We start from the raw sequence: 127,924 nt of genomic DNA on the forward strand, positions 1-127,924 counted from the left end.
AGTGGGATCCAAGGTTGTGGGCAACTTGTAACTTTAGTAGGCGATTCTGGAATCTTCCACCCACAATTCCCTGCTTCCTTAGTCTGGTACCTTTCTGCTAGATCTCAGTGGGCCAGTTGCCCTTTGGGCTGGAGACATGCGTGTTTGTATCTTATGAGTGCTTCTGCTTTGATCACTCAAACCAAGATATCAAGAGTGCACGTCATCTTTAGGGGGTTGCCCCTGCATGGCAATCATGTTTGCAGGCTCTTTCCAAGCTCTGAACCCCCTTTTAGAGCTCAGACTTGAATTTAGTTATCTTTTGGGAGGGATGGTCCCCTTCCAACCCTCTTTGAACTTGGTCAGAAGTAGCTGAGAGATAGGAGAGGACAATGACCTAGAAATGTTTTCTTTAAGTTTGCAAGGCCGTTGCTGAAACCAAGCGTACATCTGCGTTCCTGGCTGTCTCTTCATCAAAGCTCATACTTTCCTCTGTGACATGAGAATGGAATAACTCTCTCACTGTGGCTCTCATGGCTAAACAAAATGATAGACTCTCCTTGGTCTCAGAGTTTGGTTAGCCTGGAAACCAGAGGATGGACCCAATGACCTTGTCAAGTTTCTGTGTTTCTTGGGCATCTGTAACACTAGGGAAACCTGAGTCCAGCAGCAACAACATGTTTGGAGAAGGTCTGTGAGCTTTAATAACTTATTACTTGTGTACTGACAAGTGACAAGGCCCCCAAGCAATTCTAAGGCCATCAAGATATGATGTCAGTCATGGGTATCTCTTTAGCACCCGAAGCCCTGTATCAGACATTACATAGCAGCTTTCAGTTGTTCCCTGGTGACTCGGTTGTCACAGTGGTATGGTGTGGACAGGCTGAGGCTGGGAGCTGGGAGGAGGAGAGCAAAGGCAAAGAAAGCATTGTTGCATTTGAGTAATGTCGACACTCAGCCAGGAACAAAGGCGCTTGTTATGCAATAGACACAATAGGAAGGCCAACCCGAGGCAGCAGCCCCGGATTCTGGCACTGTGCAGTGAGGCTTTTGCCAAATGGAGATAAAACCAAACAAAGTTTAGTTTCTGGACTCGGGTGATGGGAGGGAAGTAGAAGAGGCCAAGGTAGAAGAGGCTGGCCAGTCTTCTCAGAGAGGAACTTTATTCTAGTTCATTTCCGTTGCTGTGACAAAACGCCACAACCAAAAGCAGCTTTGGGGAAAAAATATTTGGCTTACAGTTCCAAATTTATTTGCCTATGTTGCAGGGAAGACAAGGCAGGAACTTGAAACATCACATCCTTGGTTAAGAGCAAGAGAGAATGCATGGATATCTCCTTGCTCACTTTTTGCTCTTCTATAGTTCTTCTGTCCTATACAATTCAGGAATCCTGACCCACCCAAGGAATGGTGCTACCTACAATGTGCTGGGTCCTCCCACTAATCAACAACCAAGACAATCCCCTAAAGACCAACCTGATCTAGATAATTCTTGATGGAGGCTCTCTTCTCAGGTGATTGTTAATTTACAGTTAAAGCCAACCAGCATAGTTGCTTTGAGTGCCCACCCCTTAGGATTGTTGTGGTAAGTGATGCAGAGTTGGGGGGCAATAGATAGGTGGTATGGTCATAGGGCCATAAAAAAGGCAAATGGCAGGGTGCTGATAAGGTCAAAGAATCAGGCAAATCTCCAGGATGGGGGCTGCTGTGGATAACTCCAGTTCACAGTTGATACTTTGGGCCTTTCTTGGAAGTTTCTCTTTCCTTTCTCCCCATCACCTCTAAAGTGTGGATGGGACCGAAGGATGATGGAGGGTAGGGTGACCACAACTACTTATTCATAATTAAGGCAGAATGTGGTTTCCATGGGGTTGGGATGTTCTTCATGGAGGACAGACTCTATCCTGTAGTTCTATGTACAATGGTTCACTTGAGAAGAAACTGCTTTCCTTCCAGCAGGGAATTCCCAAGGAAACCCAGGGAAGGTTTCTTGCCTGTGGGGGCTGTTGAATATGTGAGACAGAAAGTTAAGTGATTTGATTTCGTTAGAAAGAAATGGGAGGGTTTTTTGGAGGCTTTCTCTCCATCTGAGATATGATTGATGCTGGCTCACCTTGTATGTGAGGGGATGGGGAAGGACTGCTTTGATTTCTGGGCTTCTCAGTCTGGAGGCACACGGGCATATCTCCTGCCATCTAACTCATCAACCAGACAGAATGTAGAGCACAGATGAAGCATGGAACTCCCCAGTGTGGATCATTCACTTCAAAACAGACCCAGAACTAAGTTATACAAACAGATGGGCTACCACTTTCTGGTTTTCATGAATAACACCGGAGTTTCATATTGCCTCTCTATCCACTTTGTCCCTGTATCAAAGGCCAGCCTTTTCTTGCTCCAGTCTTGACGTCTCTTCTGTATCTTCCTTCATCTTTCCTACTCCTTCTTTCCTCCTCCTCCTCTCCCTCCAGCTGCTGTCTCCTCTTCAGCTCTTCCCCCGCCCCCACAGAGTAATTAAAATCTGACTCTGAGCCAGATACCTAAGCTTGGTCCCCCAGTCCTGATGTCTTCATCTGCACAGTGCACACACAGACCATTTGCATGAATGAACCAGGGCCAATTATTACCATGCCACCGTGGGTGATAGGTTCTTCCCTTGGCTTCCGGCCATTTGAGTTGTTTAAAGGCTGCATTCCTCAGCTGCATACTGAGATAATAAAACAGGAGTCTCCAGGCCTGTGGGACAGAAGGCAGAGGAGAGTGTTTCCCTCTTTCATCTCCGAGGACTAAGAAGACATCATGATACTGATGCCAACAGTTGCCTAGTTGAGTGTCTGTAATGAGAATGGTCTGCACAGGAAGATGCGGTAATGGCTGCTGTCATCATTACTGAGCATCTGCTGTTTGGACTCAGATACTAATCACATGGGTTTTGCCTCTGAACGCTGGCAGTAGGTATCTAGATATATCACCATTTGCTCTCCCAATTCTTTTATAAACAATGAAAAAGAGTGAAGATGTGCCTTGCCCCACAGATAGTGGAAAAGCCAGATTCTCAAGTCCACAATTTCTGACCTAAGACTTTCTAGTAATTTAGCTACCTGCTGTTCTCCTGTTGACCCCTCTAAGACTTGGATTCTCAATGAACAAACCTCATTGCCATCACCAGAGCCAAACTCTGTCTCCAGTGTCAACTCTGTTCAATGGTTGACTTTTCCCCTCAGCTTGCTTCCCTGATTTGACTCCGGGGTCATTTCTTGTTTTTGTCGCTGACTTCAGGACCAGTGGTTCTGGTTACCCTTGGATGCCCCCTCCTCCTCAAGCTGGGTTGTAGGAATGAACTTAGAAGATAAAGTTGCTAACCTACTAGTAGGGTCTTCACAGGAGAATGTCCTGCTTCAACACTGCATTAGTCCTTTATGATCTTGTCATATACTTTATCATTATTGAAACTGTGCAATGGTTTTTATGATACAGGTTGAGATTCAGCATGGGGCATTGGCTAAGAGCATGCATGCAATAATGCAGATGTCACTCACGGCACTGGAACACAGTGTCCCACAGATGAACCACCATTCAGCCAGCTCCCCTCAGGGGATGAGCAGCCAAGTGACTTCCAGATTGTTTGTGCTGCCACACAAATGACAATGAGACAAGTGAGAATGTGCTTACGCAGTGGTGTTTTCATTTCATGGTTTGGAATAGTCTCTAAAGAAGTCAACATGTACGGTGTGCCTCTCTCTCTCCCTCTCTCTCTCTCTCTCTCTGTCTCTGTCTGTGTGAGTGTGTGTGCCTGCCTGTGTGTGTTAAATGTCACTGCTGATGAGCTGGCTGCTTGTTCATCTAAAGCTCTTTGCTCTTTTCTGGGTGGGGAATTATCTAGTCACAGAGTTTCTAGGAATGAAGCCACACCGTGGAAGAGCATTGTTTTTTTCTTTGCTGGAAAAGAGCACTTGGCATTGGTCTTTGTTCCCAAACACTTGCAGTTTTTACTGTATGGAAACAAGGGCATCAATCACTCAGATTTTCTGCTCTTGTTCCATTACATATCTGTCTATCGACCCAGGCTCCAGCCATCCATTATCCAACCATATTAGTTTCCTAAGGCTGCCGTGACAAAGGGCCCAGGACTCTGAACTGACTTGGCTCTGGAGGTTAGAAACCACGAATCATCATGGAGAGGGGCAGATCAATTTGGGGACTTTCTGTGGTACATGGCTATCTTCTCTCTTTTCCTCAGCTTTCCCACTAAGCACATTCTCATCTCCAAATTTCTTCTCCATACAAAGACATCAGTCATATTGAATCTTGCTTTAACTTCATGACCTCCATAAAGACTATCTTCAATCACTTCTGAGATTCTGTATGCGAACACATGAACTTGGAAAGGGGAGAATATTTAACCCTTTGTGTTGAAGAAACCGTTTTCCCTCTCCTCTCGCACCCCAGTAATCATCACAGAAGATCTTTGTAACCCTTCCCCGGGCATTTCTTCTCACCAGCAGTTACCCTAATCCTTTTTAAATTTGTTGAATAATTTGTATATATGCATAATATACCATGTGATGTTCCAGTATGCATATCAAGGTAAGTATGTCTATCTCATCAATCTTTTAATGACTTTCATAGTAAAAGCACTCAAATTGTATGCTTTACTTTATAGAAAGAGCATATAATATTATTGTTATCAGCAGTCACTGACCATGAACTTAAACCTCCCAAACGTTGTATTAAAATAAAATCTTCCTTCCTTTAACTCAGGTATTTTATTACAATTGCAGAAATCTGGCCGACTCATCCTACAATCAATGAGATTTTGACATCAGAAGGAAAATCTATAAACATATAGGTCCAGAATGCATCACAAGACATGTTCTGATCTGCATCACAAAGTGAATTGTTAGGTATGAGATATAGGGTTTGTTGTCATCCACAGTCCCCTGTTCACTGAGAATCCATCTCATTCAAATCCAAGTGGCTGTCATCATGGGAATAGACAGCAGACAAGAGGAGTGGGTTATAGTGGGCTTACAGATCCCTTTTGGCAATGCAGCATTTTCACACTTTTAACTCTGTTAATCCATGAGCATGGATTCGTTCAGTTGTCTACTATCTTCTTCAGTTTCTCTGTTCAGTGTTTTATAGCTTTGGTTGTAGGAATAGTTCACCTCTTTTTTTTTTTTTTTTGGTTTTTCGAGACAGGGTTTCTCTGTGGTTTTGGAGCCTGTCCTGGAACTAGTTCTGTAGACCAGGCTGGTCTTGAACTCACAGAGATCCGCCTGCCTCTGCCTCCCGAGTGCTGGGATTAAAGGCGTGCGCCACCACTGCCCGGCAATAGTTCACCTCTTTGACTGGGTTTTATTTCTATCTTTTTAAAAGCTAGTGTGAATGAGAGCCTTCTCCCCCAACCCACACCATGATTACATCCTTAGTATGTAAGTTGGTAGAAAGTAGAAAGACACTGGGCAGTGATGTCCCACACATTTAATCCCAGCATTCAGGAGGCAGAATCAGGTGGATTTCTGTGAGTTCAAGGTCGGCCTGGTCTACAGAGAGAGTTCTAGGACAGGCTCCAAAGCTACATAGAGGAACCCTGTCTCGAAAAATCAAAAAGTTGAAAGACTACATTTTTGTTTGTTTGTGTTTTGGAAAAGGACTTACTCTGAAGCACGATTAATAAAAATTCAGAGAGAGAAACTGGGGTTCACCCTGACGGTCAGAAAAGCAAAATAGCCAGCTGCTGGCTCTGTCCTTGACCTCAGTCCAAAAATGGTGATCCTGCCTCCAGGAATCTCAGAATGAGACTGTGTTTGAGAGCTGTCTCCTCCCACTTTACAATCCTCACTAGTTCTGGGATTAAAGGCGTGTGCCACTAAGATTAGAGGCATGCACCACCTGGTTTCTATGGCAACTAGTGCGGCCAATGGGATTAAAGATGTGTGTTACCGCTGCCTGGTCTGTAAGGCTGACCAGTGGGGCTGTCTTACTCTCTGATCTTCAGGCAAGCTTTATTTATTAAAATACAAATAAAACGCCACTACATTAATCTATAGCCCAGTCTAGCCTGGAAGTCGCTCTGTGCACTAGTCTGGTCTCAAACCTCACTACAACCATTTTGTTTCAGACTCTTGAATGCTTCAATTACACATGTGAGCCACTGTACCTGACTTGAAAAACACTTGGTTAATAATGTATGCTGATTTTACATCCTCTTGAATATCTGTTAAACACTTAGTTTAACAGCTAGTAAGGGTTCCTGGTGGAGTTTTTAGGATCTTTTAGGTATACGATCATATTGCTTGTCAATAAGGATAGGTTGATTTTTTCCTTTCCCATTTGCACCCCCTTCTTTTTTCTTCTGCGTTATAGCTCTTATATTTCAAGCATTACACTGAAAAAGTACATAGAGAGTTGGTCCCTTTGTCTCACTCCTGATTTGAAATGGAATGCTTTCAGGTTTTCTCCATTTCATAAGATGCTGGCTATGGATTTATTATACAGCCTTTTTTATGTTGAGGCACGCTCCTTCTGTTTCCACTTTCTTTGGGGCTTTTCTAGCAAAATGTATTGAATTATGTCAAACGTATTTCCTGCATGATCCCTTTTATTTGAGAAGTCATGTGATTTCTATCCTCAAGTCTGTGTGCTATATTACATTTATTGATCTGTGTTATTGAACTGTTCTTACACCCATGGAATAAAAACACCTTGATCAGAGTAAGTGGCCTTCTTAATGTGCTGCTGAGCTCAGTTTGCTAGTATTATATTGAGAATCACTGTATTTATGTTCATCGGAGAAGTTGTCTTTAAAGAATGAGTTTGACAGTTTATTTTTTTACGAAATCATGTGGAACTTGTATTTGTTCTTTAGTCTGGTAGAATTCTGCTGTGGCTGTCTCTAATCTTGGGCTATTGGGAGATTCTTTGCTCATTATAGATCTCTTTAAGATGCTTAAATTCTCTTGATCTAATTTTGGTAGGTAAAAATCTGTCCACCTACCTATCATTTCTATCCTTTCAGAAATACATTTCCAAAGTGTTCTCCATTTGAGTCTCTGGATTTGTTGGCATCTGTTTTTTTTTTTTTTTTTTTTTTTCATTTTTTTTTTTTTGTTTGTTTGTTTTTCGAGACAGGGTTTCTCTGTGGTTTTGGAGCCTGTCCTGGAACTAGCTCTTGTAGACCAGGCTGGTCTCGAACTCACAGAGATCCGCCTGCCTCTGCCTCCCAAGTGCTGGGATTAAAGGCGTGTGTTGGCATCTGTTTTAATGCTCACTTTTATTCTAATTTTATTGATATTATTCTTTCCTTACTTTCTTTAAGTTTATTTGGTCAAGGGTTTACCAAACTTTTCAAAGAACCGACTTTTATCTTTTGATTTAGTTGTTTTGTTGTTATCATTACTATGACAAATATCTTACAAGAAGCAATTTAGTGGCGTAAAGATTTATTTTGGTTCACACTTTGAAAGCACCTGGACCATCATGTTGGGGAAGGCTTGGTGGTGAAATGTCTGGGTCTTTGGCAGAATGAGCATGAGTTTGCTTGTTCACATCTCGGCAGATCAAGAAGCAGGTATCTTGGGATATACCTGGAGTTAGCTATGACTCTCTGGCTCTGTTCCAGTGCTTGGGACCTCGGGTCCAACCCCATGAGCTTATGGGAGACATTTTACCTTTAAGCTGTAACACATTGGTGTCTTGATTCTTTGACTTATTCTTCCAAGCATCACTCCATTAATTTCTGTCCTGATTTTCAGTATTTCTCTCCATCCATTGATTTGGGTTTTACTTGTTCTTTTCCCTTCCTGTGTTTCCTCCCCTTTCTCTCTCTCGTTCTTCAGTATTAGAACACAATAAGAGATTTCATATGTGCTAGCAAGTGCTCTGCCATTGAGCCATGTGTTTATATCCTTGGCCCTCCTAAAATTCTTTTCTGAATTTTGACTCAAGGTCTCACTAGGTTACTGTGGATGGCCTTGGTCTTACTCTGTAGTGCAAGCATGCCTTGAGTTTGCAATCTTCCAGCTTCAACCTTCCAAGTTTCCAGTGAGAAGTGTGTCTTGCAAACAATAAATAGTTGGATCTTATTTTTTTTAACTTTTTGATGTCATTATGAAATACATAATTCATAAATTTCATTTTCTATTAGTGGCTTGTATGCAAAAATAGCATTTTCTTGAAAAATACCATTTTTTGTATGCAGAAAGCTTACTAATCTTTCATTAATGATACTACTTCAAATGTAAACTCTTTCATAATTTCTAGGTGCATAATAATTTTGCCAGTGAACAGTGACTGTTTTATTTCTTCATTTGTAATCTTTGTACTTTTAGTTTATTTTTCTTGCCTTAATGAACCAGGCAAGATCTGCAATCCAATGCTGGGCTTCAGCCATTAGTATTAAACATCTGTTTCTGTTTCCTAACATTCCCTACAGTGTTAGGAAAGCATTCTGTGTTTTTTTTTCCTCAGGTAAATGACTCTTTAAAATCATCAATAAATATTACATTTTGTTAAGAGATAATTTCTCACTTTGTGATAATGTGTTTTTCTCCCCATCACTTTCCCCCAATGACTTTTTTTAAAATTTTTTTTTAGTTCAGATATAATTACATCATTTCCCCTTCCTTTGTTTCCTTCCTACTTCTTCCACGTTCCCCCTAATTCTCTCCCAAATTTGTGGCCTCTCTCTCTCTCTCTCTTTTTTTAAAATGGATTTCTTTTTTTTTTTTTTTTTTTTTTTTTTTTGGTTTTTCGAGACAGGGTTTCTCTGTGGTTTTGGAGCCTGTCCTGGAACTAGCTCTTGTAGACCAGGCTGGTCTCGAACTCACAGAGATCCGCCTGCCTCTGCCTCCCAAGTGCTGGGATTAAAGGCGTGCGCCACCACGCCCGGCTTTAAAATGGATTTCTTTCTTTCATAATATGTCCCAATTTTGGTTCCCCCCATCTATGCCTTCCCATCCCTCCCCCTGCCCTCCCACCCAGGTACATTCCCTTCCTGTCTCTCCTTAGAAAACAAACAAGGATAAAAATAAATAAAAATAATAAAGCAAAATAAAACAAAAACTAACAGATTGGAATTTGACAAAACAAACAGAAGGAAAATAGCCCAAGATACACAAGAATCAGAGACCCGCTGTTCACACACTCAGGAGTCCCATGTCAACACTGACCTGGGAACCACAAAGTACATGAAGAGGACGTGTGCAGACTCTGCGGGTCCTGAGCATGCTGCCTCAGTCTCTGTGAGTTGATACGAGCTTGGATCATGTTGACTTAGAGGGCCTTGCTTTCTCGGTGTCCTTCATCACTTCTGGCTCTTCTGCTCTTTCTACCTCCTCTTCCATGGGGTTGTCTGAGCCCTGTGGTGGGAGGGATTTGATGGAGACCTTATGCAGAGTGTGAGAGACCTTGGAACACTCAGTTCTGAGTAAGTTACTTCGATTTTTAAAAACAATTCTGAATCCATCTTTCGTTTCTGTGTTATATTTTTAGGGAGCTCGTTTGCACAAATGAATAAAAGAAGGCAGTAAGTTCTGATAGTTTGTACTCTCCCACCACCATGTGGGTTCTGGAAATCAAACCCAGGTCATCAGGCTTGGCCGCAGGTTCCTTCTTCTTCTTAGCCATCTCACCAGTCCCCACTGCTATTTCTAAAATACTGTTTGAAATTTTTGAATCTCTGCTAATGATCATGAATACATATGAATATGATATGAATCGTGATTACACATAATTTTCCCTTTAAAAACCATTTTTGTCAACTTTCTGAGTTAATGTTCTGCTTAACTTGGGAATTCTTCTCCCTCTCTTTTTCTGTATTGGGATTGTTTGTATAAAGATTTATACCCCCTCCCCTCCATAAATTGCTGGTGAATTAACAGTGTGGTCTACTTTCATGTCAACTTGACAGGAGCTTGAGTCCTTTTAGAAGAGAGAACCTTGATTGAAAAAAAAAATGTCCCCATCAGATTGGCCTGTGGTACTTTGTCTTGATTGACGATTGATGTGGGAGGGCCCAACTCACTGTGGCCAATTTTGTCCCTAGGTTGGTGGTCTTAGATAGTATAAGAAATCAGACCCAGCAAGCTGTGAGGAACAGGTCAGTAAGCAGATAGATCTTCCAGGGCCTCTGCATCAGTTTCTGCCTCCAAGTTCTGCCTTGGGTTCCTGCCCTGACCTCCCTGGATAATCAACTACAAGTGATAAGAGGAAATAAACCTTTTTGGTCATTTTTTTTTTTTTAAAAAACACCACACTAGAAATCCTAATTAAGACAGCTACTAATTAAACCATCTGGATTTGGAATTTTGAGGTTTTTTTTTTAATGCAAAGTTAGTTTACTTAATGCTTAGAAGGGAATTACACAGTTTTTCTCTGTCACTTATTTAACTCTGGCGATAAGAATGCTCATCCATTTCTCCTTTTACTGTTAGAGAAGAGAAGATGCCTTTTATAATATGAACCTTTTATAAATACATGGGAGTACTTACATTTCAGACATATTTTTATAAGGCAAATTCTTATCAGAGGAATTTGTGGTCTAGAATATGAACACTTTCAGTTGTTTTGATATTACAATCATATTCTTTCTTTCTTCAAGAACCAGCATTGGGGGCTGAAGAGATGTTCAGTGATTACGATCATTAGGTACTTTTGCAGAGGGCTTGAGATTGAGTCCCAACACCCTCACAGCTGCTCACAAATTTCTATAACTCTACTCCCAGGGGGTTAGACACCCTCTTCTTATTTCCTTGGGCTACCAGGCACATGTGTGGTGCACAGAGGTACATGCATGCAGGCAAATCATGCATACACATAAGCTAATAAACTTTAAAAAGATTTATTTAAAAACAGCATTGAAAAAAATAATATCCTATGTATTAGTTATTGTATGTGATAGGTTTCTCAAAACTTTGTGTCTTATCCTGGTTGCAGAAATCAGGCTGGAACTGGGCTGGAAGCTTCCTTCCTGCTGTCTAGACCTCACAGTACCAGAAGGTTCTATACAGGCTCCTTATGAACAATTGTGTACACTGTGTGTAGCAATATTGACCAGACAGGCAGGGTGTGTCCAATGATGCAATAATGACAGTATGCTATGGGGTAGCCAATCACTTTTGATTGGATTTGAGGCCTGATTCACAGGAAAGAATTTACTTCTGGTTCTGTAAACCCAGTCAAAAGACCATGGCTTGAGAGAGCATAGGCTCTAGTGTGGACACTACCATTGTTTCCTAAATAGAGACATGACGTACCTGCCACGTTTCCTTCTAATTAACTATGCTTAGGATCATAGACTAACTCCTGTCTGCAAAAATGCCTGCAGAGACTCGTAACTACTTAAAACAGGTAGGAGAATCACTGTCAAATGCTCAGCCATAAGTGGTTCATCTACATCACTCCCCCCAAGACTCAGGGAACTCCAGAAGGCAGGGCAGAAGGAATGTAAGAGCCAGAGGAGGGGTAGGAAATGTAGAATTCTATGCTCTGAGCATGATATGTCTGTTACACTCTTGAATTCCTAGAAGCTGTGATTAATCTGCACAAAGCCACACATGATGGGGCCCAAAAGTAGCCTGTCACAGTATGGGTCGGGATTCACGGGGCCCAGCCTTTCCTGAGAATTCAACTGCATTTAGTGGTTGGTGGAGGAGAAACATTTTCTTCTGTTGCATAGTCACTAATAAGGTATCTAGGCTCCTGCAAACAAATCCTTACCCTTGCTCGTGAGAGCAGCCTTCATAAAATCCATCCGATCATAAGAAAGACATGAAAGTGGATGAGGGTGAGTGAGAGGGATCAGTAGGAGTGTGAGGAGGACAAGAGAGAATAACAGAGGGTGGGTGTGACTGAAATATTCCATGCGCATGAATAAAAAATATACCATGTGCATGTCATAACAAAGCCCTCTATTGCGCATGATTTATATGTGCAATAAATCATCTCTAAAAACATATTTCCTAATAAACATTTACTATCACAGTCAGGAAATTGAGGAAAACTTGACTGGCAGGTTCTTTCTTGGTGTCTCATAGGGTTGGCTTCTGGGCTATAGAATTTGAAACCTTGGTGGGGGCAGGAGTACCCACTTCCACTGTAGCTCACTAGTGTGGCTGGCCAGGGTATGCTGTCAGTTGGGAGACAGCCTCAGTGTCTCCCAGGGAAGGGTTCAATGAACTGCTTGAAAGGCATCATAGCCCAGTAATCATGTCCCCCCAAGATAAGTTGAGAGGAAGAGGAGAAAGGGAGGGGTAAGGAAGGATGATGTGAGGGAGAGAGAGAAGGGGAGGGAGGGACCATTATTGTTGATTTATTGCCTGGTTTATACTGAAGGGAAGGATAACTGGACTTCACTCTTTGAAGGAACAAGAACACAACTGTGAAGAGATTTAAGAACCGTCAGAGCCTCTCTCTGAGTCCAGGTTTAGTAGGCCAATCTCCTTGGTGTCAACCCTTAAAAATATGTGGTAAAGAGAAGTTCTTAGGCCACTGAAGTCACAGGGTAAATGGGCTCAGCTGGTAGGATCATGACGCTGGGACTCAAGCCGACAGGCACCTGCTGCCCTTAGTGTCCAGTGCCCTGGCTAATATCCAAGCCAAAGACTTATGTCTTAATTATGTAAATGGACAGATTATGCCATCAAGGGCTCTGGTAAGCTAATTGCTAACCAAGAAATCAATGTCACTGAAGTCAAGATAAATGAATCCCAAGGTCACCAACACAGCCTGTAATTACTTCAATGAACATCTAACTTCCACAGACCACCCAGCAAGGAAGAGAGGGCCCTGTCATTGTGAATGATTCATTGAGACCCTGTCCCAGATTTCTTTTCCAGTGGATACTGGGGCTGGAAGAGTCATTGCCATTCATCCTCTCATCCACAAATTCTGCAGATACTCAATCAGCTTTAAAGGCTCAGGTGCTGGAAGTTATAGAATGAACCGCTATAGGCCTTGACAGTGGGAAGGCAGGGATTTCAGCCAGAGTCTTTGGATGTGGCATTTGATTTGGAGGACAAACTTGGTCCAGGCTTTTACTAGGACCTCTTCTCCCTCTGTGTTTTGCATGCGACATTGATTGCCTCCACTGAAAAAGAGGTTCCTGACCTTCCAGACTCCTGGAGGCACAAGAGTTACTACTTCTTCACAGCCTCGCTCTTTGTCCTCCCACAGCCCTACCTTGCAGGGTCCTGGGCTCAACCTCACTTTCTATATATGGAAATTTCCCCTCTAATCACAAATTGCTTGATCTCACCTGCAACTTTTGTCCCTCAGTGTCACTTCAAGAAATAGCCATATGCAATCAATTTCTGCAATAATTACATAAATATTTTTGTGAATTAAGATGAACACATCTGCAGTAAAATGATGAGATTGCTCTGCTGCCTAGAACTATAGCCGAGACACAAACCAAGGCATAAGAGAAGCACCAATGAAGCCCGTATTCTAACTAGATATGCCAAGGAGCAGAGCCAACACACCCTGCCACTGCAGTTTGCAAGTCACAGGTTGCAGGATTGACCAGCTGCCTTCAACCTCCCTTCTAGTTTGACCTCTGTTCCTCTACTCTTATTTATGTAAGGTGAGGATGGGAAATGGTATGATGAGATGGCTACAGAATGGTTACCATTGCAGTATCTTGTTCTTTATCTCCCCTGGGAGACATACAGGACCGAAGACCAGTGGCCACATGTGGTCTAGAGATTTCTGCAAAAGAAGTGTGGATGTCAGCAGAGGAGAAGGAAGATGTGTAGGGTTGCTGAGACATGAACAAATGTCTATTCACCTTAGATAGAGTACCAAAGGCCAAAGAAACCACCGGTAGTGTACTTGGATCACCTATAGGAGTACGGGTAAGGAGTTACTTTTAAGAATCTGGATGACTCAAAAGTGCTTGCATCATCCAAAAGCCCACCTCAGCAGGGCAATGAATCACAAAAGCTGCATTTTTTGAACTTCCTACACAATTTGCAAGTAGCTCAGCCTAAATCTTCTCTTCCTAGCCATTGCTGGTGCTTATATAATCTTAGGGAGGGACCTTGTGAATCCTGTAACTTTCAGGAGCTCTCTGAGACTAGTGAGTTTTACTTCCTGAGTCTTCTAAGCCTCCCCAAGCACTCCAGGAAGGACTGCTTCATTTTGAGGCAATAGCTTTGTAACCAGAACCTATGGAGGAAGAACCGGAGTGCTTCCATCCTTTCCCCCCTTGATCTTTGAAGGGCAGAGAGGAAGACAAATGTTTTCTGTGGATTGATTTAAAGCGGTGTGGGATTAGGAGGGGCAAGAGCTGAGAGCTGTCAGACTGGCTGCTGGAGAAAGTTATGAGATCTCCTCTCAGAGATGCTGATGGAGACTTTACCTTTATCTGAGTGAGTCCTTACATGAAAGGAAAGTGGGTGAGTTGAATGTTGCTCCAACAAAGAGCCCTACAGTCCACATGGGGACTGCCAGACCAGCACTCATCCTTGTCCCACAGAACCATACCTAACTGACCAAGATTAGAGAAGTCCCCCTCATGACTTCTGCTCCCCCCTGGGCTGAAGGGCCTGTCATATCCCTATTTCTTTTCCTGATCCCAAGTCTAGAACAGCTAAACACAAGAAAAGGAGAAGAAGGAAAGTGAGAGAAGGTACCACACAGCTCTCCCACCCTTGGGATCCCAGAGCTTCCTGGGCCTTGACATAGCGGGGGAAAGAAGAGCTTTGAAACAAACACAGATTTTGAGTTTGGAACTAACTAGACTGAATTTTTGATAAAAAAACAAAACAAAACAAAACAAGGGAAAGTGCTCTGTCTGCAGTGAGCCATAGCAAAGAGGGAGAGGAAGAAAGTATTGTGGGTTAGTGATAATTTGGAGTGCCAAGAGAATAAAGTGTTGGCAGGAAAGTAACTCAAATAATAAACCACAAGTTAAGTGGTGAAGGAGGAAAGAGAGGTCTATGGAGAGGACACGGGGAGCAAGAGGTGATGATAAGATGAGAGAGGGCACAAGTGGCTGAGCAGGAATAGTAAAGCAAGAGATTGAAGGAACTGTTGGGATGCTGTCCAGATTTAGGCAATGGTTAGAGAGCAGATAGGAGGCGAAAGAAATGGAAGCCAAGGAGAACACTACTGGGAGAGTCCTAGAAGCTAGATAGGTGGTCCAAGCAATGGATGGACATACAGTGAAATAATAGTTGGACGAGGGGGTGCATCAAGGGAACCTAGAGGTAGGATTGGAGTACCCAGTGAAGCACGCATGTTACCAGGGGCTCTGGGGAAGCCAGGACTGGGGGAAGGATGCTATCCTAACTTAGGGGTGGAGGGGAAATGTCTGCATATAACATTGGAGAGGTAGAGAACTCCACCCTCAGCTCCTAGTGGAGATCTCTGGGTTGAAGAAGGGAGAAGAGATACTACTATGAAGCCTGCATGGGAAGCAACAACCCCGGGGGAGAGCAGAGTTGCAGTTAAGGTGAAGAGTCCGCCTGGTTCAAGAGTCTTCTAGAAAGGCAACATTTGTTTACCAGGGAGTTGGTTCTCAAACAAACTTTGGGATCTTGTATTGTGATGGAACAAGTCCAAGGCAGTGGGAAAAAAGAGGTCAGGCATGAGGCAAGACAGCAAGGGTGGGAGCAAAGAGATCAGGCATGGGGCAAGACAGCAAGGGTGGGAGGCATGGCCCCATCAATGTGAAGAAGATCCCAGTCCTTCAGGAAAGAAGGAATCCAAGACCAAAAGAGGACATGGACAATGAATTTAGTAATTCCCAAGATTATCACCACATAGGGGAAACAACAGATACCCTTGAAGGTATCTTCAAGAAAACAACCCTAATTTACACACACACACACACACGGGGGGGGGGCAGTTCATATAAGTAAACAAACTAAGTAGACAATAGGTCATTCTCTGTATTGATAAGACCGCAGCTCTCATCTTTTGATTCAGGCAAAGGGAAGGTCAGTACCCCAAGGTCTCAAGTCATAGAGATCAGTTCTGTTATTTCCAAAGCTTAGCAATTACCTGCCCAGAAACCCCAGAACCTTTGCTTATGAGTTTTCATTTCTCATTAACCTTCAGAGGGCTCGCCCTGATAATTAAATCACACATATTATGTACCAGTTCATCTTCACCAATTAAGATGATAATTAGCTTTCACGTTCTGTCAGGTATTTACCAAGCACACTATGAAAAGGCGCTTAATGAAACAATCACCACGTGTAATCGCATTAACAAGGGAGGGAACCCGTGGGGAGGATTTGAAACGTCTAACAGTAGAGAGGAGAATAATAGGGTTTCCAGCTAAAACACAGACCCTGGAAGAGCTGCCACAAGTCCAATGGTATTTGAAGGAGAGCATGGGCCATCTGGAAAGATTGGGTCTCTTTACCTTTGTGGATCATAGGAAAAGGAAGCTCGTATCTACAATAGTATAGCTTGTAGGCTTTGATATTGATAGAACAATAGCCAACAACACTTGCAGGCCTGCTTTGTGTAAGGTAGTGTGCCTGGTGCTTTTTGTCTTGTCAGCTCTTTATATGGAAGTCTTATGATGTTGGTGTTTCAGCTGGAATCCTAAATGTTCCCCACAGGTACTATTTTCAGGGCTCTGGAACATTTAGGAGGGAGATAGAAGTAGGTTACGGGGAGCTGCCCTTTAAAGGATAAAGTCCAGCCCCTAGTTCCAGCTGTTCTCTGCCTCCTGGACCAGCACATGTGAGAGGCCCCCATCAGATGTCTTCCTCGACACTACAGACTGATATTTCTCTAACATCGTGCCAATCTCTAAAGTCTCTCCTGCTTCCTCAAGACGTTTGTTTCACATATTTTGCTCATGATGAAGGGAAACTATATAGGAAATACTGTAGCACTATGTCTAATTGGTGTTAGTAGTAAAACCCGAGTCAGATGTAGGGGTAAAGGTTGAAAGAGCAGAGAAGCAGAGCAATCAGTCACTACTTCTTACCTCCACCAAATCTTCAGACTGAATGCCCTGCACTCCTGTTTCCTCCTGCCTTATATTCTTCTCTCTACCCAGCCATATCCCTTCCTGTCTTTACCTTCCTAGTGCTGGCATTAAAGGTGTGTGACTCCCAAAGACTGGGATTAGAAGTGTGATCCACTACCACCTGGCTCTGTTTCTCTTTGAGACTGGCTCAATCTAGTGTAGCCCAGGTTGGCCATGAACTCACAGAGATCTGTCTACCTCTGCCTCCCTCCTGAGTGCTGAGATTGAAGGTGTGTGCCACCACTGCCTGACCTCTGTGGCTAGCTAGTGATCTAGCTCCATACTCCGATCACCAGGTGAGCTTTATTTGTTAGATTACAAACAAAATATCACCACAAGAGACTATGCAGAGCTGCGAGTTCCAAATCACTGTGTCCCAAAGAGGCTAAGTAACTTGCCTAACATCCTGTGGTTGGAAACAGCAAAGCTGAGGAATGAATGCTGGCTGAGAAGGGGCTAGTTCTTCATCACGACAGGAAGCTTCCTCAGGAAAGCAGAGTTTCTGAGAACAGTGGTACCCATGTGACTTCCACAACAGCTTAGCCCATGGGTGGTAAATGCAGGGCACATATGTAGCCTGTCACTCTCTGGAGCTTGCTTACAACCAGATACATCTAACATATCACCCACTTTCTCCCACTGAGTCCAGATGTGGCTTCACTGCTACTTGCCCTATCACTTCAGGCAGCTGATCGGGACTGATGGTCACGATGAAGCTTCTTGGCTATCACTGACTTAGAGGCCCCATGAAAAGGGGCTGAAAGCACAGAGTCCTGAGTTTGCACAAGTTTAGGATCATGCTCCTTCCTCTTCAAGTAATTCCCAAAGATGCTCCACTATCAGTGAACTCTGAAGGAAGGTGGGACTCAATGGGATTAAAAATCTGCCTATGGTTTTATTTTTCTCTTTACTGTGTCTCTTCTGGGGGCACCTGCCACCTAATTCCCAAATAAATCACATGGAGGCATATTCTTACTTATGAAGGCCAGGTCTTATCTTGGCTTATTTCCAGCCAGCTTTATTTTTATATTTACAATTTTTATTTTTTTATCTCAAAAATACATATAAATGAAGACCCGCTCTCCAAATGCAGATGGGCCATTGCCTATTCCGTGGTATGACTTATAGCACAAAACGTCATATGAAAATCAGCACATAGCTCTGAAATAGCGTTTACAGGCACACGTACTGTATGTCATGAATTCCTTCTACTTACACAGACCCTAGGTGGGAAGTTCAGAAGCTGGGCTACCCTTGCTTCCCACCCTTGGGAAGTAAATACAAACCCATGGCCAAAGATGGAACAGAGGAACAGAAATCTGGAAGCTACCCAAGTTCCTTTATACACACACACACACACACACACGACCACAAGGCCACAGCAAGGCCCTGCTGTACAATCTTTTTTACACACACACACACACACACACACACACACACACACACTACCTCAGGCCACAGAAAGGCCCCTGCTACAAAGTCCACAACCCTGTGCAGGATGTGACACCAGCACCCAATGGTAGAAGCCATGGCCTCCCTACACAGTCGTGTCTACACAGACATCACAGGGTATCTGTTTAGCTTAGACAGTCAATAATGAGTTCAGGTGGTAAATTGTCACACACACACACACACACACACACACACACACACACACTGTGCAACAAAATGCAAAATCAACTTCTATGACTCAAGAGCTGAACCAGGTCAAAGCTTTGGTATATGCTGGAGGTTGTTTTGGTGAGAACCAAAACTTACTCAGATTCCCTGCTCTAGCGTTTGTCCGCAAAACAAAACTCCTGGTCCACAAAGCTCAACCACTATATACATAAGAAACTGTACAAAGAGAACAAGCCACAGTCCCCTTCCCAAGGGCTTAGCTTCCTGTGCAGCGGTTCTGAAGGCACCCACTACAGCCACACACTGACCAAAACTCGCCATGCTGTAATAGGTGAGACTGTTCTGAACACAAGCGCCCACGGGCAGGTGGCTGCTGTGCCAAGCTCAGAAAAACACACAGAGAGTTCTCATACTGCGACCCAAGCTGGGCAGCAGCAGAGCAAAGACAAGGTGAGAGGAGGTGCTGGAGAATCAACCCCATGGCTTCCAGCAGGAACAGTTTCTAGTGGCGTGTATGGTGGGTGCTTCTCAGTTCCTAGCTGTCAGATACCATTCCCTCCTCCTCTTCATCCTCATCTCCCTTCCAGTCTAGTTCAGAGGTGTCTGAAGACTCATGGAACACGACATATTCCCTACTACTGAGCTCAAATTTAAGGACATCTTTTTCTCTCAGTTCATAGTATCTCTGTGGCTCAATATGCTTGTTGTTCACGAAGGTTCCATTGCCTGAACAAGCCAGACCTGGAAGACTGCATGCTGCTTTGAACAAGAGGGATGGTCGGTGGGAATGGTGGCCATGCTGCGATTTCGACTGCCTACGGAAGTACATGACTGAAAGTACCTCATCATCCCTGTGTTTGGGGGGATCCGGGCTTCTGGGGTCTCGCTGTACTTAATAACCACACCCCAAAAGGTATTGGTGTCCTCAAGAAGTGCCCTAGAAAATTCAAAGCTTGGTTTCTCTTTAACAGGTACCTCTTTGCTTTTGTTACCAGCAGGGCGAGCCTCCTGAACCTCACCCCCCACACCTTCATTCTGAAGGCTATGCTCCCGGCACCTGGCATTATGAAAGTACCTCTCTTCTTCCTGAGCCTACAGATTCTGGCTCTCGATCCTGACCCTGACCACTGACAGGCCTCTCGTCAGAGGTCCTCCTTTGGCAGGAATGGCCCTGGTGCTGGTCTTGCTCACTGTTTCTACAAGTTCTCCTTTGTTCCTGTTCTGATGGCTCCTTGTGATGGCGATCCTTTCCCCCTCTCCAAGTATGGTCCTCAAGTTCCTTCTTTTCACTTTGACCGGTAAGTAGTGGAGACTCCGGCTTCTTCTAGTCCCTGGAGACTTGCTACTTCTCCCTGATGACTTGCTTTTCTTATTGGCTGGGGACCGGCTTGCTCCCAGGGCTCGACTTCTGCAGTGACTGGTGCAGCCAGGCTCAGCTGTAGGAGAGGACCAACTAGAAGTTGGGGTGTTGGGCTGGTGATGATAGTTCCGGGACTCATCCCCTCCTGCTTCACCACCAGGATGGCCAGAGGGTCCTTTGACCGGTGTCACTGCAGGCCGCTTAGCTCCCTCTCACTCTTCGCTTTCATTCTGCAGCCTGGCTGGACCGGTGTCACTGCAGGCCGCTTAGCTCCCTCTCACTCTTTGCTTTCATTCTGCAGCCTGGCTGAGAGCCACTTGCAGGGTCCACTGAGTCACTGCCAGCTTTTCTTAAATTAACCCATCTATCTTTCACCTCTGGACTTTTTTTGTATTTCTGTATACCTTTCTTTACTTCTTATCCATGGCTCACTGTGTAGCTGGGTGACTGCCCCCTGGAGTTCTCTTCCTTCTTTTCTTGCTCCGTCTCCTTTCTAATGTTCTTCTATTTATTCTCTGTGCCTGCCAGCCCAGCCCTGTTTCTCTTCCCTGCTTTGCTATTGGAATTTCAGTTCTTCATTAAACCAATCAGGTGTTTTAGACAGGCAAAGTAACACAGCTTCACAGAGTTAAACAGTTGCAACATGAAAGAATGCAACACACCTTTGCATCATTAAGCAAATGTCCACGGTGCAAAGAAATGTAACACATCTGATGTGGCGAACTATCGCCGCCATTACAAGATGGCGCCGAGAGCCTGATGAACAAGTGTGTTTTGGCGTGTTAGACCAACGTCTCTACCGCCTGATCTTGCTCTTGATCTGCCCAGCAACAGCTGCTTCCAATCCCATGCGGCCACATCTCTTTGGTTCTGAACACGCCCATTCTCCCTGTATATATTCAGCCGCTTTCCGCCATTCGGGGCCCCCTACTTCCACCAGTCAACTGTAACCGAGTGCACTTCAATAAAGCGTGATAGAGAAGGATCCTGTGTCGGTGGTCTTCATTTCATCGCTGGTCGAGTCTTGGTGGGCCACAGCTGGTGCTGAAACCCGGGAACTTCGGCGGACACCGTAGGGGGCCGAAGAGGATTCAGAACTCTACACGCGAAGTGGTCGACGTCGGTAAAGTATCCTCAGGTATGTCGAGCTTGCTGGTGGGGGGGGGGTTGAGCCTGTGTGGTTTGGCATCGCTGCGGTAGTCTTTGGGTTGATAATTTTTTTCTGCTGCCTGTGCTTGCGGTGTGATCGTCCCGGAGAGGAGTGCCTCTGCTGCGTGTCAAACTGAAAGTAAAATCCGGGGTAGACAACTCGGTATTTCAGTCCCATCGTAAGACTCTCGTAAAGAAGGAAGGTGATGGGCTCGGACAGCAGCAAGGGTCGAGCGCCCGACTTTGTTAGCCCAATACAAGCTTTATTGAAAGAACGGGGATTGAAGGTCTCTGATGGCACTATTAGAACCATATTAAAAGACATTGACCAACAGGCGCCGTGGTTCGTAGTGTCAGGGGACTTAAATATCCCTTGTTGGGAGAAACTGGGGAAGGACCTCGACAAGGCAGAGGAAAGACATCAACTTAGAGCAGGTACGATCCCGCTCTGGAAATTAATTCGTGCTTGTTTAAAAGAAGGCAAGCATATGGAGCATGTGAAAAGAGGGCGACGCGTGTTGACAGAGCATCAGGATAGCCTCTCAGAGTTAAGCTCAATGAAGGGAGATGAGGATAGCAAAAGAAATGGATCCAAACTGGGAGAGAAGGAGAAACCCAGTAAGAAAAAAAGGGACCCCGATCATGGGATAGAGAAAAAAGGAAATCCCGATCAGGGAGCAAAAGGGGAGGAGGGTGAGAGACCTGTGCCAAGTGCACCCCTCTACCCACCCCTCGATGAATTTTTAGATGAATTTGCCACCATGAACTTGTATAAGGATGAAGGACTAGAGGGAGATGAGGAACTAACTGAGTGGGAAGAGGAAGAGCTGGAGGAAGAGGCAGCTAGATATGAGGAGGGCCGATATGAACCACAGCCTAGCTATGCTCCACCGCCATACCCAGGTCGGAACAAGCGTGGTACGGCAGGGGGAGCTCATAGACTCTCTCGAAATACTCTTCGATATCTAGCTGAACTTACCCCAATCCCGTCTATGGCGTTTCCTGTTTTTGAGGATCAGGACCAGCGGAGGTATCATGAACCAATTCCATATAAACAGCTGAAAGACTTAGTCGAGGCCTCCCGGACTTGGGGACCCAACGCACAGTATACCATAACCTTATTGGACAGGATATTGAATTCAGCATTAACACCCAATGATTGGTGGGAGATAGCGCGGGCTTGCTTGACCACCGGGCAATACCTAGATTATAGATCTGTGGTGACAGAGGCAGCCCATGCGCAGGCTAGAGTCAACGCTCAAGCACAAAATACAGCGCCATGGAATGCTGACATGCTTCTGGGTCAAGGCCAATGGGCCGTGAACCAGACAGCTTATCCAGTTCAGGTTTATCAACAAATCCATGATATTTATAAAAGGGCATGGAAAATGATCCCAAAAAGAGGAGAAGTGTCAGGAAATCTGACTAAGATAATACAAGGCCCAAATGAGCCATTCTCAGATTTTGTAGTTAGAATGGTGGAAGCAGCGGGAAAAATTTTTGGTGACGCCCAGGAAGCCATGCCGCTGGTGCAGCAGTTAGTGTATGAACAATGTACAAAAGATTGCCAAAGGGCCATTACTCCCTGGAAGGGAAAAGGGCTAGATGCCTGGCTAAAGGCCTGTCGTGAGATTGGAGGCCCACTGACAAACGAAGGGCTAGCCCGTGCCATGATAGCAGCCACAAAACAAAAGAGCCGCCAGAATGGCTGTTTTGCCTGTGGTAGGCAGGGACATTTGAAACGTGATTGTCCAAACAAAGGGAGCTCAAGCAATGGCCCACCGGCGGGCAGACAACCAGGCACCTGTCCTAGGTGTAAAAAAGGGAAACACTGGGCCAATGAATGCAGGTCAACAAAAGATATTAATGGTCAACCCATAAACAACCCATATGTTCCCAGGTCAAAAAACATGCAGAGGGGCCCTCGACCCCAGGGCCCCAAAATCTATGGGGCAATACAGGAGGGGAACATGGATCCTCCCAAATCACCCGACGAGCCACATCAGGCTCCGCAGGGATGGACCTCCGTGCCACCTCCGGGTTGGTTTTAACTCAAAGTATGGGAGTACAAGCGATCCCTACTGACATGAAGGGACCGCTTCCAAAAGATTCAGTGGGAATTGTTATCGGTAGATCCTCTAGTACAATGAGAGGGCTGCTGGTACTCCCAGGAGTTATTGACCCAGATTATCAAGGGACCATTAAGATCATGTGTCACTCTCCTTTTGGAATTGTTTCTATAGCTCCGGGAGATCGAATAGCTCAGATGATAGTCGTGCCATCCATACATGAGCGCTTTCCGGCCCATACCGCGGAGAGAGGAGACAAAGGGTTTGGGTCTTCCGGAGTAGATATGGCCTGCCTTTCCTTGGAGTTGAACGATCGGCCGATGTGTACATTAAAAATAGAAGGGAAGTCCTTTACAGGGCTGATAGATACAGGGGCAGATAGGAGTGTTATGAGCCGTCAGTTTTGGCCTAAGAGCTGGCCGTTGCAAAAGGCTTCACAAACACTCCAAGGGCTAGGATATCAGAACACACCTGACATGAGTGCGAAGAGCTTAAAATGGAATGTGGATGGCCAAGAAGGATTTTTTCAACCTTTCGTACTAGATCTGCCATTAAACTTGTGGGGAAGAGATGTACAAAAGCAACTAAAACTTATGTTAACCAATGAGGGAAGTTACTCAAGTACTAGCCAAGAACTTATGAGTAAGCAGGGATATATGCCCGGAGCAGGTTTAGGCTGTAATTTACAAGGTAGGCCTGAGCCTATTATCCCAGAGGGAAAACATGATAGAAAGGGTTTGGGTTTTTCTTAGGGGCCACTGAAGATTATATAAAAATTCCATGGAAGACTAATAAGCCCGTATGGATACCCCAGTGGCCCCTCTCTCAGGAAAAACTCCATGCGGCATGGCAGTTGGTGAGAGAACAATTACAACTAGGACATATAGAGCCGTCCACGTCGCCATGGAATGCTCCCATATTTGTTATAAAGAAGAAATCAGGAAAATGGCGCTTATTGCATGATTTGAGAGCCATTAATGCACAAATGTCCTTAATGGGCCCGATTCAAAGAGGCCTTCCTGTGCTTTCAGCTTTACCTAAAGGATGGCACGTATATGCCATCGATATTGTTGATTGTTTTTTCTCCATCCCCTTGCATCCAGCTGATAAAGAGCGCTTTGCCTTTACTATTCCTTCATTAAATCATGAGGAACCCGACAAACGATACCAATGGCGGGTTCTGCCTCAGAGCATGGCAAATAGTCCTACTATGTGCCAGCTCTTTGTGGATGCGGCCCTTACCCCTGTTAGGAGGAGTTTTCCTGATGTAAGAATAATTCATTACATGGATGATATCTTACTAGCGAGCCCAGAGAAGGTTAAGTTAGATCAGGCCTTAATTGCCTTGGAGGCAGCCCTGGGAGAGAAAGGACTTTATATAGCTCCAGAAAAGGTACAAAAGACTGAAACGGTGGAATTTTTAGGATCTAAGATTGAATTACAGACAATCAGACCACAAAAAATTAAGATAGGCACACAACACCTAAAGACCCTTAATGATTTTCAAAAGCTTTTAGGAGATATTAATTGGTTGCGCGGATATCTCCCTATGACGAGGGAAGAATTAAAACCATTATTTAGGATTTTGGAAGGTAATCCTGATCTTAATTCACCAAGGAGTTTAATGGCAGAAGGACGCGAAGCCCTCAAATTGGTTGAGGCCGCAATTCAGAAAGTACAAGTGATGCGCATTGATCCTTTGCGCCCATTAACGTTTTGTATACTTCACACTTCTGGTAGCCCCACGGGGGTGTTTTGGCAAGATGCTCCGGTATGGTGGATACATAGCCATTCTCAAGGCCAAAAAACTTTAACTTATTACCCTGAAGCTGTTGCCTCTCTGGCCTTATTGGGGCTGAAGTTTTCAATTTCTACCTTTGGGTATGCGCCAGATAAATTGATCATACCCTATACAAAAGAGCAGGTAGAGGTCCTTGCTGGTACAATAGATAGTTGGGCCATTCTTGTTACAGCTTATTCAAATTTGATAGATAATCATTATCCCCAAGATAAATTGTTACAATTTTTGTGCCATAATATTATATATTTTCCTATTATTACCTCTCAAACACCGATTTCAGGTGCACTGCATATTTTTACAGATGGATCAAAAACAGGATTAGGAGTTTATCAAGTTATGGGGAGCGAGCCAGTGCAGTTACAATTTCGCCCTGGAGCCCCCCAGGTGACTGAATGGTCGTTTTGGAAGTTTTCAAGGCTTTTCATTCATGCTCATTTAATTTGTTATCAGATTCCTCCTATGTTGTTAATGCGGTTCGACACTTGGAGGCTACATCACATATTAAAGAACAAAGTATGATTGCGGCAGTCCTTTATCAAGTACAACAGTGTATTTATAAAAGAGACACGCCGTTCTATATTGGTCACATAAGGGCACATTCAGGCTTGCCTGGACCACTCGCTGGTGCTAATGCCACGGTGGATGCTCTTACAAGAGAACAGCTTGGACTGCTATTATACGACCCAGTACTCCATGCCCAATCCTTCCATCACAACTTTCATGTACCTGCCGAGACGTTACGCCTCCGCTTTAATATCACTAGGAACCAAGCCAGAGACATAGTCAAATCCTGCCAGACATGTGTGATGTTTCATCACCCGCCTCACACCGGGGTTAACCCTCGGGGATTGAAACCCCTAACCTTGTGGCAAATGGACGTAACCCACGTTCCTGAGTTTGGCAAACAGAAATGGGTGCATGTTTCTGTGGACACCTATTCAGGTGTCATTCATGCTTCCGCCTTAACGGGTGAGAAAGTGAGAAATGTAAAAACCCACTGTCTAGAGGCCTGGGCAGCTTGGGGAAAGCCTGTAACCTTAAAAACAGATAACGGTCCTGCCTATGTGGCCCAGGGCTTCAGATCCTTTTGCACTCAAATGCAAGTAGCTCATCTCACTGGGCTGCCCTACAACCCTCAAGGGCAAGGGATTGTTGAACGTGCAAATCGAACCCTCAAAGAGATGCTACAAAAACAAAAGGGGGGTATTGAGGGCTCTGCCTCTCCCAAGGATCGTTTATCACTAGCCCTCTTTACCTTGAATTTTTTAATCTTGGATAATCATGGCCGTTCACCGGCAGATAGACATGCTGGCCACATTATAACATCCACAGAATATGTAAAATGGAAAGACGTGTTAGATAACAAATGGCATGGACCGGATCCTGTAATACAGAGATCCAGGGGAGCTGTTTGTGTTTTTCCTCAGGAGCGGCCCAATCCGGTGTGGGTGCCTTCGAGGTTAACCAGAACAGTGGCAGACAAAGAAGACACCGGACAGCCCCAGGATGACGAGCCAATTCTCGAGGAAGCACCGTCTGACCCTGAACATCATACTCGCCCTTGCTCCCCTTCTGATGACTGTTAATAGCCAAGACAATTATTTTTGGGCAGTTACCCGCACCTGGCCCATTCCCATGCTGGTTACTAATGTTTCTAGAATCTTGCCCCATTTGTATATAAAAGATTGCCTTTTTGATTTGTCCTGCCAACAAGTAGATTATAGAGAAGAAGCTTATAATGCAACCAGCTACGATTTACAGGGAACCCTTTGCCTGACTAGTAATAGTAGCGCCTCCCTTCCCTCTTGTTTGATGTTAGACTTTAAGATGTTTGCTAGTTATTTAGATCCTTTAAATGGCATTCACGAATCGTGGATGCTTGATGCCATATTTCAGACTCTTAAGCAGGCAAATGGGGGCAAGTCAAGTGGCTCAGGTGATATAAGCAACCAGACTGTTTTTAATGTTACCACCTATACGTTAAATGTTACCGCTGCCCTTCCATTTGTTGTTCAGACAGGTAATTCCAACGGGACAAAAGACAATACCCATAATTACAGCCTATCCTTACCTCGCTGTGAGCGTAGGGTAAATTTTCAATGGCCACCTGCATTTTTAAATTGTGTCCCTCGCTTTGACAAGCCCAAACCAGCTTCTCCGGGCTGGTGGCTTTGGAAAGAGCTACCAAAGTCAACGAAACAAGGGTTAAAAAGGGGTCTGCTTACCTCACCTTGGATTTATTCCAATAATTATGGAGGTTTTGTGGATCTGTCACCTTTTATTTTATTTAACACTTCCAAGTGGATATTAACAAATAGTTCAGGAGTGTTAAATGGGTCCAAGTTGTTGATCCAAGAGAGTGAAGGGGTGGCTAATATTTCCAAATCAAAAAATCCAGTTTGTGTGGATGCCCCGTTTTTATGGATTTTAAGCAATCACTCTACCGACAAGCAGCTTAACTGCTCAAAGACTTCTTGTGTATTATCTCAATGCTGGTCCTTTCGGCACACAACCGGCCTGCTAGCGAAGGTGCCTACCTTTGTGTGGGTACCAGTGAAGGCAGACCCAAATGAATTTTCTGTGTTGTCCCTGATTCGGCAAAAGCGAGATTTCGGTATCACAGCAGCTATCGTAGCAGCTATTGCTGTTTCCGCAGCTGCGGCTGTTACAGCTGGGGTAGCTATGGCCAACCAGGTACATGTAGCAAATACCATTAATGAAGTAGTGCAGAAAACCTCAGAAGCCCTGATACAACAAGAAGCTATAAATAAGCATTTGGCTTCAGGAATTTTATTACTTAATAAGAGGATAGATTTAGTGGAAGAAAATTTATATAAGATGTTTGATGTTATGGCTATGAGTTGTGTTTTACGCAAAGAATATTTATGTGTTACTCCTTATTTTGCATCATTTAATGAATCAAAACGATTATCCAATTACTTGAAAGGTAATTGGAGCTTGGAGTTTGAGCAATTACAATCCAATTTAAGCTTGAAAATTTTAAGTTTAAATGCTACCAAAGCAGAAGTGATTACACTTGGAGAGTTTACGGACTGGCTGGTTACTACCTTCTCTTATATTAAAGAGTGGGCTGGGGTTGGTGTGATTGGTGTGCTGATGTGTGCAGGGTTGATGGTGGCACTGTTCTTGATTATAAAGATGATGAGAGCACGCAAAAGGGAGAAGATGGCAATTGTCCGAGCACTCGCTGCACTTGAGGCTGGCACATCCCCCCAAGCTTGGCTCACTATGTTTAAAGAGACTTAAGCCGTGTCTTTGCACCCGACGGGTCCTGTTGCCCATTGCACTCGGAAGAACGGCTTGCCTTACCCGGGTGGCTTGCACCACAGAGTGCACAGGGTGAGCCACCCTGGAAATCATGGTTCCGTGCAGACGGGTTTCCTCTGACTAATTTTCCCGTCCCTGGAAAAACAGAGATTATCATTTTTGCCCAGGGGGGAACCCTCTAATTTCAGCCATGACTGGAGGTCTCTTTCTCTAATCAAACAAAAAAGGGGGAGATGTGGCGAACTATCGCCGCCATTACAAGATGGCGCCGAGAGCCTGATGAACAAGTGTGTTTTGGCGTGTTAGACCAACGTCTCTACCGCCTGATCTTGCTCTTGATCTGCCCAGCAACAGCTGCTTCCAATCCCATGCGGCCACGTCTCTTTGGTTCTGAACACGCCCATTCTCCCTGTATATATTCAGCCGCTTTCCGCCATTCGGGGCCCCCTACTTCCACCAGTCAACTGTAACCGAGTGCACTTCAATAAAGCGTGATAGAGAAGGATCCTGTGTCGGTGGTCTTCATTTCATCGCTGGTCGAGTCTTGGCGAGCCACAATCTGAAAATGATATTCTACGACAATGTGAGAGGCAGAGGGCCTGAAAAGTCATTTCCAGGCTGAGTGCTAGTTTCTTTCTCTCGCGGAGACGTCATTAAGTTCAGACTTGGCTCAAGGCCAAGTGTGGATTTCTCAAGGCAGAAGTGCAGAACCACTTCTGTAGGAGGGAGACCTTCAGGAATGATCCAGTCACCTGGATCCCAGGGGAGATATGGGAATTGAAGGCCCGGGGCCAGAGACTGGTGGCAGCTAGATGTGTACCAAAGAACAGTCTGGCAAAGGTGAGGAGAGAGGGTGTGGGAATAAAACAGTAACTCTATTCTAGAGGATGATGCTGAGAATTCTGAGGCCTGGATACCAAACTAAACCTTAAGTGACCTAGGCAGGAGCCCGGAAGCCCTGGGATAGAGACTGTGTACTAGACAAACAGAGTGGGCCTTGGTTGGCCTTTTCATTATTTTTCCATTTGGGCTGTGTTTGATTTTCCCTCAGTTTTCTACAGTTGTAAAATATCAACTTCTTTATTGATCTAGGGGGAGAGAAGAGCTGCCCACAACAAGAAAGGAAGGCGAGGAGTGGTGAGTGGCATGGGGGGCACTGGTCATCTGGAGAAGAAGCAGGAATCCGGAAGATCCAGAGGGACACTTGGGGATGGGGAAGGATGCTCAGGACAGCAGCCACCCTCTCGTTCTGACTTAGGTTTCTTTGTATATAGGGAATTACATAATTAAATATGTAATTAAACAAACCATTGAATATCTCCTTTAAGCTTTAGTGGTCTCCTGTCTCATTTATTTTTCTGAGGTCTTGGCTTCAACTTGGTAGAATCAGGATTGCCTCAGAAGGAGCCCCCAGTTGGCAGTGCTAACAAGTCAAGGATCTCAGCACTGCACCAGGGGAGGACTTGGGTGCTGGGGAAAAGGAAGGAAACCACTGTTCATAAGTAGGGGCCAGCCTAGAGTTGAAGGATTGTTAGGCCCTTTTGAGGAAAGGACTGAAGCCTTCTTTGGTCCTATCAAGTGAGTGTGCATGTGTATGGGATAAGGGAAGGAAGGCTGAGAGGAAGAACACAGCACTTAGTGATTAGAGATCTCAGCTACAAGGCCAGGCCTCAAGGATGCCAGGGAGCTTTTCTAGCCGGGCCTCACAAGGAGCCTCGACCAAACCTACTTGGCTCTAGATCTTTACTGAAGTGCTCTCTCCACTACAATCTGCCTTTTGGTGTTTTTCTCACTCCACTCTTGTCTCTCCCTCGTTCATAATTTTAGATTTCTCTGCAATGTCACTTACTCATCCTTGCTCATGGTCCTTGACTCATTCTGCCTTCTGCACTTATTTCTGCTCCCGACCCTCTCTTTATGGAATCTCATACTTCCAGCTTCTGATAGAGAACACCTAACAGTCCTTTGATCCTGATTGTCTCCAATAAGAAAACCATTTACACCAGACCACCTCATACATTAACTGCCTGACAATGAGAAAAGGAGTTTCTCGCTGAACTCAGCATGCCTGCCCAACTGTCCATTCAGAATGGAGGCTCCAGGGGAGTGATTCATCAGAGCAGTTACCCCATCCTAAATCAATCAGAGATGGTTCTGAAACTGATGGGGTAAAAGCTGAACACAATTCAAGGGTCCAGTACCCCTCCTGTGCTGGTTGAATAAGAATGGTACCCACAGGTTCATATATTTGAATGCTTAGTCATCAGAGAGTGGTATTTAGAAGGATTAGGAGGTGTGGTTTTATTGGAGTAGGTGTGGTCTTGTTGGAGGAAGTGTGTCACTGGGGATGGGCTTTGAGGTTTTAAAAGCCTGAGCCAGGCACAGTGTCTCTTTCTCCTGCCTGGGATCCAGATGTAGACAGCTCAGCTCCCTTTTCAGCCCTATGTCTGCCTGTGTGCCACCATGCTTCCTTCCATGCTGATAATGGACTAAACCTCTGAACCTGTTAAGTGCTTTCCTTTATAAGAGTTGCCATGGTCACGGTCTGTTCACAGCAACAGAACATTGACTAAGGCACCTTCCCCCATGAGCAAGAGAGAAGCAGGCAGTGTCAGGCTGTCTCGGTCATCTTGATCATCTGAAGCCAACTCCAGTCTTCAACGGTAGCTGGCTGTTCAGTGCAGATGCTGGATGATGTTGGATATCATCTTCCCAAACTTTTCCTTTCACAGTATATGGAGAGATTTTCCAGAGCCCATGAAGCTGAATAATACCCTAGGGCTATTTCTTAGACTTTCTCACAGCTGTGCACCTGAATTATGTCTTACATCTGTCCACATCGACAAGGTTTGATCTGAGCAGCACTCAGGGCAAACCTCCATGCCTTCATGCCTTGAGGGCTCTCTGATTTGTACAAAGGCCCTGTGGGCTGAGAAGGCAGGTGAACGGTTACTGCAGTGTGACACAGTTGGGCTCAGGACACTGATGTGGCTGAGTAAAATAACCTTGGAGGAGTCTCCTGGCATAAATCAAAAGGTTCAAGTGCCCTTGACTGCACATTAACTTGGGATGCTGCTGGCCCTAAAGAGTCACTTCAAGGATAAATGCGGCCTGACCCGTAGGGTTTCTTCCCAGGATTCCTTTGCAGAGAACCTGGTGCTGGTGTACAAGTCGGAGTCCTTGCTTATGGTCCCTGGGGTTTGGTGCCAGCCAGCATCAACAGGTGAAAGGGTTGACTGGAAAGGTACAGTGACTCTCAGAACAAAGACTTTGGCATGAAGGTGATCAGGCACCAAGGCTGCTGTGAGAGAGGAGGACACACGTCTTTTATTAGGGGCAGCCTCAGATGTCACTATATCTTGCAGGGTACCCCAATCATGCTGCACCATACTCCTAATGTTCTTCACTGTAGTGTCACTGCCTCCAGGGGAAAAGTAGAAATGTTAAGCATCCATTTGTTCATCTGTAGTGCGAATTCTAATTGGTCTTAATAATAAAAACCCAGAGTCAGATATTGGGGTAAATGCTGAAAGATCAGAGAAGTAAAGGAGCCAGCCACTAGAGAGAACTTTTACCTCTACTGAATCCTCAGACTGAAGTAGACAAGATCCTGTTTCCATGAATCCTCAGACTGAATGCACTGAACTACCATCTCCTCCTGCTTTATATTCCTCTCTCCACCCAGCCACATCACTCCCGTCTCCACCCCCCTAGTGCTGGGATTAAAGGCCTGTGATCCCAAGTGCTGGGATCAAAGGCGTAAACTCTGATTCTCTTTTAGACTGGTTCAATCTCACGTAGCCCAGGGTGGCCTTGAACTCTCAGAGATCCATCAGCTTCAGTCTCCTGAATGCTGGGGTTAAGGTGTGTGCCACCACTGCCTGGCTTCTGTGGCTGACTAGTGTGGCTGCTCTGCACTCTGATTTTCAGGCAAGCTTTATTTGTTAAAGCATAAACAAAATATCACCACATTTATCCCAGGCCACATGGTACTGCCAAGGTGGAGGAAGAGAGAGACAGACTCTACCTTAGCATGTACTGGAGAGTTAGGCAGCGAGATCCACCAAAGGTAATCATAATGGAGCAGGGTGGTGGTGCATGCTTTTAACCCAAGCACTTGGGAGGCAGAGGTGGATCTCTGAGTTCTAGGCCAGTCAGGTCTACAAAGAAGTTCCAGGCCAGCCAGGGACACACAGGAAAGACCCTGTCTCGAAAACCAAATTGAAACAAAACAAAACAAAAAAAGTGATCATAATGAAGATTCTTCTTTTTTTTTTTGTTTTTGTTTTTCAAGACAGGGTTTCTCTGTAGCTTTGGGACTGTCCTGGAACTAACTCTTGTAGATGGGACTGGCCTTGAATTCATAGAGATCTGCCTACCTCTGCCTCCTGGATGCTGGGATTAAAGGAGTACACCATCACTACCTGGTGATTCTTACCAAACATGAAGCAAAATTAGCCAAAATAAATAAACAAATAAAAAAAACAAATAAATCTAATTCCATCTTCAAATTGTCTGAGTGAAGAGGGCCTCTGTTGTACACTTTTCAGCACACCAGTATGTCTAGCCTTGTTTGGTTGTGTGAGGTCTTGACCTTGGTTCTCATACTTATGACTAGGCTCCCTGACTTCTTGATTGAAGTCTCTGTCTTTGTACCTTGATTTTCACTCTGAGTTTTCTGTTCTATCTTTCAGAGCCCCCCAACAGGAATCAGATGGCAAACTCAAATGGGATCATACTCAAATGAGATCATTTGAAAGGACTTTAGTAAGAAAGATTACTACAAATGTGTAAGCAGCATGCAGAAGGATCAGAAGGGATAATGTAGCTTTGTGGGGCTAGTGACAATGGGACTCCATTGTAATTTGAAGGGGCCACCGAGATTGACAGGAAGCAGTTACTGCCAGGGAGGAAGAGAGGGTGGGAGGAGAGATGGGAACATGAGAGCCATGAATATTTCACCATAGAGGAGTAAGCCTAGCTAGCTCCCAGGAATGATCGACCCCCTTCCCTTGGTTTCCATCCAGTATCCCAGGCAGAGTCCTAGAAGGTGGAGGGCAGCATCCATGATGCAACCATGAGGTGAAGAAGAGAGATGAGACCTGGAAGGGCAGATGAGAGATCTCCAGTTTATGGGATTTTCTTCCTTGCAGCCCCTTCCAATCCAGAATTAGATGACACGTCACCTGGTACCCACATTTCCTAGTTTGAGTTTTATTGATCTATGCCATGGTTGGTAGAGATCTGGGAAGAGGAGAAAAGTTTCTATGGTAATATAAGTCACCTGATGTCAAGCAAGCAGAATGTAGGGGTAAGGGTTGTGATGGATGGGTAGCTGGCTAGTCTGACAGGGAGATTGTGCTTGGAGAACTGACCAAAAGACATCAAGACGGGTGTGAGCACAGGCACAGGCCAATCCAGCTTGGAGGAGGGACTCAGATGGTCTGTCCAGTGAGTGAGCCACAGCCGTGTGGACGCTTGGGCAGGATTCACAGACTTCAGCAGTTAAATTCAGCTCAATATAACAAGTATTTTCTTCTGAAGCTCCATACTAGACATCGAGAAACTAAAGATGGAGAAGAAAGTCCTTTCCAGAGCCAGGTATGGAGGTGCACGCCTGTAATGAATGCTTACACTTGGGAGACAGAGGCAGCCAGGTGTAAAGGTGCACACCTGTAATGCTTACACTTGGGAGACAGAGGCAGCCAGGTGTAGAAATGCACACCTGTAATACACTTAGGAGACGGGCAGGGGGATTATGAGTTCTGAGTGAGCCTGGGATACACAGTGAGGCATTCTTTCTAATTAGAAAAAAAACCCCACCTTTTAAAATAAGTTTAGAGTAATGTGAAGTATGATTACATAGAGGAATTTTTGGGACCCCCACACTCTTATCTGGAACTTGCTAGAGAGAAAGATTTCCAGAATTCTTTCATAGGGTGAGAGTCAGGTCAAGGATGGAGGGTCAGGCAAAGCCTGTGAATGGAAGGGCTGCAGGATCGTCAGGCATTGCTGTGGAGGAAAAAGGAAGGGTAAAAAGTGGTGAGAGACGTGGCTGATGATGGGTGAGAGGCACTCATTGGCAGCTTGGATACCTTGCCAGGAGCAAACAAGGAGCACACATCACAGTGTGGCTAACAGGTGAGTCTTGTGCGTCTGCATAGTCCTCTCTAAGGGTTGGGAAAATTGGATCTAAGAGGCTATTGAGGGTACAGTTTTAACAGTACAGGCTGGTGAAGGTGAGGGTCTGAGCTGGGCAAGAACATCTATTAGAACTGGTCCTAAAGGGCCCCACAGAATCCCTACAGAGTCTTCCACAGAAGCACATGGAGCTCATCAGAGCCCCACAGAGCCCCACAGAGCCCCGTAGTAGCAGGGGCTCAGAATTCATGGCTGTAGTTCCCACCACACTTAACATGCGATTGAGAGCGCCACTAGCAGGACCCATGCACTGTGCCTGTTGTTCTGCATTGCTATCTGTCTGGGCAGCAACTGGTTCTAAACTACTTAAGAGCCATAGATTACAGCAAATAATTCTGTATTGGGGTAATTAAAGGATTTTTTTGGAGTGCTCAGAAAACCCAGAGACTTCTTAGGCTTCCAGCCTATGTAGCAAAGGAAAGCAGGAAGCTTAGTGGAAAGATCAGGCTCTTTAGCAAAGGCTTGTAGAATTCTGTAAGGAGCTGTGGACAATGGGGAAGGATGGTGATCTTTATAGTTGGGGAGCCTTACCTGTCCCCCATGAGAACTCCATACCCATGAAAGTAGGTTTACTCTCTACAGTTCCTGCTAAGTCACATGCCTGAGAGGGTGGATGAAAATGGCAAACCAGCTTATAGACACTTCTGCAGACGAGATGTTCTTTCCGCTGCACGGACACACACAATCCCCACCAGGACTTTCCAAACTAAAATAACTGCACTCATCTCAGAGTAAAGGATGCTGACATTCCACCAGGTAATGTGTTCCACCTCACAAAGTCGGGCAATGCCCATGAGACTGACAAGAAAAGCATAGGTTCCTGTTGCAGAAAATGCCAGGTCTCCAGCTCCAAGAGACTGAAATATGAACAAGGAGCTTTGACTACTAGACGTCTGTGCTCTTCCCTTTTAGCCCAAATAGTCCAGGAGCTGAACTAGTGCTAGGATGGTGGGTAGGGTAGCTTCTTCCCATCCTAACTCTTCCTGTGACATCAAGTGGTAGGAATATGAGACCAGTGACTGGGATGGGTGAGATGAGGAAAAACCTGGAATGCAATGCAACTGTGTGTTGTGTCTTGAGAAACAGACAGGTATTGGATCCGTAGATATGGGGTCATTGTGCTTGGCATATGATTTGAAACCTAGCAATCACACCTTCATGGAGGAGACCTTTTCTGGTTCACAGTTTAAGAGGATACAATTCACCATGCCAGGGAAGGTGTGGTGGTGGGAGGCTGTGAGGATTGATCACATCTGGGCAGGTCAGGAAGCAGAGAAGAGAGGAATGTTCAGGTGACTTTTCTTCTTTTCCATTTCAGTCTGAGACTCCAGCCCACTGGATAGTGCTGCCAATGGTGCTGCAGGTATTCCTCCCTCAATAAATCCTCTCTGGAGATGACCACACAAACACACTCAGAGATGCACCTCACGGATGTCCTAGGCGATTCTTATCCCAATCACGTTGACAATGAAGACGGACCATCATGCAGGGTGACTACACTTCAAGTGATGGGAGGGATGGCCCTGGAGCCTGTGTCCAGAAAACAATGGTCTATTCCGTCACACCAAGGAGATGCTTCTGCTGGACATAGGCAGAGAATGGGGTTCCTGCAAATCCCACCTCCGGTTCATTCTGCATGGAAGGACCTGACGCCCACAGTGATTACCTTCTCTTCTCCCATAGTTCCTGCCTACTCTTTAGAGGAAGGGGCCAGAAGGTGTTGGCCATTCCCCATGCTTCTCTGAGGGCTTTCTTTGAAGCACCTCCTGCCAAGAATTCCCACTGTGGACTCTTTAACTCCATAGCAAATGCACTTGACTTGGAACCTGTGAGGATGCAGGTGGCAAGCCTGGGAGCCTCTGTGGTATCTGGGGGGAACATCTAATCTCTCCCAATGGCTCCCTTTCCCCTGGCCCGACCCTTCTCCTCCAATAATTTGATTTCTGTAATTATAACAACAGTCTTCCATCTGACTAGCTTACCCACCATTTATGGCACAATAAGGAGTGTATATATAGCACTAAATGTGTCAAATTTGCTTGAATTTCTGCTTCATTGTTAATAGTAGATGAGATGCATGTACCTTGGGAATTTAACCTCTTTGGCCCCCGGCTCCCACACATGTAAAATAGGGCAATAGATTAATGTATCTTCCCCTATCCCTGGCTGGAGCTTAGAACCACTGGGTGGCTTTGTGGAAACAGGGAGCCCTAACTTCTGCCTTCTAAACTTTGATCTAGTAGATTTGGAGTTGAGACCCCAATTAGGTATATTTTTCTTAGTTTTCCAGGTTCTGTTGTTGCCTTCAACTCAGTTACTGGCTGTAGCGAAATCCTAGCATGGGTCCTCCTGGCTTGCTTTTCCGAATATCATTCTCTCGTTCACGGATTCATTCCCTCAGAGAGAAAATGGCTTGTGAGTAGCTGGAGTTAGGCAATGAGAGATGAGGTGTGCTTTTAATTCACTTAAGTAAGATTAGGATTTATCTCAGTGACAGCAGGAATAACTCTGAAGGGTTTTAAGTAGGTGATTCGATCAGATTTATGTGTTAGAACCGGTGTTCTTATCCAGTGTGGAAGATGGCGGGAGGCAGAAGGCTTTGTGATGATCTCAGTACAGGAGGGTGTAGGACTGGAAGAGAGAGGGGGCATCAGGAGTAGGCAGACTGGGTGATTTGTGTTCTATTAGTAAAGTAGAATGGGCAGGACTCTGGAACCCCTATACTTTGGATTTGATGGGAGGGGGTGTTGTTTGGTTCTGCAGTACTTTTTATCCCATTCCTCTGTTGAGAATTCATGGCATAGAGCTCTTGATAGAAGGCAGAGCCCTTCCCACTGAAACATGCTCATGACCCAGCTCGGCCAGTGACCGGCACCTCCTCTACACTGCCACCGGGGAGTTCATGAACCGAAGAAGTGCAGACAGTGGAGCATCAATTGCAGATGTAGCACAGGCAGAGACAACTTTTAGTGTACAAGGAGAACAGTATCACAGAGTGCCTGGCGGATGCCAGCCTCCAGTGTCAGCAGCCACGGACGTGCCATCTGGTGCCTTCATTTAGCTACAGTAGCTGCCTTCTTGCTGAGCACTGTTCAGACTTGATTTTGCTGGAAAACCTAAATGTCCGAGCGTTTTGTTACTGTCTGTTTTTACAAACCAGGTTCTCTAATCTCCCCTGTAACTTGGCAAGCTACTACACTATTTTCAATGAAATTCATTTTTGTTCAAATTGCCAGAGCTGTTTCCCACACCTGTGGTCCCTTATTCCATCCCAGCTGTGCTGGAGGAACAGGGACCCCTGAGAAGTTGGAAGCTGTGTTCCTCAGAAAAGGCCATGCACATCTGGGGGCAGAATTCCCTTGATTGCTAGCTAGTTTATAGACTAAAACCAACTCTGTTCCTTATTTGCCCATCCTCAATAAATCAAGCTGGGATGGAGCTTTTCTCATAGCAGAGAGCTATCTCAGAGCTGAACGATGCCATCCAGAACCCGAGTAGTTAATGGAGCCTTGAACTCACAGATCATTGCAGAAACTGTCCTGTTCTTGCCTAGTCTTACCTTCTGGAAGAGAAAACCTTTTATAACCTACATGACATCATCCCAGTTTCACTGTTGACATCATGAGGCCCCTGGAAGTAATGAGAGCACAGATTCTAAAGGCTGTGGACTCCAGGGGTGGGGAGGGTGGAGAACTCCAGGGCTTTGCCCTGCAGTACAGCCCCTTTGCATCTGTTTATCAAGGTGTTTGATTACACACGTGTATGTGTGTATTATCACCTGGAGTGACCACTGGAACAGACTGTGTGTATTTTAATCACAGCAGTTGGGAGGCAGCAGCAGGTAGATTTCTGTGAATTTTAGGCTAACTTGGCCTACATAGTGAATCCCCAACTATCCAGAGCTATACAGTGAAACCTTGTCTTAAAAAAAAAAGATAGTAAATGGCTTTTTGGCACAGAGGTTCTTGTGCTCCTAGATAAGCCCTAGGGGAGCCACTCCGGATCCTCTCCCACATCCTCATGATGAGCTTATTTTGCTCAGTTAATCTCTAGAACCCACCTTATAGAAGACGTCATACGTTTTTTACCAAAAGTTTCGATGTAGTCATGTTTTAAACTTTGTTGTACACTGGATTGAATTTTTTCTCACCAAGAATTTTTTCACCAAATTGTGCTGTGCTTAAATATACCTAAAATAAACTACGCGGGACCAGACTCAGAAGTTTGAGCCACCACTGGCTACTGAGTCATGTTGGCTTCCATGGATTCTTGTCTTACACGGATTGTTACTCTGCTGGCCGTGGTAGTCACAGGGACCCCCACAATTAGCACCCACTAATCTGTGGCGCTTAGCCCTCAGAGAAAGTAAGAAAATCTTTCTTTAAATAGAAACAGAGGGTAGGAATCCGGTCCTCTCACCTGAGGACCATGTTGTATGTGAGTGAAATAGCAGGGGCTCTTCTCGTTCCTCTGAGGTGGAGCATTCCATACAACTATTAAGATGTTTGCTAAGACACAGAGGAGCAAAATGTTCAGAGAGTAACAGCTCTGTAACTTTGTACAAGTGACGGTAAAATTTAACATTGGTTTCCTGAGCAAGGAACCATAGATGCTGATTGTTGGAAGCACATAGGAGCTAAAGTAAAAGGATAAAAATCCCTGTCAATTATTTTGTAAGCAGGACTACACTAATGAATTACTTGGACTTTCGCAGGAGAATTATAAAAAAATGGTCTGTGCTGGACCCAGTTTGGCAGGTCTTGGCAGGACAGGCCGAGTGGGCTTCAAGGTTTCTCCAGCCTACCTGTAGTCACTGAGCCAGGCACAGCTTGGGGTCACGAGCTGACCAGAATTCAGAGCCCTCTGACCCCGCAGCCCTTTCAGCTGCCTGGGATCCTGCCAAGCATCGCCTGAGCCCCATCTGACGTACAACACCCGAGTTCCAAGCAGTGGTGGGAAGGACTCCACTGGCACATGGATGCCATGGCTGCCCGGCACCTAACTCTTAGGTTTCCCTCGTAGCAGAAATGGCCCAATATAGTTTTATCAATAGACCCTTCATGGGGGAAAATTGAAATTGGTCCAACTTCTAGTAAAGAAATAACTGCAAGTAGGACATGTAGAATCTTCAGTTAGTCCTTGTATTTTCCCTATTTTTGTATTTCATAAATTGGGTAAAAATGTACTTTAGCTCTTACGTTGATCACAGGGACATCAATGCTACTCTGAAAAAAAAAAACGCTGTAGTAAGGAGGCCATTTGTTGGTTCCCGGCTGTTTAGCCCAAAATAATCACACATAAACTGTATTAATTAAATCACTGCTTGGCCCATTATCTCTAGTTTCTTATCGGCCAGCTCTTACATATTAAGTTAACCCATTTCTATTAATCTGTATATTGCAACTTATTGTGGCTGTGGCTTACTGACTAAAGTTCCATCTGGATCCGGCAGGGCTACATGGCTTCTCTCTGACTCCACCCTTCTTTCTTCCAACATTCACTTTAGTTTTCCCTGCCTAGATATTTCTGCCCTGCTCTGCTGTAGGCTCAAAGCAGTCCTTTATTAACCAATGATATTCACAAAATACAGAGGGGAATCCCACATCATCCAGCCAGGGCTACCTGATCTTTTTATTATTTCTCATTATTATACTTGGCTTATAAGGCTGCCTTTTCTCTACCCCTTTACTTCCTGATGGTGGCCAGCTCAAGATAAACTTAATAGACAGGTTGAGCAGACTGGAAATAGCCCAAGTGGTCAAGACCTCTGATGTGCAGGAGAACAGAAAAAGCTGAGAGTCAGAAATGGGTCTTGTCAAGCCAGACTCTGCTGTTCATTTATGTTTGGATGGCAGTTCATTGGGTGGATTGGGAGGAATCCAGTCATGGTGGATAGCTTTGGAGTCCCAGTTTATGCATCTTCACACAAAATGGCCATCCTAAAGGAAGACATACTGACCTCTCATATAAACTAGCACAGGAAAGATGGACATGCACCGAGAACATGAACCAGTTAACTTGAGAGAAAAGGAATGGTGCAGAAGGGTTGTGAATGCAGGGAGGATGTAGGGGAGGATGGAAACCTTTGGGATGAGGTCCTCAAGGATGGAGTCTAGTAAATGGAAAGTTGGAACTGATAGGACACGGAGAAAGAAACATTAGAAAGGGTTAGTGGACTCCTTCAGCTGAGTTTCCTTGCCTGGAAAATAAAAAAGTGAATAGGAAAACAAGCCCAATCCTACTGAAACACAGCAGTGTTTCTGAACTGCTGGCATGTCTGTCTCTAGAGAACACCAGCAGCAAGAGCCTGCCTAGGGGGGAAACCAGGAACAGCTATGGCTGTAGCAGGGAGGAGGCTGCTCCAGGGGGTTGGTGTGGAGTTGCCTGATACCTACACTGTAGGAGATGTTTGCCCTGCTGAATCTTGGTCAAGTTACCAGTCCATTCAGGGATGCGCTTGTGTTAGCTGACTGCATTAGCGAACTAAGGAATTTTATCTTGTCCTTTATAAGCAGAAGTGGAAACTTTGGCAGTTCAGGGCATTGATGTATTGAGAGTCCAAATGCCACCCAGATTCTTTTGTATTTATGATTACTAAAACTTCATTTTTTTTAAAAAAAAATCATATTTTGTACAATATTTAGAAAGTAAAAATAACAATTCAAGCCATCTTGGGATGGATTTTTTTTTATTCTTTTTTTTATTCTTTTTTAATTAAAATTTCCACCTTCTCCCCGTTTCCCATTTCCCTCCCCTCCTCCCAAATATTGCCCCCTCCCCCCAGTCCCCTCCCCCTATCCCCACTCCTCTTCTCCTCCCCCCACACCATTCCCCCTCCCTCTCGATACTGAAGAGCAGTCCAAATTCTCTGCCCTGCAGGAAGACGAAGGTCTTCTATCTATGTCCAGGAAGGTGAGCGTCTAAACAGGCTAAGCACCCACAAAGCCAGTTCATGTATTAGGATTGAAACCTAGTGCCATTGTCCTTGGCTTCTCATCAGCCTTCATTGTCCGCCATGCTCAGAGAGTCCAGTTTCAACCCATGCTTATTCAGACCCAGACCAGTTGGCCTTGGTGGGCTCACAATAAATCAGTTCCACTGTCATAGTGGGTGGGTGCATCTTGGGATGGATTTTAAAAAGGAAAAGTAGGGCTGGAGAGATGGCTCAGCAGTTAAGAGCACTGGCTGTTCTTCCAGAGGTCCTGAGTTCAATTCCCAGCAACCACATGATGGCTCACAACCATCTGTAATGAGATATGGTGCTCTCTTCTGGCCTGCAGATGTACATGCAGACAGAACACTGTAAACATAATAAATAAATAAATAAATCTTTAAAAGGAAAAATAGGTGAAAATTGAAATCAAGAAAGTTTTTTACATGATTTTTTTCTGGATAATGCCAAGGGATGCGAACAATTACATGTTCCTCAAATTCCCTTGGAGGCTAGGAGGGGTGAAACCCAAGGTACAGTCAGTAGGAATTAGATTATTTCATGTTTTCACCTAAAATTATTTTTGGTACAGCCTGAGAATTTGTTACATTATACTGCCTGTAAAATGCAGTAGGAACCAGAGTGCTCCACTGAGTTCTTCTTCCATGCACCTGTTATGCTTTGATGATCCTCACACTTTGTTTCATTTCCACAATCAGCTGAGTGTGTTCTTTTCATGCTTGCATGGGAAAACCCAATTTTCTCCCTCAGGTTTTCTGTGACTATTTCTCAGGTACTTTTGAGTATCCTGTTACAGAGTAGGAGAGTCTCCTTGAGCTCAGAATTAAAATTGCCCTGAATTTTGAAGATTCCCATATCTTTCATGTATAACCCGAGGTTTAAATCTTTATAAGTTGACGACCATTGTTAATTAAGTAGGTTTTATTTTATTTTTATTTTTTTTATTTTTTTTAGTTTTGTGCTTGTAGTTGGTCTGACATAAACAATCGGACTCGGGCAAGGTGAGAAGTTAGAAGAGGCTCCCAAGAGCCTAGCCTTTACTGACGACACATTTTACGCAGTATTCCAAGCTTCTATATGTAATTAGTAGTGGATGGTTCTCACATCGGTTTGACATTTGGGACGAGGGATGTCTGTGTCTGAGGCCTTCTCTGCTGTCAGAGTGTGCACTTTGTGAGTGCACAGTGTCTCTCCCTAACTAGTCAGCTGTAGAGCATGGCCCCAAGCATGGCATGGGGCCCTGGGGGCTCGAGAAAAATAACGTGTGTCACACGTGGAACTTGACTTACCAAATAGCGCTTTATGCATTTTCTTTCTAAGATCCCCATTCCCATTAGAAACCGATAATAGTCCTGCTGATAGTAGCAAATGCCGTAGGGGCTTTTGCAGCTCATAAAATATCAGTCATGTTACAGAAATCCTTTACAAGTCACAGGGTCAAACTATTGTTAACAACACCATCAAATACTTAAATAGCAAATGTTAAAAATAAAAAGGTGGTCTATACACCACCCAAGTCCCCACATACTATGCTACGTTTATATTGTGTAATTCTAACTTAAATTTTTCTCACTTTAAAGGATAACGCTTCTTCTGCTGCCCCAAAGCATTTTGCCCTAAAGGAGACACAGTCTAAAGTATATACTAAATGAAAATATATCTAAAAACCAACCAGTGGAAAGGGCCTACTGTTCTAACATGGGGACAAGGTTACGCTTGTGTCTTTCTAGAAAACAAACAAGTCCCAGACGGCTCCCTGTAGGGAAAAAGGGTCAGCTAAGGATACCTACTCTGGTCCTGAAACCAGAGATAGTGAAAGAAACACACCCTGACCCTGAACACAGATCTAGTGGAAGAAACACACCCTGGATCTAAAACCTGAGCCAGGGAAAGAAATACTTTAGCCTTGAACCCAGAACCTAAGAAATACAACCTGACTCTGAAACCAGAGCCAAAGAAACACACTTTGGGCCTGGAACCAGAGTCAGTGAAATAAATACACCCTGGCCCCAAACTAGAACCAAAACAGCTAAAAAGGATCAGTGAAAGAAATACAGTTTGGTCCTGAAACCAGAACCATCTCTGTCCCTAACCAACTAAGCCAACCAATCCCTGAGCAGGAAAACTAACCAATCCTTGAGCAGAAAATCTTTTTCCTGGGACAGCTCTGCCCTAGGAAGCCTGTTCAGTTCCTGGTTGTCTGTTCTCACTCTGGCGGGGACAGCCACTCTCCTGGACTTCTTCCTAAATAAATCTCTTTCTTAAAAGACTTTTGGGTGAAGATCTTCTGCTGGCACAGAACAGAACCTTTCCTGAGATGTTCTCTTAGGACCGGGCTGAGAAAAAAAACAAAACAAAAAAACAAACAAAAACAAAAACAAAAAACAGAAGAAAGTTATTATATCTGCCGGGGAAACTCCATTAGGGGTGGATAGGGAAAAGTAACTTTTCACCAGAGCAGGAGGAGATTGCTACATCTCTGCAGGGGCTTCCCCTTTAGCAGAATAAAGCAGAAGCAGTAACATCTTGGGGTGTTGTTGAGTAAAGCAGAAGAAACAGCTCTTGCTAGGACGTTCTCTTAGCGGAGCTGAACAGAACTCAGCTGTGATGGCTCTGGAGGAGTGGGACAAGATTGCTATATCCTACCGGGAGACCAACCCCCAGCTCACCCCAGCTTCAGGTATAGCCTGACACCCCAACAAGTCAGGATATCTTTTCCTCTAGAGCTGTTCTAGTGCAGCTCCAGTAATAGCCTGACTCCCTGACAAGTCAGGATGCTTTGCCCTCCAAACCTCTCCCACTGCAGCTCTAGGTGTAGCCTGACTTTCTAACAAGTCTGAATACCTCTACTTGTACTTCCACTCATGCATCTGAGTAGGAGAGTACTCCAGAGTACACCGGACAAAGGAAGCTTCTGTAGACAGACAACTAACCCATCAGACGAGATATTTCAAGAGGAAGACTAAGCCAATGACTTAGGAAGACACAACACTACTGACCCCCCCCCCCATGATGCTATTATGTTTACTGACTATATTACATGTTAATGTAGAATCCAAATGCCTTTGGCAGGGGTGTCAAGAGGCTTGTGTGTAACAGGAGACAGTATACTGTTGTTTTGTCATACTAAGGATTGTTTTTATCTTTTTGGACCAGTTGTCTGGACAAAAGATGGTATACAATATAGAGCCACATGAATGGGGGACATTTTGGTTAGACTATTCTAATTGATCAGTCTGGATGCAATAATATAGATTTTTAGCATACTTCAGTACTCTTTAGAAAGCTTTGATAGTGAAAATTATAGATGTTTGAAGACAGAAAAGGAATATCTGCTGTATTGTCTACTCAAGCTGGTGTCACTGTTCCTAGAATAGTGTATCTGCTGCTAATTGTTCAGAAAATAAACTCTGGCTTCCTTTGGCCCCCGGCAGTCAACAAGAACAATCTTTTTGTGTCAGAGGAGACCTGTCTAGTCCTGATCTTTTAAAAAAATGTATATAGCATAGGAGCTATTAATATGCATTATGAACAAGTAAGGGGACAAAATAGAATTGCATACCTGTATTCATAGGGCTTCTCCTGATATTCCTGTCAGTGGTGTGTGTGTTTTAAATCACATTAGGCTTTGAATGTACTTATATTCGTCCTTTCTGCAATTCCACTGCTAATGACACCCTTTCCTTTGGTAGACAGCTACCTTTGGTAGACAGCTTACCTTTGGTAGACAGCTGCCTTTGGTAGACAGCTGCCTTTGGTAGACAGCTACCTTTGGTAGACAGCTGCCTTTGGTAGACAGCTGCCTTTGGTAGACAGCTGCCTTTGGTAGACAGCTACCTTTGGTAGACAGCTACCTTTGGGTCATTTTTCCCCCCCAAAATTCTACTTATACGGCCCTTCCTGCATATTATAAAGGCTTATGTGGGAAGACCATATCACACTCATTTTGTTCAGTAGATCTTTGCAATCAGTCAATAGAATCAAGAGAGCTTTCTCTGCTGATTTTGATAATTCATTGATCTAGTGGATCCTGTAATGGTGGCGCCACAGCCACTTTTTTTAAATCGCCAGTGTTATGATTTCAACCAGACCAACATGGCTGAGCACTTCTGGGTTCCAGGGCCATGCATGTGCGCCCAAGCCTTTAGGCATAGCCCACGTGCAGCACCTACGTTTGACACAGCTCTGTGAGCCCTTGCACGTATGTGTGAGCCCCCAGTACGCATGTGCTAGGCAGCCTTTAAAAGCTGGACACGCCATCTCCAGTTCTCTCTCTGTGCACACTGACCTCACCAGGCCTGCACAAACACACCCCACCCCAATAAACTCCTAAGTGGGTTTGTTGCATATTCCATGTTTCCTTCTCACTCGCACCAGGTAATTTCAGCCAGTCCCAGGAGTGATTACTGGAATATAAAAAAGAGGTTTCAAAAATGACCCTTATATTAAGTAAAACTAGTATTACAGCAAAAAAAAGGTATTAGGAGAAATTAGTCAAGAGATAGGCAAATTGAGAACCACAATTTTACAAAATAGAGCAACTGTAAATTATCTGTTGCTCAAGCATAATCTTGGTGGTCAAAAATTTGCTGGTATGTGTTGCTAATGTGTCATAATGTGTCTCATACTATAGATGGTGAAATTAATATTCTGTGTAAAGAGATAAACAAAATCTCTCAAATGGCCTTTGAATGCCATTATGGTGTAGATGGCTTTCCCCTTTTCTTTGTCCTCTGTTAGCTTTCCTTATAACTCTCTTATACTTGTCTATGTTAGACTAGCCGTGCGGGCATGTTGGGGACCAGCCTCAATAAAAATGCCTCTTGCCAGGGTAGAGGCATGGGGATTTAGAAAGTATTAGTAAAGAATATGATGACACAAATGTAAATAATAAAACAGAAAAAAACATAGAATAGTATCAGGAGGGAATTCCAGTGAGTACTGAAATTAACCCATGTTTAATCTCCAACTGCTTTAAATACTCCTGGCCCCAAAAGGTAGGACTAAGGCAAAAAACTGCATTAATATGATACAAGGAAATGAACAGACCAGTTGAAGGTCACAAGCTGTATCCACAGAACAAAACAAATCACACTCAAACCCTAGACTAAAATTTTCTGTAGGCAAACCACTCCCTGGGTGGAATCAAAAGTTATCTTTTTAAGGGAACTGGAACTTAGCTGGATCCTTAGACTTTTGTCTGGATATTAGCCACACCTGTTGATAATAGCCTTGAGAGACCAGAACTCTCTAGGTGGGGGCTTTGTTTGAGGTAGAAGCACAATAACCTTAAAAGAACTAGAGGTGAGCTCCAACTCTCTGTCCTTTGGTCAACAGGGAAATAGGCTCATAATTTTTGGCCTCCACATAGGGAGCACATTCAACCTATTACAGCTACAATTTTCTTTTTCAAAAAATGGGAGATGTAGGAGGCACAGAGGTTCTTTTGTTCCGAGATAAGCACTAGGGAAGCCAGAGATGTTAAACATAGAGGATCATCTCTGTAAAGGGAGAGATGTTCCCTCTCAGAAAGCTGGGAGTAGACACAATTAACAGCCTGGTGAGTTTTGTGCTCTCTGTGTGCCCATGACCACCTCGAACCCTCTTCCAGACCTTTATTATGAACTTTTTTATTTCAGAAAGGCTACAGAATCCATCTTTATGGAAGATGTCATATGTACTTGACAAAGACTTTTGATGTAGTCTTGTCTTAAGCTTTATTGTATACGTGGGATTGAGGTTTTTTTTTTTATCACTAGGATACTTTCCACCAAATTGTGTTGTGCTTAAATATGTCTAAAATGAATGACTTGGGGTCAGACTTAAAGTTTGAACCAACACTGGCTACTGAGTCATGTTGAACTGAACTACCTTCTTGTCTCCCATGGATTGTTACTCTGTTGGCTATGGTGTTCAGAGACCCACACATGTCTTAGTCAGTAAAGATTTGCTATGTAAGCATGAGGACCTAAGCTCTGTTTCCATAACCCACATATAAAAACCAGATGCAGTAGCATGTACTTATAATGCCAAAGCTGAGAAGCAGAGACAAGGCAGATTCCTGCCACTTGCTGGCCAACTGAGCTTGGCAAACCAGTGAGTTCCAGTAAAACTGAGAGATTTTTAATCAATCAATTCATCGATTTTAAAAGGTAGGAAGCACCTGAGAATGATACCAGAGGTTGTCCTCTGAACTCCACGTTCATATATAAACACGCATAGGTACCTGCCTACCTACCTACCTACACACACACACACACACACACACGATGTCTTTATTACTTTTTATTGCTCTGATGAGACACCATGACCAAATCAACTTATTGAAAAAAGAGTTTACTGGGGGCTTGCAATTTCAGAAATTTAGTTCATGACCATCATGGTAGGTGGCGTGGCAGTAGGTAGTCATTTATGGTGCTGGAGGAGTAACTGAGAGCTTACTCTGATCCTCAAACTGGAGACAGGAGAGAGAGAGAGAGAGAGAGAGAGAGAGAGAGAGAGAGAGAGAGAGAGAACATAGTGTCACAAGGAGGCCATTTGTTCATTTCCCACCTGCCCAGACTCCCAAAATAACCACACAGGAACTGTATTAATTAAATATTAATTAAATCACTGCTTGGTCAATTACTTAAGCATATTGCTAGCTACCTCTTACATCTAGAATTAACTCATTTTCATCATTTTATATTTTATCATGAGGCTTGTGGCCGACAGGCAAGGTTTCAGTGTGTCTGTCTCTGGTGGTGGCTCCATGGCTTCTCCTTGATTCTGCCCTTAATTCTCCCAGCATTCAGTTTAGTTTTCCCTGCCTAGCTGTGTTCTACCATATCAGGTCAAGCCAGTTTCTTTATTAATAAATGGTATTCACAGTATACAGAGGGGAATCCTACATCAAACATAGGTCATTTGAAACATCAAAGTCTGCCCTAACCCCCAGTGATACACCTCCTCCAATAGGGCTATACATCCCAATCCTTCTCAAACAGTTCCACCATCCCAGAACAAATATTAGAACGCATGAGCCTATAGGAGCCATTCTCATTCACACCACCACATGATATAAAGCAACTTCCTACATATTCATTGTTACATGACTATACATTTACTAACACATTACTATGGAAGTGTACAGATCAGTGACATTAAGTACGTGCATACTCTTGTGAATCCATCACCACCAGTCACCTCTGAAACTATTTCACCTTCTAAAATTGAACCCTGAGCCTTTAAAATAGTTTCCCCATTCATCTCTGTCCCCAGCCCACTATCTGTGTGAATTAACTTCTTTGGGTATCTTGTATAAGTGAGATCAGGCAGTGACTGTCTTTTTGTGAGTAACTTTAGGTGCCTTCAGTTAGATCAGGTAGTGTCTTTCCTCTTGTGGGTGAATTATTTTATTTAATATAATGTCTTCAGAATTCATTCACGTGGTATCATTTGTGTGTGACTCCTCCTTTTAAAAGCTGAATAATATTCCATGTGTGTACATATTATAGTTTATTTATTCATGTTGATATCACCTCCGTGTTTTGGCTATTAATGTCGCTGAGGGTGGAGTTCAATTTATAGAGTGATCACCTGCCTACCATGTGTAAAACACTATAAAAACCATGCGTGGAAGCAGACATTTTATAATATCAGGACATAGGAGGTAGAGGCAAGAGGATTAGTATTTAATGTTCAAGGCCAGTCCAGGTATTTGGAACACCCCACCAAAAAAATAAAACAAATAAATAAAAGACAAAGTAAAAGTCATCTGTTAAAAATATTATTTCTGTGAGCATGGGTGCCTTTCCATAAGATAAGGAAATAACTATATGGGTGGCAGCACTCTAATGTATCTCTTTCATAATGGGGAAGAATTGTACAATTGAATTTCTTAAAGTGGGTCGCGCCTGTCTTTTTATTGTTTATTGTTAGAAGGATGTAAGAGCTATCAAACAGTCCATTTCTCACTGAGGCGTAAAGCCCCATTACAGTCTGCTGTTAAGGAAATTGGTCTGTTAGGGTGAATTTCACACACAGCTGTCAAAGCTCTCCAGTAACTGCTCTCCTGTGTTGTGACAAACAGAGCCCTGAACCTGTGTCCTTCTGGAAGAGCCTATGGCATCAGAGTGAGTAGTCTAAACCCCCCTCCCCTCACTCCCTTCACTTGGGTTTTCCATCGCCGGTTGTGACTCTCAGTAACTTTAGTAACTAGGAACACGACACCTCTCTCAGGGTTTCTGTATCATGACAGACACCATCAAGCACATAAGGCCAAGTTCGTTGCTCTGCTTTATCCTCTGACCTAGCTGATTGCCTTTCATGCCTTGTTAGCCTTCCCAGGAAGCAGTCCCACGCCAGATGCTGAATCTGCCAGCACCTTGATCTTGGACTTGACAGAAATTTCAGTCAATAAAGTGATTGCAACACAGACATAAGAACCTTAGCCTAGATCCCCTAGGACACTCAAGAGCATAAGTCAACAGCTCAGGCATTGGGGAGTCAGAGACAGGTGGATCACTGGCTGATCAATTTAGCCAGATTGGTGAGCTTCAATACAATGAGAGACCCTGTCTTGAAAACTAAGGTGGAGAAAGGTTGATGAAGACGTCTTATATTGACTTCTGGTGTTCACAAGGCACACATATGCACGGGCCCACAGAAATGTATGCATCTAACCCCACACCAACAACAAAAGTAGAGGTAAACTGAAGATTTAGGAGGCATGTGAGATAGAACATCTTAGCCCCTGAGCTCTGCAGCACACAATTAAGGAGTTAAGAAAAACCATTACTGTACCCCCCTTTCCAGGAAGCATATGAGGAAAAGGGGTGTCTGGTTCCCACCTGACCTACTTGGATTGGAGCCAGCTCAGTCTGGTGGTCAGGGAGGCACTGGATGACCTCCAGAGGGCCCCCTCACGGGAAGCTGGGAGTCTCTGGTGCACAGCCACTGCTTGGCCACAGATGTTCCCTGCCATCAATCACCCAGAGCATCTGCTTGCTGCACTGCTTGTTTAAAAAGCAAGGCGTTTGCTAATTGAAAACTAAAAGATCCATCCGTCTCACTCACAGGCAGCATGAAATCACTCAGCCATGCAGGATGTGGATAAAACAGGCAGGGTAGAGGTGTGGTGTCTTTGGGTGGAGGCCTCTTCACCGACATCATCTGGCTCCTGCTTCTGTCTCCTCAGACAGCAAAACAAACCTCCCCGCTTAAGAGCAGCCAGAGTGTTTATTAAGTCGAGAGCTCACCTGTTATCCTCAGGGCATTCCAGAGATATAGGTATCGTGTGTACCAGGGTAAAGATATGAACACTGAGACCCAGAGAGATTAAACAATTTAGGCAACATCTTTTAACTGTTGGATAACAGAGGCATGACACCAGACTAGATGAAACTTCATACAGGTGTGTGGATATCTGAAAAATGTGAGCCTATTTACACATTGACCAAAGGTTAGAGAGTTGGAACTTACCTCTAGGTCCTTCAAGGTTAGTGTGCTTCTACCTCAAACAAAGATCCTACCTAGATTTAGACCAGAGAGTTCTGTTCTTGTAAGGTTATGGCTTCTCAACAGGTGTGGCTAATATCCAGCCCTTGTATTTCAGGAATAGAGAAGAAGATGTGTTCCTACCTCAAACAAAAGTTTAAGGATCCAACTAAGGTCCAGTTCCCTTAAGGAGATAACTTTGCATTCCACTCAGTGGTTTGCTTATAGGAAGTTTTGGTCTAGGGTTTGAGCGTGATTTATTTTGTTCTAGCAACAGAATGTTTAACTGTGGGTGTAGCCCGTGACCTTCAACTGGTCTGTTCATTTCCTTGTATCATGTTAATGCAGTTTTTTTGTCTTAGTCCTACTTTTTGGGTCAGGGGTATTTAAAAGAGTTGGAAATTAAACATGGGCTAATTTCAGTACTCACTGGAACTCTCTCCTGATACTATTCTATGTTTTTCCATTTTATTATTTTCATTTGTGTCTTTCTATTCTTTACTAATATTTTCTAAATCCCCATACCTCTACCCTGGCAAGAAGCATTTTATTCGAGGCTGATCCCTTACAGAGGTAAGTTGAGAAGCACCAAGTCCCTCTTTCAGTAGATTTTAAGAACATGCTGAGGGCTCAAATGAAACAATGGGATCCAACCATATCATTTTTGAATGTTTGAATGCTTTAAAAGCAAATGTGAAACATGTTGATGTTTCTGGTGGTCCTAACTGTAATGGTCTGTCCAGTACCTTTAAGAGACAAGTCACACCCACTCCCTCCCCTGTCCACCAAGGCAAACTGATCTTCAGCTTCCAGCCTGAGTTCCTTTTCTGTTTCTCTCTTGAAGAGGCAGCTTATGTCTCTCCCTTCTCCCCACTTCTCCCCTCCTCTCCTCTCTCTCTGCCTTTTTCTCTGCTCTTCCCCCATCTCCCTTTCCCTTCCATAGTCCACTAAATAAATATTCAACTTTACTCTGCATGGTGTGCCTTTCTGTCTCAGTCTCTCACCTGGCACATGCCTGGGACCCAGCTGCCTCTATGGCCTGCTGTGGTTTGGGACCCACTGCCTGCTGCCTGCCACTGCTCAGGGACCTGTGGCATGGTCTCATGGCCTGCTGCCCACTGCCACCACTGGGGGACCTGCAGCATTTTATTTAAACCATTACATTGGTGCTGTCATATTTGGTAGGTCCTCCCACCCCTCTCCCAGGGTCGGGATCTGGAACCGGATATATTTTTCTACAACAACCATGTGTTCCATATGCCTGAGCACTCTATGCACATGAGCAGCTTTGGTGGTGAGTTTCCCCTTCTAGCTCCCATTACAACCTTAACAGCTATGGTTGAGCCCTTTGCTGCTTTCCATAGCTAAAAACGTGACTGGCCAACCCAGGGTCAGTCCTCCCATATTAGCACTGCCCACGATCTGTGGTACATTCAACTGGGGGCCCAGGGTCTCTCAGGTTTTTCTTTCTTCTGTTTTCTTTTCTTTTGGACCATTCATCAGTGGTCCCCACCATGAGAGACTGCTCAGAGCAGCCTCTAACCTCTCTGGCTTCCAAATCACCCAGACTGGAGCCAGTCAGGCTTTAACACCTTATCTGTAGAGAGAGGACACTCTTCTACAAGCTCTGCAGTGTTTGCTGCCATTATACACCCTGCCTATAGAGGGGAGACATCCCCCTATGAGCCTTGTGGTGTTGCCATTTCTGCAGGTTTTCACGTTTTCCACTATGGTGTAATAATGCCTCACTCTGCTGAGGTCCTACAGGCTCCACTGGCTCCACCTCCTCAAACGGTCCCTGCTACTGCTACTGCTGTCAACAAGATTGGTCGGATCCATGAGGCAGCTGTTTTCAATTCCAGCTTTTGCTCTCTGCCACGACTTGTGGTATGGCACCTCGGCAGCAGGGCAGATCATGCCTCTAGGTCTCTCTTGTTATTATGTTTAAAACTTCCGCGGTTTAAGAAACATAGTTTTTCCATACAACATGTGACCACCACCATTTTGACTGAGATCAGGTGACCTTACTGCTATCTTAACTGAGGTCAGATGACTTCACTGTCATATTAACTGTGAACCAGGTCAGGTGACCAAGTCCCGCCATCTTTACTGAAGTATACCCTGCCTGGTCCCCCCAGTTTACTTATGTTTTTGTCTTTAAATTCCTCTTGCTGACTCTGTTACATGTGTGTTTTGTGCAGTGGCATGACTTTTGGTAGGGCCCACCAAGAATATCCACTTCACCCAATTCCTGTTCACTCTGTATGTGTATGTTCATACATGTAACTTAAATGCACCTATGTTTACTGTTAAATGTTATAATTGTCTATTCATTGTATCTCATTTCAGACTACAAAAACAATGTCTCATGTTTTAAACTGGTAGGTACTTTTAAGTCTCTTACAAATATACTTTATATTTAATTCAACCCTGCTTTACCTGTTAAGTTTAGCCAGTACAGTCAAACTTAGACTCAGCTCCCCAGGCAGATTCTATGCTGTAGTTACAACTCATCTATACCTGATAAACAGCCCTCAACTGCTCAGAGATCTGGGGAATATGGCATGTAAATATTTAATTATTATTAAAAGGCTTTTCATAACAAAAAGAGACAGGTTGGCTCCTAGCAGCAGCATTCTATTTCCTACAAAGAAGACAGAAGACAAATGGGCACACAACAATGTCCATCTGCACTTTGTTTCAACTGCCAAGTGCTGACCACTGGGGAAAACTGCCTTTCATCTAAACTGAACATTTCCAGATGTGGACAGAATCGCTGAATCGACAGCCTAGCTGCTCAGGTCAAGGTAGGCTTGTCTTCCTACAGATTTCTTAGTTCACAGGATTTTCTAGAGCCTGGCAGGCCCTGCACTAAACAGCAAAAGGCAAATATGACCCTCAGTGACCATGGAGACCTGAGGCGTAGCTCTAGGTCCAACCAAGTAAGTTCTCTGTCATTTAAAAATCAATAGCGCAAGTAAAATTTTATCCTTATCAAAAATCTCTAATGCAGCTTGAAAGCTGAGAGGTTTTGTTATTTAAAAGGAAAACCTCACCAAACAAATTTCAGCAAAATGCAAATACAAGTTATTAAGGTATATACCTACAAGTTATAAAGGAGTGAGGACAAATACACACTAGGAAATTTCTCTCTTACACTGCCTTCCATAGTCTTAAAAGTACTTTTCATTGTGCAAAAACATCTGTCACAATCATTCTGCTGCTGTCTCAAACTTCTGTTTTCACAAATCCAAGGAATTCTTGTGAGTTCCAGGGAGCCAAATTAAAGGATCCACCTTAAACAGGTCAGATACATGCCTCTCGATTCTCTGGTCCTAATTTTTTTTCCCCTAAACTTAACTTTGTCCTCTGTTTGCCAATACCTTAAACAGGTATAAGAAACACCAGACATTTCCATACCACAAACACCAGACAGGAACAAAGAAACCAGATACCCCAGCATGTGACCAGCACACAGCTTTCTCAGGTCTGCCTCTCCCACCCCCAAGATGACACTCACAAATAAGCAAGAAGCAGTCTTGAGAATCTGCTGCCCCAATTCCTTTAACCTATTGTGCCTAACCTCCTGCCTTTTTGTTATAAAAAAGAGATGGGGATGTAAGTGTCTGGCCTGTCCCTTTAAGAGACAAGCCACTCCTACTCCCTCCCCCATCAGCTGAGGCAAGCTGATCTTCAGCTTTCAGCCTGAGTTCTCTCTCTCTCTCTCTCTCTCTCTCTCTCTCTCTCAGAGGCAGCTTCTGTATCTCCCTTCTTCCCACTTCTCTCCTTCCCCCTCTCTCTCTGTGTCTTTCTGCTCTTCTCCCTTTCCCTTTCATAACCCACTAAATAAATATCCAACTTCATTCTGCATGGCGTACCTATCCATCTAGGTCTCTCACCCACAATGAGGCTTCCTGCCTGGGATCTGGCTACCTTCATGGTCCACCATGGTCTTGGGACCTGCTGCCTGCTGCTGCTCAGGGACCTGTGGTGTAGTCTCATGGCCCACTGTCCACTGCTGCCACTTGGGGACCTGCAGCATTTTATTTAAACCATTACACTAACACTTCCCTACCAAGCTTAAAAAACATCAGGGAACAGGCTAGATCCAGAGCATAATGAACAGGGGCAGGGGAGAGTACATCATGTTCACTCAGAGCTTCCTCTCCTCTGTCTTCATCGATAGCCATATATAGCAGACAGGGCCAAGAACAGGCAACATTGCATTTCCTCATGGTTTCCCCTCCTTGAAATGCCTCCATACAAGGTCATATCTAAGGAAAATGTGCCACGTCTCAGGAGGTAGAGACTGTTCCTCTGCTCAGTCCCCATGGGGTTTGGAAGGGCACACCTTCTCTCTGGACTACAGTTCTCCTCTTCCAAACCAAACAGGGATAAGTTGCATACCAAGGTCTTTTTCCAATCCCAGTTTTCTGGATCGTGTGAGTCAATGGAAGAACTCTCTTCTTTGTAGCTAAGTGTAGGGCCAACTTTCTGCTACATGCGGACAGTCCTCTGTGCTGTTGTTGGAATTCTGCGCCACCTTCTCCTCGGGGACTTGCAACGGCCCTTGAATTCTCATTTTCTCTTGAGTTCTCCATGTTGGTGTTGCACAGCACCTGTGTAAGCCCAAGTATTTTCGTGGAATTCTCTACTCTGGTGAATTGATCCCACGTGAGAATAGGGACCTGGCTTTGTCCTTCTTTGTGACTTCTAAATCTGACACAGAGGCCAATGGAAGCAGGACAGACAGCACCAGCTGCATGAAAAAGATGTGAAAGAGAGAGGAAGGAAAGGGCAGTAGGTTCCCTGGGTGGGAAATGACCCCGGGAAGGGCCCAAGAAGACCGTGTCTCTTTCCCCTTCTCCTCCTGCTGTCCTGAATACGCACCTCAGTGCAGAGACAAGGGTGAGCTGGAATGTCCAGGGACTTCTTTCTTTATAGTTTCTGTCTTAAATCAGCTCTGCCTAGGTCTTCCTCTGGGAAAACAGAAACAAGACTAACTGTTATGAATTTTTGGACCTGAGGTCTGTACACAGACCCTGGACGACCTTCCAGAATCTATTTCTCCTTCAAAGACTTGATGTACCACTGGTAGTGTCTAGCCCAGCTCTTGGCCCCGACTCCTTAAAGGCTGGTGTTGAGAATGCTGTGCCAGAATAGGTTTAGATGGATAGGGTATTACTTGATGAGTGTAGGGGGATACTAGTGGGCAGTCCAGAGCGCAGGCTGTCCTCTACCCAAAGCCATGGATGAATGCGCTGTCTCAGTTCTCTTCCGTTCCTTCCCCAGGCCCGACAGTGTAGAGATTGCACTCTACAGGCCCTGGGTGGGTGAGGCCTGTCTCATGGGCGGGGCTCCAGGATCCTCGTGGCCGGGGCGGCCCCGCCCCCTCCTCTCGCGCTCACAGCGCTCTGGCTCCGTGGAGCTGTCCAGTCTCAGTGCCGGAGCTGGTCGCCTCTCTCACACAGTGCCACCAGCCCGCCTCCGCTCCTGGTTCCCCGCGCTGCGCTCCCACCCTCCCGCCCTGCCCCACCCTGCCCCGCCGCGGCCCGTCCACTGTTCCCCGCGGGCCCGAGCCGGCCGAGCGGCTGCCCGCCGGGGATCTGAACGGCGCGGCGGGGCCGGGAGCTGAGGGACCCGCAGAGGGGACCGGCGGCCCCGGACGGCTGCCGGAGGGGCGGCCGTGCGTGGATGCGGCGGGAGCCGGAAGCGTCGAGCAGCCGGTGCCGTCTCTGCTCCCGGGCGCCCTATGGCTTGAAGGTAAGCACCTGAAGGATGGAGCGACAAACCGCCCATGGCCTCTGCAAGGATTGTAAGGAGAGGAGAGGCAGAGACCAGAGCTGAGCGGCCGGGAACAGAAGTTTTTCAGACCACTCTAGCGCCGCTTGTCCTGGAGCACCCTTTCCTCTGAGTCTCCGTCGGGCAGATTGCTCCCCAGGCATTGGGACCTCGGCGGATGCCACCCGCTTCTTCTTCCTCCTTGGCATCCTTTGCTCTACCTGGGTAGGAGTCCTTATCCCTTAGCCGCGGCTTCGGAGGGTGGCTGATCCTCAAGGGTTTTGGTAGGACATTGTCCTCCGTAGGACCCCAGGCCCCGCATCAGAGTTTCCCACCACCCTAAAGGAAGAAGGGCTTTGAGCATGTCTGTTGTTGGTGCAACCTGAGACTTTTCAAAGGGCAAAAGCCAAGGATGATGGAGAGGCGACTTCCAAGAGCAGCCTTCCAGAGTTAGGCTTCCGCTGTCCTTGGTGCTGAATCTCTGCTCTCTGTTCATTTCTCTGTTACCCACTCCGGAAGAAAGCCCGGGATTTCAGACCCTTTTCCCCCCTGGGAGTGCAGGTGACTGTGGGGGCGGGGGACAGTGGCAGAGGGTGAGTGTCCAGCTCTGGAATGGATCAAGAGCCCCGCTAGGTCCCCATGCGGAGATGAGGAGCTTCTTCTCTAAATGTCAAGCAGAACACTTCCCCATCCATCCGTTTTGGCAGCGGGCAGCCTGTGAGGTTCCTCTTGAGGAGCAGAGGTAAGAGAGCGCGTTGCCATCTACACAACAGGCTTTGCCATGGACACAAGGCACAGCACTGCAGCTCCCTGGGGATAGGCCCTTGTTCTCAGTCACAGGGAAGCTGCCTGAGCAACTCATCCTTTCCTAACTGGGTGTCCTGCTACTTTCTGTTCTGGGGCTCCTGAGGTTGGATGAGGCACTAGCCAGTTTGTGGACTCCCTCTCTAGGTCCTTCTGTACATACAAGCCCTTTACAGCTTCTGATCAGGCTACAAACCTTTTAGGCTAATACTTGCTCCTCTCCTGGGGAACTAGATGTTCAGCGTTGCCCCCAACCTCTGCTTCAGATGCAAATACTGTGTTTATACTTGATTCATCCTGCCGCATTAGGGCCACTTGAGCAAGCTTTCTTTTCATCTTTCCCATGTGCCGCTGTTTGATGAGGGTGTCCAGAGAACGGCCTAAGTGAATCCAATCTACTTCAAGAGAATCGGGAAGCTGATTTGTTGGGTCTCAGCTTTGGGCTTTGCTGTTTCATATTCACAAATGCACTACAAATTTGTTTTCTGTGGGCTTTGATAATATCTCTGAGCTCAGATGTGGAACAGGAAAGAGATTTGAGAGGGTAAGAACCAGAAATACGTAGGGACCTCCCAGATGTGATCTTCTTGCTTGTTAGTGGAGCCAGGGATTAATCCCAGGGTCCTATGGACACTAAGCAGTGATCCTGCTATTGAGCTACATCCCCAGCATTTCTCAGTTTTGGTTGCCTAAAGAATAATCTGATTCCATCAACTGTCTTTGCCTGGAACACAAAGATTCTGATCTGCTGTAGAGGTCCTAGGCAGCATTTCCCTGAGGGATTGCAAAGAAGAACTTTGCATCTGAATCATCTAGGAAGATGGTTAAAAATGCATGTTTTTGCTTCTTTTCCAAATAAGATCCTGAATTAAAATCTAAAGCCAAGGCCCATGAAGTTATGTTTTAACAGGGATCTGGGTGATATATGTGTGTGTGTGTGTGTGTGTGTGTGTGTGTGTATCCATGCTTCAGGGTAATCACCTCTCACGAAAGCTCAGACTTCTAAGAGAGTCTATGTGGACATTTTTAATAGATACAAATTATCCATTAAAAATTATCTCTCATTTATCCCACTCTCTCCTAAAGTTCATGTTAAATTCTTCAGACATGGGCCTGGGGGTGGAAAAACCATCTACCTAATTCAGTCTCTTTGCTGGCAGCAAAGGTGCAATCCAATTTCCTATTCTCCAGGCTTTGATTTTTCTCAAATGATTTTTTTTCCTTCCTAAGAGTCACCGATATAGGTGCAGATGGCCCCATGTAAATATTATCTTTCTCTGGAGGCCAACCTAATGAGTGCCTCCTACTTTTTCCCTCTTGTGGGTGATGGTCTTTCCTGCTAGCACAACTGCTCTTGAAATGCCAAGGCATGATTAGTTCTGCCCAGTAGCACGTCACTTCCCAAGGCTGGTAGCCACTCATGCTCTCTTGGCAGTGACTCCTTAACGCCACTGATTTGAGTCTTTGTTCCATAAACTGGAAGGTTTGTGGGGATGAATCAGCCATCAGTCTTCTACCTTCCGAGCTGGATTATTTCTGTTTATAACATGCAAATGTAATCTTGAGAATAATTTAGAGAAGCCTCAACGTGAGAGAAACTCATTGGCTCCTCTTCTGATACCAGGGAAAGTGGAGGGGAGCTCAGAGTCTCATAAAAAAAGACTGCTTTAAATATTTTCAGGATCAATCTGCTGAGGCCAAACGGGTCTCATGTCACACTGTTCTCTGAGAAACAAGGACAAGGGGGGAAAAAGACACACGGACTTTGCCTGGAGAGAGCTGTCTCCATCTCCCCTATTACTGAAAGCTGCACTATGATATTAAGAAGTGTGACTGTGAAAGTCACACAGTGTCTGTATATGGGTCTCTCTCTCTCTCTCTCTCCCTCTCTCTCTGTGTGTGTGTGTGTGTGTGTGTGTGTGCGTGCAAGCATTCATGCACACATGAGCCTGTGGGATGAGTATGACATATGATTAGGCATCCTTGAGCCAAGCCCCCCGTCTGGAGACTCATCCTTTCTGATCTTCTCTTCCCTCTTTCCTTTGGGGTCAACAGCTACAAAACTAGAGCAAAGAAGGTGTTTTTTCCACCTTCACAGGTTATGGAGAATCCAAGCTGAGATTCTTTTGAAGCCACATTGGCAGAATCTCTCAAAATCTGGTTGCTATCAGACATTCACTCTTTTGTAAGGTTTTAGGTCTTGGAGAAAACTCAGAATATGGCCCAGTCATTCATATTTCTCTCAGATAACATTTATAGAACTTTAGATTCTTTGGGCTCCTTGGAGGTCATGCTGAGTGACCTTGTAGCCTAAGAGGGCAACAGTTCCCCAGTACTGAGCTTCTCTCCTATTACTCTCTCCCAAAAGAGTGGTGTCAAGTTTTTAGTTCCTGGACTCTCTGGTTTGACTTATTTACCAAACATTTCAATCTTACTGGATGCTCTAACAAGGACCCTCTGGGTACATAGGAAATGTATGAAAGCCACAGACACTAGAAAAGAAATAATTTGGGTTAGCTCCTCATCAGTAACTCTCCTCTGCGTCTCTGTGTGTTACCACTTAGTTAACTGCTAAGCAAGTGTATCATGTTCCCTCCCTTTTATCCACAAAAGGTATCTTATGGCCCTGGGAGTAGCCATGGCTTGCCTTTGGGCATATGCATCCCTCCAGATTTCCATGATAATTTATAGAGAGACTGGGGTTGTGGAAGCTGTTTACTCACCAAGTCTGGGTTGTAGACTGATGTTATTGCTGTACTTTTTAATACCTCAAAGAGTGCTGGAGTCCAGTGTGAATATTCCCTGCCTTTCACTTCTCCCCATCATTGGTGTAATTGATTTTTTTCTTATTTAAAAGACACAATAGAGTCATATTATCTAAGCACATAGGCTTGGTAAATAGCTTGTCAGTGTGTTAGAATGTAGGAGAAATAAAGCTATAAGATTCAGACACTCAGTTTACAGAGGAGTCCAGAGAAAGGAGAGAAACTTGCCTGTTGGATAACAGGTTTTGCTTCATTTTGTCCCTTTTGCCTTAGTCTGACAAATGGGTTAAATTGACACCCTTGGTAGGCATGCTGCTCCTGGGAGAGAATATTTCATTCTTTCCCTAGGAGACACAGAGATGGCCTTCTTCAGAGGAGTCAAGGCTCTTGTTGTCTCCAGTGTACAGGGAGGAGCCAGAGATGAGTCACCGGGGCATAGGAACTCCACGAACTCCCCTAGGTAGAAGAGGCTATATTGCTGCAATGCCCCCAACTCAGTGACCTGGAGGTTGATTGGAGACTATGGGGCAGTGTGTGTGTGTGTGTGTGTGTATGTGTGAAGGTGGGAGCAGAGGAGACCTGCTTGTGGGGGCTCTCACAATAGGCTGGTATAAGAATACACTGAATACAGGCATCAGTTTCAGGTTATATGGGCAATGTTGCTATAATTTTAGGGTATCTTCAAAGGACTTCCACTTTTCCAAGGAGGTGAAGAGGGAAGTCTGCTGTCTGCCCAGGTAAAAAGAGAAGGGAGGACCTCTGACTTCCCTGGAGCCCTGGAATGATGTCAGCTTGTTCTCACGGAGAGGCTTTAGCCTCCAGTGGCTCAAGGCACTGCCTATCAGCATAGAACTGCAGCTGTGGCCCCAGGGACTCTCCACTGTAGATGTCTGGAGGACAAAATGAGTCCTGGGGTCCCGTCTATTCATCACTGAGCTCCTTCAGAACGTGCCTGCCCCGCTTGTTCCTGCCTCTGCCTTGTTGTTATTATTTGGGTCTAAAGTGGCCCAGCAGGGGAAAGGCATTAGAAATGAAATTATTTCTGTTGCATACTGTATAATTGCCTCAGTTCCTTCCTGCTACCCCAGGCAGCAGCATCACGAGCAGTTCCTTGGGAACCCTTGGTCTGGGAAAGAGCCTCCTCACTCACAAGTTTCTTTCGAATGTTTGCTTATGACAAGTGGGTCTGCTCATCAGCAACCCTCCCTCCACTTCTGGCCTCATCACCACAGCATCCAAAACTCAGCCCTCCCTTGCTGAGGGCAGGGCATTGTGCTCAACACTGGACAGGTGTTTTCCATTTCAACTCACCATCTCATAAGAGCTCTAGAAATGGTTCCTCGTTATCCCTCTTTGGCAGAGAAATATGCATGTCCTTAGAGAAATAAGTGGCTCGAACAAGGTCACACAGCAAAGGTGTGGGGTGGAGATTTAAGGCCAGGCGGTGTGATGGTTAAATAATAGACCTTGCTGACTTACGTAAGTGGCATAAATAATGAGAAAGGGAAAAGAATGGGGATGGGGATAAGTCTTCTATTTCTTTCATGTATGGGGAGGTGGGGAGAGGGAAAGAGAAATGTGTGTTTGTTCATGTGCTCTTGCACGCATGTGCAGAGACTGGAGGAGGATGTAGGTGCTCTACTTAATCACCTTCTGCCTGATTCCCTCAAAACAGGGTCTCTCACAGAAACTGGAGCTTGCCTTTTTCAGCTAGACTGGCTGGTTCCTCCTCCATCCCTCCTGTGCCGGGGTTATTGGTGTGCATGGATATGACTGGATTTTATGTGGGCCCTGGAGATGTAAACTCAGGTCCTGATGCTTGTACAGCAAATGCTCTTAACTACTGAGCCATCTCTTCAGTCTGGATAGTCTTCTTTAATAAATGAAGTGCGCATAGATTTTGGAAATGTTACCAGGGAAGGAGAAGATGCATGGAATTACCTTGTGGCTTCTTAAATTTGGGACCAGCTGAGAAGTATTGCTTCGTCCCCGCTCTGACCTCCTTTGGATGCAATGCGCCAGGAACGTACCTCAGCGAGCAACAAAATCCTAGGTGCAGGAGGCAGGGACAGAATGAATGCAAAACAGTCTTCCAAGCCTTTCACATCAGAGGGGGGGAGCAAGGGATGAGGAGTGGATAGGACATCTCTCAAGCTGAACTGAAGCTTGGTGATGTGGCCTTCTTTCCCACATCCGAGTGACTCAGTCTGTCTAAGGAATAAAAACAAACTCGTGTCGATATTCATATCTGCTTGTTGATTTCTTATAATAGACACCTGGATTGAATAGTCACTGGTCTCCCGGACTCAATAGATAAATAGATAGGAGTGGGTGGTCCAACCAATAGAAGGAAACTCCTGAGAGCCTCTCAGGACTAGATGATTGCTGCTTTTCTGGTTGGCAGAGACAGGAGAGGTCTGGATTATCATTGATTAGAGTGTCTAACCTGCTCGTGAGTCTCTCCAGGTTCAAAATAAGGGAGTCAATATGCTTCCTAACACATTTAAATTGCCCCAGAATTCAGAAGCACCAAAGACTCTATTAAACTGAGAGAAAAATTATATTTACCTAGAAAGATGCTAGGTTTCTAGCTTTTGAATCTCATCACGTGGTTCATGGATGATGTGTACCAGCAAGCTCCTGATTTAACCCCTTAAAACAGCTTAGGGTAGCAGGTAAGCCTACGGACTCTGACCTCAGAGGAGTCGAATGGAGTTTAACATTGACGCTTTTTTGCTTTGTGATTAGAGGCAGACTGATTAATATCTATTATCCTGGGTTTCTATATGTATGGATGTCAATGCTAATACTGCTTGGTGATAATGACCAAAGGTAACAGGCAGAATAAGGCATTGAAAATGCTTTAATTATTTATTCTTTTGAATTTTTGAAAATCGAAAATTGACATTTGCTAAACCCTGTTTAGCAATCTCTGGGTGCTCACTGTGGGGACTGCTACTGCTAACTACCTTCCCCCCAATTCACAAGCTGATTTTACATCTCTGAAATGACATTCCTAAGACTTCCACAGAATTCAAGCCTACACTTGGTTCTTATGCTCTGCATTTATCATTACCAAAATTATTTGGCTGGCACTTGAGACTCACCCCAAGGGAGAGGGTTTTGAGTTACTTGTTACCCCTGTGAGTTGGGCTCTGTCGAGCTCCCATACCACCCCACACAAGCCAGGAGGAGGTGTCAACCCTCCTCGTGATGGCTTTACGTGGCCTCACCACCCCCAACCACCCCAAGTCCTTCACCTGCTACCTTGTGGTTGATCCTTCCTGACTGGCCGAGATGTGTGGTGCAGTAAGCAGTCTGAGAAAGGTCACTTTTGATTTAAGATAAGAGAGAAGGGCTGAAGAGACGCTCAGTGGTTGAGTGTTCCCTGAGCAGGCAGGAGGATCTGAGTTTGAATTCTAAAGCTCATGTAAAAAACTGGAAATGGTCAGGTGCTTTTATAATCCCATTAGCATGGAGTGGGCACAGACAGGAGTATGGCTCAGATTTTCTGGATTCTAGCCTGCATTTGGTAAGAAATTCCATCTCCAGGGAATAAGGCAGAGCACAACAGAGCAAGAGCCTCTCCCCACCATATCTTCTCTGACATCTGTACCTGCACACATGAACATATATACCAGCAATATACAAAACATACACACACACACACAACCCGAACAGCAACAAAAACAGTCTCACTCCCCCCAATAGAAATCCAACCCATATACTTTGCATCTTCTGGGGATGTTAGTAACAGAAAAAATGCCACTCATGTATTGGATGAAGCACAGTCCTGCCTGAGAAAGAAGTGCCATTTGATAGCCTCTGGTGGCGATGCTTTCCAATTCAGAAACCGACTTATCCTCTCAGGCCTTTTCATTCGTCTACGAATCTTTCTGTGGGAAGGACTCTTGTATGTGATGTAGTTATGGGCTGATTACATGTGCTTGCTTCTCAGGGATGGATGGGAAGAGATTTTGGAGGGTGTGGTGCAGATTCCCAGGTCAACATCCTCAGTTGTTCCTCTTTTAGATTCTGAGCATCTTCAGATCTTTCATTTCATTTACAGCAGGTCCAACAAAAGAAGTATTGATAAGCAGAAAATAGCATTCAGGGCCTAAGAAAATGATACAAGGAACTCCGAGGTAGATCCAAGCTTTGATACTCAGATTTTCTTTAGTGATATATTTAGCCAGATGCCTGATATGACTCTGGGTAGGAGATAACACGTCTCTGGTCAGTGTTCTCTAGGTAGCTGGGGAAACTGGTAATGTCAGTGGCCTCCAATCATTCTGGCAGCTTCCTTAGGTACAATCCATGGTAACCAATGTTTTGGGTGGCCCTCGGTCTTTCCACCTCCTGGCGTTCATGTTCTCATGTGATCAATATATCCATGAGCAGGGAACACCGGTGAGCCAACAGGAGAAGGCCTAATGGAGAGAATGTGATTTCTAAAGAAAAATTCAAAAAGGATCCCAGCTTCTACCAGGTTCTTTCTTGGGTTGCTTTTCTGGGGAGAACTAGAAAATGTCAAAAGGGTACACCAGGAACCCTCTGGAAAGATCTATCTAAATGGCAAGGAACTAAAGTTTCAGCCATGAGGTGAACTGTCTTAGAAGAAGGTCTTCCCTCTCCAAATGAGCCTTCAAGTGACAATAGCAAATGTTGTCACCAGAACCTTTGAAAAGACTGAGCCAGAACCAACTGAACAGTCTATATTCCTGACCACAGAGCACAATTAATAAAAACCCAGAGATGGAAATTGGGGTTCAACTTGAAGGTCAGAAAAACAAAACAGCCAGCCACTACTTCAGGCCAAAATGGCGCTCCTGCCTCCTGGAATCTCAGAGTGAGACTGTGTGTGAGAACTGTCTCCCCGTCTTATATTCCTCTCTAGTGCTGGGATTAAAGGCATGCACTACTACCACCTGGTTTCTATGGCAAACTAATGTGGCTACTGGGATTAAAGGTGTGTGTCACCACTGCCTGGTCTGTAAGACTAATCGGAACAGCTGTTTTACTTTCTGAACTTCAGGCAACTTTTATTTATTAAAATACAAATGAAATACACTGCATTATTTGGAATCTACAAGGCAATGTATTTGTTATTCTAACCTGCTAAGCTCTGGGACAATTGGTTATGCAACAACAGATAACAGATACACAGTGAGAAATTATTCTCTATGGTTATGCCAGTTTGTCTTCTGAAATGGCATGGGGTCTATCACTGCCTGCTGCATAAAAATGGCCTGACCTTTATAAGCTTCCCAAGTAGCCCCTCTGCTTGTGTTAGTCTAAAGATTGGAAGCTTGCGTTTTGCACACCATGGCCACGAATCCCCTCCACCATCATCTCTTCAGACCTACTTTGGTTTTTACGTTCTCTGTTCCTGAATCCCTTTTCTCTGGGTATCTTTTGCTATGGTAGCCATGAGACATGAATTTTGTTTTTTTATTCTCTCATCTAACTAGCATTATTGAATACCTCCTGTGTTGCAAATACATCCACAACCATAGCAAAGATCTCTGCCTTCCTGGAACTTATATTCTACTGGAAGGAGACAAATGGTAAACTATAAAAAGGGCGAATTACTGAGTATGTCAGACGGTAACACATACCAGGGAACAGTGAGATCAGATGAGGATTACAGTGATCTGGAGGGCAGAGGTGCAGAGCCAGAGACAGCTTTGTAGTAATAAATAAGATGTGCAGGATGGATGGACTCTGTGGAGAGAAAGACACTTGGGGAAAGGGGTTAGAGGATGTGGAAATGAGCCGTTCAGACGTCGAGGGAAAGGCAGACATTCCAGACAGTGGAATCATCCAGCCTGTTACTCGCTTTCAAGCATTTAAAATAATTGTCTTATTCCCCGTGAAACAATCGTGATGAGACTCTGGATTTTGGAATCCTCTTTTAATTTTCAGAACCCATCAGGCAGTAATAAACTCTTTCATCTGGGAAGCACTTTCATGTGTACCGTCCCCACAGCTTCTCACAGAAACCCATCGAGATAGTCGTTTCGACCTGTTGTGCAGACTGGCTCAGAGAGGCGAAGTGAAACTCTCTCAGAGTCACTAGTCACTCCTCATGATGCCTTATACTCTTGTGTTTTCAGTGCTGAGACAGAACCAGACCCCTAGGATGCTCAACCAAAGCTCTGCCGCCTAGCTACAACCCCAGTCCTCATAGTCCTGGCTGGTATTGACACTTTGCTTTTCTACAGTTGTGTGTGTGTGTGTGTTTGTGTGTGGTGATGCATGTGGGTGCATATGTGTGTGTCAGGGCTCTCAATCCTCTGTGTACATGTGGAGATCAGTGTGTCAGTGGTCAATGTCCCCTGTCTTACTCTATTGCTCTTCACCTTATTTTTCTGAGATGAGGTGTCCCTAGAACTCACTGTTTCAGTTATACTGGCTGGACAGCCAGCTCCGGGGGTGTCCACCTGTCTCACCCACCCACTCCGACACTGGGGTTACAGATGTGCATTGGGGTTACAGATGTGCATTGGGGTTACAGATGTGCATTGGGGTTACAGATGTTCATTGCCAGGTCTGGCTTTCATATGGCTGCTGGAAATCTGAGCTCAGGTTCTCATGCTTGCAGAGCAAGAGGTTTCCCCACTGAACTGTCTTCCTGGATCCTTCCACTGCCGTCATAATGTTCATGTTTTAATTATACATTTCTTATCTCCCCCCACTAGGCTATGAGGGTTTTGAAGTGGAGAATTTGTCTCATGCATCCTTGGAAATGGCTATACCCAAAAGTGATGCTAAGTGCTTGGTAGTCACTTAAATTGTGGAGTGGGTGAGTGATGGGTCAGTGAGTGACGCTCCTTCCTGATACCCACTCTCTGCTCACTTGAAGCTCAACAAGAGTCTGGCCGTGTGTGCGGTGTTCTCCTTGTTAGTGGGTCAACAAGATGCTTCACACTCCTTCACCTTCAACCAACACTAGCTAGCTGCCATAGCTGTGTTGCAGTTTGGCGGAAAAATTTTCGTAGTTGCTATAGCCTGTGGGAAGGGAAGATACCGCATCATCCAGACACTCATGCCAAGATATAGGTACCAAGAACCAAGGAAACACAGACAGATGTATTGGTGCAGGTCAGATGGGAACCCCAGACACTCAGGGTGGAGGTGTGCTTGGAGTTTGTTTGTAGTTCTCTTGGAAGATCCTGTGTTTTGAAGCTGGGTCTTATAGTTTGGCAAGGTGAGTTAGTTCTCAGTTTGCGAGAGCATTATTTAATCCAAGACTCTTCAGAAATGCTAAATCTTGTACCTCGGTTTTCCAAAAGTATTTCTTAAAATGGTTTGTCATGATTGGGAGATGGCTCAAGCAGTAAAGTGCTTGCCATTCATGCAGAAGGACCTCAGTTAGGATTCCCAGCACCCTTGGGGAAAAAAATCCAGGCATGGTGGGGCACATCTAATTACGATCCCAGAGTTGGACAGCCACAGGGACAGTGATCTGTAGAGCTAGCAGCTAATCTAGTTGAGTCAGCAAACTTCAAGTTCAGTGAGACACCAACTCAAAAGAGTAAGATAGAGAGCTGATATAAAAAGACATCTGATGTCAACCTCTGGTCTCCACACATGCACATGCACACACACAGATGAACACACACACAGAGACACACACACAAGTAGGATAGGCCATCTGACTGTTTATCAGTATTACAAAGCATTACAAACTAGTTCAAAATATGAACTTAGAAGCCAGAGTGATCGGGTCTCCTCTCAGATCTCTTTTCTTTCTTTCTCAGTCACAGTGAGTTGTCTGATGTTGCTCAAGTTACTCTCACCTTCTTGTGACTCAGATTTTTCTGTTTTCTTATGAAATGATGGTGGCACTTACTTGATGGGGTTTTTGCGCCAAGTCAATGAACTGCATATCAAGTGTTTGGCTTGGCACATGATGTACGGCATTTCCTGGGGTCTAAAGAGATGACTCTGATTAAGAGGCCTTGCTGCTCTGGCAGAGAAAACCAGGTTTGGTCCCAGCACTTCCATTAGGCAGTTTACTGTCAGTTATAGCTCTGCTTCCAGGGATCAGACATCCTCTTCTGGCCTCTTTACATACCTGTACTGTGCTCACAGGTACACATGAACTTATGCAGGCACACACACACACACATACACATAAAACAAGCAAATACGCTATTCAAATAACATTTACAGGTATTAGTCTTAGAATTATCGGGGTGCATGGGGATGTCTGCAAGACCCTTCCTTCTCAATGTGAGCTCAGCATTTTCTCTTCTCTTCTGGGGAGAAGAAAAACATCGTTGCAGATAAGGCAACTAGACAAGAAAAACTTAACTCTTTTCGAAGAACCCAGTGTTACCCAGCAAGGGAGCAGGACTGGATTACACTCTCTTCTGCTCCAGGCCTTTCTTCCACCCTCTGCGCAGCTGGTCTCAGAATAGAGTGTGAAGTGTTTCAGGAACTTTGTGGATAAAGAGTAGAGTTTGAGCTGGAGATGGTACAGAGTGTGGCCAGAGGCGTCAGCGGGGGCCACACTGTGAACCTCCAGGTCTTACAAAGGAACCAAGAGACCATTTTGAAGGTTGGGTTTTGAGCAGAAGAAAAACTCCATCGATGCAAAATGCATTTTAAAATGCAGAGGCTCCTATATGGGAGAACTAATTACAGAGGAGGGTAGAGGCAGAGGCACAGTGAAAGGTTTGCCATTGTCCAGGACAGCAGTGTAGAGGTGACCTGGACAAAGGTGGGCAGTGCAGCTTGGAAGATACTAGAGTCTGGTGATTGGTGGGATGCAGAGGATGAGATGAAGAGAGAAGCCAAGGATGGTTATGGGAAAACAAGCATGGTGTGTTAGGGATGTTTGTAAAGGTGTCTAAATTCTGGGCCAGAAATCTGAATCAGAGAGGCTGGGGATACAGGAGGAAGCAGAATCAACGGATTGATGGTTGTGATGTTGCCAGGGAACTGGAACAAGCTGGACTTGTTGGGTGATTGTGTTTGGAGGCAGAGGCAGTTGTGGCCACAGCGTAGGGACACCAAATGGATGACACAGGGTCCAAGATGTAGTCCTGAGAAACACTATTTGAATTGGAAGGTCTGAAGGCCACAGAGCTGAAACATCAAGGTACTGCAAGCTAATTCCTTCTACTTCAGTGGAGTTGGAGTTGGGTGAAAACTGCAAGCTAGGTGCCAAAGTCTTCAGTAAAGTAACGAGGCACAGGAAGTAGAGAGAGTTCAGAGGAAGTGATGCTCTGAGATGAGGCTGGGCGAGGTGGGTCTGCTTTGAAAGATGGTCCATACCTCTGCCTTGGGTCTTGTCTTACCATTCTCTTCTGCTTCCTCACGTTGGAGGGTTTATGGCATCAAGTGTCGGGACTGTAGAGCTAGCAGTATTCCCATTACCTTACAAAAGGCACATGATAGACAGGTTGGTGTTATGTATATCAAATGACAAGAAAAAGTCCATTAGCAGTACTGGTATGTAATTTGGTTGTGCAACCACCAGCATAGCATGCACAAGGACCTGGGTTAGATCCCTGCCATAAAGTGTAGTGGTACATGTCTGTAATCTCAACCCATGGGAAGTAGAGGCAGGAGAATTAGGGGTTCAAGATCATCTTCAGCTACATATCAATCTCAAGGATGGTCTGGTTATATGACACCTGTCAGAAAACACAAGCAAACAAATAAACAGGCAAAACCCCCACAACTAATTAGATGTTGTGTTGTTGTTATTTAAATTAATAGACCAAATATTGTGCTGACATGTGTCTCTAGTCAGATCTTACGGACTGGGAAGTGAGGAGGGGATAGAAGAAAGATCAGTTCCCAGGCTCTGCATCTAGTCACACTCAGAGGTTAGTAGAGCATCAATAGGTGTTGGATGCAGGAGCAAAAGAAGTTGGCTCAAAGACAGAGTGGGCCCTGGGAGGGATGGTTAGTTGGTGCTTGACTAGTAGACATGAAGCTCTGGGTTCTAGCCACAATATCACAAAAGGTTAAAAGGCACCTGGGGCAGGGTGGTTGGACATCTGACTGGGGCACTAAAGGCCTAAAACATCAAGAGACTCTCCAGAGGGAGAAGGAATCTGGGACGTCTCCTGGCAAGTTCACAGCCGTGTGCTCAAAGGTTATAGAATTGGGAGAACTTGAGAGATATAGTAGGTTAATGTAATCATCATTATAAAGTATTTCAAACTGGGACGTTTAAAATAAGAGACTTGATTGTCTAGAAGCCTAGCATCAGCCCTCTGGCAGGGCTGCACATCCTCTGAAGTCTCTAGCGGAACAGCTTCTTTTGAAACTTCCAGCTTCTTGTGGTTCCTAGCATTTCTTGGCTTCTGGAGACACCACTCCAGTAGTGTCTGCCTCCACCTCTAGACTGGCGTCTCCATGTCTTTGCTTCTCCTCTCCTCTGGGAGTACCAGTCACTGCCTTAGGTCTCACTCTGAGTCAACACGATTCTACCTCTACTAACCACATCTCCAAATGAGGCAACATTCTGAAATTCTAGATGGCCATGAATTTGGGGGTGACACCTTCAAACTAGTGCAGAGAGCTTCCTGCCTCCCACGTTCCTGGTCCTCGTAAGCATCTTTTGCTTCCTCCAGGGCAGGACCACTTCCCTCCCAGTCACCTGCTTGGGAAGAGCTGCTCATGGCCCTAACTGAAGTCTCACCTCCCAAGCTGGAAGGCAAATAAGGACAAGAAAGAAAGCAATTAGTACAACTGGGATCAGGGCTTAAAGGGATTCACTGACCTGCTGGCATGAGTGGCTAGAGTAAGGGCAAGATGGGAGGGTTAGGAAGAAGAGAGTCCTTTGAATGTTCTAGCAAGGGGGGACCCATGGGTACCTGAGGCCCAGGCACTCAGTAATGCTAAGGACTGGGTGCAAATGTTGGATTCCTTAAAGAGTTTCAAAGAGCTCAGAGATTTGGCATTGTTCCTTCAATATTCGTTCTACAAGCATTTACTTAATGCTGTCCATGAACTAGGCTCTGTCTAACGTACTTATTTGACAGGTAACCATTCTGAGGCTCTGACAGATCATGGCAATTGTCTAAGACCAAAACGTAACCCTTCTAAGTCTCGGTGTACGTCACACACAGTCAAGTTCTTCTCTTGCAGACTGCAGTCTATCAAGGGCGCCTGTGGACATCCCTGCATCTGGACAGGCCTTGACTAAACAGTGCTTCTTTCCATAAGTCATTTTACTGTTGCTTGCTGCTCTGTCAGAATTGGAGCTGGAGGGGTTGGGGACAAGGAAACTTCTAGATTCTTGTCATCAAGTTTAGCTTCACCAGGAGTGACGAAGGGAAGGTATAGAATGTAAACTCCTATGGAGAAGAAAAAAGACTTCACAGACAGACTGGTGGGACTGGAAGGAGTTGTATTAAGTGTACCTAGTTGCCCAGTGTGCCAGGACATGGGGAGTATTACTGGTGCCAAGGAGATTTTTTTTTTTAGACCACTTGAATGACACTTGAGTCCAGAGAGAAGATTGAATGCCCTCATTGTGGCAAGCGACAGCAGGTATAAGAAAAGAAGAAAGGGGGTAGGGTGGAGTTCCATAGACCTTATGCTACAGTCCCAGTTTTGGGACTTGAGTTCTCAAAGGCTCCAACTGGGATGTGGCTTGCAACCTACACTGGCATCCTGAATTCCTAGGATGATATCTCTCATTCCCCGCTGCCTCCGGCTTCTCTGGTTTTCTTTTTTTTTTTTTCTTTTTATTGTTTATTTATTTATTAAAAATTTCTGCCTTCTCCCCACCACCACCTCCCATTTTCCTCCCCCTCCCCCATCAAGTCCCCCTCCCTCATCATCCCTAAGAGTAATCCTGGTTCCCTGCCCTGTGGGAAGTCCAAGGACCACCCACCTCCATCCAGGTCTAGTAAGGTGAGCATCCAAACTGCCTAGGCTCCCACAAAGCCAGTACGTGCAGTAGGATCAAAAACCCATTGCCATTGTTCTTGAGTTCTCAGTAGTCCTCATTGTCCATTATGTTCAGCAAGTCTGGTTTTATCCCATGCTTTTTCAGACCCAGGCCAGCTGGCCTTGGTGATTTCCTGATAGAACATCCCCATTGTCTCAGTGTGTGGGTGCACCCCTCGCGGTCCTAAGTTCATTGCTTGTGCTCTGTCTCCTGCTCATGATTTGGACCTTGAGATTTCAGTCCGGTGCTCCAATGTGGGTCTTTGTCTCTGTCTCCTTTCATCGCCTAAATGTTTTTCTTTGGGTTCACCTTCTTAATTAGCTTCTCTAGGACCACGCATAATAGGCTCAACGTCCCCTATTCATGGCTAGAAACCAAATATGAGTGAGTACATCCCATGTTCCTCTTTTTGGGTCTGGCTCACCTCACTCAGGATAGTGTTTTCTATTTCCGTCCATTTGCCTGGTTTTCATCTCCTCTGCATCTCTGAGCAGCTGGCTACCTGCCCTCTGTTACATCTCTCTTTACCCAGTCTCCATGGTAATGTCACAGCCACTAAGCCTATGGTCCTGGTGGAGGAGAGAGGAGAAAAGGGCAGAGGCAGGAGGGCATGTGGCCAGCAGTGCCCGTGTGCTGCCTCTGCACTATGCAACTGGAATGGGCTGTGAGGCAGGGAAGGGGGCGAGGCCGCGGGTCCTCCACAGTGCCTTTGAGGATGCAGGTATCCGCACAGACAAACAAACAAGCAAACAAACAGACAACCAGGTGGCTTGAACAGCAAGGGGAATATCTGGACCCAGGAGGCTTTTAGAGTTTAGTGAGCAGTGTGTGTGTGTGTGGGGGGGGTCTTCATTCAATGGGTGCAACCCAGGTTCTGTGTGGTCCCAGAAATCCCACAGTGTCACTTCGTTTTCTTGTTGCTAGCATCAAATACATGCCATGAGGAAAGCAAAGGGAAAGAAGGCTTGTTTGGGCTCATGGCTATACAGTCCACCATGGTAGGAAAGAAGAGGCAGAAAATGTGTGCCCTGAGCCTCATTGCCTCCTCAGATCTCGGCAGGACAGGAAGCAGAGAGATGAGTGTCCATATCCAGCTGGCATTTTGCTTTTCCTCTTTGAACTCAGTCCAGGACTCCAGTCCATGAGAGGTTACTGCCCACATCTAGGGCAAACTTAACGGTCGGTTCCCCCTCTTATGCTCTCTGGGAAGGCCTGTCGGGTGTGCTCAAAGGTGTGCTCAGTAATGCCCTAGGTGTTTCTTAATCCAGGCAAGTTAACACAATTAACCACCATGAACACACGCACAGACACACACAGACACACAGACACACACACACACCTGTCGTGGTCCCCAAGTTCTTCTTTAGAGTCCATTCTGCCTGCTGGCAGCAGCTCCCAAGCTCTGCAGGGCTGCAAGAAACATTCAGAGTCCTCACTGAATAGCTTCTTTGGCCCTGGGAACACTGTGACCAAGTGAACTGTAATGATGATAGAAATGAGTCGCTTGTCTGGACCGTCAATTTGATAGTGTCGCTAATGCCAGTCTCCAAGTTTCTGCCCTCTAGACAGAGTCTCTGGAAAATCTAACAGGATGGAAAAAAAAGTGACAAGCAGAGCTGGAGCCCAGTGCATGTCTTCCAGACCGTGGCTCTGCTTTTTGCCTCTCGTTGGCAGGCTCTGCCTGTGTGCGCCTAACCCGTGGGGCTCCCAGCTGCCTCTGGGGTCTGCAGTCTTCTGGGTCTAGTTCCACTTCTCCACCCTAATTGGCAGCCTATGTGTCCCGAACCTTGCTCACGTGTGGACACGACTGTCAGCTTAAGAGCTAGATACTTCTTCTCCACACAGATGTTCTAGTCACAGCATTTTGGGTGTTTATAGCCAACATTTAAAAGTGTAGCTGGGCATAGTGGTACATCCCTTTAATCTTAGCTCTTGGCAGAGGCAGGTGAATCTCTGTTAGTTCAAGGCCAGCCTGGTTCACACAGTGAGTTCCAGCTGAGCTGGGTTGCACGGTGAGACCTTGTCTGAAAAAAAGAAAAATATTTATTTAGAGTATTGGGGAGGTAGAGACAGGCAATCTGGTTTTTACTGGCCATGAATTTCTCTGGCCTACACACACACACACACACACACACACACACACACACACACACACAAGGAAATGAGCAAATTGATAGTAGTACAGGTTTTTATTTTGGAAAAAATCCTGCAGTGGGGAGATCTCTAGCAAAACAAACAAAAAACAAAAAGCAAGAGTGTGCAGGCTGTGCTAATAGGCCAGGCGATTGGAGGACAAAGGGAGGAAGGAGAGGGGTTCAAGAGTTTCTTCCTTTGGCCTGTGGTTGACAGTTACTAAAGGTAACTAGTGAGCAGATAGTTTAAAAATGTCAAGTGATTGTAAACAGGGTTGTAGCCTCCATTACTGGGTGTCAATAGGGTGGAAAAGACAAAATTCTAGATCATCAAGTTACTTTAATTATAAACCCAGTTACTCTAATTTCTGTGGTTGTTGTTTAACCAAAACAGAGGAACTTTATAAAATGGTGTTGTCTTGGCCAAACACAGTCACACACATGCACACACAGAGGAAGGGAGGGAGGAGAGAGAGGGAAAAGAGGAGGAGGAGGAGAAGGAGGAGAAGGAGGAGGAGGAGGAAGAGAGAGAGAGAGAGAGAGAGAGAGAGAGAGAGAGAGAGAGAGAGAAGGAAACCTCCCTTATCCATTCATGCTATTTTTAATTGCTGTGAAAGGCATCACTAAGAACTAGAATTATTGCTTCCATTCTTAGACAAGGACATTGAGACTGAAGTGACTTTAAGTGACTGCACCCTAGACACACTAGTGATGAGGACTGAAGCTGGTAGGGAGCCTGGACTTCAGCCCGGAGCCACGGGAAACTGTCTTGTGCCGTTCTGGCCTTTCCCACATTTCCCACAGTCTGTGTACGAGGTAATATCATGAACTGTCCTTTTCTTCCTGATGCCATTAGTGTCCCAGCACAGGAGGTTAGTGACGACCTCTTAGGGCCATTTGGAGAATGCCTCTATGAGAGAAGAAATGGTACACCCCGAAAGTTAAAGCACATAACTTAGGCTTAGTTTTTAAAACTGTATAAGTACAGCCCACAGCACCATGTTCAAGAAGAGTGTGCAGTCTTCATGTGAATTCACACACACTCTCACACACACGAAACATACTTAAATTGCATTTTCCTTAACAGTACATATCATTTTAAATAAATTAAGGCTTTAATTTTGGCTGATGCTTTGGGAGGAAGCAGGAAGGATGCCCAACAGTGCGTTGCTGACCCCTGTGACCTCTCCATCAGAAACTACCAAGAGCCACATTCCTCCTGCAGAAGCAGACACAACTTCTCTCTCTCTCCTGCACTTTCCTGATGAAACGTCTGTGTAGGTGCAGATTTGGCTTCCCACCTCACCCGCATAGGCCAGAAAATACAAAATCCAAGGAGAAGGAACTCAAGGAGGAAAGGACTTCAGAAAGCATTTATAAAAGGCTGACTCTGCGTACTTCAGGGGTGTGTGTGCGCTGTGTATGAATGCCAAGTTAGACGCCGTTTCATCCGCTGATCCGTGACCCAGGTACTTGTTTTTCTAATTGCAGATCTTGTCTGTGTCACCAGTTAGCTGGGAGCCTTCAGGGAGCTCAGCTAATTATTATTATTATTATTATTATTATTATTATTATCTTAATGTCTAGCCTCCCTCCATACTGCCTTGTAGAGCTCAAATTTTTGGTAACCAACCCCAGCCAGGCTGGGTCCTGACCTGCCAGATCCCACCCACTGTGGGGCAGCCTTTGGAGCCAGAGGCTCTGCTTCCCAGGCTGGGGGTAACTGGCCTTGTCTCTAATGAGCAGAACCAAGGTGACAGAGCCTATGGCTGGCTAGAACTGCTGCCTGCAGAAGGACTTGGGTCAGCATTAAGCTAGTGGCCTGGAGAGCAGCTTCGTGTAGCCCATAATTTCCAAATTAGAGGCCTGGATTAGTTTGTGGTGCAGACAAAGCTCCTAGGCAGCTCTAACAGAAGCTGGCAAAGGCAGACAGAAACTGACAGGGGAACTGATTTTATTCATAGTCAAGCAGGCCCAACACTAGCCCATTTCATTTAGCCATTTAGATGCAAATAGAGCTTTAGTTCCCAGAAAGCCCCTGGATGCTTTGGTCTTGCTTCTGGGAGTGATGTGTGATGTGGGGTGTGTGTGTGTGTGTGTGTGTGTATGTGTCTGGCTTAAGAGTCTCATTCTGACTTCCTAGAGTATCTGGCAGTAGGAGGAGGTATTTGTCAGGGAAACCAAGCTGGCTTAGAGCTTATTTTACTGCTGCAAGATCTCATTTGGGGGAAGAGCTGCAAACAATGAGGTTTCACCCCAAAGGTCACTACCTAGGTAGAGACAGGACTGCGCAGGCCAGGAAGAACACAGGTTGTGTGTGTGCATGTGCACACACGTGTAGGTGTGGTAGGTGTGATCTGTGTGAGTGTGTCTGCATGTGTGTGTTCACGTGTATGCATGTGTGTATGGATACTGTTCACTTCGTTTGAGACAGAGTCCCCTAGGGCCTGAACTTCAGCAAAGCAGGTTGGCTCGGCTGAGTCCAGATCCCCAGGGACTCTCCTATCTCTACCTCCAATGCTGGGATTGCAAGCAAGTGCTTTCACGTGGGCTCTAGAGTTTGAATTCAGGCCCACATGTCTTTAAAGCAAGCACTTTATTGAGTGAGCTATCTCCTCAGTCTGGGCATGGTTTTCTTTTTCCATCTTTAAAAAAAGTTATTTCATTTTTAAAACTTATACACATATGTCTGTATGGTGGAACATATTCATGGGGGCAGGTGGCCATGGAGGCCAGAAGAGGGCATCAGAGCCGCTGGAGCTATGGGCAGCTGTGAACAGCCTGACAGGGTGCTGGGAACTGAACTTGGACTCTCTGCAAGAGAAGCGTGAACATGAGTTGTGAATCTCCCAGACTCCTATGCCTGCTGGCCACCATTCTACTTTCTTCTCTGTCAGTCTGACCACTGTAGATACTTTGTATAGTGTAATTTATTGTATGTCTTTTTTTTTGCTTAGCGTAATGTCCTCGAGATTCATCAATGTAGCATGTGATAGGATTTCCCTTAAAAAAGCAATTACTATTTTAAAAATTACACTAGCCTTTTTATACTAGTGTACAAAACAATCAGCTTCATCGCAGCGTCTTTATGTTCCATTGAACTTTATTCTCAACTCTTCACTTCCCCCACTCTTCACCCTCCCCCTTCCCTCCCATACAATTATTTTTTATTGAAAGTGATAATTGCACATATTTAGGACTGCAGGATGAGGCTTTGACATGAGTTTTATTGAAGAATGAGCAAAGCAGGCAAATTAATGTCTGTCATTTTCTATCACTTCTTTGTGTTGAGAACAATTCAAACTACTCTTTCAGATATGTGCAAATCCTCAGTCTGTTCCTGTTAGTGGCAATCACCTTGCTACGACATAGTGGACAGTTAGAGCATAGTCTTCCCACTAGCTGGGACTTGGCACCTTTTGACTAGCATGGATTTCACGGCCCACTCCCTCTCCTTTATAACCTGGTTAACTACTGTTCAGACTCCCTACTTTTGACAGTGATGTTTTTCAGATTGTGGGCAGAAGTGAGATCACATAATGTGTGTCTTTCTATGACTGGGGTATTATACAATATAATGCTCTCCACATTTCTGCTATTTCAAGTCAAAGGGGTTCAATATTTTTAAGGGCTGAGTAACATTCCACTGTATATGTGTACCACAAACTTTAAATTTCCATTCAACTGTTCTTTGGTAGTTAGTTTTCAGATTTCGCTTATGAATAATTCTGTAGTAACTATGGGGTGTCTTTTCCACATATGGATATTAATTACTTTGTATATATACCAGAAGCAATATTGTTATATCATGTGGTAATTATACTTTTGGTTTTTATTTTTTTAATTTATTTATTTAGCCAGTGTGTGTGTGTGTGTGTGTGTGTGTGTGTGTGTGTGTGTGTTCCATGATGCACATGTGGAGGTCACAGGACAACTTTCAGGACTCTCCTTCTACCACGTGAGTCCAGGGACAGAATGGGCTGTCAGCTTGGCAGCGAGTGCCTTCACCTCCTAAGCCATCTTGCTGGCCCTACTTTAATTTTCTAGGAGCATGTTTGTCCCTTTTTTCTATAATGGCTCTCCTGTTGCCGTTCACCATGGTGATGATAGCCATCCTCAGAGTGGGAGGTACCATCTTGGGATTTTAAATTGTTCTTCCTCATGATTTATTTTTGTTTGTTTTAGTTTTTGAGATCTACTTTGTAGATCAACCTTGTCTGGAGCCAACTGCCCAGGCTCTTTGAACTCATGTCAACCCACCTGCCTTAGTTTCTCTCTAAGTGCTAAGATTGCAACCGTGAGCCACCACATCTCGTTCAAACTTTTTTCATTTACTTGTCTGACTTTTACATGTCTTCTTTTGAGAAATCTTCACTCAGGCCATCTATCTATCTATTTATAGATCTGTGTGTATATGTACCATACATGTGCAGATACCTGTGGAGGCCAGGAGAGGGCATCAGATCCTCTGGGTCTGGAATCCCAGGTAGTGGTGAGTTGCCCAGTGTGGGTGCTAGGAATTGAACTCCAGTCCTCTCCAAGCACAGCAAGCACTCTCGACCTCTGAGCTCCAACTTCACCAGGTTTTAATGCTTCCTTGTTTCCCCATTACTTAAGAGTGTGAATTTCCCGTGGATTTGGGGTGTGAACTCCTTGGCTGATGAAGGGTTTGCAGATGCTCTCTCTCTCTCTCCATTCTCCCAATCATTTCTTTTACTCTTCAGCAGCTCTCAGCCCTGTGTGAGTCTGTTTGCCTGGGTTTACTTTTGTTGCCTATCTTGTTTTGGTGGTCATATGAAAGCTGGGTATGGCTGCCCAGTTCATATCTTGTAGTAGTTCTTGTTTTCAGTTTTACAGTTATAGGTTTTAATGTTATATTTTCAATTCATTTTGAATGGATTTGTAGTAAGGGGTGTTATAAATGTCCTAATCCATTATTTTGCTTGTGCATAGCCAGTTCTCTCCAAAAGCACTTATTAAAGAAACCATCCTGTCTGTGTTGTATGCTCATGACCCGTTTGCTGAAAATCAACCAATAATAGCTGCAAAGGTTTAGCTCTGCTCTCTCTATCCCACAGGCCTTCTTTCTTTTTAATGACTGTGTAATATTCTACCTTATGGATAGGCGCATTTTCTGTATCATCTCTCCAGTGGGCAGCTGCTGCTTCTGCTGTGTGAATGATGCCTGAAATGAATGTGGGTGCACTGTTCTTTCAGCTCTTTTAGGTCTCGCCCCAGAAATGCATTGCTAGAGCCGTGACCATCCCAGTTGTGTGTGTGTGTGTAAGAAGCTCTTGCTGTTCAGGGCCGCAGTCACACCTTTTTACAGTTGTATGAAAAGGTTTACAAGGGTTCTGATTGCTCCACATCTTTGTCCATACTTGTTCTTTCCTGTTTTCCCATAATGGCCACACTAATAGTGTGAGCTTATATTTACACTGTCCTATTCTGGTCAGTGAGGCGGAATATCATCTCATTGGTCCATCCTTTCTGATGGAGTTGAACAAGGAGCCCCAAAGTAATAATAAAAGAGACAGATAGTATGGGGTTGCCAAGGACCTTGGTCTGAGCCTTCTGGGTAATCTGAATAGAAGGGAGCTTCTCCTTTTCCCCTTTAGCCAGGGCAAGGTACAGGCAGTGGAGTGACCCATGCCACATCAAGCAACCGAGGGACAAAGGGTGGGCCACAAGAAAAGATGGGGTCCCGAGTGGACTGAGTCCTTTCATGACTCTAAGTTTTCATTTCCTCATTTGTGAAACAGATTCACTGAGGAGCGATTTAACAGCCAACCCACCAGGAAAAAGTGACACTATCATGTGTGGCTCATGGCAGCTTCCTTGTACAAATATCCCAAGTGCAACTGCTAGTGAACCACAGCAAACCACCAGCGAGACACCCGAGCACCCAGCTGGGGAGAGCATGCGGTGTTAGCATACCTCACCAGTGCATGGGAAACGCGCCTTTCATGATGCTTGGGATGAGAGAGGCTATTCCTCCTCCTCTGCCGAGGAACTTCGTGTGTCCTACACACTAAGAAAGGTCGCTCAGCTCCATGCTTATTCAACAAACATATGCTGACCTTCTGATGTTTGAAGCTGTGTTCTAGTAGCAGAGCATAAAGATGGGAGGAACGAGGAGTCAGCTTTGTGAGTCACGTGACTCGGTCTTGCCTGCAGGGACCACAGCCTGGTGAGAAGGCCTCCAGGTGCTGTCATCTCATAAATGTGCGACATTAATCACCTCCACCCTTCTTTCTTCCCGAGCTGTGATCTTCTTGAAGACCAGGATGCTGTCTTCTTTATTTTTATATTCCCAGTATTCAATAGCTATTCCCGAAGAGGCAAAACCCACAAATGTGAAGCAGGATAATAGAATAAAATAAGTAATCATAAATACAGTATTTCTTAGTGGGTGCAAACCCCCACTGCTCCAGAGAGTTTGTAGTTAAAGGAATGGGCACTTCTGCAATACTTAAGGTATGCCAGGCAGTGATGTAATCACGCAACACACATTGCTCAGTACTGCAGGTGCACTTCACAACGACTCCATCTTTATATTGCTCCTTTGGTGTCAGGACTCTTCTCATTCCTTCCTGGTACACAAACGAAATGAGCAGCGGCAGCTAAGCAGATCCCCTCCATTCTCGGCTGTGGTCATTGCACGTGGAGAGCCGAGAAGCAAGCCTGATGTTCATTGTCCCATTAACTAAGAGAGTAGCTGTAATCATTTGATGTAACTGAGGCTTTTGGGGAGGAAGCGGGGTGGGGGGTGTGTGACTAATCCTAACTGTCCAGAGCCAAGGCGGTGACCCAGACCTTCTAATTCCTGATCAAATGACCAGCATAACAGTGTGGTCTGCAGTAGTCTAGACAGCAAGGGCTGGATCTGAAAAGAGAAGCGCTGATGTCGGGGAGTCAGGGAAGCTTGCAGAAGATGTGTGGGTGTTTGTAACCTGGGGTGCAAAGAGCTGACTTGTTCAGTCGGGGCTGTCTCCCATCCTCCAGCTCAGGCACACAACATGCATGCATGTGTGTATGTGCGCACACACACATGCACACACACACAGGTACCTGAGACTGTGTGAGTGTGATTGCAAACACATACACACACAGGTACCTGTGTCTCCCTCACATACCCACACATGTGGGAATGTGTGACTGCACGAATGCACACACAAAGATGGTACTTGTTGTGCCCTCCTCCATAAGCACACACATATACATACACTTGGATACCTGTTGACACACACACACTTGGGTACCTGTAGACATACACACCACAGATACACACACATACACAGTACCTGTGCCCTCCCAATGGTACCTGTGTCCCCCCACATGCACACATACACACACACTTGGGTACTTGTGGCTGTGTGAATGTGCATGCACACACATACACAGGTACTTTTGCCCCTCCTCATACACACACGCTTGGGTACCTGTGGTCACACCACACACACTCAGAGGTACCTGTGGCCCTGCCTCTATTCCACAGCGTGAAGAGTGAAGGAAATGCCTTAGGCAAACTCATTCCATCTAATAGGACCCACAGGGGAAAGGCTGGGTAGCTGTTGTCTTTCCTATGTGTTTATTTTCTAATTACAGGTACCTAAAGAAATCACCTGTCCCCAGGCTGTGACGGCAGTACTGGCCTTTCTCATAGTGTGGTTGTGCCGCCTGAGCCTGGAGGGTGTCTATATTCCACACACATGGGCTGGTCATCCTGCAGCTTCCCTCCTGCCCCAGGGTGCTGATGGGAGTCCAGTGTGCTAGGCTGCAGGGTCCAAGGGAGAGAAGACGGAAACGGCAGACGTTTTTCTGCTGTCTAATCCAGCCAGCTGAATCCTTCACAGGTGTTTATCTTTGGAGTCACGTAAACTGTTAAAGCAATACTTCTCGAAAGGTTAAAAACCTTTTTCTCAAACATGTACGTGCTGAAGATTTGCATAATTCATTAGCTGGGGAACTAGTGAGATGGCAAAGTTGGCTTTAGAAAGGACACAAGAAATGCCTCTGTTGAGAGAACTCCCAGCACTCTAGAGGCTGAGGCAGAGGATTGCAGGGAGTTCAAGGCCAGTTTGCATTACATAGTGAGTACCAGGTTAGTCTGTCTTACATAGCAAGACCTTGTCTCAGAAAAATCAAAGACTGTCATGGAAGGGGACGGGCTACTCAGGCCCCAACCCTAGCTGAGGAACTGACGGCTACTGGGGGAGAGGGACTTCATTTATTTATTTTTTCTTCAGTAGTGGAACCACAGGGAAGTTGCCTGTACTCTAGTAAATAACTACACGCTTATTCACATGCAAGCATCTCTAACTAAATCAGTGAGCCATACACAAAAAATAAACACACGAAGGTAGGAGGGGGTCTTCCTGGGGGAGAAGAAGAGGTTCAGAGGGAGAGGGGGCAGTAAGAGGGGGAATGGAGGGTAGAGCTGGCATGAGATTGCTATAAAACCCAGTGTTCTATAGATTATAGGACCTAATCTGATCTGAAAGTGTGGGGTTATCTTCATATCTTCATCTTTTATAAGGTAGGAATCTTTCGTGTGTTTTCAGGTTTTATTCTTGTTAACATGTACCATATTGAGAAAATCTTGTGGGCAGTAAGATTTTCATAAACACATAAAATGCAGATCCCTGGGTTAACATACCTTAAATACCCTTAGATAACATGAGCCTTAACAGCTCTAAGAAATTTAACTGGTCTTGTGTTCTGGAGGATTTTACATGTTGTTGGATATGTTTGTCTCAGCTATGAACTCTGAAGCCAGAGAAATAAGTAAAGGTGGTTTGTGAGCAACTTCTGCACTCACAGGGAGAAGAATCTAAGATAAAGCTCATTGACTCCATGGTCATATGTTCTCCAGTGGTCTAGAGACCCACAGTGACGTCTTGGACCACTGAGAATTAGTGTCATTCAGAGTCACTACCCAACACATTCCAAAGACTTTGCAATGTTCAATTATCCTGCTAAAGTCCAGAGGTCCCTTTGGAGAAGGATGGCAAAAAAGATCACCCTGTGGCTTTTGACAATGAAGCTGAGACCTTACTCAACATAACACAGTCTCCCTAGGAACTGAGGGAAGACCATGACTCTGCTTTGGTGATTCAAAGCTGCCATCTGTTCATTTGATCTAGAACTCCTTCTTCTGCCTGTAGAGATTAAGTGAGGATGCATTTGACTGTTCTCACAGTTTCTCTTTTAAGAATATTAAGACCAGCAGCCAATGCCAGAGCTCTCGGACTGTCCAGGTGACAAGGCTCCGTTGTTCTTTCCATCCTGGAGACAAGGCAGCACCTAGGGAAAGAGCTACAGAGAGTGTTGAGAAATTCTGGTCTTGCCTCTTCTACTAACCAGTTGAAAGATTCTGGACAAACAAATACGCCTCTTTGAGAACAGTTTCTCCAACATGTTTAGAGGACTGGCCAGAGGACTGTGGTGAGGACTTTGGAGAGTATAATGTCCTTACCTGTGGCTACCATTTGGCTTGCATAGAGAGAGCAAGCTGGATCTGCCCCATGGAAGAGCTTTGGCCCACAGGATACTATCAGTCAGTAACACCCATTTCCAAATTAAGGGGATTTCCAATACAAGCACACATTGCTGTGTTCTTTAGAAATACAGAAAACTCTGGCATAGTCTCACACATCAATAGTAGATCAAGGGACTAATTCTGTCCATGACCCACCCCTTTCACACTATTCATTCATGCAGATTTAATTCATTGAGAGGACCCCAGAAACAGGTACATGCAAGTAAAAGGAGATGGATGGGACAGAGAATTCAGTATAGCCAGTTGCCAGGGCTGTTCCAGTCTATTTAGTAGCTTTGGAAGCAATCAGCTCTACCCTGATGGACATGAGCCTTGACTTGAAAAAACCACCCCCACATTCCTCCCTGATCTTCCAGCCATCTTGCTTTCACTTCTGAGTGACATTTATCTTCTCGGATAGTTTCCCTGCTTTCAGTTGTGGATAACATACCTGTCTGAGTCGATTCACTTCACTGAAGGTCGCCTCTAACCTCTCCTTCACTCTCACTCCAGATTAAAATCTTGGCCTCACCTCCTAATAGTTGCTCCACTGGAGACATCGTCTGGGTGGGGACTGCTCTGTCACGACTACCACTTGTTACTTGTCACTGTGTACATATGTTTTATGTTACGGTAATCAAAAACCACACATAAACAGACTACACCAAGGAAGGATGCATTTTGGCTTATAGTTTGGGAGGTGTCTATCATGGCAGAGAAAAACAGTTCATATTATCCTGGGCAAGAAGTAGAGAAAAGGAGCATGGGAAAGGGTTAGGGCAAGACATAGCTCCCAGGGGCACCCTTACCCCAGGTGCCCACTTCTGTTACCTGTGACCTATCTCCTACCTTCTAGCAGCTCCATATAATGGAATCAAATTATGACTCGGTCCAATGATTAATTCTTGATTAGGTCAGAGCCTCATCATCTAATTGTTCCTGGAAATGCCATCACAGATACTGGCAGAGATGAGCACCACTAATTACCTTGGTGTTTGTCAGGCAGGTCAAGTCAATGGTAGTATTAACCACCACCCTCTGCTCACACAGGCCTTTAATGGCCCAGCCTGTTTCACTCAATGCTTTGTGTGGTCCTTGGGAAGACACTGTTCACAACCTGCCCTCAGCCCGTGGATTGGTCTGACTGAAAAGAAGCTGCCCATGTACACTCAAATGCTTGACATTTCTAAACATGGGAATGCCAAGATCTTCCTCCTTTACCGGTCTAAGTTCCCAAGGCGTGCCATTCCCTCTTCTGCCAGGGATCTAGGGTGTTTCTTTGCACACCATCTCTTCTGAGCCCTGTTGCGAGAACACAGGAAGAGGCCACACGTAGCCCAGCAGTCAGGAAAGATTGACAGACAGGAGTTAGACAGTTGAGAGTGGTGACAAATGGAGAGATGATGACATTCAAGTTGAGGGATTGGGCCAATGACATAATATGTGGAGTCAGGAAAAGGCATAAAACAGACCAGTCCCAGATAGAGCCTTGTCTTTTCACAGGAGAAGAGCCAAAGACAGTCGTGACAATACAAACCTAAAGCCATGGCTTTCACTAGTGGATAGGAGGGGGTAGAGAGACATCCAAACCAGTGTTCTCCCAGGCCCTCCAATCAGGCTCAAGGCCTGTAAGCCCAGCTTCATAGACATTGGCTATTCTTGACTCTAATCAATCGAAGGAGCCAGGGAAAGCCATACTGTTAATGACGTTTTTTGGTCATATCTGGGAACGCACTAGGAAACATCGTGGCAGTGGTGTCTGTTCTCACATGAGTGGAGAGCTGTTCAAAGGAAGTCTGAAGTCTTTCTATTCCTAGAATCACCAGGGTGGACCTGGAGACTCACAGCTCATCTGAGCTACAGTATGCAGCCATGAGCTACTCGCTTCCAAGACTGGACTGTACCAGGCTGAGGCTAGACTTTCTTTCTCATGGCTCCAAGATGCCTTCTAAGCTTGGACATGCTACTGGCCTAAGGACTACAGGTCTTATAATGATTTGAAGGTGTAAGACTCTCACCCCATCTGGGGACTTGTGATTCTTGGTGGCTCACTCACTGGCTCCATTTCACGCTGACGATGACTTCCTAGTTGACCGTTATTCATCGCTTCACATTCCCTGCTGCTAGGCCCTCCCCAAGGACCCTGTCTTACCCTCATCATAGCCATAAACACTTACTGGACAGGTACAATAGCTAAAGTAGACAGACGTCCTATGATTGACAGCCCAGAAGGTTTTGGACAATCCTATGGCTCTTCAGCACAGATAGGGCTGGGGACCCTATCCCGGTAGGTTCACTGGGAGGATGTAGCCTCTAGCACAGGCATAAGTATTTAACCTGAGGGCCAGAGGAGCAAGGTGACTTGCTTGAGGCAACAGAGTTGGAAAGGAGGACAGATTTGAGGCCAGACTCAGGGGTTTGCTTTAAGCCTGGAGCTCTTTCTTCACATCTACTCCCCTCCCTGTTTTGTATTGTGCATCTCTTTTGGCCCAGGGTGTCCAGCTGCATCCGAGATGCTAACTGAGTCCATGTGGCTTTGTTTGTATTCAAAGTAAGTGTGTTTGCTGGCTGACTGCTTCACGTCTTCCCTGAATGTGGACCAAGATTTCCTTCTCTTTTTCTCAAACGGTCAAACATGCGTCTTGAATAGGACCAAACTTTTCCCTCTCTGGCTCTCAAAGTCAGTTCCATCCATGTCCATTCAACGTCCTGTACAACAGATGTGCAAAGAACGGCCTAGCCAATGGGGAACCTGAGGGCAGGCTGCAAAATGGTTCAGGAAGTGATGAGGCGAGCCTGGGTGGTGGCTAGTGCTGCTCCAGTAAAGACAGGTATGGTCACCACATAGCAGAAAGTGACAGCGCAGCTCTGTCCATCTCCTCAGCCCACTCCTTTCTCAGGCTAGGCCCAGAGTACATGTGGGTTCCTATCTGCGAATGCTGGAGCACTGTGGTGAGATAGGTTGAGCCTTCAAGGGGTATAAAATGTTGCGAGATTCATTTCCCAGAGCCAGAGAACTTTGGCACAGTTCTAGATTTACTCAGAGTTTGTTGAGCTGCCTTCTTGGCTGGGTATTAATCCTTCTTAAGCATCAAGGCTACAGACAGCTCTGCTTGACAAGTAGAACCAGGTCTCAAGTATGCCCTTTCAATGGCATCCTCCAGCATTGTAGATGTGGGACAGCACTGTATTGCACCTCTGTGGATGCAGACAAGCTTGTACCTTTATGATGCATAGTAGTGGCCGTGTTTCATCAAAACTGTTTTAAATGCAGTTACTCAGAATGTTCTATTTCCAGATGGTGACTAAGAATATAATGATGATGATGATAAATAATAAACCATGCCAGGTACCACAACAGTTACATAACCATGCTGCTTTATGCGGTTTGTTTTTTATTTAATATTATTTTTAATGCCGTGAACTGGTTGTCTCTATCATTTTGTTCAGATGATTGCAGAGCCTGAAAAAGCTGTTGCTGCTATTGATGCAGAGCAAACAGCTATTGGACTTTTCATATATACTTTTGAGTTCTCATATAATAACTAGGTATAATTTTTATAATACATAAATTTTATGTAACATAATAAACATAATTCATATATACTTAAAATATAATTTGTATATAATATATAAATGTAAGATAGACAATATATAATGTATTTGAATTTTTGGGACATGAGCTGTGCTGTCAACTTTGTAAAACATAGCCTACCAGTTTACAGTGTTGAGTTGGCATTTGCAGAAATTAACAGCCATATTGGTCTATGTCTTAGTTACTTTTCTATTGCTGTGATAATGATGCCATGACCAAGGCAACTTACAGAAGAAAAATTTGTTGGAGGCTTACAGTTTCAAATGGTGAGACCATGACCATCATGGTGGGGAGCATGGCAGCAGGGAGACAGGCATGGTGCTGGAGCTTACATCCTGATCATAAGCATAAAGCAGAGAGAGTTAACTGGAAACAGCCTGAGTGTTTGAAATCTCAAAGCCAGCCTCCAGCGACACACCTCTTCCAACAAGGCCATACTTCCTAGCCCTTTCCCTACAGTTCCATCAACTGGGGACTGAGTACATGAATTTATGGGAGCCATTCTCATTCAAACTACTAATGTCTTGAAACATTGAATTTATTCTTCCAATTTATACAGTGGTAATGCAGTATATTAAATATCTAAGGTCTTATTTTGTGAATTTGAATATAGAAAATAATAAAGTATTCTCCAATTTAAAAAATAGATTAAATTTAAAAAGTCACAGACAGGTCGGTGGTAGCCAGTTAGGAATTTTGTCCCACAAGCCCATCTGCATGTTTAGCAGCCAAGCAGATCAGAAACTGTGATGGCTCCCTGAACACACAGTGTATTACTGTGCTTGGCACAGACACCTGCATCCTGGATGGTGACACCATGGAACCACACTTCAGTTTCTGCCTATCTGTATAGGCTGAGGATAGTGGAACCTGGCTCTGAAGTTGGTGGAGGGATCTCAGGGTAGAGACCATGGATTAGCCATGTGATCAACTGTTTCTCCAAGAAATCATCTGTGGAAGCAGACAGCATCCTGTCCCAAGAGAGACAGCAGCACGCCTACAGACATCAACAATGGAAACACTGCAGGATTCTTCGCCTTGTTTCTAGAAGTACCTGTGTCAATCAATACTGGAAAACCCAGCCAGTGAACTGACTTAAGAGGGCAGGTTGGAGCCGGGCCGTGGTAGCGCACGCCTTTAATCCCAGCACTCGTGAGGCAGAGGCAGGCGGACCTCTGTGAATTGAAGGCCAGCCTGGTCTACAAGAGCTAGTTCCAGGACAGGAACCAAAAGCTACAGAGAAACCCTGTCTCAAAAAAAAAAGAAAAAAAAAAAAGAGTGCAGGTCGGCAGCCACATGATGACAACACCCCATATGTCCCATCTTACTTTCGTAGTACCGTGCTGGGTGGCCTTGTTCCCAGAGGAGATCAGGCTTCTCTGGTAGATAACTCAGGCTTCTAGAACTCCACGCTAACCACTAGCTATACAACGATATCGGCCTCCCTTGGACATCCTGCCGCATCCATAGTACAAGGGTTGGTAACAGTCCCCACTTGTGCTTCTTTTGGGGTTGGAGAAAGAGGTGTGTAAAGTGGGCAACATGGTGCTCCCTACCCGACGAACCACCTTGCACTATTATGATCACTCTTACTGCTGTCCTGATGTAAACAAGAATCCACTTTCTGCAGCATTGGCCTTACATGGGTCTCTGAGTGCAGGTGGAAGGGACCCATCTTCTTAGCAGAAATGACATAACAATCATTCCAATGACAAGGACCTGGTGATTAGAGACTGGATCCAGCCCCACTCAAAGAGCAGCTCCACGGGCTGTCTCACATCCAACAATAGAGATCTGGAAGGGGTGGATGGACAGCTGGAGCTGAAGACCAAGTGAAGGCCTGGACCAGAAAAAGGACATTGGTAAAAAGCTGATAAAGTGCCCAGAAAAATCTGTCCTTTCATTAATAACATTGAACAACAACCTCCTGATTGTATAACATGACGATAGTGGGGAAGGCTGGGTGAAGGGTGTGTGTAAACTCTCTGAACTGCTTTTGCAACACTCTCTAAGTCTAAAGTTACCTCGGATAAGGCACAGGTATCGAGCTGTGCATGGTGGTACATGCCTGCAATCCTGTCACTCAAGAGGCAATGGAAGGAGGACCCAAGTTCAAGGACATCCGGAACATCTTAGAGAGTTTGAGGCCAGCCTGCGTACGTGAGATTCCATCCCAAACAAACAAACGAAGGAACAAAGGAACACAACCCTGCAAGTGCCGCAGAATGGGTAGGCGAGATGCAGCACTGATGCTCGGGTACCCATGTAAAGGGGCAACTTCATAGCTTATTGGCTGTCCAGGAATTATGTTCTCTCCACCTCCCACCTGGAGGCAAGGCGATGTCTTTTTGTCAAGCCTTCTTAGGCTTCTCTAACCTGGGACAATTGCTTTCCTTTTCATTGTCTTTTGTGACCCTGGAGATGGTTGGAAGGGCTGCAGGGAGGCACTATCGAATATGTGACACCTACTTTGAACATCTGTGCTGAGCAGGCAGTGCACAGCTTGGCAGACTTGCTTTCATACACTTTGCTTTCTTATATTTCTCTGCTACCGGAGATACTGCTTCTGCCAAGGATCTGCCCTACAGAGCGATAGATCCTACGCAGCTACAAGAGTGGCGGCGAGTTAATCTGTTTAGCTTGCTACATTAGCCATGCCACTTTCCCCTTGCAAGAGGCGTGTGATTTTTCCTCTTCACCCTGGCCAGCTTGTGCTCACAGTTACTCTAACTAAACAGATTCACTAAGGACAAGGGGCCTAGTCTGTCTCGTTTAGTCGTGTATTCAAGGCCCTTAATCAAGGCTTCAGATACAGGTTCAGTAAGATGTACTGGATCAATGAAGTCATCATAACCAACATAACTCGCCTACACAAGTCCCCTGTATCCATTACTTTTCTAATTACTCTTACAAAGCATCCCTCAGAAGCAAGTTAGGGAAGGAATGGTTTACCCTGCCTCAGTTTAAAGACGCAGATCATTGGGGCTGGGAGGTCATAGCTATAGGAGCTGGAGGCTGCTGGATACATTGTACCTTCAGAGAGTCATGAATTCTGGCCTTTACCTTGCTTTCTCCTTCCTGTCTAGTCCAGGACCCCAGCCCAAGGGATACTGTTGCCCAACATTTAGGGTTGGTCTTTTTACATCAATTAATCCAGTCTAGAAACTTCCTCAAAATGACAGCGATCTGTCTCTGAAGTGCTTTTAGAACTTGTCAAATTGATGATATTTTATTAACCATCACTCTTTTTTATTCATCATGGTTGATGGGCTCACTGAAAAGGGCCTTTAGAGAAGAAAGTTACTAACCAATAATAGGTTAATCATTGCATTTTACCTGAGAGCACCTATGCATGTTCATACTCCCAATTATTTGGGTACATCTTAGGTCCTGCCTTTATGCCTGAGTCCACTATATGAAGTTTAACTCAAATTATTGAAGCAGTATATCTATGTTTTACAAATTCCAGTATTTTCAAAGAAAAACAAATATTTAAATTTCCTAAGATGTAAATATAGAATTTAAACATTTTTGGTTACAAATCCTTTATAACTAGTCAGGATTTATTTATTTTTGTCTCCAGCTCCTGTTCTTTCATTGTTGTTATTATTTTCATCTCTTCCTTAGTTTTAATTAAAAAATCTTATGTTCAATTTGTCTTTGTCAGAAAATTTCTACCATGCATTCCATTTCATTTTCATGGGTCAATAACCCAAGTTGATGCCTCTGTATCATGGCATATGAAATAGTGAACTGAATTAATGACATTGTCAGAAACAACCTTTTGGCTTGAGGACGACTCGCCACTATTGTTGGACTGATGGAGACTGACCAGGTAGTCAGCTGCCTTGATTTTCTCATCTCTTGTGACAGCCATCTATCTCTCCTTTATAACTACATGGAATGATTCTGTGTTATGGACCATTCAAGGTTGCTGCTCCCCAGGAGCTTACAGCAAGTGGCTGGCACATTGTAAGCTCATTGTAAGCTCTCCCCCAGTGCTGAGATGGTGGGGAGAGCCCTGGCTCCGCCCTAGGGTTGAGCACGACAGGCAGAGCTCTGCACCTTCCCTGGGATTGTTCATGATGGGGGCAGAGTGTTGCATCCTCCCAGCAGAAGCGTAGCTGCTGTGGGTATCCATCTGTTTCCTTTCCTGAAGCAAAGAATTGGCATGTGATGACTAGTCCATCCTTGCCTATTTGACCAGTGCATAAGGCAGATGCCAACTCTCTGTTTGTTACATGCCAGGAAGATGGAATATTTTGTCTCAATCCACAGGGTGTACCCTAGTTCCTGGAGAGATAACCACTTTCTTGGCTGCTGCTGTAATTAGATGATCAGTCACAGAAAACCTAAAGCAAACAAAACTTTTTTTTTCTAAGACAGGGTTTTCTGCGTAACAGTTATGACTGTCCCCCTTTGTAGACTAGGCTGGCCTTGAACTCACAGAGATTCACCTTCCTCTGTTTCCTGAGGGCTGGGATTAAAGGTGTACACCACCACCGTCTGACTTCAAAAACAAATTTTGAGGAGGGAGATATTAAGATGATGATGTCATTTCTACTATTATTAGGGAGAGAAAGAGGCCCAAAGGAAATGGTCCTGAGACCTGGTTCCTGTCTCCATGGAGGGCTGGAGAGATACACAAAATCATGTCACTGTGCCCAACAGGCACCGGTGTTGCCTCCAGCCTCCCTGATCCATTCTGCTGCTGCTCCACTGTGGTGTGGGATGGCCAGGGGAGAGGATGCCAGAGTCTCCTTCACGTACAGCCTTTGTTGTTTAGCAGCATAACAGCTCAGTTGCTCCAAAAACATAAAAACAGGAGACACAAACTTAAACACTTTCTGGAACCTGATAGTATATGGATGGGATAAAACCAATTGGTTGTGGGGTTATCAAGACTGATAGGGTCTGTGGCAAACCCAGGGCTTGTATCCCCAGCCAGTCAAGACTGGGTGTCATGACAGGCTTTTGCTTAATTCTTGAGGTCTAACATCTCCAAAGATGAGCCAACTGATGAGAAAAACATGGGGGATGTAGGGCAGAGAGGGCGACCCTCCCTTTCTCACCTCCTTGAAACACTGTCCTAGCTCAGGCACAGCCCTCCCTCTGCCTTCTTCAGGCCCATGTGTCTTGTGTAAAGCTGGTTGCCTCTGCCTGACTCCAGCATGCGGCTGCCACACAAGAAGGTTGATGCAGAGCCAGGTATGGCTTATTACACCCATAATCCCAACATCGAGAGGTAAAAGCAGGAGCATGAGGAGTTCAGCATCATAGGCAACTCAAAGCCAACTCCAGGCTACATAAGACCATGTCCAAAAACAAATCAAATAGATAAGCTGAGCCAATATTCAAAAGACTTAACATTCTTTAGATGAAAAAAGCCAGAGATGCTAGAGATTTTATATTTTAATGTGAAATCTCCAAATGTTAAATAATGGCAACAAATTCCATTTCCCCCACAATGTTGTGTGAGCCCAACACATTCTATCTGCAAAACCAAACGCGGCCCCTAGGCTATCAGGTTGCACATGTGAGCAGAAGAGGATTAGCTACTATCGCTGGGTAGCTTGATGGCTGCAGACTGCTATAACTGGCCTCCACCTTCTCCCATATACAAACACGGACTGATGTCTGTTGTGGATGGTCCAAGATTGCTACTGCCCGAGAGCTGATGACAAGTGCGTGACTCAGTTTCTCAGATCTACAAAGGCTGAACTTTCTTGGGTACTGATTTCATGTGTGAGGGACTGCGCACGATTTACAAGTGAAGCTAGGGCGCATGAACTCGGTAGCACGCACTGATGCCTGCAAGGAGAGGAGCGCCCCCCCTCCTCCGTGCCACAGCCATCAAAGCTCTCGTCAAGCCCGTGCCTCAGGGAGCTGTCACAGCCTCATTACTGCTAATTCATCTTCACTTAGTGCATCAAAAGGCTGATTTATAAAATTGGGTGGGTGCATAGGAAGTTTGATTAGCAACATTATGTTGTTTGCCACGGAGGGAACTTAGTTCATCATTGTCCCAGGAGCTCCAGAGAAGATCCAAGTGTTTGCTCTGTCTCTGAAGTTCTCAGGGTCACAGAGCAGAGTGACAGCTCCCCAGGAGGTACTTTCTCTATTTCTCCCTTAGCCCATAAGTGGGTCTCTGAGGTTCACTGTTGATCCTTTGATCAAAATAAAGCAAGAGGCAGAGAATGTGGGTAGGTGAGTGGTAAACCACTTGCCTAGCATGAGCAGGACTTGTCTTAACTCTTAACACTAAAGGGAAATAAAAACAGCACAACATTACTTGATATGTGACTGCTGAGCTGGGCATGGTAGTTCATGTCTGCAATCTCAGCAATCAGGAGGCTGAGGCAGGAGAATTACTGTTGCTTGGCTCTAGCCTGAAAACCTGATCATCTTGCCTGTACCTCCCAAATACAAGGATTTTATGTGCCACCACACTAGGCTTATACAATGTTATGGCTAGAATCCGGGGCTTTATGAATGATAGGCAAGCACTCTATCAGCAGAGCATCCCTAGCCACCACCCTCTCCTAGTGATAATGTATGTGCCATCAATCCGTAGACGGCCAAAGAAAGGCCTAAACTGGGATGGCAAGAGAGCAGTACTTTTCCTGTAAGGTTTTCAAGTCAGCAGATCATTTTGAAACGTATCATTATATTTGATTTCTCTACTCTCTGAAATTAGGAACAAGAGCACTCGTTATTAGATCCTTATTGAGTATTAATTATTTAACAGAGAATTAGGAATACGGCTCATCAAGAGAACCCAATCAGATGGCTGCATGTCAGATGAACTAATTCATGGTTGATGACGCCCTTCTAGATCACAGAGTCTTATGGTCCTGATGGAGTTCTCTGCTTGTCCACCTCTGCCTTCAGGGGAAGGGCAGGACTCAGATCTTTGATTCTGTCTAATTCTCTAGAAAGGCTACAGGCTAGGTGTGACTGACTTCTGTGAGAGCCAGAGGGAAGGGTCACTGTTGTTGCATACCGCGAGGCACACATCAAGAAGACTTTAAGGGTAACTGTGAAGTGCCTCAACATCTCAGGCTTTCCGATCACGGCTGCTGGTGGGAATTTTGTGACCCTGTGGCTGAAGTCTCCAGGTCTGAAGAAGCTTGGAGCTATGGAGAAACCACAGGGCTCTTATAGCCTCTTATCCCAGCACAATGTTTGTTGTTTGTTTTTGTCTGGGACCCTTGCAGGGCTCAGGCTTATCTGTGCCGTTGGCTGTCTATTTTGTTACATCTCTCTTTATGATGTCAGCTTCCAGTTACTGCCGCGAGTGGAGCCACAGTTCCTAAGTTAGTTTCATGACAGTTCCAATGAGGGAGGAGTTACTGCCCGATTTTCCAGAGAAGAAAACTGAGGCACAAAGCCTGGGCGTGGTGGCGCACACCTTTAATCCCAGTACTCAAGAGGCCGAGGCAGGTGGATCTCTGTGAGTTTGAGGTCAGCCTGGTCTACAGAGGGGAGCTCCGGTGCAACCAGAGCTACACAGTGAGACCCTGTCTCAAAACAACAAACATACCAAAAACCCAAAATAACAAAACCAAACAAAAATCTGAGGAACACAGTGCTTGAAGTGTTTAAGCTGAGCCTAGGAGCAGGCGAGTCTCTGTGGTAAAAATGTGCAAACATAGAAAGCACCATCTCCTGTCCATGATACTACATTATGATTCTCACGGCCTAGAAAAGCCTGAAGGATTGGACAGGGAGGGAGGAGAAAGCTCTGTGCATGTCCCTGGCCTATAGGTGGGACAGGGCCACTGCCTCCATGTTTCCTTCTGCAAAATACACACCTTGTTTTCCTCTGAGGATCTAACAGCGCACCAAAACAAGTGGTCCATATCCATAGTACAGGGGTCATGGCCCTGGGAAGGAGAAGCCCTAATGGGCAGCAGGAAGTCAGACTGACGGCCTGAGGGAAGACCTCTGAGGCTGCTCTGGACCCAAGAGAGAATGAAGGTCACCCACATTTTTTTCCATACATATTGTTTCTATCCGGAATCCCCTGAGCTCAGTACTCCGCAGAGTTCACTTTTCAGAGCAAGTTGGTACCCCAGGTACTCCAAGAATGTTATAGTTTGGGGAAATAGTCAGAAACTTGGGTGTGGTATGATAAGGAGATTATAAAGAGATTACGAGGAAAACATTTTGTTAGAGAAAATTTTACGCGTGTACAGAAATAGGAGGAGTGGCAGCACAAACTCAAGGTCGCGTCACCCGCTTTCAACCACAACTTACAGGCGCTTTTATTCTCACTTTCATAATCATTTTCAAATAGGTCTCAGATGGCACGTGACCTCATCTATAAACATTTCATTCTATGTCACCAGAACACAAGAACTCATCAAAATTTAAAACCTGAACATGAGTGTAGCTGGGCATGGTGGTACGTGCCTGCCATCTCAGCCCTTGGGAGGTGGAGACAGAAAGGTCAAGAGTTCAAGGTCATCCTTAGCTATTCAGTAACCTTGAGACCAGCCTGGGCTATCTGAGACCTTCTTAAAAGAAAAACATCAAATCAGAATGTCCTTGTCACACCTTATTCATAGTCCCCATATCAAAAAATCTCCCGCTAAGATTCTCAGTTGTCTCAGGAATGTCAAGGGACTTTGAGCAGCTGGTTTCGATTCAGAATCCAAATAAATACCTTCACACATTGTGATTGGTTAAATGAGCATCGGAGTGGCACTTATCCTAGAGGCCTCTCTGGCTCTTGTTTCTTTGTCTGTTGGTTTAGTTGGAATTTGTTTTTTTTTTTTTTTGGTCTTTTTTTTTTAATTAATTTATTTAATTATTAAAGATTTCTGCCTCTTCCCCGCCACCACCTCCCATTCCCTCCCCCTCCCCCAATCAAGTCTTCCTTCCTCCTCAGCCCAAAGAGCAAGCAGGTTTCTCTGCCCTGTGGGAGGTCCAAGGACAAGCAGGCCATTTGGCCTATAGCAAGTTCTGCTATCTGAGTTTTCAATTCCATTGTGGAGTTTGCCGTCTATTGGTCTTCATGGTCCTAAAACTAAATTGCTCTTTATTTGGGAGTCATAAAGTTCAGTCTTGCTTGGCCTATCCACTCTACTGCAGGAAGGCAGGAAGGATCCTGTCTTCTTCTTTGCCTGGGACAGCAATGGTCTTTGCCTTTGCTTGCTGCATCCCAGGAAGGAGAAGTTGAGGAGAGCTGCTCGCTGAGTGCCCCCAGCATTAAGATCACAAGCCTCCTATCAGCCCAGCCCATGCAGTCTGTGGCCTTTTTCCTTTTTGTGAACAGGACTGCCTTCTCATAAAGCAGAACAATTTTCTTCCAAATAGCCAAGATTGTTTTCCCTCTTTCTAGAGCAATAAGGTCCAGTATTTGTTTCCCTCTTGACTTTCAAGAGTGTGTTTTCTCAATTCTTTCCTGAAATTAAAGTAAAGGTCAAGGAGGCTGGTCTGAAACTCGGCTCCCTCCCTCCCCAGCTCCTGCAGAAGGGGAGCTGGTCCTGCTGCATTCTGGGCTCAGATGTCCAGACCAGCCCCTTTGGGATAATCAAACTCACCTCCCCAGGTCTTTTCTTGTGGGGGAGGGGAATGGGGAGAGATGGAGAGGGAGAGGAAGAGAGAGACAGAGAGAGAGAGAGAGAGAGAGAGAGAGAGAGAGAGAGAGAGAGAGAGAGAGAGAGAGAGAGAGAGAGAGAAAGAGAGAGGGAGGAAACAGAACAGTTCCCAGAAGCTTCCTCTTTGCATCCGTGTTCCCGTTCTCAAGGAGGGGGCTCCAGGCTCCATCCCCTCCACCTGTGTCCCACTTGTCAGTTTTCTGCTGCACGTGAGCTGCCCTGGAGATCTGGCTCTTCCCTCGCACTGTGAAGATTTTTAATCAAAAGGCGGCACATGCTGAATGGTACCTCACTTAGCACCACTGGCGTTCTTCTCCCCACCCCTCCCCACACTGAGTCACTCAGCTAACAGTTAATTAATGTGTGACACTTTGACAGTTTGTGCGGAGACATTTTTACGGAGCCATCAAAATGCACAAGGACGAGCCTGGGAGTCATGCATGCCTGCTTGTCTCTGCCGAGTCTCCAGATGCTGCCTAGCTCCAATGCAGACCTTGAAGGCCTGCAAGTAAGGCAGGGGACAAAGCTCTGACATCAATCCTCTGCTGCCTGGGCCTCCCGGGGGAGATCCATATGGCCAGGGATGCCTGGACATCTTATGTGACACCTGGTCCCCATGAGAAGGAGAGGCGCAGGGAAGTATGCCTGGGATGAAGGTCCCAGAGGTGATGATGCTCCGGTCACGTTTATCCTGGGACAGAAATGATCCTAGTCCACATTCAGCCCCCTTCTCTTCCAGAAGATTCTCAGTCAGAGGTCTGTCTGTGGCTGAGTGAAGAAATGAGCATACTCCAATCTGAGGCGACCCCAGACTCCTCTCCATCCCCCTACATAAGCTAGCTCTTTGCAAATCTTTAGCATCCTACTTGACTCCTTTAGAAGGTGACAGCTTGCACGCTACAACTTCACTTTTTCAGTGGGTCGTTAATCAAGAGGCTAGGAAACCTTGCGTCTCCTGGCCTCCAGTAACCCAGAGTCCAGCTGGGGGCTCCCTTTCCACAGAATGCAAGTTACCTGGGATCCAGCTCTAATTCCTTCTTATCTGCAACCTCATGTATGCATACATTCTGCCCTCATCTGCCTGTAACCCTGAGTGCTAAGTATACACTTCATAGAAATCCTACGACTCTAATAGCTAAGCCTCTGTCACTGGGGTGCAGAAAGCCAGGTGAGCTCTCAGAAGAGAAGCATGGTCCCCATGGAGAAGGATCCAGAGGGAGAAACTATTACAAGGTGAATAAGACCCCAAGCCTAGTGTCTTCTGGGTATAGACCCTTGCATGAGATACTACTAGCTCTATAGATGTTTCTTCATTTGTGAGTCATCTCTTGTTGCCAGGCTCTGTGCCCAGAGGCGGGCACCTGGAAGGAGCGAAGTAGAAGCCATCCCTATAACAAGTTGCTTACTTTTGAGAAGATGCACTGATACCGAGCAATTGGCAAACAATGGCCTTGCATCTGCAGGGTTTCCAGAAGCATTGTGCTGGGATGAGAGGTATCCGCGGAAGCTTCCCTGGAGAAGGGCTGGGAAGGCAGGCCTGAGGGTGGGGCTGGACTTTGAATGTGGTAGGATCCTGGGCCCAAGTCTGGGCTGGGCCTGCAGAGGAAGTGGAACACTGAAACCCAGGGAGGTAGCAAGCAGCATCCTGTGCTGGAGGTTTGCAGATTTGGTGACAGCAAATCCATAGAGAGATTCCATTTTTCCTATAAAGCAGGAGGCTGGAGGCTGCCAGGAAAGCTTTAATTCCAGCAAGTGGGGTGAGGTTGGGGGCTTCAAGCTGTTGGCTGAACTACCACCCTCAGGCTGGGTCACTGAAGGCCCTTGACATAGGCTGTATCTTCTGGCTCCAGCAAGGCAGGGGCAGACACAGCCAGAAAGTGAGAGGGCCAGAGATCATTTCTTGGCTTTCCCACACTTTCTAAGGAAGTCTTAACAGTGTCCTGCAAGGAGACAAGCTTTGCTGCTGAGTTGTGAAACTGGAGGTTGGTTGGCCCATGTCAGACATGGAGGGTGTCAGAAGTGGGGGTACATAAGAATGTGATATCAGCCTGTGCTCTTTCCTACCTCCTCTATAGAGACCTGTCACCCCCAATGGTGGACCGGGTCATTAGAGGGAAGGCCCCCCTCTAGTCTAGGTCTCTAAATACTGCAAACTTGTGCTCCACAGTGGTGTTGAGGCTTAGGAGGGTGCTGTTCTGGAGCCCGAGAGTAATACCCATGACTGTCGCAAACATAGGAGATAATCAGCTTAAGAGGAAGGGTTTGCAGTGGTTCTCAAACTGTGGGTCCCAACCCCTTTGGGGGCTGCTTTTCAGATGTCCTGTATATCAGATATTTACATTGCAATTCATAACAGTAGCAAAATTACCGTTATGAAGTAGAAACAAAATAATTTTATGGTTGGGGTTCACCACAACATGAGGTACTGTATTAAAGGGCTGCGGCATTAGGAAGGTTGAGAATCGATGGTTTAGAGAGCAAGATGGCTGTCCTTTGGTTCTATGGTTGGTGTGGAGGTAGCACATCATGTCAAGAGCCTGTGGTGGAGAAAACTGCTCTCCTCACAGTGGTTGGGAGGCAAAGAGAGGAAGAGGATGGGTAAGAATTCCTGAGGGCTCACCCTAGTGCTCTAACCCCCCATCATGCCCCTCCTCTTGTTATTGCCACCACCTCCCAATAATGCCAACCTGGGGAGTGAGTCATTAGTCAGCGCATGGGCCTGGGGGACAACCAAACCACAAAACCTCTTTCCCTCTAAATTCTTCACTCACATTTAACTTGCTGAGACCTGAGACAGACCCAGCTTCTCAGTGTACCTGGGCTTAGGGTGTCGAGAAAGAGTGTTCTCAGGAGTTCAGGAGTTGAGTGACGAAGGGGGTGAACCCGGAGCTGACAGCACACGCCTTGTCTCGTGTCCACCACCACCCCTTGTCGTGGCCAATTTCATCCCTCTTCTTTGCCATTTCCACAGACACCGCCACCCCAGACCCTCAGCTCAGGATTTAAGAAACCCTGACATTGATGATCTATCGGGAACTCACCAAGGCCAGCTGGCCGGGGACTGAAAAAGCATGGGACAAAACCGGTCTCGCTGAACATAATGGACAATGAGGACTACTGAGAACTGAAGAACAATGGCAATGGGTTCTTGATCCTATTGCATGTAATGGCTTTGTGGGAGCCCAGGTAGTTTGGATGCTCACCTTAATAGACCTGGATGGAGGTGGGTGGTCCTTGGACCTCCCACAGGGCAGAGAAACCTGCTTGCTCTTTGGGCTGAGGAGGAAGGAAGACTTGATTGGGGGAGGGGGAGGGAATGGGAGGTGGTGGCGGGGAAGAGGCAGAAATCTTTAATAATTAAATTAATTAATTAATAAAAAAAATCAGCAAGAAAAAAAAAAGAAAAATATATATATATAAAAGCAGAGTTATATGTACATGGCAGATGAAAACTTTAGGGTTATGCATTATTTATTGCATTGTATTACTGCTGGATCCCCACACTTTATAAGAATTTTGATTATAATGAAAAAAAAAAAAAGAAACCCTGACATTCAGACAACACTAATATCTCTGTCTACCACTCCAGGCCCTTGGAGTCTAGGTCTAGGGGTCTCTGTGGTGGGCACCTCTGGGAGGATGCCTGCTAATAGATCCCTGGTAGGTGCTCTACCTAGGACTCCTAGAGTGACATCTGTCCATCCCCCACCCAGGCAGAGGCTGGTCAAGAAATATAAGGAACTGTTATTTGATGGGAGCATCTCCTCCCCTCCCGCTCCCTGTCCCATTCTGCCTTCCTGGAGCCTCTGGAGCCTCTGGACAAACAGCCACTCTTGAACCACAGCCTGAACCCCCCGCCCCCACACACACTTAGAGGAGGAAAGTGGTGGCTCAGGTTGCCAGGGCCCCTGGAGATGAGCACCCTACCTACTCACTCCCAATCCCCACCCAGCACATCACTCCACCAAACTGCTTTTGACATGGAAATGAGAACTGCCCCCCCCCTTTACTTTTTCATTGAAATGCTTAAAGTCTCAGAAAAGAAGAAGAAGAAGAAAAAATTGATGTGTTTAAGACAGCAGTGTCTCACCCGCCATCGAGCCTGATAAGGGATTGTTAAATTTTAATTAGACAATTAGATTCCTTCAAGTGCCAAACTTCAGAGGAGGCAGCACAGAGAAGCGGAGGGGAGAGCACAGGAAACAAGCTGCTAGGGTTCCTGAAGCAGCTCTCCCCCTCCCCCACCCGCCAGCTCTGCACTCCCTGGAACAGAAATGAGAAGACACAGAGGCCGGAAGGGGGAATGAAAGGGTGACATCACCTTCCTGGACCAACCAACTTTCCTTTGGTGACCCAGGTTGTCCCAACGGATGGAACTCTTTGGACTTTTACCCTAGCTGTCTGGGGGCTAAACTTGATCACCCTCCTCAAGTTCTGTCCCTGAGAAAATACCTCATTTGGGAGTCATCCTTGAACCATGGCATCTCTTCTTTCTCCCAACCTGCTTGTGAGAGTCACTTCTGTTGACAGACTGGGAGCCTGCACGTCTCTGGGGTGTGACTGGAAGAAGGGGGGCTGCTCCGTACCATAACCTCTGCTTTCTTCCCTGTTCCATGCTGTGTCTTCTCCATCTTTGGCTCAGCAGAGGGTGGTCTCTGCAGGGTGTCAGTCTAGGTTGCTGGGGATCCAGCTCAGCACCAAGGAGTCTCTCAGCTTCTCCATGGGAAAGCTGGGTTATTTCCAAATTAGGGAGCACACAATACAGCTGCCGAGCCTGGATACCCTGACTCTGTCTTCTTGGCTCACTATTTCCACACATCCTGGCTCACTGCAGACATCAGCTCTAAGCTTCCGAAGAGGCTACTGCTAACTAATGCAGGCTGGAGCTGGGCTGGGTGTTTGAGGGACACTGTGGGAGCGGGGTGCACTGAGCCCCAGAATAGATGGTTCTGGAAGATCTTTTAGATGACCTTTGCCTTTCTAAACAAGGGCAGAAACAGTGAATACTGGGAGATGAGGGGCAGATGGTTTCTGTCGCTTCACTGGCCCGGGGCTTGTAGGCCACCTATATTAAAGGCTTTCCTATGATCCCATCTGTCATGGGATCATCTGAGAAAGAAAGCCTCGGAGGTTCCACAGTACCCATGGCACTGTGTCTCCTGGTGAGGTGAGTGGGGACAGTTGTCACCACCCTTTTGATGCTCAGGTAGATATAGTGGGTACTTTTGGGACACTGACCCACACACTCCTTGAATGAGCCTAGCATCTCAGGGTTAGATCACTCGTCTATTTCCCAGGAGGCACAGTGCTGTGGCTACACCCTTTAGGCTGAGATATAGCCACGACATGTTTGTATTTGTTGCTCAGTGGGTGCTCCTTAACTCGGAACTGTGAATAGGGAGCCTTTGTACTTTTCCAGGAGGTAGGAGCCACCTATGAGTAATTGGGGGATGCACTTGGGGGCTGGTGAGCAATTCCTTTGCATTTTTAAAGCCTCAACCAAAATCTTCTGGCATGTGACCATATTTACCTGAAAATTCTTATGACTAGAAGAATAGCTCACTCAGGGCAATTCTCAGGAAAAAAAGAAAAAAAAAAGAAAAGAACAAACATTTTAGTCTTTCCTGGCCAATCCAGTGTCCTGGCTGCTATGTGGCCTCTCATGTTCTGCATACAAGTCTCAGAGCAAATGTTGACCACATCTGGCTTTGTAACAGATGCTGACCCCTTCTGGCCAACCAGCCCAGGATACCTGGAGGAGCCCCAAGATGTCTCAATATGGACATTCTCTTTGTCCACCCCATAGGGATAATCTCTGGCAAGGATGAAAAAAGGTCAAGGACATGGGGGAGAGGAGAGGGGGTAGGGTCCTCTAGGTATTCTGTGTCTCTTGATATTTTGAGGGGTCCAGCAACCTGTGCAATCCAAAGGCTGAAGGAAAAGAGGAAGGAGATGGATGAACACAGGGGTCTGATCCTGCCGGGTTTTCTCAGGCTTTCTGAAGGAGTCCAAGAGGTACTCTGCCTAATCCATTCTAAGATGCAGTGCCTTCCCTCCCTTCCATTTTCAGTGTTTACAAAGTCAGAATGCTCTTTGTAACTGATGGCATCTTAGGTCTGTGCTGGAGGTTAGCGCTATTCTTTTGCTTTCTTGGTGTTCCCTAAATCAATACTGAACCCTACATTCCACCTTACAGCAATTGACTAGAGGAGGTGGCCTAAGAAAGAAGAATCCTCCAGGCTAGCTGCTACCTCACTTGTGGGTTTTTCCTGCAGCCAGGGCCCAGGCACAAGCTTTACCTCTTCTTGGAACATTTTTCCCTTCATACAGCATCCCCGGGTGATCTTTCTTCTGTTCGTGCAGCCCTTTGGGATAACTCTTTGGGTGTCCAGGGTTTCTCTTCCTATGGGACACATATCAGATTGGAGAAGGGTCAATCTTAGGGGCCTCATTTTAAGTTAATTTTTTGTGTAAAGCTCCTATCTCCAATCACCTTCTGAGATATTGGGGTTAAGGCTTTAGCATATGAATTTTGTAAGGCCGATGTGAAACACAATACAGCCCATTACTGGAGTCATCATTCAATGCTCTTAGGGCTGCATTACTTTTGGGAGTTTGTGAATCTAGTGGTCAGTGTCAACAAGCGCATTTCAGGGCCAGATGGGTTTTCTTCCCAGGTCGACTAGTGGAACCTTTGATTCAGTTCAGCAAACGTCTGTTTAATGCTCACTGCCTGCAGACCACGGAGTAGGGAGTCAGGAAAGAACAAAGCCGTGTGCTTATGTATTTACTCCATGAAAGTGAAGCAGCGCTGTACCTCGGTGAGAAAGCAGACACACAAGTAGGGGTATTCCAGGACAGAACCTGGGATGGGCAAGCAGGAACGCTGAGGAGGATGGAGACAGTCCAGGCTAATTCCAGAATGGAAAATTCTGAGTTTTCTGGATACTTGCCTCGTTTATGAAGTAGGGGTAATATTGAAAGCTCACAGACAGTTGTTTAGAGATTGAGACAGTATATCTAAAAATCACTAGGCAGACTCTCAAGCCCATAAGTAGATGGCTCCATTATCTTAGCTCACCCCTGTGTTGCAGAACCACAAATCTGATCTCATGAGAATGGGCCAAGGGAGGAGATACAGGGAACTGAGAACCACAGCAGGTCCCACTGGCTAGGCCAGGAGAAGGACTAAAGGAGATAAGAAGGGGGGCAGAGAGATCTGGGGTAGAGGCAGGACTAGTAGTCATTATGGTGACTGAGAACGCTGAGGCCGAAGGGTCACCAGTTAAAGGTCTTCTTGGTGATGGAGGGCTAGCCCGAGCGCTTTAGTAAGGCTGTGTCAAAATAAAAAGAGAAAGAGGACTGAAAGGTGGCTCAGAGGAGCTGCTTAGCAGGTGCTAAGTCGTCCAATCCCCCAGTGCTGGGAAAGAAAGCCAACAGAACAGGAGTGAAGAGTTCCTCTAGACTTCAACGCATTGCATGGTGCTTCATGTGTAGCAAGTTCAATAGATGCTGATTGAATAAATTAAAGTCACAAGCAGCCGGGCTGCCTGATCAATATGTGCATACAGGTCTCCCGCTGTGTGCTCTAAGTGGGAAGAGGAACTCATTGGCTTTGCTGAATGCGGCATCAATAAGACACGATGCCTCACTGCCTGCGAATTGGGAAACCTGCTGCAGGATTGCGCTCCATGTCGCACCACACTGAATTAGACATTTCCGTTTCCCAGGGGATCTCAGAGCGGTGGTGCTGAGTAGGAGATCAGTCATCTGTTTTTCCCCCATTTTCATCCCAAATGGCATTGACTGGTGGCTTTCACAGCCCATCTGGGTGGGAGAGCACCTGGAGGTCATAGTGCTTTGTGTGGAAGGCCTCAGAAAGTCAGTACGTTTCACTGAACCCCATGAAATCGGGTTGCCATAAGACTATATTATGTGATGTAGTTGGTATATTTTACTCTGTAATGTTTTACTCTTTGTCCTTTGGGGCCCTGCCACTCAGCTCCCAAATAAATCATACGGAGACTTATTCTTTCTTATGAATGTCCAGCCTTAGCTTGTCTTTTTTCTTATCAGCTTTTCTTAAACTATCCCGTCTACGTTTTGCCTTTGGGTTTTACCTTTCTATATACCTTTCTTTATATCTTACTCCGTGGCTTGTTGTAAAGCTGGGTGGCTGGTCCTGGAGTTCTCCTCTTCTTCCTTGCTACTTCATCTCTCTTTGCAGATCTCTTTCTTCTGCCTAGCTATTGGCCATTTAGTTCTTTATTAGACCAATCAGGTGTTTTAGACAGGCAAAGTAGCACAGCTTTACAGAGTTAAACAAATGCAACATAAAAGAATGCAACATGTCTTTGCATCATTATACAAATGTTCCTCAGCATAAACTAATGTAACACATTGTCAACTAATATTCCATGACAGTGTGTGCATTGTCTCAATGACAGTCATAGCTCAAGTCAAGCCTGATGCCTACCGACTCTATTCCTGAGCTACATTTTCTCTGAGTGCACCTCTGCCAGCCCTAGGGAAATTCGTGAGTTCCCATGGATGTTTCTTTCCCTTCTTAGCCTCATTCCCGCTCCTGTCCCCATTGACTCCACCACCAGGCTCCTTGGCACCAACTGTCTATGCCCACTTCCACGGCTGCCATTCAGTGACCGCTACCTCTTTCCAGAATTAAAGTTACCTTGTTTCACTCTGCACTCTTTTCTACCCTAAGCATTCAGTGAACTTTCCAGAACCCATCATTCTTTCCTCCTAAGTTTTCACAGACTCCCAAGCTGACAAAACCCATTCAGTCTATGAATGTCCCTCTATTTTAATTTTCCTCAATCTCATTGCCATGCCCTGCATTTTAGCTGAACAGAATGGTTTGCTGTTGGGTGAAAACCATTCCAAAATTTAGTTGCTTAGCAGTCTCCTCCTACTTCATCTTAGGCCTACCACAAGATGTGTTCTGTGGAAGTTCATCTGTTGCTTGGATACCTGCACTGGCTTCCTCCTGCTATCCTGCCTCCTCTGTGGACCTCTCCCATCCAATATGTACCATGCTCAGAATCATCACACTCTGTCAGGTAGACCTGAACATGTGGTTTCTACCCTTAGATAAAGTCTTAATGACTTTTCAGGCCCTCTGTTATCTCACCAATATAGCCGCTCTGATTCAACTCATGCCAAGACCCTCTAGGCTTCTGTTCCCTCAAATCTCGTTTAAGCCCTCTAATATGGCACCTGGCCTTTCTGTCTGGACTCGTCCCACAATCTCCAGCTTTCTGCATGTCTAGTTCCTACATATCCTTCGGGTCTCAACTGAATGTCACTTTCATCAGAAAGTCTTGCTTGAGTACGTAAACTAGATGTGTATCTCAAAGATCTCTCCACTTCCTAGTTCCCCCCCCCCCACCACAAAGTTCATTGCTTGATTAATTGGCTATTGTTTTCTTTCTTTCTTTATAGATTGAACCCACAGCATTGTATATACTAGGCAAACTATCTACCATTGAAGTGTACTAAAACATGCTTGAATTTTTGAGAGACAGAGTTTCAGTAAATTGTCAGAATGACTTTGAACTCACCCAGTAGCCCAGGATAGCCTTGCAATCTCTGTCCCCCTACATTAGTTTTGGGAGCAACTGGAATCTCAGGTCTGTGCCACTGATTACAGTAGCTATTACTTCTAGAATGTAAGATACAAAACCATTATTCTTTTTGGTTTGCTTGTATTTTCTAGTCACATATAGAATGATGATTAATAAATGTTAATAGCATCAGGAATTAATGAGTGCGTGTTCCTGTTTCTACCACCAGATACTGGAACTCACAACTAGTTTACTGTGCATATGAGTAGGTTGAACAAGTGAAAAAATGGATAAGTAGCTTGTTTGAAGTTTATTTGTTTTATTACACTTGAAGAAATGTATGCTTTTCATTTATTATACCATCTGCTAGAAGAACAGAAGCAGGCCTCAACATTATAAGATCACTGAATATGAGCATAAAAATCCCAGGTTGGAGAAGTCTCTACTCTGCTAGTGCTTGGGTTTTCTTCGGGGAACCCCACACTGAGAGGAAGCATGCCTGGAAAGCCCTCCCGTTCACTCTCTGTGTTCATCTCTCCCAAGCAGAACCTTGCCACCCAGTGGCCCCGCTGCCCCGATGGATCCACTGAACCTGTCCTGGTATGATGATGATCTGGAGCGGCAGAACTGGAGCCGGCCCTTCAATGGGTCAGAAGGAAAGGCAGACAGGCCCCACTACAACTACTATGCCATGCTGCTCACCCTCCTCATCTTCATCATCGTCTTTGGCAATGTGCTGGTGTGCATGGCTGTATCCCGAGAGAAGGCTTTGCAGACCACCACCAACTACCTGATAGTCAGCCTTGCTGTGGCAGATCTCCTGGTAGCCACACTGGTCATGCCCTGGGTCGTCTACTTGGAGGTAGGTCTGGGTCCCTGCCTTCCTCTAGGAGGACCTAGTCCTGGAGGCTGGATTCTTAAACTCCAGTGGTTTCTGCCATGTCCCCAAGGCAGCCTTTCCTTCTCCTCTGGACTCATCTTTTCTCTTTAGGGGCTAGGCAGTTATAATAATTATGACTGTCACTCACAGTATACTTTCTAAGCTTATGGCACCATGGATAGCAATTTTATATACAGAATCTTCCTATACGATCCTCAAAGCAGCCCTGTGGGGAGCTGGCACTGTGACCATCTTGTAGATGATGAGCCAGCTGGTCAGAGAAGATAAATGTCTTTTCTACTCACACAGCTGGAAGGTCCACGCTAGAATTCTGCATCACCCTGGAATTGTTTCAGTAGATTGTACTAGAAGCGAGACTAACTGGGGAGAATCCCTAAAGAGAGGTCATTGTCTGTGCTCTGAGGCCTGAAACTCTTCGTCGTTCTCTCCACATTGCAGACACTGGGGCTGCTCTTCTGTGTGACCTTTATCTCCTCTTCCCAGTTTATTCTGGTGCCTGGATCCTGGAAGAGGGGACCATAGGCAGCCCATGCAGCAGTCCTTTTCCCCAGGGAGGATAGTGCAGCCTCCCAGGACAGAGCCCAGCTGTCCCTCAAGCCAGAGAGCAGGTAGCTCCCTGCTGAGGGCCCTGTGGCTCACACATTGAGGACACTGATAGAGAAACTAAGAACAGACAGTTCTATGCTTAGTTCCTGGAACAGGAACCAGAGGCTTTGAGGAAAAGCGATCTGGTCCATCTTGACCTAAGTCTCCCAGTGAAGTGAACAGCTGCTGGTGGAGAAGTTCCAAAGTGGCTCCCTTCTCCCCAAGGGCCCTCTCCAGGCCTAGCCAGCAGATATGGGGGACTGGGGAATTTCAGTGGGCACAAACGTTTTCTCTTCTTGGAAGCCTGGGTGGCCTGTCCAGGGCAGGTAGCAATCTAAAGTCTGGGTATGTGGGACAAAGCCTAGGTATTCAATATTGTTGTCATTTGTTTCTGTTGCTAGAAAAATACTCTGACAAAAAGCAGCTTAGGGCAGACAGAATTTATTCTGGCTCATAATTCAAGTTACAGACCATTTCTGGGATAAGTCAAGGCAGGCACTTGAAGCAACTGGTGCATCTCATTCACAGGCAAGAACAGATAGAAATACACGTGATACATGTGTAAATGCTTAGCTTGCTCTCTCTCTCTCTCTCTCTCTCTCTCTCTCTCTCTCTCTCTCTCTCTCTCATTGAGACAGGGTTTCTCTGTGTAGCTTTGGAGTCTGTCCTGGGATTTGTTCTGTAGACCAGGTTGGCCTTGAACTCACAGAGATCCGCCTGCCTCTGCCTCCTGAGTGCTGGAATTGAAGGCATGTGCCATCATGGCCTGACTGCTCTCTCTACTCTTATACAGGTCAAAGATCTGCCTATGAAATAGAGCTACCCACATCCATGGTGGGTCATCCTACCTCAATTAACCTATCCAAAACCAAAGAGTTTCAGGCACGGACACAGGCCAGCCCTGCTCTCAGTGAGGCTCTCTTTTCAGGAGAGCGTAGGTTGCAGCAGGTTGAGAACTGGAACTAACCACCACAGGCTCCCACTGCCACTCCTCCAAGACCCTCTTGTCTGTGAGAGTCCTGGACTCTGTCCAACCCAAACCCTGTGCAAAGCTCTCCCCGAGGAACCTCCTAATTCTCAGGCTTGACCTGCCCCTGTTCCCTTAAAAAGAGGGGAGGACCTATGCCTCAAGCAATCACAGAGCAGTGATGGAGGAAATAGGAGCACAACTAACCTTCGTGTGCCTTGACCCCTTGCTTGTAAGTTAGGAAGAACAATAGTCCCTACCTTGTAGGATCGTTTGAAAATCAAATGAATCCTGATGTACAAAGTGCTTGGGATGGTTCATGGATCATACTACATAATAAGGTGGATGAAGGTGAAATGGTGACAGATACTTAGAATCCCTCAAATTCCCTTTGTTCTTTCCACTTCCCCCTTCTTCCCTTTCTTCGTGCACAGGCAGAGTCACTCTCTTTCCAGAGGGAAACAAGTTCCGCTCAGGGCTCTGTTGGCTTTCAACCTCCATGTGGGACAGGGACAAATCTCTGCACCAACTGTACTGGGATCTCTGGGAACCTCAGTCTCACACAAAGATGTCTTATTCATAACTTTCACCATTGTTTTAGAGGTTCTTCAAGAGTCCATGTGCAGAAAGGCTTTCTTGGTTCCACCCCTTTCCACTTAGATAATTGAGGGAGATAGATTCCTGAGGGAGGGCAGAGAGAGAGACAGAGACAGAGAGACAGAGACAGAGAGACAGAGAGACAGAGAGAGAGACAGAGAGAGAGAGAGAGAGAGAGCTCCTGCCTGCCTCTCTGGGGACTTCAAGGTCTCACATCCTTCACAGAGAGTTACTGTGAGCCTTTTCTAGAAGAGATGAGATTGCAAAGGTTTCAGGGTCATTGAATCACTTATTCGACACTGATTGAGCATTTTGTCTTCCTCTCCCCATTGAACCTGCGACCTGAGGAATTTCCATGCCATGGATGAAAAAACTGATCAGGGTTTAGGCAATACAGTCTGTTTGAGGAAGCAAGGACAGGTCTCAGTAGGAGGCTGGGACATGCACCCAGGCAGAAAGTACCAAAATGTTTGTAACAAGGAGGAATCACTGCTCCTAACTGCTCACCAGAGTAGCTGCTCCAGGGACCATAGAGACAGCATCTTCCTTCTTCACTCAGGTTACAGGCAAGCTGAAGAGGAGCAGGTTTGAGAGATCTTGAAGTCAGGCACAGTCTGGACCATTTCCCTTTCTATCCAGAAGTCTAGGTCAGAGTATAGCACACACCAAGAGACTAAATAGATGTTTGTAGACAGGATGAATGGCAGGTAGAAATGGGGCAGGATAGATGGGAAAGAGGTCCTTGACATTTCAGACCTGGGTCCTCAAGGACATGGAGGTAGCTTCTAGATACCAGTCTCAGGAGGGATTCCAAAGCTGGTGTGAACCAGATGGGCCTAGTGCCCTGCCTAGTGGTCCTGTGAAAATGAATTCTGTATATCTGTGCTTTACAGCAGGATACTCAGTCAGCGATGGCTCCCACAGTGCAGGAAAAGATTCATGTAAACCTCCAGAAGGTGTACACAGAAAAACTGCTGCCTCATCCATGGGAGGTGGGAGCACCCCCAGTGGAGCTTACCTGGGAATGTTTGATTTTATGTCTGGGAAGCGAAGAAAGGACAGTGACAATTATTGTGGGGGCTCTGCTGAGTTAGATAACACTCAGCGGGTGCTTCCCTGCTCCAGGACATGGATGGGGCTTTCTCATCCTTCTCTCCTGTGAGAGACCGAAGGTTTCCTCTATGGTTGGAGTACTCCAGACTTGCAGAGTTAGCTAGCCCTGGGAGGGATGACTTCACCTTAGATCTGTGAAATGTGCTGCCAAAAATCAGAGAGTAGAGTGGCTATAGTCTGTGTTGTGAGTAGATGCTAAATGGACAAAGCCAGAATTTTAGAAGGTAATCACCCAGGTGCTTTCCAAATTAGAGTTCAAAATTGTGGCCCTCAGATGGGGTGAGCCATCTTTCTTCTAACACAAAGTTCTTGGTATACAAAGTAGCTTCACATCTCTGAAGGGAGAGAGGTCAGGGATACAGACCCCAGGTCCTCGTAGGCACCACTTGCTCCTCACGGCTGCTCCGCTGATGACCTGTAAGGTTTCTGTGATGGATGGACAGGGACTGTCAGCCTAATGGGATCAAGACCACATAGAAGACAAATCTCTGGTACGTCTGTGAGGGACTTTTCAAGATTCAGTTACCTGAAGGGGAAAGACGCAGTCTAAATGTGGGCAATGCTGTCCCATGGTGTGGACTACGTGGACTGGATACACAGAGAAATGCCGGATGAACACTAGCATTCACCTTTCCTTGCTTCTTGACCTTTGACTCAACATGACCAGATGCCTTAATCTTCAACTGCCCACCCTGCCTTTTCCACCACGTTGGGCTATATTTTAGAACTGCAAGTCAAAATAAACCCTTTATTATATTGCTTTTGCCAGGTATTTTGTTGCAGAAAGGAGAAATGTCTCTAATACAGCTACTAGGGCTGTTCTCTTGTAGAGTAAGAGAGAAAGGTTGTCACCCAACCTCTCCCAGTAATGAACCACTGGTATGTACTCTCCACAACCCTGCTTTCCGTCCATGACACTGTTTTGTCTCCAGGTGGTGGGTGAGTGGAAGTTCAGCAGGATTCACTGCGACATCTTCGTCACTCTGGATGTCATGATGTGCACGGCCAGCATCCTGAACCTGTGTGCCATCAGCATCGACAGGTAAGGGCAACCAGGTGGGGGTGAGGTGATCCTAGTCACTCACCTTTCTGCTGAGTGCCTCACCTCTCCTCGGGGTCATGCTCTGTCTGTGATGCTATAACTACTGGATGTGTGTATGTGAGTTCGTGTGTGTGTGTGTGTTTGGCTAGTAAGTGTAGACTCCCCATGGACTACCCAGATTGTAACTTGTATGAAAGAATTAGTTCTGACTGGAGCTCATGGAAAGACTGTAAAAATTATTTGAACTCCACGGTTCATTTTCTGGACATGAAAATGCCAACTGTCTCTTAGGCCGTGGTGTTGAGTTTGAATTTTGTATCCAGCACAAGCAATCTGGTCAAGGGGGTCCAAGCCATGCCCACTTGACTAAACTCTGTCCTTAGAGCCTTGACTCATGTATGCAGACATGTCATGAGGGTTTCCAGAGGCCCTGCCCTTCCCCCTCACAGGATTGTGGGAAGACCAGATTAAGTAGAGCTCAGTAGAGGAATGTGGGCTAGGATTAAAAATGACTGCCACTATTATCCCTTATTGCTAAATGGGGCTAAGGGCTTGCTCTGAGGGACAGAACTACCATTCGTCAACAAATTCTTCCACCGTCTGAAGTCTAGTACAGTAAGTACGTTTTCAAATGTGCAAAGATCCATCAGGAAGTCTATAGTTCAGGTGGGGAGATAAATTAATGTAACAGTCCAGGAGTCCCCAGTAGTTGCTGCTCAGTAAGAGCTTGACTGTATGTTTGAGGCTGGGACAGGGGAAGGGCTGAGTGAGTGAATTCCTCAGACATCAGAGAACTGAGCACAAGGGGCATCTGTGGTGCATCTCGCAGAGGGAGGCATCTTCTGGCCTGCAGCCCAGACTTAGGCCCCTCCACTTTGCAGGTACACAGCTGTGGCCATGCCCATGCTGTACAACACGCGCTATAGCTCCAAGCGCCGGGTCACTGTCATGATCGCCATTGTCTGGGTCCTGTCATTCACCATCTCCTGCCCTCTGCTCTTCGGACTCAACAACACAGGCAAGTCTGGCCTTGGCCTGGGGCTCAGAGAGCTGCACCTCTCTCCTCTACTCGGGACACTGAGTGGCTGAGTCTTTGATACAGAAATGGGTGGGAGCCCAGTGGTAGCTCCTTCTTATCCCCAAGGAGGCTGGATACATCCTCCAGATCCTGCCTAATTCAGAGTTGTTCCAGATTGGGCGAAAGAGGAAACAATGACTCCATACACACTGGGACTGTCTGAGGGACTGGGAAAATGGCCAAGGAGGGAGTCTGACCACTTTCAACATCATTTAATATGTTGAAGTAAGCCAGATAGCCTTGCACATGTGTGTGTGTGCTCACGTATGTTTAGCAGGGAGCTTACTCCATCCATATCTGATAGTGGTATTTAGGGGATGAGACTGAAACCCAGTGCGTCAGCTGAGTGAAGGTCCCATGCTGGCTGGAGCAAAGAAGCTATAAACAAGTAGGAAGTAAGCCAACCTCAATGCCCTTCCTGTGAGGGGCAGAGTCAGGAGCATCTCAGACAAAAGAGGAACAAAAAACTTGCAGTATGGGGATGCTTCTCAGTAGAGAGACAAGAGTTACACAGGCACCTCTGTGGTTCATAGGCTAGAGTGAAGCTCCAGAAGTGAGTAGTTGAGAATACAGGCGCCACAGGAGTCCCCAGAAATGTGGAAAAGGCTAGTTATACTTGATTAATCCAGAATGGGCTTGATAGTAACACACGTTTGGTCAACCTGGAAGGGACTGTGGATGCCTATTAAACACTAAAACATGGCTAAGCTAGTTCAGTAAGCAGGTAAAATTATCCTATTACCAAAATTATGGTGTGGCAGGGCCTCTCTTTCCCCCATTATATAGGAAAGGCTAAAGTAATGGCTTTGTCTTTTGAAAATGTTTCCTTGTGTCATCTCTTCTGAATTATGGCTCTCCTATGTGCCCAGAAAGGACAAAACTAACGAGCAAGTAATTAGAGAAGAGGAACGAAAAACTCGGAAGCAGTCAGTAGTACCAACTTTACTTCTTACTAACATTTTATACCCTGTTTTTTAAAACTGAATCTTTATTTGCATTTACCATTTCCAGGCAACAGCCAGTATCTAGCCTGTAAAACTGCTTCTGGTTCCCACCAAGGGGGATGAATGTCCTCTGGTGGCACTGTGGTCTGGCGAGCCTGCTGACACCGTGCCCCTATGGGTTTCCTCCTTTCCTCTAGACCAGAATGAGTGTATCATCGCCAACCCCGCCTTCGTGGTCTACTCCTCCATCGTCTCATTCTATGTGCCCTTCATCGTCACCCTGCTGGTCTATATAAAAATCTACATTGTCCTCCGCAAGCGCCGCAAGCGGGTCAACACCAAGCGCAGCAGCCGAGCCTTCAGAGCCAACCTGAAGACCCCACTCAAGGTTCTCAAACCTCAGCCCCGACGAGGGTCCCTACCTAACCGCTACCAAGAGGGCTCAGACCACACTTGGGTGGGGACGTGAGACATCATAGCAAGGTGGATGTCTAGGCTGGAGGAGCTTCCTGGGGCTGGGTGATGGTGTGGACCTCATCTGACTGACAGCATCTTTAGAAAGGGAAGACATGGGTCCGTGATGGATGCTAACTAGAATGGTCTACATGAGACCTTTGTGACTGCACGGAGCAGTTCTTGCTTGGTCTGGTCCTTAGTTTCTCTCTTCTTCCTCATGTAGTTTTACCTTTCTCTCTCTAACCTTTTCCCTTCCTCCATCTTCTCCGTACTACTCTTTTGACCTGCTATGCTCTGCCCTTCCCTCCATGTACACCCCTGCCTCCTCTCTCCTACTTCTCTCTGCTGCCGCTTTATCCTTCCCCTGCCTTTTTATCATATAATCTCCCTCTTCCACTCAACACTACAGTGAAGACAGAGTGTGGGTATGGAAAGGACAAGAGCTCACCGGATAGAGGCCTCAGGTCCAAACCCTGGTGCCATCACTTTGTTGACGTGCGTCCTTGGGCATGTTGCTTAGCTTCTGTGAGCCTCGGTTTCCTCGTCTGTTAAACGGGAGTCATGTGAACTTCACAGGGTGCTCCTGAAGATTTGATGTGAGAAGGGATGTGAGCATGTACCTGGCATGATCCCGAGTGGGTCCTCCAGGAAGAACAAGGTCCTTTTGCCCCTCACCTTGCCCACCTCTTCTCATCACAGTGCCAGCCTTCATTCTTGCCCCACTTGTCTTCTGTGACCGCATTCCTCTAAGTCCTGAGCCTCTGCTCAGAATCTGAGTTCTCCATGGACTCCCTTGTCTTGGGTTTCTGTCCCCTTACCACCTCTGCTCCCCACTGTCTTGTGTGACCCATGTGCTGGCTCACTCCACAGGGCAACTGTACTCACCCTGAGGACATGAAACTCTGCACCGTTATCATGAAGTCTAATGGGAGTTTCCCAGTGAACAGGCGGAGAATGGTAAGTGATCAGGTCAGGGACCCAGTGCCGTCTTTCTGCCCCCAGTGGAGCCCGCAATCCTGGATCCTGGGACCTCACTAGCTATTTTAAGGGGAAAGTGCCTCCTGGCACCCCTATTTTGCATCAGCTGAGAGCACATTCATCTTGCATACTTCCAAGTATGGGTGCAGTGAGATACCTTAATTCTGCAAGGTGCAGACACACAGAAGCTTGTTGGGAGATATGACCTGCCTATGTAACCTACCAAAAGTGACAGTAGGGGATATTTCCACTTCTCAAGCACCTGCCATGCTTTCTGTCATCCCATCAAATCCTCATGTGACCCTGGGAAGTAAATCTTATTGGTCTACAGCTCACAGAAGAGGAAGCCAAGGCTCATGAAGTACAGGTAGCTCACCCAAGTCTGAACAGTTAGTGTCCTGGAGTCCAGATCTATGTGACTTCTGAATCCACACTGTTCCATTAAGTGTGTGGTACCTTCTGGATAGACAGCTCTGAGGCTGGGAGCTGGCAGCTGGCAGTGGGGTAGGAGAGGAGCAGAGCACTGGAAGTGGACAAGAAGCATATCCTATAAGTAGAACCTGTACGTGCAGATACATAGCATACCTGAGCCCTCCGTGGTACTAGCTAGCACCAGAGTTCAAAAAGCAGGCCTTTCATCCCCCTGCTGTCCAGGAAACCCATGGAGGACTATATCTAAAGTCCAGAAATATGTCTCTAAGCTAGCAGGGTCTCCACAATGGGCCTGCCTCCCAGGGATAAGACTTTAACGAACCATTTGCGAAGCAGACACTAAAAGAGATCTCAGGTTATATTCAAGGCAGCAGCCCATTTTGTCATCTGAGCACCTAGGCTGTATTTCAGAGGCTGGTCTGAGACCACCAACGCCCAGGACAAGGGAGTCTAAAGAAGAACTTGGAAGCCATGTGTGTGTCTGTGCTGGACCTTCCAGGTCAGCCCAGCAGAGACAATATGGAGTTTCCAGCTCAGCCTTTGGTTTCTGGATCAGGCTAGTCAGCCCACATGCCCTTGCTGGTGCAGGAGTCTGTACTCCAGCCTGGCAGGGCAGATGGGGAACACGATTTCCATGTAGTCAGAACTGAGTTCTTAAAGGTGAGTCAAGACTGAATGTCAGTCAGGGAGGGGCTTATCTTAATATCTGGATTGGTGTCTGGCCCTTAGTTAGAACCCAGAAAGTGTCACTCAGGTTAAAAATAAGAGAAGTCCCTGGGTAATAGCACCCAAGTGTTTCTAGGGTATTGAGGCTTCACAAGGATTTAGGAAGTGGTCCGAGAGTGACTGCCATAAGTCTGAGTGCTGTATTCAGATGGCCCTGCCTCCCAGTGATGGCCTTCTCTGTTTTCCTTGCAGAGCCACCCTGCTGTTTGCAGGAGTGTGCAGAAGGCCAGAAAAGCCAAGGCTTGGTAACTTCTGCCCAGAGATTTCATCCTAAGTTCTCTGCCTCCATCACAGGATGCTGCCCGCCGAGCCCAGGAGCTGGAGATGGAGATGCTGTCGAGTACCAGTCCACCAGAGAGGACCCGGTATAGCCCCATCCCGCCCAGTCACCACCAGCTAACTCTCCCCGATCCATCCCACCACGGCCTCCATAGCAACCCTGACAGTCCTGCCAAGCCAGAGAAGAATGGGCATGCCAGGATTATCAACCCCAGGATTGCCAAGATCTTTGAGATCCAGACCATGCCCAATGGCAAAACCCGGACCTCCCTTAAGTCAATGAGCCGCAGGAAGCTCTCCCAGCAGAAGGAGAAGAAAGCCACACAGATGCTTGCCATTGTACTTGGTGAGTCAGATCAGGCTGACCGTGACAGCCCTGCTATGGCCTGCCTTGCTAGGGGAAAGGGTAACCCCTGCAATCCGAGACTCTGTCTTGATGACCATGGCTGGAGGGGCATGGCTTGCGTACTTCCTTAGTAACAGGTCATGCTCATTACATTTAGTCAATATTCAGTAGAACCTCCTATGGTGCCCACTGTACAGAGGGCAAACCAGGACTTTGAGTAGTTACACGAACTGACTATGGTCAACTTGGGCAGTTTGACTACAGTGTCTGAGCTTCACTGATCTATGGGAAGGCACCATAGCCTGTGTACCAGGCTGTGTCCCCGTCTTCTCCTTCTAGTCTCCCAGTCTGTGGAGTAAGTGGCCTCTCAGGGTTGTTATCATAGTAAGGATAGCACAGGGCTGGGAAAGCATCACATACATGAGGAATTGTGTGTTTTGTTACTATCACTATCGGTGAGGAATTTGGAAACAGACATTTTTCACTCAACCATGTCCCTGTGGGATAAAACTGTGAAAAATAAGATGGGCCTTTGAGAGGTATCTTTAGCGTCTATGGCTCGGAGAGGTGGCTCAGCTGATAAAGGCGCTCGCCACAACCAAGTCTGACAACCCAAGTTCAACCCCTCAGTCCTGTATGGTGGACGGAGAGAATCAGTACCCCCAAGTTGTCCTCTGATCTCATGTGGAACATAGATGTTCATGTACGTATGTACACACACACACACACACACACACACACACACACAAAGTGCAATTAATTTTTTTCAACTTCTAGAAAATTGTTTAATGACAGACAACACCTAGGAAGCAGACTGATGCAGACAGTTGGGAGAGGAGGAGGGTAGGATGTGAGCTTGCCATCTCTGTGACACTGGGACCCCATCTGATGGTCAGGAGATCCTGGCAAATGAGTGGGCAGCTTCTGATGCCCTCCTGCTCAGAAACAGAGGCCCCAAACGGGCAAGGGATGGGTTTGGAGCAAGGCTCTATGTGACAGTCCTCCAGTTCTACTCTAGGGTCTATGCTCTGCCCCTAAAACATCCTCTTGCACCTAACACATTGAGTTTCCAATGGGAGCAAGTGGCCCTGAGACCTGCCTGTATAAGAAGGGAGGATCATCTGGTGGGACCAACAAAGGTTGTGTCTACCAACACTGAGCAAACTTGGGAAAGGCTGGAGCAACAGCCTTGCCATCTGAGGGACCTAGACAGGTGGGAAATAACACAAGTAACACTTAGTAACAAGAGTTACTTGTGCTACTAAGAGTAAAGTGGCCTCACGGACAATGTGGAGTCAACATGAACTTTAGTTTCCCATGGAATTCAATGAGCCATTATGAAAACTAAGCAAGATGTGAATGTAGTTCCCCCTTTTCCTAAATTGTACAACCCACCCTGCAGACAGCAAATTCTCTCCAGTGTTACCAGTTGAGGATAACATTGCTTCTAACCGTAACTGGGACGTAGTCTGTGTGTCCATTTGCAGAGACGGATGAGGGTCAGAAGGCTAACATTTCCCCTTGTAAGCCGCTTCCTTCCCTAGCAGATAGATGTCATGTCCATTCAGCAGATGAAGAAAACCAATAAGGCCAAAGAAGGTGTGGGGACCTTCTGACTGATAGGCATCAGAAGCAGGATGCTTACATCTGAGGTGGGATCCCCTTTGGCTGTGATCCTGGGGCTACTGCACATAGTTAGCAGTCACAGTGCCCCAGGGAAGTCAGTGGCAGAGCAGACAGGCATACAGGGAGCAGGGCCCACTCAGGAGAGGCTAGCCTCTCCTTGGCCGGGGGCGAGCCTGACCCTGCCGTCTCCCTAGGTGTATTCATCATCTGCTGGCTGCCCTTCTTCATCACGCACATCCTGAACATACACTGTGACTGCAACATCCCGCCAGTCCTCTACAGCGCCTTCACGTGGCTGGGCTATGTCAACAGTGCCGTGAATCCCATCATCTACACCACCTTCAACATCGAGTTCCGCAAGGCCTTCATGAAGATCCTGCACTGTTGAGTCTGCCCCTTGCCTGCACATCAGCTGCTTCCCACCTCCCTAACTCGGCAGGCCAGACCTCATCCCTGCAAGCTGTGGGCAGAAAGGCCCGGATGGACTTGGCCTTCTCTTGACCCTGCAGGCCCTGCAGTGTTAGCTTGGCTTGGTGCCCCTCTCTGCCCACACACCCTCATCCTGCCAGGGAGACTGGTATCTTATCAGCTCTGGGGTTGGATGCGTGGCTCAGGGCAGCTCACAGAGTGCCCTGCTCCCATCCAGACCCTGTCTCCTTGGCACCAAAGATGCAGCGGCCTTCCTTGACCTTTCTCGGGGGCATCAGGGTTGCTGAGGCTGGAATCTAGTGTGGTGGCCAAGCACTCCCTCATAGTCGGCTTGACCTAGTCCTTGCTTGCCTGAGTTGGATCAGGCGGTGGGAGGGAGGAACATTTCAGACTTCATGGGGGCTACACAGGAAAGCAGGGAACACGCCAAGGATCCCAGGCAACATTAGTGTTGGGAGACACACGTAAATACCAGATAGCTCCACGGACCCCAACTCCAGTGTGAACCCCTACATTTCATAGCAGTGGGTACCACACTGTTTTCCACCCCAACTCCAGTGTGAACCCCTACATTTCATAGCAGTGGGTACCACACTGTGCCCTATCCTGTTATAGCACCCCATATGGTTTCTGTGCCCTTTGAGGGGAACAACTCTAATCCTCAAGGGCTCATTGAGGGACCATAAGGAGAAAAATAGCTGATCTCCGTCTATCCTCTAACCTGCCCTGCTACCCTCTGCCAAGTTTTTGGACAAATCCATTCCTCACAGCAAATGCTGGGCATCCTGGGAAGTCAGGCCTCGGACCCGTGTTGGAGCTCAAGTTGGAGGTGATAACTTGGGGCTCTTTGGGGGAGTGGGTAGCCTCCTACCACATCCCTGCTGACGTCTTCTCTTCCCAATCTCTCCTCCTTCCCAGTGCCTCTGCCTTAGAGGAGATTGTGGGTAGGAGGCCACTGACACTATTGGGCTGGGTGTAGTCCAGCCCTGGGGCGAGGGGCAAGCCGCAGCTTGGAGGGCCCTGGGCTCCAACTCTGTAACATCACTATCCATGCACCAAACCAATAAAACTTTGACAAGAGTCATTCCCACGGGCCCCTGAGTGGCCTGGAACACCACCAACACTATCTTTAACATTTAGACATAGCATAAAAGGGTCAACAATTAGCAAAAATCCAGCTACACCCAGGGACCTGGATCCCTGTACCTCTGAAGAATCAATGTTAGCCACCAGGACAGAGGGAGCTCCATGGTAAAGGTGTCGTGAGGTGTTGGTTTTGCTTGCATCTGTCTGTTCTTCGTCCAGTCTCTAGCACGGACAGTGTGAGACAGGGCATGTCTGAAGGGAGCGGCCTGGACTGGTGTCCCTCTTCTCACTCCAGGCTTGTTCCCAGCTCCAAGCTTGCAGGGTTTGCAGGTTCGCACTGCCCCAACCACAGAAACTTGACACCTTAAAAGAGAGCTAAAAATCAAACCAGTGAGAGAGGAATGTTCTTGGCACCTTAAAAATCAGGAATGACAAACAAGGTAGTGGCACCCACGGGCTCAGGCTCTAGGGAGCTGTCAGGGCATAATTTGCATGCTAAATATAATATTTTTAGCACCAAAGTTTGGAGCACTTAACTTGCCCTGAGCATTTAATTATGGACTTGGATCTTCTTGCTGAACTTGAATGTAGTGCTAAGCCTTGGGAAAGGCTCTTGTCCCCAGGAGCACCCTAGTATCAGAAGGTGAGCTAAACAGGTCCTCTAGGGTAGCTCAGGGCCACCAAAAACTTGGTGTTTGTCTCCTGGAAGTGGATCAAACTCCCATTAAGTCCAGAAACTCTAAGAAACTCGCAGTTGCTGGTACCTACCTAATAACCAACCCCCCCCCCCAAACATACACACCATGCTGTCAGTCTAAGGATGGATGATCTTGACCTGGCTGGGAGTTTTAAAGTTTGTTTCATCATTAGAAGTCTTATGAGGACATTCAAGTTTACCAGCTGTGAGAACTTGAGGAGAGGACAGAGAGAGAGAGAAAAAAGAGAAAGAGGAAGGGAGGCCCTGAAAGTAGGGTGGGGAGGCAAGCCCCAGAGCAATCAGAGAAGAACCCTGTCAGAGAGAAGAGGGGAAGAGGGCAGGGCAGGGGCGGGAGGCGGGGCAGGAGAGAGTTGCCCACAATTGTCAGGAGGCTTCAAGTCTTTCTTCCAGACAGCAGATTGACAGCTGGAGTGGGCAGGGGGAGGGCTGGGCTCCACCCTCTCCCCCTTAAGCACTTGGGAGCAAAGGGATTGGAGGAGTGGTACCCAAAAACACATAGCAGAAAGGGGTATCCCAGGCTCTGGCTCTCCAAAAAGGCCCCGCCCCTGCTCCTCTTGGTAGGTTTGGGAAGGAAGCTCTGGGACTCTTCCCTCCCTATTTCCTTTTCCTGACATTTCCAGTGTCCCCACATACCTGGAGCACATTTTTAGATCATCCTTGTCCCCAGAGACGACAAGGTTTCCTTTACCTGTTGCCCAGTCTTCTCTGTCCTCCTGGGTGCAAGGGCAGAGTCTGAATCTGTGACTTCAGAATCTCTCTGTACAGCGTGACTTTGGGCTTTGCCTTCCCCGATAGTCCTCTCCTAGTGCCACGAGGCCATTCCTATGCCCTGGACTCACTTGAGGAGGTGGTTTGCCTGGGTGGGTGACAGCTCAGACCCCTGATTGAATCTTATGCCGTCCATTCTGTGCAGTGCAGGTGGAAGTGGCTAATGTGGGCAGATTTATTTATTGATTTATTATATAGAGAGAAAGAAAACCTGCAGAGACCAGATCTTTAGGATGATAGTCAAGGGCCCATACAAACAGCTATTCCTGCTGAGCAGCGGGTGGTGGAGTATAGAGTCCGGGTGTTTGATGTTTCTGCACATCCTTTCCCGTTTGTTACGTTTGTAGCTCTGCTATACCAAGTGAAGCAGGAAGCTGGGGGAGAGAAAACACAGTCTCTTCTGAGAAGACCTAAATGACCCATCCCCAGCTTTAAAGATGTGGCAGGGAAGATCCTGATAAGAAGAGACTCTATTCCCATCTTCCCTCTGCCCAGTTACTTCCAGAGCAGGGAACAAGGTGATGCTTACTGCTATCTCTAGAGAGATCTTTCAATCCTAGGTAGAGCCCTAGAGAGCGCAAGTTAATTTTAAAATAGTTCACCATAGAGGTTGTTGGGCGTGTAGCTCTGTTGGTAGAGTGCTTGCTTAGTTGAGTTTCATCCTTACCTCATCCATCAGGAGTACATACACACATATACACATAATCTGGGCACTTGGAAGGAGCAAACAAGATGGCTGCTGTAAGTGTGAGGTTAGCACAGCAAGTTCCAGGCAGCCAGGGCCGTATAACAAGCCTATCTTTTTTTTTATTTGTTTGTTTTGTTTTTTGTTTTTTCGAGACAGAGTTTCTCTGTGGCTTTTGAGCCTGTCCTGGAACTAGCTCTGTAGACCAGGCTGGTCTTGAACTCACAGAGATCTGCCTGCCTCTGCTTCCCGAGTGCTGGGATTAAAGCCGTGCGCCACCATCGCCCGGCTAACAAGCCTATTTTAAGAAAAGAGAAGAGAAGGAAAATGGCAACCACGTGACCATAACATTACTTTGGAACTTTGTCTTATGAGCACATATGACCTTCCATCCTAAGGTGTGGAGCTGAGCTGAGACAGAGAGAGGAAGCCTGCCACCCAAGTAGAGGTCAAATGGAGAGCTGCAGTCATGTAGGGGAAGAAGTGGAACCATTGAGGGGGTAAGAGAAGTGGAGTTTATGGAGATACCAGGCTAAGAAGCCATACCATTACCTTGTGGGTTATCTGGGTAGTCTTGCCTCCAGGCACGTACAGTGTGAGGAAGAGAGCCATGGTGAGGTCACGCTCTTAGCTCCATCTAGAGCAGGGGAAAACATGGAGTGGCCAAGAGAAGAATATCAGGGCCACATCCAGAGGCAGAAAGACTGGCAACATGGGCCTGATCCCTCCCCTCCTTGCTGTCAGTCCTTAGGTAGCACCACCATCCTCTTATTTCCCATCCTTTTCTTGAAGCCGCTTCATCCATTATCTGGCTGCCTCTTATTGCATGCAGAGCCCCTGCCTGCACCCTGTCCCATTCTCACGGCTGCAGACATGGTGCTATGGCTTGATCTACACTATTTTACTGTAGTCTGCAGATCGTCTTAACCACCATGTCTCTGAGGTCACAACTAGTGAGCCAGGGACTTTCCCTTGCCTTTCACTACAGTGGGTATGTTCCAAGATCACAGCCCATCCAAAGGCCCAGAGAGAATCACCCTTCCTTCCCAGATTGGACACCAGGTGGCTGTGTCCTAGGGTATCGTTTTCCACAAGGCCCCCAAAGCCTGATTATCTATGCCCTATTCCAAGAGAAAAAAAATCTCTTGTTTAGGAGAAACGGAAATGTTGAGTGCCCATTAACTACTTTGCCATATCATAGGCTTGGCTTCAGATTTAATCGTGACAACCCCCCAAGGACACAAGTGCTGTTAAGTGGTGTGACTGAAGCAAAGGAACATCCAGCAGCTTGGGGTTGTGCAAGGCCATGACCCAAGAGAGCTTTGTACTTGGGTCTCCGTCATGGGCCCACCTTACCGACCTTCCCCACGGTCCTTTTCCAGCTTTCCTCCACTGCCACATGCTGGCCTGGCTCCACCCTTTGTCCTTTACATGACATTGCCCCAAGTCTTCCAGTTCCCATCGCCTATAATTTGACTAAGCACCATGGGTAATGCATTTTCTCCGTCCTGAGCATTAAGGACAGGAAGAATAGGATGTAGGAAGAGTTAGGCTTTGTACCTGAGCAAGCAATAGAGCAGACGGCAAGGGTTGTCAGTTCTATTCCTTCAGGAGGAATAGCCATCTCCAACAGGGCAGGCAGGGAAAGCTTCATAGGTAGAAATAAGTGGTTTGGATCTGGGCATGTACGCAAGGGTTGCTATGTAGGACCCCATCAGGCACAGACTGGGAAAGGGAACCCAGCATTGGCACAAAGGGTTATGGTATTATCCTGGGGTTGGACAGCTCTAGAAAGGATGCTCCTGAGCAGATGACCAGAGCAACCATCTGTGTACCCAGAAGTCCAAGGGGCTCCTCTGCCCCAATGATGCCTTCCCTTCTCCCACAAGTCTGGAGACTGGCTTCCTCTCTTTGCATCTGCACTCTCTGCCACCCCCATATTTTCTCAAAGTTTGTAGGATGCATCCACAGGCATCTCTAGCCCCTATAGCTTTCTGAAGATCACTGCAAGCCTTCCCATCCAAGAAGGTCTCACAAGCCAATTGGAACTTCCAGTCTGCAGCTTAACTCCCTTGGCTGTGGTTTGCAAAAATGCACGGCTCCTCTGATTTCCCCGTCTCCTATCTGGGAGGGTTTTATTCACTGACTCCTCAAAGGACAAGAGGTCACCCAAGCAGAGGTTTAGAATAGGAAAGGACTTCGCCTCTGTACCTGGTAAGGAAAGAGCAGGTAAGTGGAATGATGAGAGAGGACAAGAGCTGGAAGACAGAAGAGGAACAGAGTGAAGGTAAGTGCTGGTGCATGCTGGGGCTGTGTGCGATCCAACAGTATCCGCACATCGAAAATTCTACACACTGGAGCTGGAGCATCCACAGGCCTCCGTGTTTGGTGGTGATGTCAAGGAGAAGTCTACCACTAATAAAGTGTAAAATGAAGACTCTAGCCCAGGTTCGTCTGGCCAGCTCTAAATCCTCTGTCATAGCCTAGAATCCCAGTTTCCACCACAGCACCCAGCTTCCCCCACACAGCTCCCAGGGGTCTTTGGATTGCATTGAAAATTCAGGCTCTATCTATCTACCCTTTACTTGGAAAGAGACGGGAGTTTTCCATATCCTCTTGCAGTGAGACTCAAGGTAGACATCAGAGTCTCATCTGCTGGGAATACATCACATAATTTTTCTGTAGAAATAAATCCGCCCCTCCCACATTCTGGAGTTTATGGGGTACCTCCGCCTCTACCTGGCCTAACCTCTGGCACTTCTCAGCTCCATCCATGTTATCTCCAACGTTTACATCTTTCAGGAGGCTCTTTCTGACCAACCCAATGCCTAGGTTGGAAACTGGCTGGAAAGGGGTAAAAAAGGAGAGCTCATAGACTGGTTCTATCCAGTCTATGGATATATGGCTACTTATGTTTAATGATAATAAAAGCTTGCTCTCTCAGCTACACTCACCATATTTCAAGAACTTACTCCTACAAGTAGTTAGTGGTACCGTACTAAGCAACGTAGATCCCACTGATTTCTTCCATCCCTTACAGTTCTGTTAGAAATACCAGCCCTACATTAGGAATTTGGGGACCTTCAACTAAGATATGGACAAAGAGTGAGGAGCAGGTTTGTGGATGGGAAGGGAATGTTCACTTCAGGCTGATTTGAGTTTAATGGTTCTCTAGGACCCCCATGTGGAGGTGCCCAATAAGAAATCAGGGTCCCAGTTTTTAGGACTCCCATCCTTAGGCACTTTGCACACAGTGGAAATCTACCAGAGATCCACTTCCAGCTGTTTCAAGGACCGCCCCCTTTAAATCCAACCAAAAATATTCCTACACAACTGAAAAGGCAGGTGTGTCCAAATGAAGCTCAAGGTGTTTGTGTCTGACTAGGGCAACTCATGAATACAGCAGACAGCAAACTGAGCCCAATCTATCATCTCTGTTAGCTTTGAGAGGAAGTGATTCAAAGAAGCAGGGATCTAAGAACCTCCATGCAAAGTCAGGATTATCAGAGACAAAGGGATTTACAGGCACAGTCCTGACCACACTTCTAGGACACCTTTGCCGTGTACTGGATAATGAATGCCAAAGCATTTTCCCCAACACCTTACTTCTAGGTTATCCTCACACCCTTCCTTATGTGATAAGCCTGGCACCATCTTGTCCTGTGGCTCCATTATTACCATTCACAAGTGTTGCCCTGACCCACCACATAGAAATATGCAGGCCTTACATCTCTTCTGGCTCTTCTAGAATCCTAGACTTGGAGCCATATCAGTATGCTAGGGTTCAAGAGGGACATACAGTCCTGCCCCTCCTCTTCCTCCTGCAATTGTTTTAGGAGACAGAACTAGGGGTATTTTCTTAATTGCAGCTGGCATACAATAGGGATAAACAATTTGTTAAATAGTCCCAGAGCCCAGGAGTTTCTACTACGTTTCCGGGGAAGACTTCCTACCTTAGGCATGGTTCTGTTGAGAAAGACTCAGAGAAAGCCTTGGGTATGCCCCCTGGTGGTCACCCTAAGCCCTGGCTGCTACACATCAGAGTCACGTTGCTCAGTCACGTCAGGGCGGATCCACTATGGTTTAACTGGTTGTGTATATATTTGAAGAATCCCTCATCAGGATATTTTGATGTGTAATCTATCCTGATAGTTATTTCTTGAGAACACAACCCAGCCAAGTGCTGACCCCCAAGCTTACCATTGGTTGTCCCGAAACTGTCCAGAGCCCAGCTGGAACTGGTCTAGAGACCCCAGGACAGGAAGTGAGGCTGCCAAAATGAACTCAAGCCCCAGGCAGAGTGCCACATAGGGTAGCAAGTCTCCTTTGCCTCTTCTTTCACCCCATAATGATGCCAGCGTGCTGATGGGGTGCGGGGATGAGGCAAAAGGGAGAACCTGCCCACCTTCAAACAGCCACTGACTCACTGACCACTGAACCAGACCTACCAACACGCACAGTGGATACTAGCCACTTTGGCCCTTCCCCAGCCTGCCCACAACTGGTGGGTAGACCAATGGATGGGTAGCCTATATTTGTTCGTAGGAAGTACTTCTCTGAGCAGCTGATAAGGAAGAAAGATGCTGTAGCTCCACTCCAAGTCCACATAACCCCCTTGTACCACCAACTTCCTCTCAGCTGCCCTGCCTCTTCCCTTGCATGTATTTACACACAAATTATAAACACATACAAGTATTACACATTTATCCCTCCATCTCCTATACCCTGTCCAATCCCTTATATGGATTCACAAATGCTTTCTCTATGTATACATGCATTATGCATACATCTGCAGTTTCTCTTCACTGCTCTACCTCTTATCACATAAACACACACAAGTATCTTTTTTTTTTTTTTTTTTTTTTTTTTTTTTTTTTTTTTTTTTTGATTTTCGAGACAGGGTTTCTCTGTAGCTTTTGGTTCCTGTCCTGGAACTAGCTCTTGTAGACCAGGCTGGCCTCGAACTCACAGAGATCCGCCTGCTTCTGCCTCCTGAGTGCTGGGATTAAAGGCGTGCGCCACCACCACCTGGCTCACACACAAGTATCATATATGCACAATGTCCACACCAGACAAATCACCTATGCATGTACACATAGTCACCCAAATCCCCTCAGTTTCCCCTCTCTCCTCCCTTGTAAGCTCACACACATATATTAGGCACACATACAACACATCCAACACTATACTACACTACACACACACACACAGACACACACATACCACATCAACTCCACCGGATTCCATGGGTACCCAGCTGGTCCATATCTAATTAGGAGAATGAGGTCATCAGCTTTATTCAGTTTTATTTTATTGAAACCTGACCATATAAATGGGCACAGAGAAGCATGGGGTTGGAGACAGGAAATTGGCACCCCATAGATGAGCATATATGTGCAGTTTGGGCATATTTTTTTTTATCACTTCCAAGATATAGAATACCAGAGACTGAGACCAGTGCCACCAGAAGCTATGGTCACCACAGTGGCAGGAACCTGCCAGTGAGTAGACATGTCCTCTGAGCTCCAAGTGCATGTTCCCTACGTAAAGCAGGC

The 127,924-nt window shown here is 46.0% G+C and overlaps 1 protein-coding gene and 1 pseudogene across 3 annotated transcripts; one reads left to right on the forward strand and one right to left on the reverse strand.

The window, feature by feature from the left end:
* Positions 1-19,127: 19,127 nt before the first annotated feature.
* LOC130873954 (smad nuclear-interacting protein 1-like) lies at positions 19,128-20,181 on the reverse strand (annotated as a pseudogene).
* A 36,339-nt stretch (positions 20,182-56,520) lies between these two features.
* Drd2 (dopamine receptor D2) lies at positions 56,521-120,160 on the forward strand. 3 transcript variants are annotated; one of them, XM_057767624.1, is made up of 8 exons: positions 56,521-56,652; positions 107,160-107,475; positions 111,709-111,818; positions 112,700-112,836; positions 114,038-114,228; positions 115,167-115,253; positions 116,727-117,057; positions 118,878-120,160. In XM_057767624.1, exons 2-8 carry the CDS (start codon positions 107,191-107,193, stop codon positions 119,069-119,071), a joined length of 1,335 nt encoding a protein of 444 aa, XP_057623607.1. In that variant the 5' UTR covers positions 56,521-56,652; positions 107,160-107,190; the 3' UTR covers positions 119,072-120,160. The 3 variants fall into 3 exon arrangements, with proteins under 3 accessions (XP_057623607.1, XP_057623609.1, XP_057623608.1); XM_057767625.1 differs by having other exon boundaries at positions 56,592-56,652; positions 107,157-107,475; XM_057767626.1 differs by lacking the exon at positions 115,167-115,253.
* Positions 120,161-127,924: the final 7,764 nt, after the last annotated feature.

Source organism: Chionomys nivalis, chromosome 4 (assembly GCF_950005125.1).
Source record: "Chionomys nivalis chromosome 4, mChiNiv1.1, whole genome shotgun sequence".
Taxonomy (NCBI): domain Eukaryota; kingdom Metazoa; phylum Chordata; class Mammalia; order Rodentia; family Cricetidae; genus Chionomys; species Chionomys nivalis.

Bases quoted from the DNA above. Each gene is read 5' to 3' on its own strand.
- Drd2 (XM_057767624.1), top strand. From the start codon at position 107,191: ATGGATCCACTGAACCTGTCCTGGTATGATGATGATCTGGAGCGGCAG. The intron at 107,476-111,708 runs GTAGGTCTGGGT...TTTTGTCTCCAG, and splicing joins CCTGGGTCGTCTACTTGGAG to GTGGTGGGTGAGTGGAAGTT. The intron at 114,229-115,166 runs GTTCTCAAACCT...CTCACTCCACAG, and splicing joins ACCTGAAGACCCCACTCAAG to GGCAACTGTACTCACCCTGA.